Below are 144,179 nucleotides of genomic sequence, written 5' to 3' on the forward strand. Positions count from 1 at the left end.
CTGCTAATTCTGTGATCTTTTAATACAGCGCATTCTTTTCTTCTTTAGAATGCTAGAAGAATGAAATTGTTTTGCTGCTCATATTCACACAGAGTTATCACAAACTTATTTCTTCATTATTTATCCTCATCTCATGACTAATATTCTAGTTTTTTAAAAGCCCAATCTTCATAAATAATGTTTCCAAATATTTTTTATACTCATCTTTTATCATTTTCTATTTCATCAATATTTATTTTACAATTACTTAAAAATGATTTTCTAGTGATTTCCATATAATTATTATTTTTTTGAGTTTCAAGTTACCACAGTATTATATTATATTGTATTTTTCTTAACCTTAAGGAGGTTGGTGTCCCTTGTTAATTTGACATAGGGGGTTATTTACGAAAGGCAAAATTATTTTGCACTACAAGTGCAAAGTGCACTTGAAATTGAACTGAAAGTGCATTTGGAAGTGCTGTGGGGGACATGCAAGGAAAATAAAAAACAGCATTTTAGCTTGCACTTGATTGGATGAGAAAATCAGCAGAGCTTCCCCTCATTTCAGATCTATCCCCTCAGATTTACAGTGACTGCACTTCCAAGTGCACTTGCAGTGCAATTTCGAGTGCACTTTGCACTTGTAGTTTGCACTTGTAGTGCAAAGTGGATTTGCCTTTCATAAATAACCCCTATAGTCTTTTTGAAATCTACCTGCCTACTCACAAACAAAGTGTCCTTTTTGAATAAAAACACATAGGAAAGTATTTAGTGAAAATAAAATATCCATTTATTATGGTTAACAAAATAAAGCGGAAGGCAACACTGGAGAAACTTTTGGAATTTGGAAAGCCTTTTGGCCCCCAGGGCACACGACACATCAAGTCAGTGGAAAACAAAATTGGGATCTTGAGAAGTCCATATAATCGGGAGCACAATCTGGTCCAGGAATCCCAGAGATCAGGACAAGCAGCAGATGAGATATCTGCCCCCAGGCTGTGGTACTACCACAGCCTGCGTCTTCTGTCAGACCAGACTGAAACCAGGCCATCACTCTCTTCTCTTTGCTGCAACCCTCCCCCCCATGCTTCCCTGCAGCCTTTCTTGGAGGCTGTGCCTCTGGTGGTGAACTTGTGGTAGGAGGAGGAGGTGGAGGAGTAGGGGCTTGCTTATATTTATGGCTGTTTTCAGTGAGCTGGCCCCTCAACCCCTTCTGAAGGGCCTCAGCAAAAATTCCCTCACAGAGCAGGCGTTGGCCCTTCTCCAATTCCACCAACCTGGTGGCCAGATAGCAGCCATAAGCCTCTTCAGCATTGTGTAGGATTCTCAGGAACTGTCTGGCTTCCCGAATGAGGGCAAGTGATGCCTCCTCTGTCATTGTCGCCTCCCTAGGCCTTTTGAGGCAACTGTGATTGTGTAAGGCTCCTACTGGGCCCAGCCACCTCCTGGCTGCCACTGGGCACAGCCTCCTCCTGCCTGCTACTGGTCACGGCCTCCTCCTGGCTGCCACTGGATATGGCCTCCTCCTGGCTGAGCTCATCCTGTGTATAAAAAAGGGACAAAGTTGTAGTTTTTGCTTCATCAATCACACACAATTTTCAGCTCATGACTTGCAAATTGAAAGTTAATAAATAGAAAAGGCTATCATTCTGACCCCAGCATGTTTCAAGCTGATCACCAACATTTTTGGCCACTACAGTCTAGTAATATGTATACATAATTTTTGGTATAAAATCATTGATTTGTAAGCAATTATAACATCTTAGTTAACATCCTTAATATTATTATTATATTAGGACAATCAATATTTCTAAAAACTAATATACCTGGCTCCAGCTGGGCGCATCCACTTCCTCAAGGATGGAAGGGCCTGGTTGTTCCTGAGAAGCCTCTGCTGGGGTGGAGGGAAGGGTCGAAAGAGATTGCCTTGGTTCAGTCTGGTCATCCAGAAACCACAGTTTGTGGAAGTACGACAGCTTGGGGACAAAATGTTTCTGCTGCTGCTCCTGATCTGAGGGAAGCCTGAATCTTCTTGTGCTCCCGCCTGTACATGTTCTTTAAGATCCCAATTTTATTTTCCAAAAACTTGATGTTTGCTTTAGGGACCCGAGTCTTGACAAATTCCAGAAGTGTCTCCAATGTTGCTTTCCTTGCTTGCTTATTATAATACAAACTGTGTTTGACCTCCCACAGATTCCTCATCTCCCTATACTTTACTCCCTAAAAATGCTCAAAAAATCATGCTCTTTAAACTGATTATTTTTTTTCTGTAAGACAATACACAAGACAAAAACACTAATGTCAGAGCAAACTCTCATTATTATCTTATCCCAATATAGTGCACACACACACACACACATTGGACGTACAACGCACGTTATCTTAACCACTTGCCGACCAGCGCACGACGATGTACGTCGACAGAATGGCAAGGGCAGGCAAATGGGCGTACATGTACGTCCCTTTAAATTTGCCGCCCTGCCATCGGGAGCACGCGGCCGGCGCTGGCGGTGCGCTCCCGCGCTGGTCGGGACCCCCGTGAGTCCGGTCGCGGGACCCGCGGACTCGTTCACCACGGGCATCCCCGCAATCGTCTCACGGAGCGGCCGAATGGAGAAGTGCCGTTGTAAACAACATTTGTCCATTCTGCCTAGCAACTAGTGACGCTGATCTCTGCTCCATGTGATTGGAGCAGAGATCAGTGTTCACTAAATGAAAGCCCAACCCCCCCACAGTTAGTAACACATCCCTAGGAACACTTAACCCCTACACTGCCACCCACTGGTTAACCCCTTCACTGCCAGTGTCATTAACACAGGAATCACTGCATTTATATCGCAAAAAGTGGTCTGGTCTTTGACCAGCAAAATGGTCCGGTCTGAAAGTGGTTAATATGACAAAAACAGCAATGTCAATCTAAACTAGGCCAAGATAGGCCTCAATCTGTGCCTAGTTCAAATGTTACCTTCGCTCATCAATGCCATTCATCTGACACAAATCAGACATACGACCGATGCATGTTAGCTTTATATACACTGCGCATATGTGTCAAACTCCGCCTGCATCGCCTACCCCTGACGTTCTTTTTGACGATTATTCCCCGCCCCTTCTCTCTTCGGTGGGAGTGTATTGATAAGAATGGCAGAGACACATTGTGGAAGTAGTGCGGAGGAAAGCCCGGAGCCACAAACATCTGGACACAGGAGAAGATTGAAGGCCACCAACAAAGCCTTTGAGGAAATGGTAGAGATGGTGGAGATTTTAAGGAGGGAGGATTATGATGGGAAACATGGTCCATACACCCATCCGAATAGAAGAAATGAGGACATCATGTCAACTGTGGTCAGCACCCTGAAGCAGAATTTTGGGGTACGCCGAACAAAAGAGCAGTTGAGGAAGCGATGGTCCGATATAAAACTGAGGGAGCCGGATCAGTATCGCAACATCAAAAAGGAGCTTCAAAAAAGTAAGTACTTATGTGTTCCTATAATGATAATTAACTTGCATTGCTGCTCCATGTGCTTTTCTTTACTATTGTACAGTTTGAAATGGCTACATTCATGTTCGCGGGCAGTCATTTGTAGAAAACATTGTTTGTAGAAACATTTCAAGAGAGGAGAGCGGACAAAGGGGTGGGACTTTATATGAAGCATGTGGTTACAATAGAGTAGTTGGGTGATCATAATAGGAATTTATTGATTGCCAAAATATACAAACATGGTATAAGATGTAAAAATACATTAAAATAGTGCATGAGTAGAACAATACATCTTGGTTATAACTTAAGTACACACATAATGGCAAAACAATCATTTTTCAAAATACACCAAAAACACATTTAAGGTAAAACCATAATACAAGGTAATGCCTGCAAAACCTCTGGCCTGAGGGTGGGACACCAGAAAACCTTTTTTAGGTTAACCCACACAGGTGCTCCAGTGGATACTCGGGGTGTCTCCATCTGTGAAACTTGGCCAGAAAAGGTAAGTATTGCAGTTTGTAATTTGAATCATGTCTTCAACTTGGATCTCTTCCCAAACAGGCAACTGTACACCACTTTTAAGCAATGTTTCATATTCCTATTTCTGGACTCAAATATCTGTGTGCTAAGTATACCTTTTGTTTCATTCTCATAGGGGAGAAAAGACTCAGACAACAGGACAACAGGATCCCAGGGACCCCCGATCTTGCCAGCCTGAATGGCAATTAAGCCCCAGCCTCCTCCCCCCCCCGAGGATGTGGAGAAAAGAGAGGTGGAGGAAGTGGGCGACATGGTTACCCCACTAGGTGAGTGTCTAGGTGATGTTCTGGTTGTGGAAGGGGAAGCGGCAGACCCATTTTCAAGCGACAGCACCCAAAGACTCATTGCGCAGATCATGGCCTGAAATAGAGAGATCGATGCAATGCGCAATCGCCCGGACATCATGCAGCAGGAAATGAAGAACATGATCAATGTTTGGGGAGAATCTAATCCCTTCTTCCCTAAAACTAAATCGATCATGTTCTTCATTTCCTTTTTACATGAGCACAATCTGTGATTTTAAGTCTTTTACATTTTAAAAGCCAAATTTTGAAGATGCACACGGTGTGTCAACACGTGCTATCTGCCTTTAGGGGATCTCAATGTACACGTTTTTTGGGTGCAACCCCTTCCTCATAACGCTAGTAGGTGAGAGGAAAGGATTGCACCCACAAAACACGGCCATTGATCCCCATGATGGGAGATAGCACATGTTGACATTACCCATTTGTACTCCCAATTTGTGTGCATCTTCAAAATTTGACTTTTACAGGGGTGACATCACCCCATCTGATGAAGGCAATATAAAGACATTTTTGACACTATAATGTCTGATATTGCCTTCAAGTTTTATACGTTGAACTTTGTAAGTTCCAGAGTTTTGTATTTTGTTTTGTTATGTTTTAAAAAATGCCTGTTTTTAAGAATAATGTAAAAAATTAAATAATATAATGCTGAAAAAAATTAAACAATTAAAAAATTTGGTGAAAACAAAACAAACAAAAATTATATTGAGTAAAAAATCTAAAACCCCCAAAAAATATTGTGAAAAAGCAAAAATAACGTTTAACCAGATTTTAAAAATGCAGAAATGTGTGAACAATTTAAAAGACAGCAATGTGTGGCTTCTTCTTTCAATACTCAATACCAGTATTGTAAGTCATTTTGTGTTTACAGTGACAATGGGGTTTATTTACTAAAGGGAAATCCACTTGGCACTACAAGTGCACTAGGAGAACCTAGGAGACAGCCAAAAAGAAAAGCAAGCAAGAAATCAAACTCTAGATTATAGCAGAAAAATATTTTTTTAATTAAGATAAATTTTAAACATTTTCTGGCATTGCAATGGCCCCCCTACCCATAAAATAACTGACATATCTCTCCCGAACTTGACAGGCGGTTTGGGGAGCCAAGTACGGCCAGTATTCAGGCCTGTCGGCGAAGAATCAGGAATAAGTCTGGCCTCAGGCCCAACTGACGAAAGATAATTTCGAGAATGTTTCCTTCAAAAATTATGTAGGACTCAATAGCACAGGATGATGTGGTTTATTTTGTAGTCCGCCATATTGATTGCTGTCAGAAACAGGCAGAACCGGCTGGCCATTATCCTAAAGGTATTCTCCACAGCTCTTCTCGCTCTGGCCAGCTGGTAGTTAAAAGCCCATCTCTCAGGGGTAAGGGTCCTTTGGGGGAACGGCCTCTTCAGGTGCTCGCCCAGACCGAAGGCTTCATCTGCAATGAAGACAAAGGGGAGTCCTTCCACGTTATTCGCATCAGGTGGCAATCCCAGGCCATCAGTCTGGAGACGCTGGTAGAACTGGAAGACTCCTCCATCCGACATCCGGCCATTCTTCCCCACGTCCACATACATGAATTCATATTGTGCCGACACCCCCGCCATCAACACTACACTATTAAACCGCTTGTAGTTGTAATAGTAAGACCTCGATTGGGGTGGTGGCACAATGTGTACAAGTTTCCCATATATCGCCTCCACAGTTGGGAAAGTCCCAACGGTTGTCAAAATGGGAGGCCACAGTCTGCCATTCCTGTAGCGTTGAAGGAAACTGTGGAGTCAAACAAGAAAAAAGTTATCAGATTCCTCACCCCCTCTGATGGCCCATTGATAAAATTGTATTGGGGGTTATAAATGAATTTAAGGACACACATTACATTTGGACACATTTTAGGGGGTGGGGGAGGGTTATAAATTTATTTAAGGACACGCATTACATTTGGATACATTTTAGGGGGTGGGGGAGGGTTCTAAATTAAATTAAGGACACGCATTACATTTGGACACATTTTAGGGGGTGGGGGGGCTTTTAAATTAATTTAAGGACACACATTACATTTGACAACATTTTAGGGAGTGGGGAGGCTTAAAAATTAATTTAAGCACACACATTATATTTGGACACATTTTAGGGGTTGTTTCAGGGAAAGCAGTACAATAGAGCAGACAATATACATTGTTAAAGGGACTAGGCTATAGGTGTATATGGGCCCAGGATAGCATGCTGGGGGGGTTAGTGAAGGCAAATATGCATGTAGGCCAAAAAAGGAGTCTTAAAAAAGCTTCCCGCATGCATGAGGATAAATGGGGCATTCGCAGCATATTCCAATCATGGTAATTAGGTAATGATGAAATAAATACAATACATTAGCAAACATTAAATACATATAATGTAATGTTAAAGGATAAAACTTACCTTAATATAGTCCTTCTGCAGGACCTGAATGATGGTAGAACAGGTCTCTGGGATAATGATCGCCAGAGCCTGGGGGGAGATGCCTGTTGAGAACTTGAGGTCCTGCAGGCTTCTCCCAGTCGCCAAGTACCGCAACGTGGTGACTAGCCTCTTGCTGCAGAGTGATGGTTTGCCGCATGCAGGCATCCTGCCTGCTGATATAAGGGGTCCGCAAAGCCAATAGACGGCCCATCATCCTGAGATAATTCCTGAAATCCTCAGGATGATTCTCCTGGATCTCACGAAGCAAAGTTATGTGCGAGAATTGGTCACGCTGGAGTAATCAATTCTTGGTCCATGAACTCCTCCTTGCCCTGTTCATGGATCGGGCTCGGGCCAAAGTATTAACCCCAACGCCAAGCCCCCACACAGCACGAACTCAAGAATGTGTACGTCCATGCACCATGGTTTCAAAGCGGTCGGCTGGTCAGAACAAACTTACATGATCGCACTGAAGAACAGCAAGGCCTCTGAAAAGCGAGCTGAAGAACAGGAATGAGCAGACCAGAACGCCCTGATATACAGGTACGAACTGACCAACACGCACTGAAAACCAGATACAAACCCCACAAGCACAAACTGAACCGCAGTAAAACGATCGGAATAAGCTGTAGTCTGAAAAGTGCAAATCGTCTCTAACCAAACTTCTACTAACATGAGATAAGCAGAAGGAGCCCAAAGGGTGGCGCACTGGGTCCTTTTTCTATTCCCGTCATACGGGCTGTACGTCACTGCGTTCTAAACAGGTGGACTTTTGGAGTGATCGTGTGTGGCCAAGTTCCTTAGTTCGGAGGTCCGTCGGAACTCCGCTGAAAAGTCAGTCGGGAAGACTGTCGGAACTTAGTCTGCCGGAAAGTCCAGTCGTGTGTACGCAGCATTACCGTTGCATATGATTTTCAGAACAGATAACCCTTTGAATGTGACACAAAAAATTTACAACAGCTGCTAAATACCATTTAACTACTTGCCATCCGCACTATAGCCAAAAGACAGCTACAGCGTGGATTTAATTTGCCAGGAGGGCATCCATGGATGTCCTCCCGTGCATGAGCGGCCTGCACGCCCCCTGCTGATAGCGTGAGGAAAATAAAAAAAAACTGATCGCTGGTGGTGCCACCTATCAGGGCCCATCAGTGACATCTATCATTGCTACCCACAAGTGCCACCCACCAGTGCCTTCTTTTCAAAAAATATATATATTTTTGTTTGTTTAGCAAAAAATAAAAACCCCAGCTGTGATTAAATACCACCAAAATTAAACTCCATTTGTGTGAAAAAAATTCAAAAAATTTCATTTGAGTACAGTGTAGTATAACCGCGCAATTGTCATTCAAAGTGCGTCAGCGCTGAAAGCTGAAAATTGGTCTGGTCAGGAGGAGAGTTTAAGTGTCCAGTAAGCAAGTGGTTAAAGGAAGGATGCTGCCCAGCTTATGTTTGTAAGCAAACAGGCCAGAGATCCTTGGTGACATGTTTGATCAAATATTATTATGACCATATTTGTCAATGACGTCACCCATAATGCTCCTGGTTTGCTTACAAGCAGAAGCTGGTCACTGTGGTCAGTCATTTGTAATTTTAAAGGTGTGATGCAGTGGGGCAGCATAACGCAGCGGGTCATGGTGGCAGCAGGGCAACATAATTTGGTGGCAGGTCGTTGTGGAATCGAGTCATGTGACTGATGCTGGATCTACATTGCTGTATTGTGCCTTAAAAAAAACAGCATGGGCTCCCTTAAAATTCATACAAGATCCTTATCCTTGGTGGCCAGGCAGTAGACAAGTAAAAAAATGTCCCCTGATATATTTAAGTGTTAATTACTTCATCCAGAGCAATCATGACGACCTGCTACCCAACTATGTTTCTCCAACTGTCACTACACTGCTGCAGTGACTCGACACCTGATAATGTTGGCCTACCTGGATAGGGGTATGGTGTAAATTTTAACAGGAACACATTTTTTTTTAAAGGGACAGTGCACATTTTAGAAAATACCCCCCTAAAGTTCAAACTAGACCTTTATTAGACATTAATCCAGGCATGTAGTCTGGGTTGCCAGGTTGCACCCCTTCTTCCTGTATGATACTAGGAGACATTCATTCAATTTTGAGAGGGAATCTTGTAAGGCACCATGTCCCTATGTAGAAAGAAAAGGGAATCTTCCCTACATCCTGTCCCCAAAAGAATGTTGGGGTTTGCAGGGGACTTATCAGAATCAGGAAGCTTCCTTTTTAATGGGGGAGATTCCAGATATTTCCCCTTCCAGGCAGATTAATACAGGGTACATGAGTACTCCTTACTCATTCCCAAAAATACCGTAAAATGTATTAAAAACACAGACACCATGACAAAGTTCTTTATTTTGAAAAAAATGTAAACCATGTCCCATCATATAAATCCAGCATCCATAACTTCATTCAGCAATGTAGATTGTTGTCAATCATGATGATCCACTGTTATACAGATCCAGCCTAGGACTATTCTTCCCTCGCAGATTCTCCCATTGGAAATGATAGATCCCCAGCTGGCTGCTGTTTGTAAACAAGCCAGCAAGAGATTATGGGTGATATCATTGACCAAATTTGACCATAACCATATTCAGTGATGTCTCCTGTGGTCCCCCATGAAAGCTGTGGTTTCAATGTGTTAAAAATGTACATTACCGCCCTTTGCATTAAACACAATTCATCTATTTTAAATGGGCTGCCAATGCACCACAACAAAGGCAAAAATGGACATGCATTGCAGTAACACAGATTTTTTTTTTTACCAAGCATTACCATAATGCATATATCTGAAAGGGCCCTAAGGATAACAGCAAGCAGCATATCCAGAAGGAAGCAAAAAATAGCAGCCATCCTTCCCTTCCCTCATATCCTTTTTGGGATAAAATTCCATTTTATTCACTCACTCTACTCTGTTATAACAGATCAAAGCTGTGGTAGTTCTATTTACAAGCGCTGTCATATTCTTCAGCAGACTTAGGGGTCCCATGCCTACTGATCGCCTCTTACTGGATGGCTGCTTACACAAATGGCATCAAAACCCACAACCCAGTGGAAGGAGATCAGCCGGTGTGGGTCCTGGAAAACTGCTGAAGGAGATGCTTGCGGATGAAGCAGCGAGGGACAGCTTTGATGTAATTCCTGTCTGACTGCACATGCTCAAACGAGTTACATGGTCACTACCCTCCAGCTGCATTCCCCGAATCTTACATGTGAGTCAGGAATTTCGGATGGGAAGATGGGCTGTACACTGTAGTGTATATGCTCTGCATACAGTTTACAGTATTTAAAAAATTTCTAATTGCTAAAAGACAAGACAATGGTTTTGGGGGGGTTTTTGTAAGTTTGTTTTTTTTTTATTGAAAAAATCCCCAAACTTAATTAAAAAAAATAATGTTTTTTTTGTTTTGTTTTTTATACATTAGTCTATTAGACTTAAAGGGGTTGTAAAGTCAGAAGTTTTTTTTTTTATCTTAATGCATTCTATACATTAAGATAAAAAACCTTCTGTGTGCAGCGATGTTCACGAGTGTCTCGGCCATCCGAGACTCTCCCTCCTGATTGACTGAGACATAGCAGCGGCACCATTAGCTCCCGCTACTGTCAATCAAAGTCAGTCAGCCAATCAGGAGAGACTGTGCGGGGCCAGGCCGCAGCTGCATGTCTGATTGGACACAGGGAGCTGTGACTCAGCTTGGGTGCCCCCATAGCAAGCTGCTTGCTGTGGGGGCACTCAATAGGAGGGAGGGGCCAGGAGCACCAGAGACCTCAGAAGAGGAGGATCAGGGCTGTTTTGCGCAAAAAAATTTTTTAAAACATAATCACATTAATGCAAATTTTTTGTCTAGTTCTTATATTTTTCTGTTTTTGATATTCTTATTTTGTAATCTTATGTTTTGTTGTAATACAACACAGGAAACTCGTAGTTTCTTCTGATGCATATTCTTATAAAGAAATAACAAGAAAATATATATTCAATATAGTGAATTGCTACATTTTCCTGCACTAGTTTCATATACAGCAAAACAGAAAATCAAAGCGAAGCAAAAGGCTGTATAACACCGCACATACAGCATTTATATGATAACAGGACATGCATAAATTACAGAAGTAACAAAATACCATGAATAACAAAAATGTTTAATATATATTCCATTGATATTGAAGACATTGAAATTAAAGTTTCCTGTGAATGCAGACTAATGCATGTAGTGTTCTATAAAAGGGTTAGCACGCTGCTACAGTTGGCATGGCCGGTCATGCATAAAGTAATAGGCTTTAACTTTGCTAAGCTTTTCTGCCAGGCCCCCAGGATCCCCCACTGCTCTATTATATTGAACTTGTAAGATTCGTCTTCTGCCAGGCTCACCCAGATTATTCCTGCATTAAGGGCCCTGCTGAGTGACTAGTGTCATGATAAAGTGCTAAGGATGGAGCTCACCATCTTGGCGTCCTGTTCTCATCTTATTAAATTCAGCTTTGTAGAAGCAGGGAGCCTGCCTCTCATCCCTCGCTGGCCCCAGCTCAGGCCAACTGCAACTGTCTGACAATATGAAAATCGGGAACTCCATTGCTAATGGCAGGTGTTGTACCTCTGACAAGGGAAAAAATCTGTGAATGCTTTCTTCTAATTTAAACAGATAAAAGAGATGATTAACTCGTTAGGTGTTAGTATGACAAAGTGTGCATTGCAATAACTGTAGAATAAAAATATAACAAAGGGGAAAAAGGAATTGACCATGTGTTAAAAACCATACAATATACATTACCCCCACATGCAAGTGGTTTAAATGTTGTATGCACTAAAATCCTGTTCAATAATAGCAACTAATTATTGTTGTGTTTTTTTTTTTGTTTGTTTGTTTTTTTTTTGTTTTTTTTTAGGACATGAATCTATTTGGCTTTTTGAGGTGAACATAGCTACAATGGTCTACACTGGTAAAACTGTATATTTGGACATAAAATCATATCACACTTGTTATAGAGCATTGATCTTTATCCATTGACTCATGAACCCTCGGAGTTACTTTTAATATGTCAAATGATAATTATTTTTACAGGAATGCATCATACCAGTTCAGATCAGTTCAGTTCATTTAAAAAAAACATATATCAACAGTTTTCTTACCAAAGCACCCCAACTAACATCATAGTCAAATCTTGAATATTTCTTATTTCTCCACTGATGATTTTTTTTTTTTTCGTAAATAGCATACATGGTATACCTACCTGCTCTATGAAATGGATTTGCATTTTGCCTACTCTTGGGTGCTCCCATAGCCGAGCCGAGCAACACTGTGTGTGTCCACTGACATATACAACGCGGCTCAGCCTCACCCCACCCCGGGCTCTCTGCTCCCTGACTGTGATTGACAAATTGAGCTACTATTTCAAAATATGTTAATGTATTTTAAGAAAATTTTAAGCAAATAATATATCATATTTAAAAATTATAGCATCTTTATGGTCGGTACATGTTATAAATTAACCTACATGACTTGTAATCAGGTGAACCATTCCAGGAAGTGCTAGGATGCTGCTGGCTGTCATAAAGAGGTACATTTTGGAAGAGCTCCTCTGTAGATACCTAGTGAAGGTTTAGCTCTAGCCCCAAGCACCCCTGTGATAATTACTAGTTATAAGTAACTAGTTATAAGTAATTTTAATCTCTAAGTCAAACAAGGCTGCCATAAGTCCTGCTAGATACAACATTTAGCAATGTATGAAACACTATTACACCCATAATATCTCCACCTAACTCTCTTTACCCTACCCTTGAGTCTGATACCACTCTTCTTCCCTCTCTTAGGGGGGCCCCTTTGCTTTGCCCACCCTCCCCTTCCCTCTTCCTTTCCCCTCACCCCTTATCTATTCCCTCCCCAGCATTTCCCCATTCCTTTTATCGCTCCTTTCTACTCCCCCTACAAGTTTGTCCCTCATCTTCCACACTTCTTTCTCGTCTCTATCCTTCTTATTCTACCCCCACATTCCTCTTAGTTTACCACACAGCCCTTCCCGACCTACAGTCTCCAAGCACTCTTGTGCTCTTTTGGTATTGCCCCAGTTTGGGGTGTCAAATGGCTGCTTCTGTTAATTAATTAATTAAGCATAGTTCAGAGCCTTGTGTAAATGCTACCTCCTTTTTCCCCCCTCCCCTGTTTTATTCTTTTTCTTTTTCCCTGCCTGTTAAAAGTTGCTTACGCCTAGAATTTCAGCCTACCTTTGTGTAGCATTATGGAGGTTTATCCTCCCCTTGATGTTTGATTTGTACCCTGTTTTAACCCAGCATGGTCTTTCCCATGCTTTAGCTTTATTACATTGTACTTATTATAAATATGTATCTCTTTCTTGTACCTTAGTACTGAAAATTTTGTTCTTTCAATAAAATGCTTGAACAAGAAAATTTAGGAGAGAAATAAGAGGTAAGAGCATTACAGCCTCATTATAAGCACAAAAGAGATCATGTAAGAGCCCATAAATAGCTTAAAGTGGTTGTAAACCCTGTTACACAACTTTTACCTACAGGTAAGCCTATAAGAAAGCTTACCTGTAGGTACCTTGAATATTTCCTAAACTTGCACAGTTTAGGAGATATTCAGTATATGCGCTGCTGCCCACATCATCGGCGCATGCACACTGAAGAAACAGGGTGCTGGTGCAGATTCTTCAGGAGTGGTGCTGTGACCGGCAGCTCCTGCCCGCATGCGCAGGAGTGACATCATCGTGGCTCTGTGCGCAGGAGTGACATCATCACAGCTCTGGTCAATAACAGCACCGAAGCTGCGAACCCGGAAGCAACTCCGGTGGAAGGTGTCTGTGCTGTACTCAGAGGGCCGATGCCGATCCAGGGCTTCATTCTAAGGTGAGTATTTCATAATTAGCTAGAATGCGATGCATACTAGCTCATTACACCTTTGTCTTGCAGGGTATGTTTTTTTTTTTTTCCAAGGTTTACACCCTCTTTAAGGTTCATTTGAAGCCATAGAAATAGACATACAGTCAGATAACATTGTACCATCATCCTCCACTTTCAAAGTCTCATTATCACTTTCCTATTACAGCTGTTCGGGGTGTCTATATATGACTGCAGAATCCAATGGGCAATAGCCTTTAGCCTAGTACACACCATGAGAATATCGGTCAGAAAAAAAATGCATTCAGAGCAACTGTCTGATAATCTATTCATTAGTACAAAGCTAATCATAGCAGTTCATACTAACATATTGTCAGAGCTGGCTTAGCCCTTCCTTCTCTGGGCTGGCTGCTCAGCTGTCGGCTAATTGCCAGCTCTCATCTCTCTCCATAGTCACCCAGCTGTTCCTGATCCTACTCGTCAGACCTGCCTACTTAAAGCTGTCCAGCTCACTTCATCTCTGCCTTCGCCTTGGTCCCATCACAAGAAACCATCTCCTGCGGTTCTGTTTAAAGACTGGCTTGCTGACATCCCTTTTGACTCCTTACCCTGCTTGCTGTTGCTCCACTTGGATCCCTGACTTCTGGCCTGGCTGATTACCTGATCTGGTTATTGAACTCTGGACTGGCTGATGACTCAATCCGGTTACTGGACTCTGGCTATGCTTTGGCTACTCTATTTACCTTTTTATTTTTTATTAATAAACAAGTGTGATTTAATTATACTTCTGTCTCGGTCTGGTTCATGGTTTCTGACACATATCCAATGAAACAAGCATGAAAAATGTTCTTGTAAGATAACGATTTTTATGTAAATAGTATAGTATTTGAACCAAAAACATTGACTGACCAAGACCACGCATGCTCGGAAACAAAAGAATACATTACAATACAATATATTACATCACTTCTGAAGTAGTATTCAAAAGTAGTATTCTGTCTTACAAGAATTTTTGTAACTTTTGTAACCAATTTTTTCAGAGACTAGCATGCAAAAAAAAAACGGACAAGTATTTGTTCGATATTTTCATTCTGTGTACAAGGCTTTAGACCCAGTACACTCAGTAAACAGTACATTAAAATACAGCTGGGCTTACACCTCTATTCAGTACGGGGGGCTAGAAAAAGGAAGTTCAATACCCAGTGCATCACCCTTTGGACTCTTTCTGCTAATCTCGTGTTAGTAGAAGTTTGGTGAGAGCCGATTTGCGCTTTTCAGACTCCTGCTTATTTCCGATCGTTTTACTGTTGTTCCATTTGTGCTTGTGGGTTTGTATCTGGTTTTCAGTGTGTGTAGTCAGTTCATATCTGTTTTTCAGTGCATTCTTGTCTGCTCGTTTCTGATTTTTAGCTCATGCTTCACAGGCCTTGCTGTTCTTCAGTGCGTTCCGTACTCATCGTAGAGTTTGTGCTGTGCGGGGGCTTGGTGTTGGGGTTCTTACTTTTATCCAAGCCCAGTCCATGAACAGGGTGGGGAGGAGTTCATGGACCAAGAATTGGTTACTCCAGCATGACCAATTCTCTCATATGCCTCTGCTGCGTGAGATCCAGGAGAATAACCCTGATGGTTTCAGGAATTTTCTCCGGGTGACAGACCCCATTTTTTCACCGTTTGTTGGCTTTGCTTACCCCTTATATTAGCAGGCAGAACACCTGCATACGGCAAGCCATCACTCCCAAGCAGAGGCTAGTTGCCACCTTGCGGTACTTGGCGGCGGAGAGAAGTCTACAGGACCTCAAGTTCTCTACAGACATTTCGCCCCAGGCTCTAGGGATCATTGTTCCAGAGACCTGTTCTGCTATTATTCAGGTCCTGCAGAAGGACTATATTAGGGTAAGTTTTATCCTTTAACATCCCATTCTATGTAATGTTTGCTAATGTTTTGTATTTATTTCATCATTCCATAATTACCCCGATTGTAATATGCTGCGAATGTCCTCTTTGTCCTCGTGCATGCTTGAATCTTTTAATGCTCCTTTTTTGGCCTACATGCATATTTGCCTTCACTAACCTCCCCTATCCTGGTCCCATACACACCTAGCCTAGTCACTTAACAATGTATTTTGTCATCTCCATTGTAGTGCTTTACCCTAAACACCCCCTATAATGTGTACAAATGTTATTGTTGTCCTTAAATTCATGCAGAGTGTTATGCCCCATACACACAGTTGGACATTCCAACCACAAAATCCGTCAGATTTTTTCAGACGGATTTTGGCCAAAATTTGTCTTGCATACACACGGTCACACAAAGTTGTTGGAAAATCCAATCCTTCGGAAAACAAGATGATGTACAAAACGTACGACGGGACTACGTGGAGGCCAGTAGCCAATAGCTTTCATCTCCAAATTTTTTCTGAGCATGCGTGGCACTTTGTGCTTTGGAATTCTCTACACACGATCGGAAAAAGTCCAATCGGATCCAGCTCTCAAACTTTTTCCATCGGAAATTTCCCGACAGAGAAAGTCCGATAGAGCCCACACATGATCGGATTTTCCGACAACATAATCCAATCAGACTTTTTACGTCTGAATTTCTGACCCTGTGTATGAGGCATCAGAGGCTTTTTTGGGGGCTCACAAACTCATTTAGAACCCTCCCCCCCCTAAAATTTGGACAATGGGCCATCAGAGGGGGTGTGGAATCTCATAAGTGGACCTTATTTTTTTGTCTTTAAATACACATTATAATCAATGTTATACTGATGTTGGCCAAGAATGTTTGTGTCTAATCTGCTTGCAATGTTTATGTGCAAAATTACTAATTTTTTTTTCTGTTTTGACTCCACAGTTTCCTTCAATGCCACAGGAATGGCAGACTGTGGCATCCCACTTTGCCCATCATTGGGACTTTCCCAACTGCGGAGGGGCAATAGATGGGAAGCACGTCCACATCGTCCCATCACCCCATTCGGGGTCATAATATTTTTACTATAAGGGGTTTCATAGTATCGTATTGATGGCGGTGGTGTTAGTGACATACAAGTTTCTCTTTGTGGACATGGGGAAGAATAGCCAGATGTCAGATGGTGGAGTCTTTGCCCAGACCGAGTTCTACGGACGTCTCCAGAGCAGTGGCTTGGGATTGCCACCTGCGCAAGAGAACGTCAAAAGACTTCCATTTGTTTTCATTGCTGCTGAAGCATTTGGTCTGGGCAATCACATGATGAGGCCATTCCCCCAGAGGACCCTCACCCCAGAGAAGAGCCTGAACAGTCGTTGAGAATACCTTTGGGATAATGGCCAGCCGGTTCCGCCTATTTCTAAAGGCAATCAACCTGGTGGAGTACAAACTGAACCATATTGTTTTATGCTGTTGGATCCTGCACAACTTTTTAAAAATAAATGCTCCAAATTATATAGCCTCAGTTGGGCCTGAGGCTGGACTTCGGTAACCAACACTGATGGCCCTGGAAGCTGTCCATCCTGGCTTGCCCCCCAAAGCACCCATGAAGTGTGTGAAAAATATCTGGAATATTTTACGGGTAAGGGGGGCCATTGCTATGCCAGCTAATTTGTACATATTTTTTAAATAAAAAAAATTATCTGATAAAATCTTGATTTGGATTTACTGCTTGTGTTTCTTTTATCTGTCTCCTAGGTTCTGCTAGTGCACTTGTAGTGTCAAGTGGTTTTCACATTATTTAAATATCACCCATTGCCACTGTAAACAACGACTCAATACAAAAAGTGTTATTGAGCATTGAAAGAAGAAGCCACACATTGTTGAGTAGAAAGCCTTTTACTTCATGCACATTCACATGTGCGTTTTATAAAACATTTGGCGGTAAAAAAACAACACAGAAACAGGCATGTTTCCAAACATAACATATACAACTGGAACCTACAAAGTTAAACATTGCAAAAAAGAAGGCAATATCAGACATTTTATAGTGTGAAAAAGGTCTTGATCTTGAAGTTACCCCTGTAAAAGCCAAATTTAGAAGATGCACACAAATTGTGAGTCAAAATGGGGATTTCCTTTCTGATCCCATACTTAATGTCAACATGTGCTATCTCCCATCATGGGGGATCATTGAACGTGTTTTGGGGGTGCAACCACTTCCTCTCACCTACTAGAGTTGGGAGGAAGGGGTTGCAACCACAAAACGCGTACATTGAAATCCAGTTCGCCGAACAGCAAACAATTTTGGGTGTTCGTGGCAAATTCGAAAGCCATTGTCATAAAAAGTGTTTGGGGACCCGGGTCCTGCCCCAGGGGACATGTATCAATGCAAAAAAAGTTTTAAAAACTGACTTTTTTTGGGAGCAGTGATTTTAATAATGCTTAAAGTGAAACAATAAAAGTGTAGTATTCCTTTAAATTTTGTACCTGGGGGGTGTCTATAGTATGCCTGTAAAGGGGTGCATGTTTCCTGTGTTTAGAACAGTCTGACAGCAAAATGACATTTCAAAAGGTAAAAAAGTAATTTAAAAGCTATAATGACTTGTCCGACAATACACATAAAAGTTTATTGATAAAAATGGCATGGAATTTTTTTAATGCGTAGGGGTCCCCCTAAATTCCATACCAGGCCCTTCAGGCCTGATATGGCTATTAAGGGGAACCCCACATCAAAATTAAAAAAAAATGGCATGGGGGTCCCCCTCAAAATCCATACCAGACCTGAAGGGACCTTGAATTCATGGGCCACTTCATAGACAAATACAGGGATATGAAAAATTTGTGGGAAGTTAAAAATCCCTAATATCGAAATAAACCAGCTAGGGAGGCATTGCTGGAGAAACTGCTGGAATATGTGAAGACGCAGGTCCTCGACGCAGACATCGAGTTTGTGGATAGGAAAATTGGTAGCTTGAGAAGCACATATAGGAAGGAGCTTAATAAGGTCCAGGCTTCCATGAGATCAGGAGCTGCAGCAGAGGATGTGTATGTGCCCAGTCTGTGGTACTACAGCAAGATGCGGTTTCTGGAAGACCAGATGGAAACCAGGGAATCACTTCCATCCACTCTTCCCTCAACCCCAGCTAAGGCTTCCGAGGACCAACATCGGCCTTCTATCCTGGAAGAAGTTGAGCCAGTTATAGTATTTTGTAACATATTTATCGTCCGAAAATGTTGTTAACTAGATGTTATTCTTGCTAACAAATGAATGATTTAACAAAAAGTGTTTGACATATCATTTGGCAGTAGGGGCCAAAAATGAGTGTGACAAGAATGAAAAATGCTGGGTTCAGAATGATAGTTTTTTTTATTTATTAACATTCAATTTTCAACAGTCATAAGCTGACATTTGGGTGTGATTGATGAACCAAAAACATAAAGTATGTCCCTTTTTCATACACAGGAAGACCTCAGCCGGGACGAGGCTCTGGAATGTGATAGACAGGAGGATGCGGGAGTAGGTAGCAGCCAGGAGGTGGCAGGGCCCTGTAACCTCACCCAATCCCAGGTGCCTCCCCTCTGCCTTCCATCAAAAAGGGCCAGGAAGGGGAGTAATGTGGAGGAGGCAGCACTGGGCCTCATTGAGGATGCTAATGCGGCCCTGAAAAGCCCCCCCCCCCCCGATGCTGAAAAGGCCTATGACTGCTATGTAGCTGCTAAATTGCAGCAAATGGAGGAGGGCCAACGCCTCAGGTGTGAGAAATTTGTTTTTGAGTCCATTTAGAAGGGGTTGAGTGGCCGGATAAGTGATAACGTGCACTTGTGTATGCTTGCCCATCCTCCTCCTTCTCCTCCTCCTCCTACCACAAGTCCACTGCCAGAGCCACAGCCTCCAAGGAAGGCTGCAAGGAAGGCTGCAGGGAAGGCTGCAGGGAAGACAAGAATGTAATGGCCTGGGTTCAGTCTGGTCTGACAGAAGACGCAGGATGTTGTAGTACCACAGCCTGGGGACATATGTGTCATCTGCTGCTGTTCATGATCTCTGGGAGTCCTAGACCAGATTGTGCTCCCCATTATATGGACTTCTCAAGGTACCAATTTTATTTTCAAAATAGTTGATGTGTGCCCTGGGTAGAAAGGCTTCGCAAATTCCAGCAGTTTCTCCAGCGTTGTCTTTTTGTTATCAGCCAGAATAAATGGAGATTTTTTTGGGGGGAAAATACTTGCCTATTTGTTTTTCTTCAAATAGGAAAGTTTGTTTGTGAGTAGACAGGTACATTTAAAAAATAAAAGGAATACCAACCAACCTCCATTAAAAAGACAAGATAATAATGTTGTTGTGTAAACTCGACACACAACAAAAAAAAAAAAAATGATGGAGATGACTAGAAAATCATTTCAAAATATTCCTAAAAAACGTTCTTGATTAAAAAAAAAAAAAAAAAAAAAAAAAAAAACACAAAAACATTATTATGGAGATCTGGCTTTAAAAACAAAAAAGATTATTCATGAGATCAGGAGAAATAATAAAAAAAAGACGTTTGTGCAAACTCTGTGTGAATATGAGCAGTAAAACTATTTCATTCTTCTAGCATTGTAAAGAAGAAGAGAATGCGCTGCATTAAACTATTAAAACAAATTAAATGTGACGAATGTGCTATGTCCATTACGAATGGTAGTTTTACCAGACCGTTCACTTCCGTCTCGTAGTTGAATCTGAGCATGCATGAGTTTTTGCGCATCGGAATTGCATAAACACGAAAGGATTTTTGGATAGCAACTTTTTCTGACCAAAAAATTGAGAACATGCTCTCAATCTTTTGCTGGCCGATGGAACATACACACGATCGCATTTTCCGACCAAAAGCTCTCATCAGTATTTTGTTGGCTAAATTTACGATCCTGTGTACGTGGCATTAGAAAGCCTGAAGGTTTTCGAGGTCCTGTACGTGGCTAGACTGCCAAAAAGTCCCACACATTTTGTATCCTCGTACTCAGGAAAAGCAGCAGAATGTATTTTGGGGTGTAATTTCACATATGCCCATGGCATGTTTGAGCATATATCATTTAGTGCCAACTTTGTGGCACAAAAAAAAAAAAATTATTGTAATCTTCCCAAAACTTGTGGCAAAATCTAAACTATTCCATGGACTCAACATGCCTATCAGCAAATATAGCTTGGGGTGTCTACTTTCCAAAAAGGGGTCATGGGGGGGGGGGTTTGACCTGTCCTGGCATTTTATGCACAACATTAGAAGCTTATGCCATACATCACCCACTCTTCTAACCACTTGAAGACAAAGCCTTTTCTGACACTTTTTGTTTACATGAAAAAATATCTTTTTTTTTGCTAGAAAATTACTCTGAACCCCCAAACATTATATATTTTTTTAAAGCAAAGGCCCAACAGATTAAAATGGTGGGTGTTGCAAAAAAAAATTTCACACAATATTTGCGCAGCGATTTTTTAAACGCAATTGTTTTTGAAAACATTTTTATTTTAATGTACTAAAACACACTATATTGCCCAAATGTTTGGAATATTATATAAGATGATCTTATGCTGAGTACATATATACCAAACACGACATGCTTTAAAATTGCGCACAACCGTCGAGTGGCTACAAACTACATACATTTTTAAAAGCTTTTAAAAGCCTTTACAGGTTACCACTTTAGATTTACAGAGGAGGTCTGCTGGTAAAATTATTGCCCTCGATCTGACATTTGCGGTGATATCTCACATTCATTGCGCAATTGCTGTTTACACATGACATGAGACCGATTGTCCTTTGCGCACAAGCATGGGGGGGGACTTGGATGCTTTTTTTTGTTTTTCTTTTTTTTATTATTTATTTTGCTTTTTTATTTTATTTTTACACTGTTCCTTTCATTTTATTTATTTTTTATCATTTTTATTGTTATCACAATGAATGTAAATATCCTATGATAGCAATAGGTAGTGAAAGGTACTCTTTTTAAAAAATATCTATTATGCCACGTACACACGATCGGAATTCGTGTCGGAAAAAGCTCTGATGGTTTTCCCGACGGAATTCAGCTCAAGCTGTCTTGCCTACACACGGTCACATCAAATTCCGATAATTTATAGTGTGGTGACGTACAACACGTACGACGTGACTAGAAAAAGGAAGTTCAATAGCCAGTAGCCAATAGCTTCTGTCTTGTAGTTGAATCTGAGCATGCGTGATTTTTGGCGTGTCGGAATTGGATACACACGATCAGAATTACCGATAGAAAGTTTTTCCGTCTGGAAAATTGAGAACATGCTATCAATTTTTGGCTGGCGGAAATTCGGACAGCTAAATTCCGATGGAGTATAGACACGGTCGCATTTTCCGCTGAAAAGCTCTCATCTGTCTTTTTCTGGCCGGAATTCCGATTGTGTGTACGCGGCATTAGACTCTAGATTTCTCCTCTGCACTCAAAGCATCTTACCACACCAAGATCGCTGTGATAAGATGCTTTCCCAATTTCCCAATGGGGCTGTTTATATCCAGTGAAACCGAAGCTATGAGCATCATGAAATGCTCATAGCTTCCAGTTTCTTAGGCCATATAGATGAAGCCATTCTGATCTTTGATCAGCTCTATGGTCAGCTGGTGGAACCACCAGCTGCATTATCAGGTTCGCCGGTGGGACAGGAGTGCCTGAGAAAACCAAGGAAGACGACGGGGGGGAGGGGGAACGTCCCCCCCCCACTGCTTGTAAAAGCAGTCTAGTGGATAATTAGCCACTGGGATTGCTTTTACATGAAAGCCGACCACTGGATGAAAAGAATGATACCAAGAAGATACCTAAACCTGCAAGCCCGCAACATACCAGTACGTTGCTGGTCCTTGTTGGGCATATATTGTAATGTTCTTTTTCTTATGCAGCTGAACGAGAAAAAAGATATTGATTGGTGGGTATGCCCACCATTAGAATCCCACCCTGCATCCACCCACTTCTAATGATGGACATGCATGCACCGTTTTTTTTAACAGTGGTGGTGAAATCACCTCCTATAGCACTGGAGTCACTGAATTACATATTGTGAGAGCAAACAATGTTGCTATCAAGATAAATAAATCAGTGCTGCAGCTGAATGGTGTACCTGAAACGAAAACAATGGTAACAATAAAACATTAACTCAATAAAACAACAATCTGTGCCAGAAAAAAAAGAGTAAAAAATATAAGCCAAAGCATGGGGGAAATCCGCCCCTAATGTTAGGTGCAAATCGCCCCTCCGACCCTGCCCCTCCGCCTCCAGCCCTGCCTTCATGCTTCGACATATATGTAGCTGGCCAGCTAAAACCTGTCCTAGGTTGCTAATGTGATTTACATGCATATACAGATGGACCTGCTAATAACTTTAATACAGTTTTTATCTCTCACGTGTGAGCATATAAACAGAGTTATTTATATGTGACTTTATATACGAATGTCATATAACAGTTGTATATTGTGTTCACAGAAGCAAACAAGAAACATATGCCTTGTAAGGTTCATTATATGACAGTAAAAGGTAAGTTCAAAGACACAGCAGAATTGAAACCAAAAAGCATAGAGTTAAACCTTTGTGATTCATCAGGAGTTTTGGCCAATCACAGCCAATCTCACACTGATCAAGAGTCTTGGCCAATCACAGCCAGCCTTACACTTGTTATTTTGTATGCAAATTACCCAGCACATGGCTAGAACTCATTACACCAGAGAGAGAGGATCTGCACAGATTAAAGATCCAACAGAGTTCAGTTTTATGGAGGCAAGTGTCCAAAATAGGTATTTAATACAGTTATATATGTTACTATTGTTAAATAATGTGATTAGAACTGTATACTGAACTAGTTATGTGTTCACTTGTAGTTCCACCAAACCAGACAAACAAACCAGCATTATCAAACAAACAAGCAAGCAGACACCATAGCAAACGTTCAAGCAAACAAAACTATTTTTTGAGCCTTAGATATACCTCTCAGAGAGATCATAAAGAGTCTAAAGTTTTTAAAGTGAAAGTACAGATACTGAAGAGAGAAATATATCTACCATTTTATGTAGAATGACTGAAGATTGAACAGTTGCACCACTGTTTGTTATGCTTTATTCAACACAGGTTGGTACGTGCACTGCCTGCTGCTAAATTGTCAGTGTTATATATGAAGAAAAGCTGAAGTTAATAAAGAAGATATCATAGAGGTTGGTATTCTTTAAACCTACTGCTTCCATAGAATGGTGAAGAGGAATTATAGAGTCAGCCCTTGTACACACAGTTGGACATTCCGACAACAAAATCCGTCAAATTTTGTCTGACAGATTTTGTCCGAAACTGGTGCTGCATACACACGGTCGGACAAAGTTGTCGGAAAATCCGATCGTTCGGAACGTGATGACGTTATTTTTCGTTACGACGGGACTACATTCAGGCTAGTAGCCAATAGCTTTGGTCTAGGAATTTGATCTGAGCATGCGTGGCACTTTGTCCGATCGGAATTCTCTACAAACGATTGGACAAAGTCCGATCGGATCATGTTGTTGGAAAATTTTATAGCCCTGCTCTAAAACATTGTTGGTCGGATATTCCGACGGAAACAGTCTGATGGAGCCCACACACGGTCGGATTATCCGACAACATGGTCCGATCGGACATTTTCCTTCAATGTCCAACCGTGTGTACAAGGGCTAAGAGATAGTCCTGTTTGGACTTAAAGGTCAGAGATTAAAATTCTTCTAATGCCACAGCGCATAAGGCACTTCACAGTGCTGCACCTGCCACAATATATGCTCTTTCTTTTTTTAACTGTGATGGTAAAATAACCTCTACTGCGCTGCAGTCACTGATTTACGTATCAGGGAAGCAAACGCTGTTGCTGTCAAGATAAATAAATCAGTGCTGCAGCTGACTGGCGTACTTGAAAAAAAAAAAGGTTAATAATAAAACGCAGTAAACAGTAAAGTATAAAAGAATTACATACCTGAAAAGCAAACATGATAAAACATAGTAACAATAAAATATTGCAGTTAAGCATAGAATACAGTAAAACAGAGCAGAACAAGTGAGAGAATAGAGAGAGAGAGAACAATAAAACAACAATTTTTGTCTTTTTTATTTATTTTTTGTGTTTTTTTTTTTTGTTTTGATTTTTACACTTTTATTTGTAACTGTAACGGTTTGATTCCAGGTTCAGGTCTCTCCAAATTCCATGGCATCTTTGGAGACCCTGTGAAAGTGGGTCCTAGTCTGTGCAGTGCTGTACCCTACGCTAATATTCCACTAATTTGTGGTAGCATTCAAAACATTCACTGATGCAAAGACCAGGATGGTCTGGACAGGAGGGACAATAATAGTGGGTGTCACACCTTTATCCACGTTTCCTAACAGACATAAATTTTTCTTGTCGTTGGGTAGGGGTACCAGGAAGGACATATGGAAAATGCCTCTCATGCAGCCGACTTACTGCATTTGCATTGGGAAAGTGGGGCACAGCACCGTCTGGAAACAAAAGGGCTGTGACCATCTTTTCCTGGAATTTAAGGAAGGATCCAAGTCGTCCTAACGCTTTGTATAACACATAAGCGTTCAGCAGAGCCAATTGGAATAAGTATACAGACACTTTTTTATACCAGCCTCTGGCCTTACGGGCAATTAAGTGCAGCACCATCAACTGGTCATTGAGGTCCACCCCTCCCATATTAAGGTTTTATTCATGGACACAGAGGGGTTTCTCCACAACACCAGTCGCCGTTTGAATTTGGACTGCCGTGTCTGGGCGAAGGGAGGATAGAACGAAAACATTACGATTATCTCTCTACTTCACTGAGAGAAAATTATTACTTCTCAAGCAGGCTCTCTCCCCCAGCCTAAGACGGGAATCTACAAGCCGCTGGGGTAACCCCGGCGATTAGATCGCACGGTGCCACATGCTCCAAATCCAATTCAAACAGGTGACTAAAAAGTGGCACGCTTGTGTAATAATTGTCCACGTACAAGTGGTACCCCTTTCCGAATAAGGGTGACACCAAGTCTTACCAGCACTCCCTATGTAGTCTGGGCAGTTTTCTCTGGCTCCACGTGACAATCTTTTCCCTCGTAAACCATAAAACAATAAGTATAGCCTGTGGCCCTGTCACAGAGCTTATACATCTTGATACCATATCTGGCATGCTTGCTGGGAAGATACTTTTTGAAAGACAAGCAGCCAGAAAACTTAATCAGGGGCTCATCAATGCAGACGGCTTGATCGGGAGTAAACGAGGCTGAAAACTATTGGTTGAAGTGGTTTACGAGGGACCAAATTTTGTGGAGCCGATCATATTTAGGGTCACCCCGAGGACAACAGTGTTCATTGTCATTAAAATGCATGATCTGTTCATATCTAGCCTTGGCCATGGAGGTAGAGAACACGGGCATATGATGAATTGGGTCAGTGGACCAATATGACCGCAACACACTCTTTTTAGTTAAGCCCATAAGGAGGGATAGGCCCAGAAAGGTCTTATATTTCAGAAACCTATAGAAGTTTTCCCCTTAAAGGCGGGACTTTTTAGGCATAGACTGTGACACCAATTTATTTGGTAAAAATATATAAAAAAAATTATGTTATTTCAACATAGAAAGAAAAAACAAAGAATAATATATTAACATACATTTCCAAACAGGAGAAAGGGACACATTACTTCCTCCATGTGCATATATTTATAGAACCAGAAAACATTTGCTTCCTACATCTTATTCCAAAGGAACAGACTTCTATGACATTGTATATAGGCGTATTCAAAGCATTCTACAAACAAGGTCAAATTGCGTTAATATTGTGCATCCAATGTAACCTACGCGTTACGGAGTTATCTTACTCCTTCGTCAGGGATGATCCATTTTAGCACACTTAAATTTACAAAAAATAGTAGAATCTATAAAAAACATAAGAAATAATTATATATACGTACAATTTCAAAAAAAAAAAAAAAAAAACGCACCACTAAAACGCACCCCCTATATATACGATCTTCACTCCAAGATGCAGGTCTAGGCTCATAATGAGGGGGAGATGTTTGACCACCTTCTTGGATGGGAACCGGGACCGCAGTGATAGGCGGACTGTAAGGGAGGAGGTGTACAAGTAAAGTAAATGCATGTCAAATTTTCACATGTCTAGATTTTAAATAAGTATTGCATGTATTTTACTACAGCGCCAATAATGGCAGATAAAGGTTCTATTTGCTAACCCTCTAAGAGGGAAACACCCCTAAAGAAAGGGGGGAACTTTATCTAAAAAAAAAAAGCTATCTCATAGTGATCATTCCTAAAGATAATAATATTGCAAAATCTTTTAAAAATCTTACCCAAAAGCGTTTCATAGAGTAGTTTGCTGTGTCCCGAAGAGAAAACACCCGAGATTCCTATGTTAGAATTGTTAAAATGAGATGCCCAAATGTTGCAACTCTTTTAAATGTTTAAGGCAATCTATTTGGCTTAAAGTCGCCGCAATCTCTCTGTAGTCCAAGGATTTTGGTGCTATGGGAGAAAAAGATTCCCCCCAGAGATAGACGTGTCAGGTCCAGCCTAAAATGGGAAGGACAGTTATATCCGTTAGTTCCCCTTCATTTTTCCATAAGGCTGCATACAGACCGACATAAAAAAGTATATATATTTCCTTACCTTAAATTGTATCTCTCAGCAAGTCACCTCCTCCATGGCCATTGCAGACTGATAACAGACTGCTCCTGGCCCATTAAAGTATCTCACCGCCCCACCTCCTTCCCTCCCCTTCCAGGTGAAGTAAATATTACTCACCTGTGAGTCCTATCACCTAAGCGCGGTCCCCCGGGTGTGCGGCGCACGACGTCGCCCCATGCCCACATCCAAAATGGCGCCGTGGGAGGAGTGACATGCGTCACGCTCCCACCGACACGCATGCGCCGATCGTGCCTTAGCCCTGGAGTTGGCCAGACAGTGTTGTTCACTAAACTACATCCCCCAGGAAGCACAGCGCCAGCAAAAATGTCAGCAACTGCACATTCATGTAGGATGTGTAAACGCATTTAACCTCACGTTCGTCCGAAATGTCTATAGGGCGAGCGTGGGTGGAAAACCTAGGGAGACAGAGGAACGGGAAGCTGGGGTTATCAGACCCACATCCCATTTCTGTTACAGGTATACCGATGAGCGAGAAAAAAGGCCACCAGGGGGGAAAAACAAAAGGTACCTGCCAACCAAGGGCAGGCTTCTCCCCTCCATAGTGGCCTTAGCGTGCCGGGATCCCATCCACAAGAGCCCCATGGTGTTCAAAGAGCCAAAATTCACCTAATCGAGGGGGGAAGAAAAGTACATAAAAAAAAAAGGCTACTGGATTAGAACTAGGTGAGGGATATTGGTCAGATTTTTTCTTTAATAGGGATTTCGTTTTTTTTCGCCCTTTCTTCTAAATTGCCCTCTTGTATGTATAAAAGTTTTTCAATATCAAGGCTGTCAATTAAGTCAGCCTGATCATCGTTTTCATCGAGGAGAGAGACCAGTAAGTTGATCGCATTTTCCTCCTCCTTACTCAATTATTTATCTGAATCAGATGTCTCGTTATACATATTTATACCTCGCACAATTCTGATTTTTATCTTTTTGGGCAGCAAATGCCAATCCTTTTATATAGAATTATAGTCCCTTCCTTCTCTTTTCCCCCCTACCCTTTTTTTTTTTCTTCCATAAGATGGCGAACTTTAGGGGCAAAGACTGGGACACGCGAATGGCAGGTTATTTGACAAATTTTGGTAAGACTGAACGGCTTGAGTCCGATCTTACCACTTTATTTTTTCCTTTAAGTAAGTTGCTAGAAAAACAATCAGTAAAAAAATCACTACGAGGACACAACACACATCCAACACCGATCTCACAGACTTCGGGCACATCTAATCTTTCGGTGACAGGTAATTCACAGAGAGAGATCTCTGTAGAACTTTCTTCTATTTCCCCCTGTGAAGAGGCACAAGATTGCACTAACTTACGACAATACACTGATCGCAGAGACACGAACTCCACCCCTATGGCACTTATCTTTTCCTCTTCTTCTTTTCCAAGCCGCCCAAGCCCAAATATAATCAAAGGGAACAAAATGGCGTATGTGCCGACAACTACATAAATTACTCTATGATAATTCCTTTATATACACAGATGAATATAATTAATTTATCTTCTTACACTTTAACCAATCTAGAAACAGAAGTACTTCTGAAGGGTCTGGGATTCTGCCCAAATGAAAATTTGAATAAATTTGAGGTAGCAAGGGACCTCAACCTCTTTATAAGAAAACTTCTTTTAAAAAATATGTATAACGAGACATCTGATTCAGATAAATAATTGAGTAAGGAGGAGGAAAATGCGATCAACTTACTGGTCTCTCTCCTCGATGAAAACGATGATCAGGCTGACTTAATTGACAGCCTTGATATTGAAAAACTTTTATCCATACAAGAGGGCAATTTAGAAGAAAGGGCGAAAAAAAACTAAATCCCTATTAAAGAAAAAAATCAGACCAATATCCCTCACTTAGTTCTAATCCTAATGCAGTAGCCTTTTTTTTTTTTTTTTTTTTTTTTTTTTTTAAATGTACTTTTCTTCCCCCCTCGATTAGGTGAATTTTGGCTCTTTGAACACCATGGGGCTCTTGTGGATGGGATCCCGGCACGCTAAGGCCACTATGGAGGGGAGAAGCCTGCCCTTGGTTGGCAGGTACCTTTTGTTTTTCCCCCCTGGTGGCCTTTTTTTCTCGCTCATCGGTATACCTGTAACAGAAATGGGATGTGGGTCTGATAACCCCAGCTTCCCGTTCCTCTGTCTCCCTAGGTTTTCCACCCACGCTCGCCCTATAGACATCTCGGACGAACGTGAGGTTAAATGCGTTTACACATCCTACATGAATGTGCAGTTGCTGACATTTTTGCTGGCGCTGTGCTTCCTGGGGGATGTAGTTTAGTGAACAACACTGTCTGGCCAACTCCAGAGCTAAGGCACGATCGGCGCATGCGTGTCGGTGGGAGCGTGACGCATGTCACTCCTCCCACGGCGCCATTTTGGATGTGGGCATGGGGCGAAGTCGTGCGCCGCACACCCGGGGGACCGCGCTTAGGTGATAGGACTCACAGGTGAGTAATATTTACTTCACCTGGAAGGGGAGGGAAGGAGGTGGGGCGGTGAGATACTTTAATGGGCCAGGAGCAGTCTGTTATCAGTCTGCAATGGCCATGGAGGAGGTGACTTGCTGAGAGATACAATTTAAGGTAAGGAAATATATACTTTTTTATGTCGGTCTGTATGCAGCCTTATGGAAAAATGAAGGGGAACTAACGGATATAACTGTCCTTCCCATTTTAGGCTGGACCTGACACGTCTATCTCTGGGGGGAATCTTTTTCTCCCATAGCACCAAAATCCTTGGACTACAGAGAGATTGCGGCGACTTTAAGCCAAATAGATTGTCTTAAACATTTAAAAGAGTTGCAACATTTGGGCATCTCGTTTTAACAATTCTAACATGGGAATCTCGGGTGTTTTCTCTTCGGGACACAGCAAACTACTATGAAACGCTTTTGGGTAAGATTTTTAAAAGATTTTGCAATATTATTATCTTTAGAAATGATCACTATAAGATAGCTTTTTTTTTTTTAGATAAAGTTCCCCCCTTTCTTTAGGGGTGTTTCCCTCTTAGTACAATTGTAATGACGGAAGTCATACAAGAGGGTTAGCATATAGAACCTTAATCTGCCATTATTGGCGCTGTAGTAAAATGCATGCAATACTTATTTAAAATCTAGACATGTGAAAATTTGACATGCATTTACTTTACTTGTACACCTCCTCCCTTACAGTCCGCCTATCACTGTGGTCCCGGTTCCCATCCAAGAAGGTGGTCAAACATCTCCCCCTCATTATGAGCCTAGACCTGCATCTTGGAGTGAAGATCGTATATATAGGGGGTGCGTTTTAGTGGTGCGTTGTTTTTTTTTTTTTTTTTTTTTTGAAATTGTATGTATATATAATTATTTCTTATGTTTTTTTTATAGATTCTACTATTTTTTGTAAATTTAAGTGTGCTAAAATGGATCATCCCTGACGAAGGAGTAAGATAACTCCGTAACGCGTAGGTTACATTGGATGCACAATATTAACGCAATTTGACCTTGTTTGTAGAATGCTTTGAATACGCCTATATACAATGTCATAGAAGTCTGTTCCTTTGGAATAAGATGTAGGAAGCAAATGTTTTCTGGTTCTATAAATATATGCACATGGAGGAAGTAATGTGTCCCTTTCTCCTGTTTGGAAATGTATGTTAATATATTATTCTTTGTTTTTTCTTTCTATGTTGAAATAAAATTATTTTTTTATATATTTTTACCAAATAAATTGGTGTCACAGTCTATGCCTAAAAAGTCCCGCCTTTTTTAAGGGGAAAACTTCTATAGTATTTCATGTTGGGATGTTGGCTACTATTAAGCGGATTTAATTTATACCTCGCACAATTCTGATTTTTATATTTCAGAAACCGTAATAGGTTTCCATTCTCTGGTAAGGGTCAAATGGAGATTAGCGGCAATGAATTGACCAGCATATAAATTGCTTTGGTCCACAATAGATCTATAAAGATCTTTCGTGAAAAACAGTGAATAAAAATCAAGTGACGTAAAATCAACTGTTTCCACCTGAATTCCGGGTTGGTCAGTGAATGGAGGAAGTACGGATGCTGCAAAAGTGGTGGGCTCCCAATTAGGATTGGCCAATGTAGCAGGAAGGGCTCGATGGGCCCGTCCTTGTCTTCTTGGTGGCTGCGGGTCTCTACTTGTGCTAGCCACCACACCAGCCTAACTGCACTTATGGGACTTGCCACGTCACCATTCGATACTTTATTGCTGGTTTGACTACAACCAGAGTGTACTAGGCCGCTGGTGCTTGCCAGTTCACCAGTAGGATGAGCGGCACTAGTACTGGCTCTCTGCTCCTGGGGTTCTTTTACCTCAACAGCAGAACAGGATCGAGTACGCCTCACCTTGGCAGGGACCATTACTCCTTTGTCAGAGCTATCTGTCAGGGTGCCACTGCTCTCTACGGGTGCTGTCTACAGGTTTGAATACTGAGCCTGAATCTGACATATGGGTGACTTCCACTTCACTCTCATCTGTCATGCTCAGAAATGTGTAGGCCTCTTCCCTAGTGTACCTTCAATTTGACATTTTAGCCTCTAAATTTACTGGTACAACTAGTGAGACTTACAGGGACTGCTTCAAACATTACCAAAAAACTGGAGTTAGTACTTACCGGTAACTCCTTTTCCGGTGGTCTTCCAGGACAGCCCTTGAGAGATGGAGCTCCTCCCATCGACCCAGGAAACACATTGCCACAGTTCAAAAGGCGGTCCCTCAGGTCCCTGGTCAGTCATTCACCAAGAACCGAAGGATGGAACTGAAAAACATATAAACCATAACAGGTAATAACATTAGTACATCATTATAATCAAATAAAGGGTGGGATCGTGCTGTCCTGGAAGACCACCGGAAAAGGAGTTACCGGTAAGTACTAACTCCAGTTTTCCCAAGTGTTCTTCCAGGACAGCCCTTGAGAGGATCCCCAAGTACTTACCAGATTAGGGGGGGACCACGGCCTGGAGGACTTTCCTCCCAAAGGCCTGATCCTGACTAGACATTAAGTCCAGTCGGTAATGCCTTGTAAAGGTGGAAAAGCTTGACCATGTGGCTGCTTTACATACCTGCTCCGGGGTGGCACCAGCTCTTTCTGCCCAGGATGCAGACAACGCTCTTGTGGAGTGAGCTTTAACACCCTCAGGAGGATCTCTATTCAAGGCCTTATACCCCTCTGCTATAGCTAGCCTAATCCATCTAGCTATGGTTACTTTTGAAGCTTTCTGTCCCCTACGCTGTCCGGAGAAAAGGACAAAAAGGGAGTCTGAAATTCTGAATGGATTTGTTACTTTAAGGTATTCTAGAATACACCTCCTTACATCCAATAAATGAAAACGTTCCTCTTTCTCATTTGCTGCATTTTGACAAAATGAGGGAAGGACAATATCTTGGGACCTATGGAAGCTAGATGCTACCTTTGGTAAGAACCCAGGGTCTGTCTTTAGAATGACTCTGTCTTCTAGGATCTGTAGAAAAGGTTCCCTGATGGAAAGGGCTTGGATTTCACTGACCCTACGGGCTGAAGTGATTGCCACCAGGAGTACTGTCTTAAATGTAACAAGCCTTAAGGAGGCCTCCGAGATAGGCTCAAAGGGTGACCCCAAGAAAGCTTTTAGTACAACTGCTAAATCCCAGGATGGGACTTTGGTGACTCTGACTGGCTTGCGTCTAGCGACTGCCTTACAGAATCTAGCGACAAAAGGATTTTCCTGTAAACGTTCATCTAGGTACACACTTAAGGCAGCTATCTGTACCTTAATGGTACTTAGGGTTAAACCCTTGTTTACACCTTCCTGAAAAAACTGTAGAATATTAGCCGTGTTTATGTCACGGCTATTCAACCAGCTATTAAATTTTTGCCAGACTTTTTTGTAAATAGCCCTCGTGACTGGTTTGCGACTCTGTAGTAAGGTCGCAATTACCTCATCTGTCAGGCCCTTACTCTTTAAGATTTCCTCCTCAGTAACCACGCCGAAAGCTTCAGTGTGGCGACCTGTGGATGGTAAAGAGGTCCCTGCGACAGGAGGTCCTGTCTGTAGGGAAGCCTTAGAGGTGGACAATCTGTCAATTGTAGCAACGTTGTGAACCATGGTCTCCTGGGCCAAAACGGTGCTACTAGAATCAAACAGGTTTTTTCCTTGAGGAATCTTGCTAGGACCCTCGGAATGAGATGAAGAGGGGGAAAAGCATACGCCAGACTGAAAGACCATGGAGCTTGCAAGGCATCTACAGCCAGGGGCCGATCTCCTGGGTTTAGCGAGAAAAAATTTGGAACCTTTGCATTGTTTTTGTTCGCAAAAAGGTCTACCTCTGGTTTTCCCCAGTGATTTGTTATGAGATTGAATGCCTCTGGGTGTAAGGACCATTCTTGGTTCGAAATCTTTTGTCGACTCAAGAAGTCCGCCGTGTTGTTCAGCTCCCCTTTCAGGTGGACTGCAGAAATGGATTCCAGATTGGCTTCTGCCCACTGGAAAATGCGTCTGGCTACTACCATCAAACGAGGACTTTTGGTACCTCCCTGTTTGTTTATGTATGCTACAGCCGTCATATTGTCTGAACGGACTTGTAGATGGTGACCCTGTATTGTGGGGTGAAAGGCTAAGACCGCTCTCAGGATTGCTGTTAGCTCTTTCCAGTTGGAAGAGAAACATTTCTCTTCCGGGGTCCACTTGTCCTGGACCCAGCTTGAGCCGAGGTGGGCTCCCCAGCCCCAACTGCTCGCATCTGTTGTCAGTGTTGAATTGATAGGAAGGACCCAATGAACCCCTTTGTTCAGGTTCTCCCTGTCCTTCCACCACCAGAGGGAGCGTTTTATCCTTGAGGGGATCAAAACTTCCTCCTCCAGATCTCTGCCCCTTAATTGTTCTAGCAGAAACCCCTGAAGGTCTCTTTGGTGGAACCTGGCCCATTGTACGGCTGGAATGGCTGCTGTCATAAGACCTAAGACCGACATTACTTCCCTCACTGTACATTTGGGGCTGCATTGAAGAAAAGATATTCTCTGCCACAGATTCAAAATCTTTTCTTCCGGCAGTATAATTTTTTGATCTACTGACTTGATCCAGTAACCCAGATACAGGATCTCCTGTGTTGGGGTTGTCTTGGATTTCTCCTGGCTGACAATCCACCCTAACCGACTCAGGCTGAGTTGAGTCAACTCCAGATCCTGAGAAAGACGACTCTCCGAGCGTGCTGTTAGGAGTAGATCGTCTAGGTAGGGAATAATTGAGACTGACTGAAGCCTCAGTGGAACTAAAGCCTCTCCGAGAACTTTGGTAAAGATTCTTGGGGAGGATGACAGCCCGAAGGGAAGCGCTCGGCACTGAAAGTGGTAAACCCTTGTGTCTATCTGTACTGCCATTCGAAGGAATTTCTGGCATTCCTCCTTTATTGGAATATGCAGATAAGCATCCCTTAAATCCAGGGTAGCCATAAACATCTCTTTCTGCAGGAGATTCTTTATGGAGTAAATGGACTCCATCCGAAATCTCTTGTAACGGATGGAGCGATTCAATGGTCGGAGATTCATAATTAATCTGAATCTTCCTGACGGCTTTTTTACTACAAAAATGTGAGAGTAAAAACCGTCTCCTTGTTCCTGTATAGGGACTGGTGTCAATACTTCTTGATCCACCATCTCCCCTATCAGTAAGGGTAAGGCCCTGGCCTTTTCTGAGTGACTTGGAAGTTTTGTCACTACAAACTTTGAAGGAGGGCGGCTGTGAAACTCCAGCGCATGACCCCTTTTTATTATGTTTAAGACAAATTCGTTTGAAGTTGTCTCTTCCCATTGTGGAAGGAATTGGCTTAATCTTCCTCCCACAGGGACCCTGGCATCACTGGGGTTTGGGATCCTGATTGGGGCGGCTAAACAGTATGCCCCCTTTTCCTTTCCCTTTATGCCCCGACCAATGTTTTTTGGGGATTGAACTCTTCTCTGGTTTAGAGGGTTCTTTAAAGGGACGAAAAATTTTTCTTTGAAAATTTTTCTTTTTTGCGGGAAAGGTTTTCTTTTTATCCGCCGTCCTTTCTAAGGCGGAGTCTAATTCAGGCCCGAAGACTAAGTCTCCTGTAAAAGGGACGCTGCACAGGCGGGTCTTAGACGCCGTGTCTCCCCCCCAGGTTTTCATCCATACTGACCTCCTTGCTGCCACTGAAAGTGCTGCTGACTTAGCCGCAAATTTTACGGAGTCCGTGGAGGCGTCAGAGATGAAACTGGTGGCCTTAAAAAGCATAGGGAAGGATTTCAGAAGCTCCCCCCTAGGAGTGCCTGCTTTTAAATGTTCTTGAAGTTGCGACAACCAGAACTCCAGGTTTCTAGCTACACAAGAAGTGGCTAGAGCTGGTTTTAAGCCTGCCATAGAGGCATCCCAGGCCCTCTTCAAGACAATGTCAGTTCTCCTGTCCATTGGATCTTTCAGGTGACCCATATCTTCAAAAGCCAGATCAGCTTGTTTTGAGATTTTGGACAAAGGGGCGTCTAGTTTAGGATTTTTATTCCAGACCGCCTCTGGGCTCTCATCAAAAGGGAACCTTCTCTTAAGGGATTTAGGAAAGAAAACCTTTTTATCTGGTTCAGACCACTCCTTAAGGACAAGGTCAGAAAGCACCTTATGTATAGGGAAAACCCTTGCTTTCTTTTTCCCCAGAGCCTCATACATTTGATCATGTCTAGATAACTGAGTTTCTTCCTCCTCAATTTCCAGCGTATCATAGATAGCCCCCATTAGCTCATCTACTTCCTCAAGAGACAATCTATACTTTGAGGCTTTGGATGTTACTTGATCCTCTTCCTGACCCGAGTCAGTGTCAGAGGAATCGGGGCTAATCAACGTGGGGCTAGGCTCCCTGATCATACGGGGCTCCCCTGAGCTGGGTGTTGTAAGGCATGGTGAGGAAGAGATTATAGTTGCTTTACTCGTGGAGGCAGCTGCAGCTGATCCCACGTCAGTGATTAACTCCCGGAGGGACTTAAAGGTCGACGCCATTTCCTCTTTAAAGGAGCCCAAAAACTTTGCTAAAGGGGAATCTGCCTCAGATTTAAGCAAGCTTGCAATGCATTGCTTGCATAGGGCTTTGTTAGAGCCAGAGGACAACCTATTCCCACAATTAGGACACTTTTTGCGGCCTGTCTTGTCTTCCCTTGGGATATCTTTAGCCTGAAATAAGAAGACAAAGGATTTCTTAGCGTCAGCCCCATGTCCCTCCTTCAATCACCAAGTGCAAACAATCTCACTGTGAGTAAACCGCCACCGTGGGGCACTACAGGACCCAGCCTACAAACACCACCACTCCACCAGAGTAATAGCATGCCCAGCAGCCTACCTGGGATTGGCTGGTGCCTGTCTCCGCCGGAGTATCCTGGGGAATAGCCTCCATGGTCCCCCTCTGATGCTCCCGATCCCGCCGCTAGTCCGGTATTGCTGGACGCTGGTCGGGCTTCACAGGCACAGCGCTGGCTCTCCCTCTCCTCCTTGTACCTTTAGAGACCCGGAACCGGAAGTCTCGGCACGCAGTGATGACGCGGTTCCGCCGGAAGTGACGCTCGGCGTCTCCGACCCCACCGCAACAAGGAGCTGAGATGGAGGTTCCACTCACCGCTCCTGGGGGAAACCAGCGCCATTCTGCCCCTGGCCACCTCGGCACTGGAAGGAGGAGGGTAACGGGTCTGCTCCGAATCAGCTGGACGGTACCCGAGCCGTTTAAAAAAGGTATGGACCCAAAACTGCAGCCAAGGAATAGGACCCGGTCCCTCATGGCTACAGGTTCTCAGGCAGCCCCTGAGAGGGGCCTTCAGGTTCCTGGCAACATGTTCCTCCGACGGAGGAAACACAAATGACTGACCAGGGACCTGAGGGACCGCCTTTTGAACTGTGGCAATGTGTTTCCTGGGTCGATGGGAGGAGCTCCATCTCTCAAGGGCTGTCCTGGAAGAACACTTGGGAAAAACTGTTAACATTTTGCAGGGATCAGGCCTGACTCAGCGAATGCTGCAGTTATGTGTGTTGTGTTTTTGTAAGTGACAGTGATTGATTGATACTGCACTTGGGTAGGGTGGGGTGGGCTGGGCTGGATGGAGAGGCTAAAAGTGCTAGCAGGTATCTGGGCTTATCCTGCTAACGCTGCATTTTTGGGAACCCTAAACTACTGGGGATGCTAGTATAGATCTGATCAGATCAGATATTGATATTGATCCGTTCAGACACTATACTACTAAGGGAGGTGTATGGTGCATGCATGGGTGTTAGCGCTACTGGCTCTGAAGCTAAAACCTAACTGATGTCACCAGCCGGGTGATCAGTGTGTTAAACCTTTATTGGGTAATATACGGCAGATGCCCTGACACTATAAAAACTAACGAGCATCACCCGTAACACTAATACGGATATCACTGGTGACAGGGGGTAAAAGGGTTAACTAGGGGTCAATCAGGAGGTTAAAACCTTTTTAGGTAGTATATGGGAGTACCTGACACTATAAAAACCCGACAGTGAAACTAATCAACTAACTGTCTAACCCTGGGATCCTCAAACTAGGGCCCTCCAGCTGTTGTGAAACTACACATCCCATGAGGCATTGTAAAATGCTGACATTCACAGACATGACTAGGCATGATGGGAATTGTAGTTCCTGAACAACTGGAGGGCCATAGTTTGAAGACCCCCTGGTCTAACCGGTGACACTAATACGGCGATCAGAAAAAATATCTATTAGTGACACTGGTGACATGGGGTGAAAGGGCTAACTGGCAGGCAATAAAAAGGTTAAACCTTTATTAGGGGAGTTAAGAGGGGTACCCTAGACTTATCTGGGCCTACTACTAACTGCTCTAATACATATTAGTCACAAATGACACCAATGCAGTGATCAGTGAAAAATCTGACAACTGCAATTGGTGACATTGGAGTGAAGGGGTTAACTGGGGATGGGGGCGATCGGGGTGTGATAAGTGTACCTATATGTACTGTGTGTTAGTGTAGTGTTGTGCAACTCACATTTTAGATGTCCTCTCTCCTCTTTCTGGAACCAAAAAGAATTCCAGAGAGGGAGATGACATCACTTCCCCTGCCTGTGTTTACCTGCCAGGTACATATGACTGGTTTTCCCATCGAAATAAACTCTGAAGGTTTTTCCAATGGAGTTCCGATGGAATTCCGCTGAAACTGCCTTGCGTACACACAATCACACCAAATTCCGACCGTCAAGAACGCGGTGACATACAACATGTACAACGGGACTAGAAAAAGGAAGTTCAAAAGCTAGTAGCCAATAGCTTCCATCTCGTACTTGCTTCAGAGCATGCAACGTTTTTGGTACGGAACAGCATACAGACTAGTGGTTTTCCCGATAGGAATTGGTTCTGTCAGAAATATTTAGAACATTCTCTTTCTAGGTCCATCAGAATTTTCAACATAAAAAGTCCGATGGGGCATACACACGGCTGGAATATACATATATCTGTCTACAAAGAGGGTTTCATGAGCAAGCACAACCTGTTATTTAGAAGGGCAAACATAATGGCACAATTGTTGCCCTTTCAATTGAAAATACAAGAGCATTTAGAAGAGACTTGGCTCTCTGGTAAGTAATCATTATTTTTTGTGCACAAGCTGATTTCATATCAGAAGAATCACACTATTTTTAATTAGCTGAACATCAAATAGAGTTATAAACACATTTCAGCAGAAATCACTAATGCAGCAATTTCAGATGACAAACAAACCTTCTGAACAAACAATAGATCAGAAACGTATTCAAAAACTTTTTTTAACTCTTTCAATTAGCAGTGTAACTTTTTTTTTTAACAAATTGGATGAAATTGGCAGCTGGCATTGACAGAAAGTGGTGTGACATACTGTAACTGTACATCTTTTTCACACACGTTTAACCTAAATGTGGCAGCTCTGTCAAAGCTGAAATGCTGCCCTCAGTTTGCAAAGTCTTTTTTTCCGTAAAAGATTTGGAAATATCTAAGGATTTTTGTGTAATGTCTCTAATACCTCCAAAAAGCTATCATTGCATTTTGCAAGGCATTCATAGAAGAATAAGGTGATGGTCTCAGTAATACTTTCAGCATATATCACATCCAGTATGTTAAAGCAACACGTTTAGGTTTAACTGCATAATATATTCTCATTGAACTATAATAAACAAAAATGTATTAGTGTCATAAATTGGAGTGTCAAACAAAATGGTTTTGTTTGTTTTAGGTAGAGCAAGGAAGGTTTAGACCAGGGGTGCCCAACCTTTTGAAGAGCGAGGACCACTTAAGCGACTTAGTAACCAGTCGTGGGCCGCAATGAGCAGATGACAGTTCTGCATCCACTGTGCTTATGCAAGGAGGACACAGACACAGCCCACTCTACTCTATGGGCCCTCTCATCTGATCAAATGGAAGGGGACGGATCCACTTTTAGTTTTTTTAGCAGATCGGATTGGAAGGAGGCAGGTGTAAATGGACACAAGTCTGTTTACATCTGCCGCTCCATAGAGGTGAATGGAAGATCCGATTGGGTCAGACAGATCATGTTAAAGGGGCCTAATGCCGCGTACACACGACCGGACTTTTAGACAGCAAAGGTACAATAGAACGAGTCCGTCAGACAATTCAATCGTGTGTGGGCTCCATCGGACCTCTGCTTGCCAAAAAACCCGGCAGACTTTAGAAATAGAACATGTTTTAAATTTTCCTACCGGAACTCCACCGGACCAAGAAATCCATTTGTGTGTATGCTAGTCCGGCGGACAAAAACCAACGCTAGGGCAGCTATTGGCTACTGGCTATGAACTTCCTTATTCTAGTTCGGTCGTACGTCATCACGTTTGAATCCGTCAGACTTTGGTGTGATTGTGTGTGTCCAAGTCCGTTTATTCGGAAAGTCCACCGGAACTCCGCCGAAAGTCCGTCGGGAAGACCGTCGGACCTAGTCCGTCAAAGTCCAGTCGTGTGTACGCGGTATAAGGCTACTTTTACACTGATGGTCTGTGGTCTACTTGTACCTGTGACTTTCCTGCAGGTTAGCTGTACTTTGCCATAGAATTCTATCATATCCTGCAGGTGTGGTGCACTTTCTGAAAGTGCACCAAACCCACAGGTAAAACCAAAAGTCTATGGCTCAGTGCAGGTCAGCCACAGGTACACTGCGCTACACCTGTGGATAAGTTTAAAAGCAGCCCATTAACCACTGCAGAACAGATATGTCCATATATACACTGTGATTTTAGTAATAAACTTGCTGTCCCAGGCAGAGTGCATTTGGTATCACTCCACCTATGACAGGAGCCGGAGCTATACGGTAAGCATTGGCTTATGTGGCTCTGCAACTGCTTCCTTCCTCTACTGCTGGCTTCCTTCATAACACTAATTTTCTGGCATGGCGGGTAGGCAACCTGCAATCTGGTCTTGCCAAGTCACCATCCCAGAGCAGGAGGTCATGGGTCAGAGGGCTCCGCAGGCCACATGTGCCCCCCCCGGGCCACTGGTTGACCACCCCTGGTTTAGACCCTCTGTCAGATTTTAAAGTAAAACTATTGGCAAACCTTTTTCCTTTTGGATAGACTAAGGGAGGGTTATAACCCCTCTGTTTTTTGTTTTTTTCTCCTATTGGGGAGATTTACCTTCACTTCCTGTCCCATAGCCAAAACAGGAAGTGAGTGGAAATTCCTGAAAATTAAGGGAATTCCTTGAGGCCTCTCAGGTCACCGGAACTAGTGTCCCCATTGGAAGAAATTCCCTCTATTACTATTCTGGGGACAAACCAAATTTTAGGGTTTTCTTTTACTTTCACTTTTGATTATAATAGTAAACAGGAGAAATACAGAGAGTGAATCTCCCTAACGGGGCAGAGGTAGCAATGAAAACCTGACAGGTGCTCTAATCCATTTCCACTATATCCACGATCTAGCTATAATAATGAAACACATCGTGCATGGCTCAGTCCAACCCACCCACTCCTTCCTCACTGCTATCTCAGCCAATGAGGAGGGAGAGACCTGGGACAGCTTCTGCTATCGTGCACGCCACTGGATTGAGATCAGGCTCAGGTGAGTACAAGCGGGGGCTGGGGGGGTGGGGTGCTGCACACTAAAGTTTTTTTTTTTTTACCTTTATGTATAGAATGCATAAAGATAAAAAAAAGCCTGTAGAACAGCTTTCTTCTAAGTTATAGGTCCGATCAGGTGTGTGCCATTATCACAACCTGTGCAGTGTTTGATACCTTTATTATCAACCGCTTGCCCCCTGACGCACGTCATATGATGGCCAGGCGGCGCGGCTCTCGTTATGGGTGGGCGTCATATGATGTCCATCCATTTAAACAGGGAATGTGCGCGATCGTGTGCGCGCATCCCTGCACCTTTGATGGCATCGCATCATGGAGACACCTCTTGCCACCGAGGAGGGTGAACAGCCATTGGGCATGGCTGTTTATCACATGACTTCATCACGGCCGATCACAGGTGGTACGCCCCACTCTGCACGGCTCATGTGCACGATCGTGAGCTCGCTGCGCATGCACGTCGGTGGTGGCGTGTTCCCCGGGCTCATCACCGACGATGGTAAACAGTAGATATGTGCACACTGAAATATTTTGTTTTGGAATTTCGTTTTCGTCCGAAAAAAACATTTATTTAGTTACTCCCGAAATTCCTTTTTATTGATTTTGTATCGTTAAAAAATTAATTCATCCAAAAATCCAAAATAATTAAGGCCAAATCTGTCATTGAAGGCTGTCGAATGTTCTAAGAAGATTAGATGGAGCAGCTAAACTGTACGACGCCGCAATCGTACATTTCCGGTCGAATGTTCCGCCTACAAGCTATAGTAGAATTTTAATGTTGAATGACACTAGTAATAATTATATTTATTCATTATTATTACTAGTCAACCAAGATTAGAATTCTTCTATAGCCTATGGGCGGAGCATTTGACCATAAATGTCCACTCGCTGTGACTGCTTCGTCAAATCTTCATGTTTAATCTTTTCTCTCTATGTTGAATAATATTGGACTAATAGAGCTAAGGTTAGGCACATTTGACGACAGGTTCGATGGACACAGATCGCTATTGTCAGTGTCATGTGGAATCTCCTATATATATCGAACTGTTGTCGCAATGAAAACAAAAATAAGGCATTTGTTTATGTCGGATCTTTCAGTTTTCGGATTCTACACATTCATAATAGTTTGTTAAAACGATAACAGAAATACCTGAAATTTGGACGAAAACGAATGCACATGTCTAGACTAAACAGCCATTGGCCGGTGGCTGTTTACCACATGATCACTAAATGTCAACAAACCTCAGTAACGAGATGTTGCCGGGTTCTCCTTCTCACACACTGATCGTGTGTGAGAAGGAGATTGTGGTAACATCTTGTTATCGCTTACAGTGTACACCAATCACACTGATTGCCCCCCAATAAAGACGACCTGTCACAGTTCATCTGTGTATCTGTCAGTCTATATGAGTATCTGTCACAGTTCATCTGAGTACCCGGGTACCTGTCACAGTCCATCTGAGTACCCGAGTACCTGTCACAGTCCATCTGAGTACCCGAGTACCTGTCACAGTCCATCTGAGTACCCAAGTACCTGAGTACCTGCACAGTTCATATGAGTACCTGAGTACTTGTCACAGTTCATCTGAGTACTCAAGTACCTGAGTACCTGTCACAGTCCATATGAGTACCTGTCACAGTTCATATGAGTACTGAGTACCTGTGTACCTGTGTACCTGTGTACCTGTCCCCGCCCTACAGAGTACCCAAATAGCAGTCACCAGCCCATCAGAGTACCCAAGGATCTATCTGTAGTCCATCAGAGTACCCGAGTACCTGTCACCAGGCCATCAGAGTACCCGAGTACCTGTCATCAGGCCATCAGAGTACCCGAGTACCTGTCACCAGGCCATCAGAGTACCCGAGTACCTGTCACCAGGCCATCAGAGTACCCGAGTACCTGTCACCAGGCCATCAGAGTACCCGAGTACCTGTCACCAGGCCATCAGAGTACCCGAGTACCTGTCACCAGGCCATCAGAGTATCCGAGTACCTGTCACCAGGCCATCAGAGTACCCGAGTACCTGTCACCAGGCCATCAGAGTACCCGAGTACTGTCTGCAGCTCATCAAGTTACTTGAGTACCTGTCTCTAGCCCATCAAAGTACCCGAGTACCTATCTGCAGCCCATCAGAGTACCCGAATACCTATTTGCAGCCCATGCCTCATAGAATATACGTTGGGGTGTTTTCTTTTCAAAATGGGGTCATTTTGTGGGTAATTCCACTGGGCTGGTGCTCAAAGACCTTCAAAATGTATTTTGGGATGTAACTTGTACGCATATGCTGTGTGTGAGAAATAACCTGATAATATAACAATTTTGTAAACAAAAAAAAAAGTACTTTTAAAAAGAATTGTGGGAAAAAAATTACAACTTAAAAAAACTCAACATGCTACTTATTTAATACCTTGGAATGACTACTTCCTAAAAAGGAGCCATTTGCAGTGTATTTGTACTTTCCTAACTTGTTAGTTCCCAAGAAATGAGATACACCTGATGTACTGAAGGCCTGATCAGATGTGATCAATTTTCAGTGATTGGCACCATAGTTTGTAGACTCTACAGCTCTCACAAAGACCAAATAATATACACTATTTTGGGTTATTTTTACCAAAGATTTGTAGCAGTATAAATTTTGGCCAAAACGTATAAAGAAAAATTACTAATTAGCAACATTTTATGACAGAAACAAAGAAAAAGGCATTTTTTTTCCCCAAAATTTACGGTCTTTTTTTAAATACTACGCTGCAATGTAAATATGACCTCATCAAAAATATGTAAAAGGTAATAGGATCAATATAAGAAACAGCAGCTAAAATCAGAACAAATTGTAAAATAAATGAATTGGAAAGTGCTGTGCTATGCAATATGCACTATACACCCAATAATTGGATACCAAATGTATATATAACATAGAAACACACAAATATTGACCAATGGTGAGGTGGCAATAAATAATAAATAAATAAATATAAGGGATGGGAAACTAAAATGCACAGTAAGTATATAGTGCTCATGTGAAAAAAACATATAGATTCATAAAGTTCGTAGAAGTCCATAAAATATATGCGAGAAAAAAAAATGTATATATGCATATATAGCAAGTAATAAAGTTCTCATGTGCAACAGAGTGTCCTTCTGTGCTTCTAATGCCGCGTACACACGATCAAATAATCCGGTGGAAAAGTCCGGCGGACTCAAGTCCGCCGGACAATCCCCCCCGTGTGTAGCCTCCGGCGGACTTTTTTTACCCAAAAGTACGGCGGACTTAGAAAGTAGTTTTGCACTCCAATCTTTCCATCAGACTCGCATTTCGGCGGACAATCTGGCCGTGTGTGTGCCAGTCCGCCGTACTTTTGAAATGAATGGACTTTTCCCACCCGGAGAAAAGTCCGCTCATTTTGAGCGCGTCTCCAGGTAGCCAGGGCCAGCGAAGGAGGAGTCGCTGGCCCTGTCACCTGGTATGGACTTAAAGGGGAACCCCTACGCCGAAAAAATCGGCGTTGGGGGTCCCCCCCAGGTCCACATCAGACCCTTATCCGAGCACGCTACCCGGCCGGCCAGGAAAGGGGGGACGAGCGAGCGCCCCCCCTCGAGCCGTTTCAGGCCGCATGCCCTTAACATGGGGGGTGCCTTGAGGAAGGGGGGGACGCGTGGCCCGACACCCCAAAGCACCTTCTCCCCATGTTGATGAGGACAAGGGCCTCTTCCCGACAACCCTGGCCGTTGGTTGTCGGGGTCTGCGGGCAGGGGGCTTATTGGAATCCGGGAGCCCCCTTTAATAAGGCGGCCCCCGGATACCAGCCCCTCACCCTATGTGAATGAGTATGGGGTACAATGTACCCCTACCCATTCACCTGTGGAAAAAAGTAAAAAAAAAAAAAACACAAGGGTTAAAATAGTTTATTGCACAGCTCCGGGGGTCTTCTGTCCGTCTTCTGTCCGTCTTCGGGGGTCTTCTCGCCGGACTCCTCCACTATCTTCTGCTAGCTTTTTTACTAGCGGAGGAGCCCGGCTTTCTTTTTCGTCGCCGCCCTCTTCTTCTGACTTCGGGGGTCTTGTCCCCCTCTTCGGGGGTCTTGTCCCCCTCTTCGGTTCTTCTTGCCGGGCCACCGCGCCTTCTTCTAGCTCTTTTACAGGCGGTGGCCCGGTCTTCTGTCGCCGCCGTCGCCGTCTTCTGTTCTTCTCTTCAGATGTTGCCTCGTCGCTCTCTCCGCTCACAATGACGGGGACGCGGTGCGCGGCGACTTATATAGGGACATCGCCGGGTGATGTCCCCGCCCATTATGATGTCACAGTCCCAGCATCCTCTGGGACTGTGACATCATAATGGGCAGGGACATCATCTGGCGATGTCCCTATATAAGTCGCCGCGCGCCGCGTCCCCGTCATTGTGAGCGGAGAGAGCGACGAGGCAACATCTGAAGAGAAGAACAGAAGACGGCGACAGCGGCGACGGCGGTGACAGAAGACCGGGCCACCGCCTGTAAAAGAGCTAGAAGAAGGTGCAGTGGCCCGGCAAGAAGAACCAAAGAGGGGGACAAGACCCCCGAAGAGGGGGACAAGACCCCCAAAGTCGGAAGAAGAGGGAGCGGCGGCGAAGAAGAAAGCCGGGCTCCTCCGCTAGTAAGAGCTAGCAGCAGATAGCGGAGGAGTCCGGCGAGAAGACCCCCGATGACGGACAGAAGACCCCCGGAGCTGTGCAATAAACTATTTTAACCCTTGTGTGTTGTGTTTTTTTTTTTTTACTTTTTTTCACAGGTGAATGGGTAGGGGTACATTGTACCCCCTACTCATTCACATAGGGTGGGGGGCCGGTCGGTATCGTATCCTCCTTCGCCGGCTACCTGGAGACGCACTCAAAATTAGCAGACTTTCCTCCGCGTGCGTGGGCGAGTCCGTTCATTTCAAAAGTACGGCGGACTTAGTACGCCGTATTAGTCCGCTGAAAAAGTGCCGTGTGTGGGCAAGTAGCCCGTTCGGAAATAGTCGGCTACGTGTGTGCGCGGCATAATCATTACGCAGTGTAGTCTATGCAATCACAAAACAGCTTGGTAGGTGTTCAAATATGCCACGGCGTCTTTCCTCCAGTGATCCCATAGGTAGTGAATGCTCACCTTTAGAGCATGTGACTTAGCGATTAGTCTAAACACATATTAGAACCTCCTCTGGGATCAGAAGGGAAAAACTGCATCCAAGGCTAGTAGGTTTAAACTATTTAATGACCACAAGCAATCTCTAATACACGGTATTCACATTTATAAAGTGCGTTCTATTGCACCACTCTATTGCCAGCAAAAACCAATAAGATTAGATACCGGAAAGAAATGGGGGTGATGTGTGTTTCCTCCTATGGCAGGTAGACTGCTTTTCATGCCGTCCTGTCCCCTCCCCAATGCGTATTCGATACAGGGAATTCATATCTACTTCAGGGGGAGTTCACAATTCAGAAAGGGCGCCATTTGGTCCCGCTGATGTGTCTCAGCCAATCAGGAGGGAGAGTCCTGGACAGAAGGTTTTTTATCTTATTGCACAGAATGCATTAGAATAAAAAAAAACTTCTGCCATTACAACCGGCCCCTTTCACACTGAGGTGCTTTTTAGGCGCTTTTACGCTAAAAAAAGCGCCTGAAAAGCTGCTAAGTGTTTAACTGCCAGTTTAGAAGTGCCTCAGTGTGAAAGGGGCCTTAGTAATATGGATGTGTATGGATTATTTTTGTAAAATAAGAATATTGTTTAGTGTCACTTTAACTGAATGATGAGAAGCGCAGCTAACTTCTATCATCCAATCATGTTCAAGCAAAAAAAAAAAAAAAAAAAGTTTCCTTTTCATTGCACATAATAGGGTATTCTTTTCAAAGGAAATTTAAACTACAATCAATATGCTAAGGGAAAAATACATTTCAAAGTGAAGATTCCCTTGCAATTTTTTTGCCTTTTAGCCTTTAGGAAATCAGCCCCATCCTGTCTAATGGTTCAACAAAATTACCCATCTACCCATCTACTTTCTGACACCGTTAGCTGAGACTATAATGAACATATTTCTTCCAACACATAAATTCTGAGGTTCTTTACTAATGAAATGTGCTCACTTGTGACAACATTTAGCAAGCCTGCTTAATCATTTTAACATCTATACATATCCATAGGTGATATTATTAGAACTAGGTCATAAGAAAACACAGATCATACCAGATTGTGCAAAAACAGCACTTTTTTTTAAATAGAATATAGAAAACAAGTGATTGAACCTATTAATAGAAAAAAACGTATGGTTATACACTAGTAGAGTTTTGTTTAAATGTTTTTATTTTAAGAACATTAGTTTGATTTTCTAATGGTTTAGTGGGGTCAAATCGACATTTACTTTTGACCACAGTGATGAGCAAAGGCGTGCGCAGGGGGTGTGCCAGGTGTGCCTTGGCACACCCTAATCACTGCGTGTGGTGCAGATTCCCCCTATTGCCTGGGTTCCCCCATCCCCGTGTTTTGAACCCCCCCTCCCCCACGCAGTGCTGCTGGCTTCCCTCTTCTCTCCCCTCGGCTCCTGCGGGGGATGTTTCAGAATGACGAATAGGGGAAGGGGCTGGTAGATATGTCGTTTACCGGCCCCTTCATTTTCTAAATGAACACGGTAAACACACTCACTCACTGTGTTTACTATGCTTCCGTTTGTGAATGAACAGGTAGCTGCTCAGCACAGAGCACTTCCCATTCATTCACTGTCCAGTGCAGCTGAGGCTGCAGAGAAAGGCATGTGTGTTTGAGCTTGGGGTGCACACCCTAATGCAATAGGCTGCGCAAACCTATGATGATGAGCAAACTCAAAGCAGGATGAAAAATTTTCTAGAACAAATTCATTTCTAACACTATATGTGGTTTCTGTTCAGGAAATTACATTTATTCCAAATACAAATATTAAAAGCAAATTAAATGTTTAACCAATTTCGAAAGACATTTGTCCAATCATCGAATGTATAAAGAATTATAAAATTAATCTTCGCACGTTTTCTACAAAATCTTCGAGTGAATACCTGGCTTAAAGGTTTTTCAGGTTTCACAAAAAAAAAACATCCAACATTAGTACAGCGATCTTCACTACTGAGCCACGTGCCAGAACACTCCAATCAGCGGTCTCTGTCATTGGCTGAGAGCGCTGATTGGGAGTCAGTCGGCTGCTGGTTTTTCAGCATGCTTGTCCGACAGAAGCCGCCAAACAGAACCAACATACACATGGGCTGTTTTTTTTTTTTTGAACAAGCAAATGTCTCATGACTTTTGGCTTTAGGCAAACATATAGATATGCTAATCCACAGTCATATGTCACAGTGCTTTTGTTATCTGATGATAAAGTCTCTTTGTCACTGGCAATAAAACTCAATCCAGGACCCAATAAATGAAGAAAAAACTCTACTGGGTATTTCTGGGAGCATGCTTTTGGTCAAAGATATGGGGGGTTATTTACTAAAGGAAAATCCACTTTGCATTGCAAGTGCACTTGGAAGTAAAGTCGCTGTAGATCCGAGGGGGACATGCAAGGAAAATAAAAAACATAATTTTAGCTTGCACATGATTGGATGATGAAATCAGCAGAGCTTCCACTGATTTCAGATCTACCCCTTAGATTTAGAGTATATATATATATATATATATATATATATATATATACAACATTGTTATACATGCTGATGAATTTTGTATGTCATCTATTTACCTAATTGATTATTGTTTATGGCAAAAGTGTGCACATGTATTCATTTCAGTCACACCAGTTCTTCTGGCATTTGTCAGAGTTGCCAGATGGCCAGTCAGAAACTGACAATAAAATTGGATTTTACACTGAGGGCTTCAAACATGAAGTCAATACCTTTATATAGAAAATGCATAAGAATTATTGCAATCATATTGTTCTGTTACCCCTGCTAAGCTGCTGACTGTAGACATTCATGCTACTTTCTGCTATAAATTGGTGTTCTTCCTCCATGTACTTTAACCATATGGAAAGGTTGGCATCAAGATCTGCCTGCAGCTGCCTTCATACAGTGCAAACAGTAGGATCTACTTTAACATACTACTTGATCTCTACCAACCAGATAATAATGTTGAAGATGCAGACAGATATCTTTGGCTTGCTTCCTGAACTTCTTTTTAGAGCCAGCTGGCATTTTGACCAAAAGACTAATGCTAGTAAGAATATTCAAACTAATGTTACTGATTGTGTGTTATTGATGAACTCTACATAGGCTGTTTGCTTATTTATTTTATTATTAAACTCCAGGGAAAAAAAATGAAATTTAAGTAGTACATTGTGCATCACGTACCTAACGCCTCAGTCTTGATTCAAAACACCTCTTCCAAAGCCTTCCTGCAGTGTAATGTATCAAAGTCACATTTTCCTTTATGATCCAAGCTAATTTCCTACCCTGGGGAACAGACATCCCCATTGGTTATCTTTTAGGGCACTGGTCTCCTCGTCAACCCCGCAAGTTATCCTGCCTCTGGATCCTTTGAGAACACCCGGCCACCTATAAGAGATGTCCATGTGCAGGCAGTAATGTGGACAACCAGGAAGTAAAGAGAAGAAAATGATCTTCCTGTGACCCTGCTGTGGCTTCAGTTACAGTGCCTTGAAAAAGTATTCATACCCATTGAAATTTTCCACATTTTCTCATATATTTTTTTTAAAGCCACTTATCTCCCTTCCATTTCACAATTATATACCACTTAGCCCTTGTACACACGGTCGGACATTCCGACAACAAAATCCGTCAGATTTTGCCCGATGGATTTCGTCCGAAACCTGTGTTGCATACACACGCTCGGACAAAGTTGTCAGAAAATCCGATTGTACGTAACGTGATGACGTTATTTCATTACAACGGGACTACGTTCAGGCTAGTAGCCAATAGCTTTGGTCTAGGAATTTGATCTGAGCATGCGTGGCACTTTGTCCGATCGGAATTCTCTACACACAATTGGACAAAGTCCGATTGGGTCATGTTGTCGAAAAGTTTTAGAGCTGGGCTCTAAAACTTTGTCCGTCGGATATTCCAACGGAAACAGTCCGATGGAGCCCACACACAGTCGGATTTTCCGACAACACGGTCCGATCGGACATTTTCCGTCGTGTGTACAAGGGCTTAGTGTTGATCTATCACATAAAATCCCAATAGAATACATTAAGTTTTTGGTTGTAACATGACAAAATGTGGAAAATTTCAAGGCACTGTAAAGTTAAAGTTAAAAATAGAAATTAAATACAAAACATTTTTGTATAGATATAAAAAAAAATTATAAATACCTTTTATTCCCCTCTGTTCTTAGCTGCATAAGAGCTGGGGGAGGAGAAGCAGCGGCACACTGAGCTTTCCAATGAATGGCTGTGAAGGGAGGGGTGTCATAGCTAGAGAACTGACCACGTTGTGCTCTCCTGCTTAAGTACATGGTACAGAAGACACATATCAGGAATATGAAGTGCTGGCGTAACAAACACATTAAGTAAAATGGGCATTTGGATATATAATTTTTCTATTTATACCAGTGGTTAGCTTTTGCTAATATCCTTGAGTTGGCATTTACATATTACAATTATAAAGCAGCATTATTCAGTGACAATTTTTATAATTGATCAAAATGAATTTGATGCACTATATAAAATACCATCAATGAATTAAAATAGAGCTGAAAAGTGGAAACATCTGCCAAGTGTTTTAAAATGTATCACGCTATAATGAGTTTTCTTTTATCTTTTCTAGATCTTGAGAATATTGGCCATTGAGAAGTAATATGTGAAGAGGCATATTTGAGAGGCTGGCCTGGGAAAAGACGGTAAAGTCTGGCCTGGGAAAAAAAAGTTATTTGAGACTTTATTACGCTTAAAGCTTTATTAAAGTTGTATTGTTCTGGTGAGCAAAGCATCAAGTACAAAGAGCTTAGAATCGATACTTATACAGATATTCAGCTTTATTTGTCAGTAAAAGCATCTCTATGCCATGTACACATAGCCCTTGTACACAAAATCTGACAGATTTGGTTGTCGGAATCTCCGACCGTGTGTACAAGGGCTTAGACATTTACAGGCGTATTTGAAGAGGAGCTTTTACAGGCTGGAAAAGAAAAAACACGAAAGGCATGTTCTAAGAGGAGCATGTGTATGTACGTTCCAATGGCCAGAATAAAGTAATATTAGCCAGCAGAATGCATTTATACTCAAATGTCATACGCACATAAACTTGCATAAACCCACATACATACATTAACATTAAAGGTGTTTTTCTGGCCAATTTTGTGTGTGTTTTCACAGTGGTGGATTATAAAGAAGTAGAGAAGTTACAATTATTGTTTTTCCTTTTTCTGATTTTCTTCCTTTTTTTTATACTAGATAAAAAATAAAAAAAATATCTGTGCTAAATAAACCACAATAACATACAGCAGCTATGCACTATAGCCGAGATAGTAGGCACAAAAGCAAATACAGTATATAACAAAAAAGTACTGCGCTATTGAAACTAATAATAATTAAAATAATGATTAATACAACTGACATATTAAAGTGCAATAGTGCAAATGATATCCATGATAGTGAACCATATAAATTAATACCAACAATTAATTGAAAAAAGTCCAGTATATCAATAATACACAGAATATTCATATGATGATATATTAAATGAGTGACTTCAGTTCATGAAAAAATCCTGGTGCATTGTGAGGTGAATCATTCATAAATAGTGAAGCAAAGAAACTTGACCACGTGAGACCACCACCACAGGTAAAAGAGGAGGCTTACCAGAAAGCCAGTGACCACCCTTATTGGGGGGGGGGGGGGAGGGGGGTGGGGGTCATACAAGGCTTGTTGGATCTATAATGCGTTTGGAGACACGAATGAAGCCTTAAATGATCATCCAATATGCTGAGTAAGGATGAGCCCGATGTTCGAGTCAAACGTAAGTTCGACTCGGACATCGGGTGTTCACCTGTTCGCGGAATAGCGAACAATTTGGGGTGTTTGTGGCAAATTCAAAAGCCGCAGAACACCCTATAAAAGTCTATGGGAGAAATCAAAAGTGCTAATTTTAAAGGCTTATTATGCTGGTATTGCTGGTATTGTCATATAAAGTGTTCCAGGGGACATGTATCAATGCAAAAATAATTTTTAAAAACGTCAGTTTTTTTCAGGAGCAGTGAATAATAAGGCTTAAAGTGAAACATTAAAAGGGAAATATTCCTCTAAATTTCGTACCTGGGGGGTGTCTATAGTATGCCTGTTAAGTGAGGCATTTTTCCCGTGTTTACAACTGTCCCTGCACAAAATGACTTTTCTAAAAGAAAAAAGTAATTTAAAACTACTCGTGGCTATAATGAATTGCCTGGTCTCGACAATACAGATAATGGGGGTCCCCCCAAAAATCTATCCCAGGCCCTTTGGGTCTGGTATGACTATTAAGGGGAACCTTAATATGGCATAGGGGTCCCCCTCAAAATCCATAGCAGACCCTTCAGGTCTGCTATGGATTTTAAGGAGACACCCGTGCAAAAATTTTAAAAAACAGGGCGTGAAGGTCCCCCAAAAATCCATATTATCCTTATCCACCCTTATCCAAGCACGCAACCTGGCAGGCCACAGGAAAAGAGGGAGGATGAGAGAGCGCTCCCCCTCCTGAACCATACTAGGCCACATGCCCTCAACATGGGGAGGGAAGCACCTTGTCCCCTTGCCTGGTGGTTGTGGGGTTCTGCAGATGGGTGCTTATCGGAATCCAGAAGCCTCCTTTAACAAGGGGACCATTCAACTTTAATGGCACACCCACGCATCTAAAAATGCACCCACAACCAAAACAAGCTGCTGATTTATAAACATGGGGGGCCGCCATTCGTTCCTAACCCACGTTTGCTGCTGCATTTTGAAAATGATGCAGGAACCTTTTTCGTGCATGAAAAGCAGGCAAAGCATTCAATTCAAATGAATGGACTGCCATACACCAGAGTTTATTCACTAACCACTTTTATGTTACTCATTTACACTATCTGTGTTTAATCTGTGATTTATAGTATTGTTTTAAAGCTGTGCTTGTGAACATTTTCAATAAGCTAATTTTTACAGTAATCAGTGCATTTTTATAACATTGATCACTGTATTAATGCCAATGGTCCCAAAAATGTGTCAAAATTGTCAGATGTGTCCACCATAATGTCACAGTCTCGATAAAAATCGCATATTGCCGCCATTACTTGAAAAAAAAAATTATAATAAAAATGCCATAAAACTATCCCCTATTTTGTAGACGCTATCACTTTGCGCAAACCAATCAATATATGCATATTGCGATTTTTTTACCAAAAATATGTAGAAAAATACATATTGGCCTAAACTGAGGAAAAAAATTGTTTCTTTATATATTTTTGGGGGATATTTATTATAGCAAAAAGTAAAAAATAAATGCGTTTTTTTCAAAATTGACACTCTTTTTTTGTTTATAGCGCAAAAAATAAACTGCAGAGGCGATCAAATACCACCAAAAGAAAGCTCTATTGGTGGGAAAAAAAGGACGTCAATTTTGTTTGGGTGCAACGTCACACTACCGCGCAATTGTCAGTTAAAGCGATGCAGTGCCGAATCACAAAAAGTGCTCTGGTCAGGAAGGGGGTAAAATCTTCCAGGGTTAAAGTGTTTAAAGTGTTACTAAACCCAGGACCCTGCATTCACTATATCTGGTCTCCCACAGTACACGAACATGGAAATGCAATTCACTACTGGTAAATATAAACTGCTAAATACCTTTTATCATCAGCAGTATATAGCAGTCTTGTGATTGGTTAAAGCTTGTAGGAGGAGTTTTCATTTTCCCCTGATAGTCCTATGGGGCTGCAGGACCCCTGACACTCTGTCAGGACAGTGATGATTGGTCCTGTACTGATCACATGCACTCTCCCAAGAAAACAAACAAACTCTCTAGCAATACACACCAAACTGAGCATGTGCAGCATTTCCCCTAGCCTCTGTATTATCAGGAGATATATTGGGGACAGTGGAAGAAGGGGGGATCAGAAAAGACAGGATCAAACAGCCTTTTTACACAATGAAGAGGATTAACCCCTTAGATTTCCTAGTGAGTATAACAAGCATGTTTACAGTGTATATACAGCCTGATTTTACTGTTATGGGTTTAAAGCGGTTGTATAGTCATTTTTTGTAACTGTTACCTACAGGTAAGTCTATAATAAGGCTTACCTGTAGGTGAAATGAATATCCCCTAAACTTGTACAGTTTAGGAGATATTCCCCTCGCAATGAGCCGCTGACTTCAGCAGCGCATGCACACCAGTGATTCTCAGCTGAAAGTCCGGCAGACGCCAAACCCTGCTGGGAAGAAAACTCAACGGCATTGCAGCTCCGGCCACTCACAGTGCTGGAGCTGCAATACCCGGATGATACACCGAGGGAACATGTCTGGCTCCCTCGGCATGGGCCGAGTGAGATGCCGGTGCCTTGTTCTAAGGTAAGTATTTCATAATGAGTTCTGCATACTAGCTCATTAATCCTTTTCCTTTACAGGTGTAAAAAAAAAAAAGGTCAGCAGATTTACTCCCGCTTTAATAACGCTTTTACGCTCTGCTTATGTGGCTGCACCTACCATCTGCTATCAAAAACCCCGCATTTTGGGTTCCTGGGAAAGTTGAGGATCTCAAATGTGTACCCAATGTACAGTGCAGTGTATTATAGTGCATTATAAGCTCTATATATCATGGTTATGAGTCATGACCTTGCAAGCAAACCTTTGATGGAATCACACAATCTAGCACCAACATCCCTTCCAAGCTTGCAAGGTCATGACTCATGACCATGATATATAGAGCTTATAATGCACTATAATGCACTGCACTGTACACTAAGGCTGGGTTTTGTAAAACTCATATTATGTTAAAATCAGAAGACAATTTTGCACATTTTCAATGTTTCCTAGACGGCATTGGCTGAAAACAGGTTGGCCTGTTATCTGGAGGTGCCCAACATGCTAAGCTGGCAGCTGCATAGCTACTGTATAATGAGAAAGTAACATACTTTCTTCTAGGTCAAATAAGGCAACTGATAACTTACAAAACAAGCAATTCATTTCACCTGGCACGCAAGACTTTAATAGCTAAACCACTACATTTAAAGTTGCAGGAGTTTACAGAACATTCATGATCAGCCAACTAGTTCCTCAAGGCACTGGTTTCTCCAAGGCTTTACATATAACATGAAAATTACTTCAGCACATTTTTAAGTCTGTACTATTCTTGTTTTTTTTTTTCTCCTTTGTTTTTAATAAGTCCCTTACCTTTCACGACCCGCACGGGGACTGGAACATATTCCCTAATAACCAAAGCAGTTACATACAGGACTTTAAGAGGAAGATAAATGCATTATCGTGTGAAATCAGTCCAAATGGGCCACCCGTTCACTGAATAAAAAGAATGACACTCCAAGGTTTTCAAATGTTTGGGAATTTGAAGTCGCTCTGTATTATCCCAGAGAAGCAGAACAGAATGCTAAAACTGTGCTGTATTGTCAGAGGGGAAAATGACACTTTTTTGTGAATAAACACTTAGTACTGTCATTCAGGTGTGATACAGTATGGCACTAATGTACAGACCGGGGCCTGTTTATGTCTTCATAAATTGCTTTGTTTGCTAGACGTAGCCACAAGTCATTTCCTTGGATAGCACAGTTATTTGGAAAGTTCTCAAACAAACATTTAATACTTTATAACACATCAAGTATAGTTTGCCTTGCATGCTTAGTTTTTCTGTATTGGAATCAAGGACATGCCAGAAAATAAGACTGTATTCTGAGTTGACATAAATACACTTTGTTTTTCTCAGCACTTCTCTATTTTTAATTTGTATATATTTTTCATGTATTTTTTTGTTGGAGAGATACAAAAATAAGAATTATGACATGTTATCTCCTAATAAACAGGATTATGCTGGATAGGTGCTGAAGTTGCAAAGTAAATTCAACACTGCTGGTTATCACATTATTAAAGAGGAACGCCACTCACTTTGTAAACAAATATGTTATCTGCTGACTTTTTAGGCCTGGTTCACACCTATGCATTTTTTTAATGCATTTTCAGTTTTGCAGAAACACACTACAGTCCATTTAACCACTTCAGCCCCGGCCTATAGACATATGACGCCCACAGATGGGATCTCCCATCCTGGATGGGAGCGTCATATGACGTCCTCTGATTCCCGGCCGTCTATGGGGCACGTGCACCCGCGGCATCGCTCGGGACCCGGTGCGTGTGCCCGCCGGCCGCAATGTCCGCCAGACACCCACAATTGCCCAGGAACACAGCAGGACCGTGGATCTGTGTATGTAAACACACAGATCCACGTCCTGTCAGTGGAGAGCAGACCGATGGTGTGTTCCCAGTACAGAGGAACACCGATCGGTCTCCTCCCCTTGTGAGTCCCCTCCCCCCACAGTTAGAATCACTCCCATAAGGAACATATTAACCCCTGCAGCGCCCCTGGTGTTAACCCATTCCCTGCCAGTCACATTTACACAGTAATCAGTGCAATTTTATAGCACCGATCACTGTGTAAATGTGAATGGTCCCAAAAATGTGTCAAAAGTGTCCGATGTGTCTGCCATAATGTCACAGTCATGAAAGAAATTGCAGATCGCCACCATTACTAGTAAAAAAAAAACAATGCCATAAATCTATCCCCTATTTTGTAGATGCTATAACTTTTGCACAAACCAATCAATAATCGCTAATTGTGATTTTTTTACCAAAAATACGAATCAGCCTAAACTGGGGAAAAAATTTGTTATTTTTTTTTTTTAATTGGATATTTATTATAGCAAAAAATAAAAAATATTGTGTTTGTTTTCAAAATTGTCGCTCTTTTTTTGTTTATGGCTCAAAAAATTAAAACCGCAGAGGTGATCAAATACCACCAAAATAAAGCTCTATTTGTGGGAAAAAAAGGACGTCAATTTTGTTTGGGTGCCACGTCACATGACCACGCAATTGTCAATTAAAAACAACGCAGTGCCAAATTGCAAAAAGTGCTCTGGTAAGGAAGGGGGTAAAATCCTCCGGGGCTGAAGTGGTTAACATGGTTCCCTATGGGGCACGTTCAGATCTGTGCATTTCATGGAAAGGGCCCGAAACCAGCAGGTTTTGTTTTTGGTTCCATAGACTTCAATGGATGAAAAATATGTATTGAAAATGCAAAATGTACCTGGAATATGCATCAAATGCAACCTGCATAGGGGTGAACCAGGCCTAAAAATACAATTGTTATTAGTCAGTGAAGTCTAGCACTGTCTTCCCTAGCACTGATTTCCCTAGCGTTGGATTTCAGAGACGATTGTGACTTCTTGCTGTCTCACAGGTGGATTCCCAATGCACATGCCCAAAACAGGGCAGTGCAGTGAGACTGGTCTTGCAATTTTAGGGGATGTGCAACATGTCACCTGAGACTGCAGGGGTGGGCCAAGTGTGTGTCTAGGCAACATTTTATAATCTGGAACTTGTGGGAGTGTTATGCCCCGTACACACGATCAGACTTTTTGTTCGAAGGATGTTGGTTCCAACTTGTCTTGCATACACACGGTCACACAAATGTTGGCCAACATTTATGAATGTAGTGACATACAAGACGTATGTGATATCTCCATTACGAACGCTAGTTATATCTCCGGCTCGTACTTGATTCTGAGCATGCGTGCACTTTTGTCTGAAAGGACTTGTGTACACACGATTGGAAAGTCCGACAACAAAGATTTGTTGGAGGAAAATTTGAGAATCTGCTAGCCAACATTTGTTGGCGGAAAGTCCAACAACAAATGTTCAATGGAGCATACACACGGTCGGACTTTCCACCAACAAGCTCATGTCCAACATTTGTTGTCGGAAAATCCGATCGTGTGCACAGGGCATAATATACTAGCATTCACAGCAGCTTCTCCCTCCTCCCATGCGTGATGTCACTGTTTACATGTAGCCTTGTGTACCTATCAGAGGTCACATGCTTGTCCTTGGCACTGAAGCAGGTTTTGGAGAGAGCGACCCTTGTAATACTACATATGTGGGGTCTGATGGATTGGTTGCATCACATCAAAGATGGGAGAGCCCAGCAGCAGTTTTAGACCTTCTGGCTGATATACCATGGGAGGACTTTTTAGGGTCGAATAAAGACAGGTGACTTGGTAAAATCATAGCTTGCAATGAGTAATATAATTTTTGGCTTGAACAGCATTCAGCTGTCCCCTACAACCTCCAAGTTCATCTGAAGCCATTGCCTGCAGGGTTTATTTAATTCTCTTATTTAAGTCTATGCTGTTGTCTGGGTACCTTGTTGAGTCAAAGTTGAACAAGCCTCAGGACATTCAAGCCTGCATGTACATAAACCCAAAGCCTTGTGAAATGCAAACAGAAAGGGAAAAAGTTATAACCTGGTGGGTTTTTAAAGCTGCCTGTGTCCCTAGATATTACTCCTCAGTTCCTGTCCCTAAGCCCTTGTACACACGGTCGGACATTCCTACAACCAAATCCGTCGGATTTTGTCCGACGGATTTTGTCCGAAACTGTTGCATACACACAGTCGGACAAAGTTGTCAGAAAATCCGATCGTACTTAACGTGATGACGTTATTTTGTTAGGACGGGACTACGTTCAGGCTAGTAGCCAATAGCTTTGGTCTAGAAATTTGATCTGAGCATGCGTGGCACTTTGTCTACACATGATCGGACAAAGTCCGATCGGATCATGTTGTCGGAAAATTTTATAGCCCAGCTGGAAAATTGGTCCATCGGATACTCAGACGGAAACAGTCCGATGGAGCCCACACACTGTCGGATTATCCGACAACACGGTCCTATCGGACATTGTCCATCGGAATGTCCGAGCGTGTGTACAAGGGCTTAGACACGCTATAGGTCAGGGTGTAACAGACAGTTACTGGGACCCTGAGAGAGGAAATATTTTCAACTTTTCAAGTGGTACAAATAAAAAAAATGCCTAATAGGTGTTCTAAAAAGTTTTGGCTACAGTTGGTCATCAGTTGATTTTTTTTTTTTCTATCTCCATCATGATTTGTAACATAATGGCAATTTTTTTAATTTAAAGATTAAAATTTGGGGTCTTAGTTAATAATAACAAATTGTATTGTTTCCATTGTTATGTATTGCCTGTGACTGTGTCTGTCATGTATCTTTATATTTATTGTTTCATGTTTATAATTTAATATCCACTCAGCTAGCTACTGTATCTGTCCTTCAACAGCATTGTTTTGGAGGTCTCAGTGGAGTTTGGGACAGCAGCCAAAGTTTATGCAAGGGGAAATGGGGGAGCAGAAATGAAGGATATATGAAGGAGGTCTGCTGAAGCATTATAAGCTGCTCCACTGTGTGACTCATTTTATTATTAACCATGGCAGCTGTACACAGCAGATGTACAGGGCCTGTTTTTCCCAGCCCAAAGACCATATTACTTATTTCAATCAATTGTTTTTATATATTTTGACAAACATGAAAAATAATAAGTAAGAGAATGCAAAGTTGTATGAATGCAAAAAATAAAAAAAATAGGTAGCATTATTAAACAAAAATTTGTTTTTAACTTAGTGTTCAATTATTCCACTGCCATGAGCATGAGGCATTCCAACCATAAGGTTTCCGTAAAACATACAGTATATTTGTATTTTATTTCAGACAAGGCTAACATTTATGAGAGTGCTGATTTTAGTAATCACTACATTGTCAGTCGATTGCTCTAGTTGAGAATCATTGTTACACATTCTTAACTATTTCATTTTTACTGCAGCAGCAACCAGCAACATGGTAATGGCACAAATAAGTGTTTTTTTGTTTATTTAATAAGGTATGGAAAGGTTATTAACCCTGACCCTTTTTTGATGCTGATAGTTAAACAACTTTATGTTAAAGTACACCCATACTAGCTAGGAGCATGATATACATATATTATATACTGTACATACTGTATGTGTCCAAAAAAGTAAGGGATTACACATTTAAAAAAATATTTTAAAATTTTTTTATTTGACCTTAGAAAACAAAATGCTATATATACATTATTTCAAGAAAATTAGTACACCCCTCACATTTTTGTAAATATTTTATTATATCTTTTGATATGACAATGCTGAAGAAATGACACTTTGTAAAGTAGTGAGTGTACAGCTTGTATAACAGTGTGAATTTGCTGTCCCTTCAAAATAACTCAACAGACAGTCATTAATGTCTGAACCATTGGCAGCAAAAGTGAGTACACCCCTAAGTGAAACCATCCAAATTGGACCCAAAGTGTCAATATTTTGTGTGGCCACCATTATTTTCCAGCACTGCATTAACCCTCTTGGGCATGGAGTTCACCAGAGCTTCACAGGTTGCCCCTGGAGTCCTCTTTCACTCCTCCATGATGACATCACGAAGCTGGTGGATGTTAGAGACCTTGCACTCCTCCACCTTTCCGTTTGAGGATGCCCCACAGATACTCAATAGGGTTTAGGTCTGGAGACATGCTTGGCCAGTCCATCATCTTTACACTCAGCTTCATTAGCAAGGCAGTGGTCGTCTTGGAGGTGTGTTATGGGAAGTTATCATGTTGGAATACTGCCCTGCAGCCCAGTCTCTGAAGTCCCTTTAAGAGACAATCTTAAATAGATACATATTCTATATGATATTGTAGCTCATGCTTTTGCACTAATTGTCCCTGGTATAACTCCCTAGATCATTATCTCTGTTTTTATTTGGCAACAAAAATAGTAACTCTTAATCTGGCCATACACTGTTAGATTTATTTAGTTCGGCCTGCAGGTTCAGACCCACAGTTAAGACACAAAAAATAAACATTGTACAGTGCAAAAAAAAAACATGTATATATGTAGTAGACCCCTCAACCTTGGTGTATATTGATTTAGAGCTTGCCCATGATCAAGGCAGAATTATTGTCAAGAATCATTTTAAACCAACTGGGGGTAGTTACTATTTTCATTTTGGTAGCTGCCACCACCCCAATTGGAAGAAAAATATCCCCACTGGACAGTTTTGTACTCAAAAAGAACTGTAGTAGGTTGGATTATTATGAGGTGCAGAGCAAGGTTCTGATTAACAAATTTAAGGAAAAAGGGTATTCCTGAAGAGTTTTTGCTGGCCCATAAAGATACCTTACTAGTGGTATAGAAAAGAAGACTAGACTCCAATCCACGGGGGGTGCCGGTTAATTACAAAATTCAATCATAGTTTTAAAAAGCTCAAACATAGGGGGTTTTTTCGCGCTGGACAATTATTTTTTTTAATGAAAAAAATACTAAACACCAATGCTAAACCTTCATTAACCACTTAACAACCGCCCATTGCCGATTAACGGCTTCAGGGCGGTTGTTTAACTCTGAGAGGCCGTTAATTAACGGCCTCCCAGAATTCTGCTCTCGCACGCCCCCTGGGGCGCGCACACGAGAGCATCCGTGACCGTGGGTCCAGTGGACCCGGCGCATCACGGTAAACGGTAAACGGCCGCTCATCGTGGCCGATTACCACGTGATCACTCCGTCAAATGACGGAGTGATCACTTGTAAACAAACCGGCGTCATGTTATGACGCCGGTTCCTCCCTCCCCCTCTCTGTACCGATCGGTACAGCGGAGGGGGAAGAGATCGGTGTCAGCTGCGCTGTGGGCTGCATCTGCAGTGCCCACATCGCTGCTCACCGAAAATTAACCCCTCAATTCCCTGCCATTACTCTGCAATACTCTGCAATACCCTGCAACACTCTGCAATACCCTGCAACACTCTGCAATACCCTGCAACACTCTGCAATACCCTGCAATACTCTGCAATACTCTGCAATACTCTGCAATACTCTGCAATACCCTGCAATACCCTGCAATACTCTGCAATACTCTGCAATACCCTGCAATACTCTGCAATACTCTGCAATACCCTGCAATACTCTGCAATACTCTGCAATACCCTGCAACACTCGGCAATGCTCTGCAACACCCGCCAATACCCTGCAACACTCTGCAATGCTCTGCAACACCCGCCAATACCTTGCAATGCTCTGCAACACCCGCCAATACCCTGCAACACTCTGCAATGCTCTGCAACACCCGCCAATACCCTGCAATGCTCTGCAACGCAATACTCTGCAGCGCCATACTCTGAGATACCCAGCCATACTCTGAGATACCCAGCCATAGTCGGTGATACCCTGCAATACCCAGCCATAGACATCCCCCCCCCTCCCGCCGCCCTCCGGTGCTTCTTTTTTTTTTTTTTTTCAGACTTCCCAGCTTAGAGGTGAAATGCGGGGTCTTATTGACCCCATATCTCACTGTAAAGAGGACCTGTCATGCCATATTCCTATTACAAGGGATGTTTGTTAAAATTTATTTTTGGGGAAAAAAATGTCAAACTAAAATAAATAAAGTAAAATTAACAATAAATTTTTTTTTTTTTTTTAAAGCGCCCCTGTCCCCATGTGCTCGCATGCAGAAGCGAACACATACGTAAGTCCCGCCCACATATGAAAGCGGTGTTCAAACCACACATGTGAGGTATCGCTGTGAACGTTAGAGCAAGAGCAATAATTCTAGCCCTAGACCTCCTCTGTAACTCAAAACATATAACCAGTAAAAAAAATTAAATCGTGGCCTATGGGGATTTTTAAGTAGCGACGTTTGGTGCCATTCCACGAGCGTGTGCAATTTTGAAGAGTGACATGTTAGGTATCTATTTACTCAGCGTAACTTCAAGTTTCACATTAGGCAAAAATTGGGCTAACTTTACTGTGTTTTTTATTTTTTTTAAGCACAAAACAGTTTTTTTTTCCAAAAAAAAGCATTCGAAAAATTGCTGCGCAAATACCGTGCGAGATAAAAAGTTGCAACGACCACCATTGTATTTTCCAGGGTGTTTGCTAAAAAAACATATATAATGTTTTGGGATTCTATGTAATTTTCTAGCAAATAAATGATGATTTTTACATGTAGGAGAGAAATGTCAGAATTGTCCTGGGTGCTCCAGAACGCCTGATGGCGCTATCTGCATGTTGGGCCTCTGTATGTGGCCACGCTGTGTAAAAATCTCACACATGTGGTATCGCCGTACTCGGGAGTAATAGCAGAATGTGTTTTGGGGTGTAATTTGTGGTATGCATATGCTGTGTGTGAGAAATAAACTGATAATATGACAATTTTGTGAAAAAAAAAATAAAATAAAAAAATCTTGATTTTGAAAGTATTGTGGGAAAAAATGACAACTTTAAAAAACTCATCATGCCTCTTACTAAATACCTTGGAATGTCTTCTTTCCAAAAAGGGGTCATTTGGGGGGTATTTATACTTTTCTGGCATGTTAGGGTCTCAAGATTTGAAATAGGCCGCCAGTACTTCAGGTGTGATCAATTTTCAGATATTGGCACCATAGCTTGTGGACTCTATAACTTTCACAAAGACCAAATAATATCCACCAATTTGTACTTATTTTTTACCAAAGATATGTAGTAGTATAAATTTTGGCCAAAATTTATGAAGAAAAAATTACTAATCTGCTAAATTTTATAACAGGAACAAAGAAAAATTCATTTTTTTACAGAATTTTCTGTATTTTTTCTTTTATAGCACAAAAAATAAAAAAAACGAGCAGTGATTAAATACCACCAAAAGAAAGCTCCATTTGTGTGAAAAAAAGGACAAAAATTTCATATAGGTCCAGTGTTGCATGACTGAGTAATTGTCATTCAAAATGTAAGAGCACCGAAAGCTGAAAATTGGTCTGGTTATTAAGGGTGTTTAAGTGCCCAGTGGTCAACTAGGCTATAGTATGTTGATTGCTGCTGCTGGCTGACGTTACAAATGGGGGGGAATGCTTGAGACAACATTGCCTTAATATGGCCACGTTATGTCATTGACTTCACTGACCTTGGTGTCCCATAATTTGATATTGGGTCTGATATGCATTTTGGTTGGACCCCCACGCTGTTTTCTTGTTTGTATTTTTACTGGTGGGGTACATATTTAAAATCTATTTCAGACCTCTATCTAGGGCAAAGGTCGGCTATGGATTTGAGATGGACCCTATTTTTTATGTTTTCTTCTGCAAGACATGTGGCCTGGTTTGATTCAGGAGGGGCCACATGCTTTATTGCCCCCCCTCCTTTTCTGACCACCCGGGCTGCATGCCTGGATAAGGATCTGGTGTGAATTTGATGGGGGCCTCAAACAATGTGGGGGTAAAAATCATGTAGCACACAGTTACTGTTGCCGTTCAACCCACATCTGGGGTTTTGACTGGAGGTTATTAATAACATTGGTAAAGTGAAGTTTGCCGTTGGGGTTAATGTATTTAAAAGTGTGACTATATATTGTAAGTGCAGAAACTCAGAGCATACAATCAAAATCCATCATGTACTGATCATATCTTTTTTTTAAACTTCTTTTTATTATTAGTAATCATTACGGACAGGCAATGTATAACAGACATTTTACATCAGGGTGTAGCATAAACAGGTTATCATTCAGGTTATTACTCCAAACACCATTTCTTACAATCTTAGTTTCCCTGTTCTTTAATTATACAGTAAGTGTGTACTTTTCTCCCCCCTTCCTCCCCCTATTCCCCAAACAACAATAAACAAACAACCTTCTGCACGCATATATTGGATAATCAGGTTGTCATTAATTCTAAGCTCAGACCCATTCCCCTAGGCCCGAGAGAGCCCCCATAGTATTACTCTCATTTAAGGTCAGGTTCAAAGTTCAGGAGTTCCACGCGTCTCTACCCTTTCCACCCAATCTCCCCATATTTTAAGAAACTTCCCTGTCCTTCCCCTTGTCTCATAGGTTATTTTGTATACCGGTATATCCTGATTAATCAAGGCTTTCCATCAGTTTAAGGAGATCATTGCTGTTTTTGACCATTGTAAGAGTATAGACTTCCTAGCATAGTATAGTAGAAAGCGCAAAAACTGTTTACGGTAACTACTGAGTTCCACTTCTTCAAAAACTGAGAGGAGACACCATTTAGGACTACATATATTGGGCAGGTCGAACGTGACCGCAACAAAGTGGGTCACTTGAGACCAAAACGGTCTTATCGTCTCACAGTCCCATAGCAAGTTTCCTTCCCCTCTACCACACTTATGACACATTGGGCTAGGTATTTTCCGCATTCAAAAAAGTTGCAGAGGAGTGTAATATATCCTGTGAAAAATACGTATCTGTATCATTCTATCTCTGGCGGAGATAGCAGTGCTAAAATACGTATTCAGGAGTTCATCCCAGTTATCCTCTGAAAGATCAGGTATATCCCTCGTCCAGTGTTGTTTCAGGATTTGTAATCGAGTAGCCCTAGGTTCATTCAGCACCTTATAATAAGTGGAGACTAGTTTTACATGTTCTGGGCCTGCTAGCGTCCCCTCTAATGTAGAATTCTGAAAAAAGACACTCCTAAGTCCCAGTTGAGAGTTAGATGCATGTTTTAGTTGTAAGTATCTAAATCTCCAGGTCTCAGGTATACCCAGCTCCTGTCGCAACGTGGGGAATGTTTTAAAGACCCCCCTCCTCATACAGTTGGCGAACGTATTTTAAGCCCTTCTCCACCCATCTGCCTGCATCAGGTAAATCATGGAAGTGTGGAAACGACGGATTATTCCATATGGGTTGATTGGGTGAGATCGTAGGTTGGGCCTCAGGCACCAGTATCTGACACAGTTTAAAGATCATCTCTGTACCTCTCCTCCCACCAACCCCACCCCTAAATATGACGTTCGATAGAGCTTCATAGGAGGAAAGCGAGGCTGCCTCTGCTGCAGTCGCAGCATGATTCAGTTGTGGGAACAGCCACTAATGTACATATACCAGTTGTGAGGCATAGTAATAAAGTCTCAGGTTTGGCAACGCTAGACCCCCCTTATTTATGGGTAATTGCAGGGTAGTCAGTGCTATCTGTGGATTCTTAGGAAACCACAGAAATGTGGATATTAAGGAGTCAATCTCTTGAAAAATCGTTTTGGGCACATAGACCGGGCAGTTTGCTAAAATGTATAATAGTTTGGGGAAAAACACCATTTTAAATATATTAGCCCTCCCCATCAATGTCAGAGGCAAGTTAACCCAGTTATTAGGTTTAACCTTAAGGGAAGCTATACAGGGGAGAAGATTATCTGAGATATACTTCGTAATTGGTAGCTGGACCATCACTCCTAGATATTTAAACTTTGTGACAATCTGCAATGGACAATTTTGCGGTAAGTGATCAGGAGAGTCCGAGTCTATTGGGAACACAATGGATTTGGTCCAATTAATTTTCAGCCCGGAATATGCGCCAAAAGCAGTGATCAACTGCAGCAGCTTGGGGATCGTACATTTTGGATTCGACAAATAAAGCAGCATGTCGTCGGCATATAATGATATACGCTCTTCCAACGAGCCTATCCACATTCCCTGCAGTTCCGTGGAAACTCTTAGCAACCTTGCAAGAGGCTCCACTGCCAACGCAAATAGAAGGGGTGACAGAGGACAGCCCTGCTGGGTGCCTCTATGAATTCTAAAGGGTTTAGAAATGGTACCGTTAAGCCGAAGGCGTACTATGGGTTGGTCATACAATATTCTAATCCAGGTAATAAGATTGTTTCCGAATCCAAATTTTTCCATAATGTAGAGGAGATAAGGCCATTCCACAGAATCAAATGCCTTAAGGGGCGTCCAGGGACACCATCGCTCTAGGGACTGTTAGTGCCCGTTCACACTACCGCGACTTGTCAGGCGACTTAGCCGCCTGACAAGTCGCGCTCCGTTCTGTACTATGGAACCGTTCTAATAGGAGCGACTCAAGTTGCTCCGACTTAGAAAAAGGTTCCTGTAGTATTTTCGGGGCGACTTCAGGCGACTTGCATTGACATCTATACAGAAGTCATTTTGCAAGTCGCCGCTGAAGTCGTGTGCAGGTCGCGTCTGAGACGCGCTGCAAGTCGCGTCGCCCCTGTGTGAACGGGCACTTAGTGGGTTTGGGGCTTGTGGATTGGTATATAATCTGCGAACGTTACTATACGTAGATCTTCCGGGGATGAATCCGGTTTGATCCGAGTTAGAGTGGTAATTACAGAATTTATTCGAGTGGCTAAAATTTTCGATAAAATTTTTAGGTCCGTATTAATTAGTGAGATTGAACTGTATGATTCACAGTAAAGAGGGTCTTTGTTGGGCTTGGGGATTAATACAATAAGTGCTTCTTTCATGGATGGGGGTAGGCCGCGTTGTGTAAAAATGGTTGAAAAAAGTTTACACAGTCTAGGGACCAGGATATCTTGATATTCTAGATACCATTCAATGGGAAACCCATCTGGACCCGGGGTTTTGTGTTTAGCAAAGTTTTTAATGGTTAGCGTTATCTCCTATACAGAGATGGGCAATTCCAGTGACATCTTCTGTTCCAAAGGCAACACAGGGAAGTCAATCGTATCAACATATTCATATAGTTCTGGAATGGTATAGTGGGCCTGGGATAGATATAAGTTTGTGTAGAAGTTCTGGAAAGTCTCCAGTATCTCCTCCTGTGTGTCTCTAAGTGTATCAGAGGCATCATAGATGCAAGGGATGAAGATGGGGTCAGGGAGTGGTGCGGCCAAAAACGCCAGCAGTTTTCCGCTCCTATCGCCCATTTCGAAAATCCGCTGACGTTGATACAGGATTTTTTCTGAGTTTTTTAAAGAAGTGCCAGTTCATACTCTCTACTAATGCTCTGTAAGTTCTGATAACAGAGAGGAGAAGGATCCCTAACATAGCAATCCTCCGCCTCCTTTAACTGAGAGGCCAACTCTCGCAGGCGCTCCCCATTTGCCCTCCTCAGATCTAGCACCCCCTTCACATAGGCCCCTCGAGAAACCGCCTTAAAAGCATCCCAAGTGATTAATTCCGGGACCTCCTCCCTGTTTTCCTGACAAAAGTTAGTCACTGCGTCTTTACACGTATATGTCACCATGGGTTCCTGCAGCCAATATGAACTCATCCGCCACACCTGGTCGCCCAAGTTTGTGCGCACTCTCATAGTCAACTGCAGGGGGAGTGATCTGAGACTGCCCTCGGTAAGTAGGAAACCTCCTCTACTCCCTGCAACGCATCCCCAGAGAGGAAAAACATATCCAGCCTAGAAAGAGATCTATAGGACGTCGATGCACAAGAGAACTCCCGCAACTCCGGGTGTTTCCAACGCCATACCTCCTTCAAATCATAGGACGTCGCCCAATCACTTAACACTGGGGACGGTGGTCTAGTGCATTGGAGCCTATCTTGATCAGCGTTCATGACCTGGTTAAAGTCTCCTCCTATAAGGAGGTGACCTTGTAGCATGGGGAGCACCACCATCATACAGTCCCTTAGCCGCTGCAGTTCAAAAGGTGGCGGCATATACAGGTTCACTAAGGTATATAATACTCCCTGGTATTGTAAAACCACCACAACATAACATCCCTGCAGGTCAGTCTTGACCTCCAATATCTGGACCGGTAAAGATCTTAATATAAGTATAGATACACCTCTAGAGTAACTAGAATAAGTCGCATGAAAGGCATGTGCAATGTATCTCTTCTTTAGGGCCATGACCCGGGATCCCACCAGGTGAGTTTCTTGGAGCATAAATATTTGCGCTTTAGTACGTTTTAGATAATCAAAGACGAGTGATCTCTTAATCTTGGAATTTAGCCCTCTGACATTCCAGGTGATACAATTAAAACTCATCGGTGGGATGCAGAGCCCATACAACAGAAAAGGGGAGGGAGGACATCCCAGTAAGAACCGGGTCCCCACCCCCCTTTATTTATTAATATATCTTGAACAATTCATAGGGGAATGAAGAACTGACCACCTCTATTCCACAATTTTTCCCTCTTCCAGTCCATGCGTGCAGTGTCTATGCAATAAAAAAAGAAAAAAAAGCAACCCAAACTCAACCACCCAAGTTCCCCCCTCCCCCCTCCCTGCTCATTGCCCCCAACTGTAACGAGCTTCATTCCAATAACCAAAAAGAAAAACAGTTCAGTCTAGGGAGTGACCAGGCGTATCTCCCAGTTGCAGTTAGTAGTATAACCTTGTCAGGTCAGTCAAGGGGAATCTTGGTCAACCCCCGGCAAATCATAGTAAGCGATAAAGGCACCTAATGCGGTTACAAAGTGAAGATGTGCGCATCCTTTGCTGGGTTATGGGCACCAGACCTAGGTCCGCCAGGTAAATGTGGGACTAACATACCACTAAACATAACTCCTGGGTAGGACAACAAAGAGATATCTCACAGGATGTGCACCCCAGCCCAGAAGCAGCGAATCCTTCTGTAATAACAAACAAAGGTAATCCCATCGATGTCTGTGCAGCACCTTAGAGAGAGAGGTTTATTGCAGTCCATCTAACCATTCCGAGGCTTCTGTGGGTGAAAGAAAAAATTGTACCTTGCCTTCATTAACCACTCTTAGCTTGGCAGGATACATCATGCTGTACGGAAGGTGTTTATCTCGTAGACGCTTCTTCACATTGATGAAAGCAGCTCTTTGTTTCTGAGTGGTGGCAGAAAAGTCAGGGAAAATTGAGATTTTCTTTCCGTTATATTGTATATCTTGTAGATTCCGGGCAGTACGTATAATACATTCTTTATCCTGAAAGTGGAGCAGTTTTGCTAGGATAGGTCATGGGGGAGCTCCAGGGGGCATAGGGCGCATAGGCACCCTATGAGCCCGTTCAATCGCGAACAAAGGCGATAGGGCCTCCCGCCCCAGCAGAGTTCTCAGCCATTGCTCCAGGAATTGCTCTGTGTCCCTGCCTTCCGCGCCTTCCGGAAAGCCCACAAATCGCAGATTGTTTCTGCGCATGCGGTCTTCCAGGTCTTCCAATTTAGTGGCATGATCTTTAAGCTCCTGTTGGTGTGTACGGATAGTAGCAGACATAGGCTGTATACTGTCCTCCATATCACTGATTCGTTGCTCTGCAGTATAGATCCTAGAGCGAATCTTCTGCATGTCATGTTTAACAATAGATAAATCCAGTCTGACTGATTCGATCTGCGTTGTTAATGTAGTCTTGCATTGGTGTATGGCCTCCATCACATGTTTTAAAGTGAGCTCTTCCTCTCCCTCCACCGTCCCCTCAGCCTCCACCTCCCGGTCCGCATGTTGTGTTAACTCATCAGGGTCACTGTCTTTCTCCCAGGCCCCTTCCTCCTCCCAGGGCTCTGTATCCTCCTCCGCCTGTGGCATCACCGGCGGTGGGGTATGTTGACTGTGCGGGGAGTCCGCAAAGTGTTCCTTAATGGTGGTCGGGGGTTTAGCCTTAGTGGTAGTGCCTGAGGATGTCTGTGTGCAGGCCTGAGGGCCAGACTCACCTCTCGCCTGCAACTTGTTTTTCGGCGGCTTGCCACTAGAGGAGGACGCGCCGGCGCCATCTTTGGCCTTGCTCCCGGTCTGCGAAGCCGCCCACTCCGCGGCGTTTTTATGGCTTGCTGGGCCGTTCCGACCCATTCTAACGGGTCCTGGTGAAGGCGGGGGTTGTACCGGCGGTGTCCGCAAAGACAGGGACGGAATCGGTGCAGTCGGATGCTATGCAGGATACTTCGGTGCCGGAGGAGCTCTCATGTCCGCCGCTGGCCACGCCCCCCTACTGATCATATTTTAGTGATTTTTTTTTTTATAGGGTTGTGGTATAATATTTTTTTCAGTTTTTTGTGATTTTGTAAAAAGTCAGTTTCACTGTTAGTGTTCTCTACGTGTAGAGTGTTCTATGTCAATCACTTGCTGTTTGAGCTTGTTCCAGCAGGGTGTACTAGAGGTGACATTCTGTGCTATGAATATTTGGTGACTGGTCTTTCAGCAGATTTGGGGGGTCTGGTGAGCTGGCTGGGAAGATAAATATTTGAGGTCGTTCCTGAGCTGCAACCTGGTGAGGATGCTACAGTAAAAATGATCTTTCCCACAGGCCGTTGGACCCTTGGGACTGGAGTGCTGCAGTGAGGAGCCCTTGAAGAGGATGGCTGCAATGGATGTTCTATTTACGCCTTGAGGAAGCATACTGCAGTTGTCCCCCACAATGGAGATGGTGAGTGACTGGCTGAGTGGAAAGTCAACACAAAAACCTTTCTATGCTATTCTGCCTTTAAATATAAAGAGTGAGATACCACTAGGACCTCACTGGTCAATGAGCCACACTCTAGGTTTAAGAATCCAGCCAGCATATCCCTGTGAGAGAGAGAGAGGGACCCATAAATTTAAGAAAGATGTGGAGAAATTACTGTTTTCTATGTAGAACCCCTCAGGTATTCCATGTCCCTCCACCCTCCTTCCTGTTCTCCATGCAATAGTACAATAAAACTACACATACCTCAACCAAAGTGATTGTTGCTAATTTTTCTTCCATTCTGAGACATGAATTATTCCCTGAAATGAATGTGTCTGGGAACTTATTGCAAAGTAAGTGGGCAGAGGACATTCACAATGTAGCTATCAGAGAATAATCATCAATATTTACTGAAGATCAGTCAGAATAACATTACAATTGCACTTAGGAAGACTCTTTTACTGTGGAAATTTTTCAGTCCTACCTGATACCTTTCATGGACTAACTTAAATTAAGATGCAAGCTTTTGAAACATGTTAGGTTCCTGCATATGTTATTTAATCAAAGGAACCTAATGTTTTCTAAAAGCTTGCATCAACCATAACCTAAAGTGTTACTAAACCCAGGACCCTGCATTCACTATATCTGATCTCCCACAGTACACAGAACATGTAAATGCAATAGTTTTAGGAAATATAAACTGCTAAATACTTTTTCCCATCTGCTTGAAGCTTCTATTCTCCCCTGATTGTCTGATGAGCCTGCAGGACCCCTGACCCTCTGTCTGGACATGCTGATTGGCCCTGTGATGATCACATGCACTCTCCCAAGAGAATAAACAAAAAACCTCTCTAGCAATACACACCAAACTGAGCATGTGCAGCTTGTCCTCAAAGCTCTGTTCTATCAAGATGGTTTGGGGACTGAATAAGAAGGGGGGGGGGGGGATCAGAGAAAAGAGGATCAAATAGCCTTTATACAATACAGAAGAGTAACTCCTTAGGTTCCACAGTGAGTATAACAAACATGCTATGTTTTACTGTTGTTGGTTTAGTAACACTTTAACTTATCTAATAAAGGGTATAATTTACATGCTGGACTTTCTGCATTAATCAATGACTTACACAGCATACGATTCTATCACTCTTTTTACTGAATAGGAATTGGGTTTCCAAACACTCCCTTATTTTTCCAAGTAACTAATTTTTTTACTTTATTATTTGTTAAACATTTAAATTGTTCTTCTGAGATTATTTTAGGTAGCATAAGAGTTTGTGACCTTGTTGGAGTTCATGAGAGATAACATGTATCCTCTGTGGTGTAGACAATATATAATAAATATTATTTAATATGTAGCACCCTCCTAGTTAGGTTGCTAGTAGTTTTCAGTCAAATTTAGGTTTTCTATAGCCAGTGGAGCCAAGTTTGATAGTTTTTGGCTGTTTTGGGTTTCTGTGGGTGCAGACTCAGCTGCTTTCCCCTGATTTCTGGTGAGCTCCATAATTAAGTGGGTTGGAAGAGGCAGACCCTTAACCTGCATATTTATACAACTTCAGCCAATCCCTGGAAAGAATCATGACCAGTAGGGGGTTGAGGTGTGTATGAATAGGCTTGAGCCTGGGGTAGCAAGGTCCTTGTCCTGTGGGAGAAGACCCATCCTGAGGGCTGTGGCCCTCTGGGTCACTTAGCTGAAGTTGTCAGGAGTCCATCAGGGTCCCAGGGACCGAAGTCTAAACTTGCTGAGAGCAGTTTAGAGGAGGTCTACAGAGGATCTGGTCTGGAGGCTCACAGTACAGAAGTTGACTGGTACTGCAGGAAAGCATTGAAGTTCACCAAGCACAGTGAGTACAGGCCTGAGAGAAATCTTATGCCACGTACACACAATCGGACTTTACGGCAGACTTGGTCAGGCAGACTGGAATCCATCGGCCAATTCGATAATGTGTGGGCTCCAGCGGAATTATTTTCACAAAAGTCTGATGGACCTAGCAATAAAACATGTTTCAAATCTATCTGAAGGACTCAAGTCAGACGGCCTAAAAATCGGGAAAACCATTCGTCTGTGTGCTAGTAAAACTGACCAAATACGATGCAAGGGCAGCTATTGGCTACTGGCTATTGAACTTCCTTGTTTAGTCCCGTTTACGTCATCACGTTCAAAACTAATGGACGTTTCGAACAGACTTAGTCTGGTAGTGTGTGGCCATTCAGAAAGTCCGTCGGACCTCTGCCGTAAGTCCATCGGGAAGACCGTCAGACCTAGTCCGTCGAAAAGTCCGGTCGTGTGTACACGGCATTAGAGACTGTCCTTGTTAATACTTTGAGAGACTGCTTCAGATTTGCTGGCTCAGGTTTGCTCTTGCATTGGAGTCCTCTGGTCTAGCCAAGGCTTACCATTTTACCCTACCCAAGTTCAATCAGCATTAAACTACAAAAAGACATGCACTGCCTGTTTATTAAGTTGTGCGACTGTGGAGATGCTGTGTGCCTGGCTGCCGTGTACCTTATAGGAAATGGAACCTGGAAAAAAAACTGCCAGCCCGGTCTGGGGTCTATGCTACAAACAGGGGCGGACTGACAACTGACAACTCATGGGGCCCCCGGGCAATAGGAGATTATGGGGCCCCCAGGCAATCAGACATTATGGGGCCACACAGTATACACAAACACACACACACAGTATACAATCACACAGTATACACATACATGTTTCTATTGGCTGAGAAGGTACTGAAGAGGTGGTGTAGCTATAATCTAAGGATTTTTAGACCAAAAGGATGTTGGTAAGGGACATTTCAGAGACAGATGTAAAAAAAAAACACAGATTTTTACATGGCACGGGGGCCCTCGGGCAGTGCCCGAGTGGCCCAATGGTCAGTCGGCCCCTGGCTACAAATATATTGGTAGCTTACAACATCTTATCAGCAGAAAATGATTAAAAACAAAGAATTTTGTTCCCTATACATTTATGAAAAATCAAAATTAGCAACATCTAGGGAGTTACTGAACCCAGCTTGTAAACAAATACATATTATTTTTGAGGGGAACAATAAATGATCCAACAAAGGCCACATAACAACTTATCAGTCAAGTCTTCTTTTCAATTTTAATGATTCAGATGCAATATGATTAGCAAAATATTGTAGAGCAAATGAAACACTTTCACACATCCTTTGTTGTAGGTGTAGCAATGTATCAGCACCTTTAGAGAGGCGTGAAGAGATCTGTATTCTGCATACAGTGTAATTTGAAATACCATAGCTACTTCCTACACTTTCTCAGGCATCCACCTCCTTTGCCCTGTCAAAATAAATCAAATCAAGCATCTGAAAATTATTACCTTATTTTCACAATTAACAGTTCATAATGACAGAACAAGGAGAAGATGATACGGAATGTTGTATTTATGAACAGTTGTGTTGCTCTCAGCTTTGCAGGGCCACTTCTACCATGAGGAGATGTGAGAATCTTGTCTCAAGTGGAATCCACTAAACCTTTATCCCTCTTGCTCATGTGGTTATAAATGAAACTTCATATTGATTATATTGTTTGTATCAATACACTGAGGAAGGTATGAACGTTTTGAGGTACTGGGCCAGTTCCTACACTTGCCCCATAAATGAGATGCAGTAGGACAATGTGTTACACCATTTAGGATATTGTGGTAAGAGGACATGACATAGTAGGAATGGATGGGGCGTCATGATCTACAATGCAGCAAAATACAGCTCAAACAGGTATGAAGCAACATAAAACATGTTGCTACGTTTAACAGAAGATGCAATGAAGATGACACTTCTATTAGTTACCATTTGTTTCTTTTCTACAAATAGTGATTAGTGACCCTATATTTCACCCACAATAGGAAATATTGACATTTAGATAATGTCAGACAAATGGCAGATATTAAAAAATTGCCACAGTCCTTGGTATACTGGTAACTGGTTACTGCAAGTAACCTTATATGTTTGTAAAATGTACTACTGGTAACAATGGTGCAGCGGTGCTTAGTAAATAACAGAAACTGATGTAAAATCTGCCTTCACTAGTTTACTTCAATAGTGACATTATTTATTACTGCCTGTAAGCCCCTGTACACACGGTCTGAGATTTTGACAACCAAATCCGTCGGATTTTGTCCGTCGGATTGTGTCCGAAACTGTTGCATACACACGGTCGGACTAATTTGTCAAAAAATTCGATCATTCAGAACGTGATGACGTAATTTCGTTACGATGGGACTACGTTCAGGCTAGTAGCCAATAGCTTTGATGTAGGAATTTGATCTGAGCATGCGTGGCACTTGGTCCGATCAAGATTCTCTACACATGATCGGAGTATGTCCGATCGAACCAGTCGGTCGGGAAATATTTCCAACAAGTTGGAAAATTGGGTCCGACGGATATTTCCGATGGAATCAGTCCGATGCATACCACACACAGTCGGATTATCCGACAACACGGTCCGATAAGACACATTCCGACGGATTCTCTGACCGTGTGTACAAGGGCTAAGAACGGCCTGTGTTTCCTATAGCAATGCCGATTCTTTCTTGAGTTTTATAACCTGCTCTGAAAAAATTAAAGAGACAATCTGATTTCTTGCTAGAAGAAACACATTCTTTTTTAGAACTGAGAAATTGGTTCATGAACTTTAAAGTACAGGTGTATCGTTTTATAAAAATCTTAGTATAGGTTCCCCAACTCTACCCTAGTTAGCATACTCAAAAGCCAACCTCAGATTCAGTCTCCCTTTTCACTGCCTGGATATCCGGCGTGCTGGGCAATGTTTAGTAAAAAAAAAACGTTGACCAGTGCCTAACATTTGGTGTTATGAACAAAAACAAATTGCAGTAATTTTTTGACAATATCCTGCTTTAAAGGCAAGTGATCGTGTGTGATTTATAGTTTATTTGGTTTAAAGACAGGCAAAGCAGGTTTGTTGCAGTCCTACTTTTTTCTACTTGTGAAGAGAAAAGCTGTTTGTTCCAATATGTCCTTGCAAGACTGACACCTGAATAGGTGGGTCTGGTCCATTTTAACAACCTGATGCACTGTCAGTGCTCTAACAAGGGAATCTGCAGAGTCTGTGCCGCTTTAAAAGCAAATAATACTTATGGAATCTCACCGAAAATGAAATTGCTTATGCAGAGGATGCCTAAATTTTACTTGTATTTTAGTACAGAAGTTTGATAAAGTCAGTGAGTCAATCACCCAAGCAGGAAATTACATTTCTTGGGCTGTTCTGTGTATTTACGGTGTACAGAATGCCTCCAAGTTGCCATATTGCATTGAATTTTTGGACTGTTTTAAAATAAATACAGCTAGTGCAGTTTGAAGTGGAAAGGCAATTTGTACTAAGCCATTTTGTAATCAAATGTTGCATGGCAATTTTAGTCTATAAAGATGATCCGCACAACCGCTATTGCTCTAAAATCTTGCTTTTTATTCAGGAAACCACAGTGTACAGTACGCAGATGCAACCAGTTGATGTGTTTCAGCCTACATGGCTTTAATCATAACTGGTAGTTATCATTAAAGTCGTATAGGCTGACACGCGTCAACTGATTGCATCTGCGTACTGTACACTGTAGTTTCCTGAATAAAAAGCAAGATTTTAGAGCAATAGCTTTTGTGCGGATTATCTTTATGGACTATTATTCTTAGATGGGTGACTGTGGATCAGGCACCTGTGAGCTCTGCTGATGGTGGACCATATGTTTACCATATGAAATCTGTTTGCATTATTGGCAATTTTACTGGATATGCTAATTTATTTTCTTTAAAATTGATTATTTTTTTAATTTTTTTTATGTCATCATGTATAAGATGTCCTATCATTTGAGCTCAGTCTTGCCACACAGAGTTAATCCAGCTCTGAGCAATCCTCTTTTATTGTTCAGTGAGATAAATCTTGACAAACAGAGAGAAACTTTGTCAAATCCTCCACCTTGCTGTGGGTGACAGGTGGTTTACATATCTCGTGCACTAGCCTAAGAGACATGCATTCTTTTTAAATTCCCTCCTACTCCTTTCTTCTGCTGCTCTGCCAGGATTAGATGTTCCCCACCTCAGCATAATTGGGCATGCTGAAGTCATGTGGTTACTTTCCTGTCTTTTCACTGGATGTTAGAGATCATAGCAGAAGTTCAGTGTAAGAAATACACAGGAAAAAATGCATATTTACAAGGGGAGTGTAGAGGTGGGCGGGGAGTCTACTGACATCACACCTCCACCCACCGAGCTCCAGACAACAGACCCACCCACAGAATCTGCAGTTTTTTTTGGTTCTCATAACAGACAGAGGGGAGAAATTTGACAGGTAGGCAGGAGGCATGTATATCCTTATAGATAACCCCTATCACAGTAGTTTAGAAAGGATGACATTGGGTTTACATCCACTTTAAAGTGTTATTTCACCTTTTCAGAAAAAATGTCAAATACTGTACCCTTCTCCTCTCCATGGATGATGCACTTTTATTGCCTATGCAGCCAGTGTAGCGGTCTGGGGATTTTAAATCCTTGCTCAAAGGCCAACCTCAGGGACACATCATGCTTCTGATCTGGTCAGCACCGGCACATGCATTGTCATCTTAAAGAATCCTGATTTCTCATTAGAGACTGAGAACAGTGTCTTAAAATATTAGATCACATAGACGTTTTGTCCCCTATATGATATAAATAAAGCTTTAATGAAAAAAGAAAAAAAAGTTACACTGAAGCACTTAAAAACCTCCCCCCGAAAATATTTAGCCCGCCTTGCCCCACGTATACACATGAACATAAATGCTCCCATTGGGGCGCCTACGTATGAAAAGGTCACTTGTGATACATATCTTTCATACAGCCATGCACATTGAAGCAAGAGCAATAATTCTAGGCCTATTATTCACAGTTAAATTTAAACTGATGACCCCTAGGGGCTTTTTTCAAATGGTGCTATGAAATATATATAGTACCAAAATTAATTTCCATTTTGCAGGCACATTCAAATTTAAAGCTTGACATGTTGGGTATCTATTTACTCAACATAACCTCATCTTTTATATTTTAAATGTGTAATATATTGTGTTTATATGCCCTAAAATTAACTTAAGTGTATTTTTTACTGAAATGTTGTGTTTGATAAATGGTTGTACATAAAAAAATTAGAACTACCACCATTTTATTCTACAGGGTCTCTTTTTTTTTTTAAGAGAAAATATATCATATTTGTTAGTTACATTTTCAGGTCTAAAGTGAGTTTTTAAAAATGGAAAAAATGGCTCTGGTAGTGAAAAAGAACAAAATGAAATTCTGTATTTCTTATCTGACTCCCCACTCCAGCAGACTCCAGCATTACATATTCAGGTTAAAAAAAAAACCATCTAGTTCAACCAATAAAGAAGAAAAAAAACTATACAATCCTATACCCACAGCTGATACAGAGGAAAAAATCCCAGCAAAGCATGATCCAATTTGCTTGAGCAAGGGAAAAAACCCTTCCTTTTCCCCCAAGAGGCAATTGGATATTCCCTGGATCAACTTTGCTGACACCAGTTTTGAAGAAACTGAAAGCAAGTAAAAAGCTCGGAGTCCTTTACAGCAGTTTCCCACTCTCCTGATCTGGGTGAGAATCGTGAATCACTGTGTTAGGATTACAACTGTTTTTGTCAGTCACGCCAGCATACTACCAGTGTGAAATCTTAGTCATGTACATACTGACATGATATATTTTTTGGGATGCTGTTTTTTCTCTATAGCTAGTCAAGCGCATTTATATTTACTGTGAGTACTTTTTCTTCATGATATTTATGCATTCACTCAGCAACCATGATATGCCTTTGCAAATCAGACCACATTTAAAAGCAGCTCCTGTGGTTTTTCTATTGTTTCCACAACAGAAGCCTAAAAAAGCACATCCGCAAGTTGGCCTAGATCTGTAATACACTGCTTTGGTATTTTTTAAGCTGATATATCTCTTCATACACCTAGGTGAATGAGACATAACGCGTTGCTATACCTTCACTTTTAAAGTGACATAACATTGCTACACAATTCTTTTTAAATTCACCAATTTATCACAGTTGTAATGCTTTGCAGGCTCAAATGCAAAAAATTATTAATGTACGTTTTCTTTTTTCCTTGTCAAATTTGTTTATTAAATTTTAACAATTAGAATACACAAGTACATATGGTGGCAGCAAAATAAAAGATCACATATATGGTAATAATATTGAGTTGTAGCTCCAACATAAACTAAAAGTAGCATGGATCTAACTACTCAAAAGATTGTGTCATACATTGTATAAGAGAGGATAAAACCAACTTAGACCAGGTTAATATAGGATGACCTCAGATTAAAAAAAAAAAAGGTCTTAATTATTATCAAGAGTATAAAGAGAGTTTTTAAATTAAAAAAAAAGAAAGAATTTATTATAGAATCTAAAATCGTATACTACACATTAGAACTACGTACAATTGGCATAATGATAACCAAGGAAATAGAAGTTCTGCTACCAGAACTACATAAAGAGTAAATTGAAAGAGGAGAGAGGCGATAGGAGGAAAAAGTTGAAGAGAAAGAAGATAAAAGAAAAAGTAATCTTAGGTAGGGAAAAAAAAAAGATTGGGAAGAAAGAAATGAGAGGTAGTAGAGGTTTCCGGGATAGCACATGGTAATTAACACATACCATGAATGCAAAGAATGGAAGTATAAATCGAGATTACCAAGGTCTTAGTAGGGAAGCATCAAAATATGAAGGCAAAAAGTGAGTCACCCAGGGATTACATATACAGGCAGTCCCTGAGTTATGAATGGGTTAGGGACTGCCGGTTTGTTCTTAAATCGAAAATGTTCGTAAGTCAGATGTGCATGTGCAGAACAGCAGAGACGTTTTTTCCTGATGTTCTGTCAAGTAGCTGTGAAAAAGTGTCAGTCGCAAGTCGGACGTTCCTAACTCGGGGACTGCCTGTATTCTCAAAGTTGGATATTTTATCTTGAGTTATAGCCTCTGTTTTGGCATGGATCATTGCTTGATTGACTTTATTTTTAGTTTCCGCAATTATTAAGGATGGGGATTTCCAAGCTTTGGCAATTGTATGTTTCACAGCTGTAGTGATCTGTAATAGGAGTTTGAATTGGCGTAGGAGAGAGTGGCTAGTTTTAAGTTTAAAAGGGCAATTGTAGGATCAGGATTGATAGGGATTTCAAACCGTGTTGAAATCATAAGAAATGCATCTTTCCAGAAAATGTTTTGCTATCGGGCAATCCCACCAAGTATGAAGATGTGATCCAAGATCACCACAGCCACGAAAACAAGATGGGGAATAATTTGGAGCATATTTCGTAATTCTAACAGGGACCAAATACCACTATGTTTTGTGAGGATGAATTTGTTGCGATCCAAATCTTATCACAATCGCCTGCTTCCAACAAAAACCCAAGATCCATCTCCCACTTAGCCACATATGATAGTGGGTCTGAGTTGGGTTTAGTAATAAGATGAGTGTAAAGAGTTGAAAGTCCCTTCATGTGTGGGTCACGTTTACATATATTTTCAAAACACATTAATTTATCTAAATTCTTCCTTGTATATAGGGCATAAAAAAGTTTTTAATCTGAAAATATCGAAGGCGCTCTGAATTAGGAAGTGTGTGACTTTCACATAAGTCAGGGAAAGTTTTGAATGGAGTAGAGGATGCTAGTTCACAGACTTGAGTTATATTGGTGGAGGTTCATGCTTTAAAAGATTTAGGGGAAGATCAAGCAGGATTAGAAAAGTGGATTTTTAAGAATTTATAAAAGAGGTATATGGGGAGATTGTAGTCCATGTTCTTATTTAAATGTATCCCAAATAGCTAGTTTATGTTTAATTATAGGATTATTGAGTTTTTTACGGTTGGAGGAATTAGATCATACGAGGTTGGTTATTGAAAGTGGGTCGCAATCTATTGATTCCAGCGCAACCCAAAGTGGAATTTCACATTTTGTGTGATATTTAGGAATATGGGCTAATTGAGCTGCATGGTAATAGGTGGTAAAATTAAGAAACCCTAGTCCCCTTTGGGCTTTTGAAGGTAAAGAGTGTATTTGGGATGACAGGGTTTCAAAGAGCACCAAACGAAAGTTAATGCCTTACGCTGTAGTATTCTGAGAAAGTATGCTGGAACAGGGATAGGTAAAACTTGAAATAGATAAATAATTTTATGGCAGTATAGCCATTCTGGCAGTATAGCCATCTTTATTACGTTAATTTCACCTATCCAAGATAATGGTAGAGAGGACAATTGTGTCAGAATATTATATATTTGATGCAAAATTGAAGGATAATTGGCAGTGAAAGGGTCAGAAAGATTGAGTGTGAGCGTTATCCCTAGGTAAAGAAGGCGTGTAGTGGAGCATGAGAAAGGGAGGGATGTTTGCGCTTGTTGTAAAATATGAGGAGGTAAAAATATATTTAAGGCTATAGATTTTTGAGAGTTAATAATTAGACCAGATACATGGGCAAAGTGAACAAGTTTACTATAAGATTACGTGCAGAAATATGAGGGGTTGACATAAAGATTAAGATATCATCAGCAAATAGACAAAGCTTATGTTGGTGACCAGCTAAATCTAGACCTTTAATAGAGGGGTCTATTTGATGGATTGATTGAGCACGGGGTTCAATAAGTAGGGCAAATATACAGCATATTTAACATAAGCTTTGGGATTTTTGTATAATAAGGAGACCTAGCTAAGAAAATGAGGACCAAATCCTCAATGCTGCAGGACAAAATGTAGGTAATGCCCAAAACTGTATCAAATGCTTTTTTGACATCTAAAGATAAGAGACAGATGGGTATTTGTCGTGATTTAGCTGCTTGAATTAGTAAGTCCTGCGTACATTATCTGCCGCTTGGCACTGTGGGATAAAGCCGACCTGGTCTTTATTTATTAAAGAACCTATTACACTATTTAAGCGGGTTGTTAACATTGGAGCAAGGATATGAGAGAATTTCTTATAGTATAGGGCCGAGAAGCCATCTGGGCCTGGACGTTTATTTGGTTTAAGAGAGTTAATTGCCCATTTAATTTTGATAGCTGTAATGGGGCTTTCAAGACAATCTCATCTGGCTAAAGGAATAGTAGGAAGTTTGATTTGTGAAAAAAATGATTCTGCTAAAGTTTGATCAAAAGATCCTTCCTTTTTATATAAGGAGGTAAGATGTTTTTGAAAGGTGTGGAGGATCTTTACTGGATTACTAGTAAATGTATCATGAGGTAATTTCAGTTGAATTGGTTTAAAGGGGCGATTTTGTTTTTTAAGTGCTCGGGCTAAAAGAGTGTCTGGTTTATTCACTTTAAGATAAAATTTATGTTAAGACTTGCATAACATTTTATCTACAGATTCTAATAAAAAAAAGATTAAGGTCAAAACGTGCTTTATCAAGCTGTAATTTAGTCCCGGGGTATGATTGGATTGAAAGATTGTGTGGCAGGTATTAAATTCTGCTTCTAATTTTTGTTTTAGTTGTCATTTTTCTCTTTTAAGAAATTAGGCTTGGTGTATACAAACCCCATGGAGAACAGCTTTATGAGCTTCCCATAGGGTCAGTGGGGATATATCGGGGGGCTCATTATTGGCCAGGTAATCTTTTATGGCTATTTCTAGATCAGAGGAGTGTGATGGATGAGATAGGACTAAGTAATTCATATGCCATGTAGAATCTTGTGTTTTGGGTATTAGAGAAGTGAAAGTTGAAAGTACAGCACAGTGGTCAGTCCATGTAAAAGGGATAATAGATGAAAAAAGGAGTTCAGGGGTCATGCTTATTGAGATCAAAATGTGATCAATACAGGAAAACGATTTATGGGGATAAGAATAAAAAGTAAATTGGCACCTAGTAGGATTGATTTCAAGAATCTAATAAAGAATGTTGTTGAAGAATTTGTTGGAACTTACGAGATTGAGAACTAGATGCAATAGGAGTTGGGGATTTATCTAAAAAAGGATAAAGTACTTGATTCGAATCTCCAAAGATTAAAGTGTGCCCGTTTTGTAACTATCAATTATCTGTCATAAATGGGAGAGGACTAAGGATGGAGTTTTGTTAGGAGCATAGTAGGATATCACTGTGATTAGATAATCAAATAGATATCCTGTGAGTATAACATAGCGACCTTCTGGGTCTTTGATCTCAAAAGGGAAAAGGGTGTAGTATGATGAAACGCTATTAGCACCCCTCGTTGTTTCGTTTTGGCAGAGGCTGTGAAAACTTGGGGATAAGCTGAACCAAAATATTTAGGGGTCACATGTTTTCTTTTTTCAATAAGGGTGGATTTTTTTCTTATTTATTCAATTGGAATTTGCCTTAAAAACAATAACACATATTTATAAGAAAGTGTCAGCCACACATGCGGACCTTGCATTTTGGTGCAAGGTCCACATATGTGTCTGTCACCAAATCCTGTTCAAAAAATACTGCATTAAGAATTTATTTATTTTTTATTTAAAGAAAATGCATTCAAATATTCATTTTAATTCTAGGATCTGACTACTTCCTGCTTCCTGTTGCTGATGCCACTGGGGATCTGTGATGCCACAGAGGGATCTTGCGAAAGCTCAGAAAAGTGAGAGCACACTAATGCACAGCACTGTACAGCGGCATGTTCTCCCACATTTGAGATCCTCAACTTTTCCAGGACCCCATAATGCTGTGTTCTTGACAGCATGGGGTAGGCACTGCCACATAAGCAGAACTTAAAGTGTATGTGCATAAAGTGTATATGCAGTAAAGCATGCTTGTTATACTCACTGTGAAACCTAAGGAGTTAATCATCCCCATTGTGTAAAAAGGCTGTTTTATCCTATCTTCTCTGTTCCTCCCCTTCTTCCAACATCCCCAAACCATCTCCTGATAGAACAGAGGCCAGGGGACAAGCTGCACATGCACAATTTGGTTTGAATTGCTAGAGAGTGTCTTTTTTTTCTTGGGAGAGTACATGTGATCAGCACAGGGCCAATCAGCACTGACCAGACAGAGGGTCAGTGGTCCTGCAGCCTCATAGGGCAGTCAGAGTAGAATGAAAACTCCTCCTACAAGCTTTAACCAGACACTGATAGAAGTCACAAGACTGCTATATACTGCTGATGAGAAAAGGTAATTAGCAGTTTATATTTACTAAAACTATTGCATGTCCATGTTCTGTGTACTGTGGGAGACCAGATATAGTGAATGAAGGGTTAAGTAACACTTTAAATGTACTAACTAAAATGCAATCTAATCGTATGTTATTTAAAAGTGATTAGAATATACATACCTTTAAAAATATTTTCTATTTAGGATCCATTTCTTTGAGCACTGGCAGAATAATAGCCCCATGCTCCCTGAGCATTACGCTTGCTATGGGTCTGCATTGTGAATACATCAGCTGAGCTTCATTAGTCTCTGATCAAATTGCTTATCAACATTGAAAATGTTCTTGTATTGTACGTAATTGTAATAAATAAGATCATCTTCTCAAATTCAATAGCCAGTCCTCAGCACGTTCTCATTTCTTCTCTTGTACAGGCCATATATTTAATACTGATCTTCATGGGAAAGGTCTGAGATTCAATTTACAGCCCCTGGTCCTCTAGTTTACCACCCACCGCCTCTTTTGTAATCCACCACTGGCTAAGAGATATAACAGACCATCTGTCATGCTGGACAAATGACAAATGTCCACTCTGTCCATTAAACAAATTTAGGTTGGCTCACCATGCCATATCTAATAATTTTGCCAATCCTTGCTTTCCTTTTTACAGAAAACAATAGGAATTTCCCAAACTAAACTAAATGTCCTCTTAAATAATCAAACCTCTTTCACCATACAGATGGTTTTTCATTGTTTTTGGATTTGAAGAAACTATTTTAATGTTTTTTCAATGTAGAACACCAATCATTTTAAAAGGAAGGATAGTATTTTAAAATGGGGAATTGTCTAAATCATAAGTAACCACAATAACTATATTTTTGTACATGTTTTAACTTATTAATATAATTTAAGAATTAATTATTATTTTTAACTCTGTAGCTTTAAAATAATACCTAGTGATTTTGTTTTAAAGCACCTTGTTCAGGCAATTATCGTTAAAGGGTAATAATGCTCTATCTTGTCTCCCAGACTACAAGTGCCAATTTCTAAACCCATTATACAGGCATGGTCCACTGTTATGACCAATACGAAGCATGCCCGGAAAAATGGCGTTTAGACATTGAGTGCATGCATGTAGCCAGGATGTGGCTGCAAAGTGGCTGTGCAAGAAAAGCAGCGCTAAGATACAACAAAGAATAAAAACAGATAAAACAAAGTATTTTACTTACAAAGGCAACTGCTTGTGATATGCGGTCTTTAGGAAATGTTATTTAGCCCTAGTTCACACCAGTGCGGCTTTGAAATCAAGCTACTTCAGCGCACTTTCAAAGCTGCAGATCAGTGCGATTTGTACCTCTGATTTCATTGTGGCTTGTGACTTTATTTAACAGAAGTCTATGCAAGTCGCAATGAAAATGGAAAAAGCAGTGCCGGAAACTTTTTCAGATTAGTGCCGCGATTTGAATGGTTCTATTGCCGGCAATGGGGTGCGACTTTGGAACTGTCAAATCGCATGACAAATTGCACTGGTGTGAACCAGGGATTATAGAGTTTGCATTTACATCCTTTATTGAATGCAACAAATGGATACTTTGTCACAATTCTTTGAACTTGTGGTTCAATACCCCACACCACCCGCAATAATAAATCATCCCGATTGAAAGCTAATGGGGAAAAGAATAGGTGAAGCATTTACTACATCATGGGAAATTTGACTTACTGTACTTACTGGTTCAGAATAAAAAAGTACTAAATGGCTAGGGGGAAAAAAAAAAAAAAAAAGACATGGAAAATATATACATAAGCTTTTTTTTTTTTATTTTAATGAGGTTACATTATGTGGGGGAGATTTATTAAAACTGATGCACACAGAATCTGGTGAAATTGTGCATAGTAACCAATCACCTTCAGTTTGCTCAATGAAAGCAGTAGTAAACTGCGCCAATTTTTCTTTATTTTATTTTTTAAAACACTCTGACAAACGCTTCCATATTCATCCAGTCTGCCTTCCGGGCTCATGTTCTCTGCGTCCTCCACACGTGCTTGGGAGTCACGAACCACAGCACAGAGCTCTGAAGGGACAGCACGGGTATAATGTTCCTTCATAGCACATGCACAGATGACCCTGCAGGTTTAGAAGATATTCAAATTCATAGCCCTATTATAGGCTTACCTGTAGGTACAAGTTTACAGAATGGGTTTTCTTCCACTGTAAGCTTTGACAATAAAAGCTGGAAGCTGTTACTATGCACAGCTGCACCAAAGACTCTGTGTGCACCAATTTTAGTAACCCCCCCCTATGTGATTAGTAAAGTTCCAAAATCAAGAACACAGTACATTGTATAGCTGCTTGCCAAGCGCCTCATGTATGAGTACATAGGCAGAGTGCTTCTCCTGTGCTGGATCACGTATCTAGTACACGATCCAGCACTTCCGGGTAGGGGGCGCCGACACCGGCTGTGCTATTATAAATCACAGCCCAAGCCTAACAGTGGGTGCCGGCCAATGATTGTCTGCCAGTACTCACAGATTAGAGGATGACAGGACAGAGCTCTGTGAAAGTAAACAATACAGAGCTTTGTCCTGTCAGTGGGGACGGTGTTTGTTTTCTTGTAAAGCAGGGAATAAAAAAACAGCACATCCCTTAGTAAAAACAGCATACTGTTTTTTTTGCAAAATGCAATAAGCACTGTTAGGGACATATTTAACCCCTTGATTGCCCTAGATGTTAACCCCTTCCACCCAATGTCAGGACAGCGACAGTCCGTATTTTTACTGCACTGATCAGTTTATTAGTGTCAAAAGTGTCAGCTAGTGTCTGATTGCCCATCATATTATCACAATCCTGATTTTATATATATATATATATATATATATATATATATATATATATATATATTAACTGCTATTACTAGTATAAAAAATAATCCAGTATACTCAAGTTTGTAGACGCTATAACTTTGCGCAAACCAATCAATATACGCTTATTGGGATTTTATATAACATATGTAGCTGAATACAGACTGGACTAAACATAATGAAGAAATTAGATGTTTTCTTTTTTTTTTTCAATTGACGATTTTTTTAATAAAAATGTTACACATAAAAAAAAAAAATGGTAACAGAGGACATTATGTAAAATCCATAACAAACCAACAGTCCAGCAGAGATCTATATCTAGAGAATATACATGAGTCACAGTAGCAAGGTATCTACAAAAAATGACAATAGTTAATGAGAAGGAACATAATGACCAGTCTAGTTGCATGAACTCAAGCTAATGGACGCAGTCCCCAAGTGAACCAAATAAGATTCAGCAAGATACGGCGACAATGTGCCCAAGACATTATACAATGTACAGAAATAGCTGCTAAAAAAAAAAAAACTAGCAGCAAACAAAGAAAAAAGAAAAGGGAGAAAGGAAGGGTTTTTTGGATATGTTTTATAGCAGAAAGTAATATTGGGGGTTTTTTTGGGGTTTTTTTGCAAAATTTTCAGTCTTTTTTTAATGATAGCACAAAAAACACAGTGGTTATCAAATACCACCAAAAGAAAGCTTGATTTGCAGGGAAAAAATAAATTACATTTGTGTACAGTGTTGTATAACCACGCAATTGTCAGTTAATGTAAGGCAGTGTCCTTTAGCAAAAAATGGCCTAGTCATGGTCATCAAGTGGGTAAATCTTTCAGCCATCAAGTGGGTAGCCATGGAAGAAAGGTCTGAATAACCACTTCAGCCCCCAAAGAATTTACCCCCTTCCTGACCAGAGCACTTTTTGCAATTTGGTACTGCGTTGCTTTAACTGACAATTGCGCGGCCGTGCGACATGGCTCCCAAACAAAATTGACATCCTTTTTTCCCCACAAATAGAGCTTTCTTTTGGTGGTATTTCCGTTTTTTATTTTTTGCGCTATAAACCAAAAAAAGAGGGACAAATTTGAAAAAAAAAACGCATTATTTTTTACATTTTGCTATTATAAATCTCCCCCAAAATTATATATAAAAAAAAATTTCCTCAGTTTAGGCTGATACGTATTCTTTTACATATTTTTGTTAAAAAAAAATTGCAATAAGCGTTTATTGATTCGCGCAAAAGTTATAGCGTGTCCTGGAGCGTGGCTACATGTGACACGTCACTGATCTCTGCTTCCAATGACAGGGAGCAGAGATCAGTGACACTGTCACTAGGCAGAACGGGGTGATGCTTGTTTACATTAGCATCTCCCCCTTCTTCCTCCCCATAAGGCAATCGCGGTATCCCTGTGGCGATCGAGTCGAGGAGTCTTCCGCATGCGCGATGACCCGCGTCTTAAAGGGCAACTTACAGGTACGTGATTCTGCCTGTACGAGCCCTTCTGCCGACATATGTCGGCGTGAGGCGGTCGGCAAGCGAATAACAACCTTAAAGGGTAACTCCACTGTCGTGGTGAAAAAAAATAGCAAATAAAGAAAAAATAAATATAGTGCATATAATTGCGAAACATAATCATATTGCAATTAAAAATTATTCAAAAATAACTTTCCTTTTCAATCTGCAGCACTGTAATTGAAATGGATATTTTATAGATAGGCAACTCCTATCCTCATATTGATTAGTGGTTCCAAATTAATAACTACTGCAGTAGGGAACAGACACAAAAGATACGCTCAGCATCTTTGCAAATAACTGTTCTCCTTTATTATGACGCATTTGAAGGTTTTTATACACATGATTACGTAGGTATCACATTAATATTACAATTGTACGTTTATGGTAACAAGGGGCGTTACATAGGCAGGCTAATTCTAATCAGGACTCGAAAGAATGCAAAACATGTACTGAAAACATTATTAGTGCTGTGTGCACAGTGAGGGCATTGTGCAATACATATAAAATAGAATACAATTATATACAGAACCTACAAATTTCCATTACACTAAGGCCGCGTACACACGCGGGGACTGTTCGCCCAACTTTGTCCGCTGAACAGTGTTTCGGCGGACAGTCTGCTCGTGTGTGGGCTTTCAGCGGACAGTTTCAGCGAACAGTCCGCTGAACAAGGTTTTTCGGAATTTCCGAAAAACTGTCCGCTGAAACTTTGTTTCAGCGAACAGTCCCCTCGTGTGTAGGCTTGTTCGTCAAACTAAGTTCCGCGCATGCTCAGAAAGGATTTACACGCCGAAAGTTATAATGCAGTGTATAGGACGTCGTATTTTTCGTCCCGTCGTACGTGCCGTTCACGTCATCGCGCACGGTTTCAGCAAACTGTTCGTTCGTCGTGTGTGGCCATGTCCGTCCATGCTAATTTTGAGCGGACTGTTTGCTGAAACTGTTTGACGGACAAAGTTGGGCGAACAGTCCCCGCGTGTGTACGCGGCCTGAGAAAGCATTGCAATATGGCTACCTGAAGTTGTTCTGTACACAGAATGTGTACTGACCACTCCCCAGAAACATAATTTCCTGCTTGTGTGATTGGCTCACCAATTTTCCCAAAGAATCTGCACTAAGATATAAGTCAGATTTCAGGCATCCCCTGCAACAAAAATGTCATTTTTGGAGAGATGCTTTCAAAAGGAACACATCTAAAGGGAAGCAGACCTGGCAGATTTCTTCATTACTGCACTGCTGCTGCCACACCTGACAGTTAATTATAAAACCACTCCCATAAGAGCCCTTTCACACTGGGGCGGTGCGGTTGCCAGCAGTAAAACTGCGCTATTTTTAGCGTCGGTATTCGGCCACTAGCGGGGGCGGTTTTACCTCCCACTAGTGGCTGAGAAATGGTTAAAACCACGCAAAGTGCTGCTGCAGTAGCGCTATGCTGGCGGTATAGCCGCGCTGCCTCATTCATTTCAATGGGCAAGAACGGTGTATACACACCGCTCCAAACATGCTGCTAGCAGGACTTTTTTAGTGTCCTGCCAGTGCACTGCTCCAGTTTGAAAGCCTTCAGGGGTTTCACACTGGAGTGAGAGGAGCGGCTCTTTCAGGGTGCTTTACAGGTGCTATTTTTAGCGCTTTAGCGCCTGCAAAGCGCCCCAGTGTGAAAGAGGTCTTAGGCCCACTTGGTACAGAGGCACAGAGAAACACACAGGAATTTCTTCAGAATAACACAAGGTAGGAATCTGCAACAAAGTTTGTTATACTCCTTGCATTGTACATAGATCACCCAGAGGGGAATGTTTTTTCTCAACAAAAGTGGAGTTACACTTTAAGCTCCGATTCACGCTTATTCCCTGCAAATTCAAAATTTAAAGTGGTACACTGTGCGAATTCGCATTGCGATGTCTGCTTGCCGTGCAGATTTACTGTGAATTTCTGAGAGGAGTGGTCACATATGTGATTTTTTTTTTCTATAAAACCTAGGCAAAAACATAACTAAAAAAATTTGCAGTGATGTGAACACTGGACTGCCATTTTAATCCAGTGCCATAGAAGTCTATGGAGCTGAAATCCACACCGCACTAAACTAGTTAAACCTCTTTTCTTGACGCATCATGGCAGCACACACTGGGTTGTGACTCTGCCCCCACAAGCCAGAGTGTGCTGCCATGGGGATGCGTCAGCAAAGGAAAATGATGGAAAGGTGAATATGCAATTTTCAGTTTTTTTGACTGGATCAAATTTGCACTCCATATACATGAACAGCCTTCATTTTAGAAATAAATAATTTTTTTTTTTTTTTTTTACATGACATGCAAATCTCTGCTTTTTGGACCACATCCAATCTGAATTAAAATTTGCAAAAGTGTGAACCGCCACTAAGGACCCATTTCCATTTTTGTGGTGCATTAACATACACGTGTTAATGCAAACGATGTTGTGGGTTAACGTGCATTGCGTTAAGGCAGCCCATTGAAAATAATGAGAAGCTAATGCATCAAAATGCTCTGAAAATTGGATGTGTCACAAAATTTGTAACACTGCAATGGATGTGAGTCGCCTTGGTGCGTTGGGATGAATAATGGCACCACAACACAGCAGGACATGTAACATGTAACTTTGCATTACGCAAAGATGTAAATAGGCCATAAAAGATAGGGCAGGGTGCTAACCCTTCTGTATTTATTTTAATCCAATCTGTTAAACACAACTACATTACTAATGTACCAGTAAAAAATCAAATATTTATTGTTCAGTGCAGGAAAAGGAAATCTTTACGTACACATTTGCAAAATGTGTTATTACCGGTAGTTGATTTTAGTTTTACCGGCAGTTTAAGAGTTAAATACCTTAAGAAGATGAAGGAAAGTGTTTAGATCATATCAAGTGTGTCAGGAAGATTCTCTTCCTCCCTCCTCATATCCTGTTTCTCAGGTTTCTATCTAGGTGTCAAGTTTAAATTTGGAAGCTGAAGACTGCAATGCAATTAGCTAACATACATCAGAATCTCTGATTAAGACATCAGAAGTAGATTTTGTGTTCAGTGTGAGTCTGAGATTTCTCTTCAGCTTTCCAAACAGCTGTACAGCGGCTCCAGCAATTTGGTAACAAAGCGAATATTTATTTTGGTACTAGGGCATGTGTCTGCACAATGGTGGATAACAATATAACACTATTTATTTAGATCTTTCAATGGAAACCTTTGGCAGAAAAGCCAGCACTGGCTGAGTTAAAGCCAAAGGTGCTTGCTGTGGAATAGAGAGACTTGAAATTAGGTAAAATCACCCCCTGTATAACATTATCCTAAAAATTTTACCCCCGTCGGTCACCTAAGGCTCTATTCACGCTACTGCGTTTTTTCATGCTTTTTGCAGAAACGCAAGACATTATCTTTAACGTGGGTTCCTATGGAACACGTTCACATCAATGCATTTTTGCGCCTCTGTGTTTTTGGAAAGGATCAGGGACTTTTTTTTACCCGCAGCATGCAGTGTTTTGCATGTAATAGTCTTCAATGGACCCACATCAAAAACACAAGTATTGCATTTTTATCGTGATTTTACCACAATTAGCGTTTTGTGATTTGTGGGGTTTTTTTGGCCTTACATTCACTGTATATAGCTGGCTGCTAAAGAGCAGGCCCAGGAAGCTGGCCACAGCATTCTTAACCACTTAAAGTGGAAGTAAACTCCCCTATCGTTTTCAGCCAAGGAAGCTGAAATCTTTGCCTCTGTTTAATCTTCAACTGCTATGGTGCTGCACATGTGATTTGTTATGACACCAGCCATTGGATGGTTTGATAGTTTGGCTGAGAGCACAGCCAATGTGCAGTTAGCATTCCCGGCATGCCTTTTTTTTTAAACTGTTTAAATCGATGAGTTTACTTCCACTTTAAGGATCAGTCACCACAGGTTGGCTCTCCTGAGTGAATCACCATCATTTTACGCTTTAAGACCACTAGGGGGTGCGCATGCCCACGGCGCAATGCCGGAGCCGATGCTCGTGGCCGGCGGCTGTGATGTCCGCCAGCCACCCGCGATCACTCTTGAGAGAGGCAGAATGGGGATCTGTCAATGTAAACAAACAGATCCCCGTTCTGTCAGGGTAGGATAGACAGATCTGCTGTTCCTAGTGATTAGGAACAGCGATCTATCTCCTCCTCCAGACACTACTTTGCCCCCACAGTTAGAAACACCTCCCTAGGGAACACTTAACCCCTGGATCACCCCCTAGTGTTAACCCCATTCCCTGCCAGTGATATTTATACAGTAATCAGTGGCTATTTTTAGCACTGATCGCTGTATAAATGTCACTGGTCCCAAATAAGTGTCAAAAGTGTCCGATCTGTCCGCCGCAATGTCACAGTCCCGCTAAAAATTGCTGACATCCGGCATTACTAGCAAAAAATAAAAAAATAATAAAAATGCCATAAATCTGGCCCTTAGTTTGTAGACACTATAACTTTTGTGCAACCCAATCATTATACGCTTATTGCCATTTTTTTACCAAATATATATTGTTTTTTTGTTTATAGCACAAACAAAAAAAAAATGAAGAGGTACTCAAATACCATCAAAAGAAATCTCTATTTGTGGGAAAAAAAGGACATATCGCAAGGGGGCAAATCCTTTCGTCCTCAAGTGGTTAAAGAGGAGTTCCGTCGGCCCCTTTAAAAATGAAAAGTCAGGGGTCTCTAATTTAACGTCATCCTCCCCATAGTTATATAAGAAATGTCGGACAGCGGAGGAGCCGGCTTTCTTCTTCGCCACCGCCCTCTTCTTTCGACTTCGGGGGCCTTGTCCCCTTCAGTTCTTCTTGCCGGGCCACCGCACCTTCTAGATCTTTTACAGTGACGACAGCGGCGACAGAAGACCGGGCCACCACCTGTAAAAGAGCTAGAAGAAGGTGCGGTGGGCCGGCAAGAAGAACCGAAGAGGGGGACAAGACCCCCGAAGTCAGAAGAAGAGGGCGGCGGCGAGGAAGAAAGTCGGGCTCCTCCGCTAGTAAAGAGCTAGCAGAAGATAGCGGGATAGGAGTCCGGCGAGAAGACCCCCGAAGACGGAAGACCCCGGAGCTGTGCAATAAACTATTTTAACCCTTGTGTGTTGTGTTTTTTTTTACTTTTTTTTACAGGTGAATGGGTAGGGGTACATTGTACCCCATACACATCCACATAGGGTGGGGGCTGGTATCCGGGGGCCCCCTTATTACAGGGGGCTCCCGGATTCCGATAAGCCCCCCACCCGCAGACCCCGACAACCAATGGCCAGGGTTGTCGGGAAGAGGCTCTTGTCCTCATCAACATGGGGACAAGGTGCTTTTGGGTGGGGGGGCCACACGGCCTCCCCTTCCCCAAGGCACCCCCCCATGTTGAGGGCACGCGGCCTGGTACGGCTCAGGAGGGGGGCCGCTCGCTCGTCCCCCCCTTTCCTGGCTGGCAGGGTTGCGTGCTCGGACAAGGGTCTGATGTGGACCTGGGGGGGACCCCCACGCCGATTTTTTGGGCGTTGGGGTTCCCCTTTAAGTCCATACCAGGTGACGGGGCCAGCAACGCCTCCTTCGCTGGCCCCGTCTACCTGGAGACTCGCTCAAAATTATTGGACTTTTCTCCGCGCGGGAAAAGTCTGCTCACTTCAAAAGTACGGCGCCTGGCATACCAACGGCCGGATTGTCCGCCGAAATGCAAGTCAGGCGGGAAGATTGGAGTGCAAAAATACTTTCTAAATCCGCCATACTTTCGGGTAAAAAAAGTCCACTGGAGGCTACACACGGGGGGATTGCCTGGCAGACTTGAGTTTGCCGGACTTTTCCACCCAATTGTTTGATTGTGTGTACGCGGCATAAGAAGACCGGAGGAAGAATAAGAAGACCAGAGGAAGAAGCGGGGGAAGAAGAAGAGGAAGGAAGAAGACATTTTGAATAAAGGACTGTCTTTTGTCACATTGCACTACTCATCCCTTCTAGATTCTGATAAGCCCCCGCCCGCAGACTCCCACAAACACTGGCCAGGGTTGTGGGGAAGAGTCCCTTTCTCTGGACAAGGTGCTTTGGGATGGGGGGAGGGGCACCCCTCATGTTGAGGACATGCGGCCTGGTATGGTTCAGGAGGGGGGCACTCATTCGTCTCCTTAACTGACCTGCTGGGCTGCATGCATGGATAAGGGTCTGGCATTGATTTTGGGGTCTCCCACACCTTTTTTAAAAAAAATTTGGCATGGGGGTGTCCACTCCAAATCCATACGAGACCCGGAGAGCCTGGTATGGACCTGGAGGGACCCCACTGCATTTCTTTTAACAATTTTTTTTTTGTTGGCAATTCTTTTTTTTTACATTCAACTGTCAGCGGCTAATCCCGTTGACAGCTGATGACTCATCAGTTGTTAAGGATGCGGCGGCCAGCTGTCTGGTCCACTTCTTAGCAACTGACTATATACAGTGAATGTAAAAAAAAAAACACAAAAGCACAACACAAATTGTGGTAAAATCACTATAATAACATGGCTAAAAAACAGTGGAAAGCTCAGCAAAAAGCATTGCAAAAAAGCTCAAAAGCAACAACATGCATAGATGTGAATCAAGCCTAAAGGGACTACTCCAAACAATAAAACACACATTTTTATCATATGGAAAGTTAACATTTATTTACCATATTTAGATGCACATTTTAATTAAAAATGGATTTACTGGTATATTTATCATACATGTTTACAGCTGAACCCTAGTCACATAACATTAAATGTATATTTTTGAATGACAGCGGTATAAGTGTTTGAATATGACCTGGTATCGGTCTCTTGCAATCCCTGTACAGCAGGGTTCAATGTGAGAGGATGAAGCAGCACAGGGAGCCAATTAGTTCTGTGCTGACAATATGCTAGGAGGAGAAAGTAGAGTGACAGAAAGATGAGCTCATCACCGTGGTGCTTCTTCTTCATTGTCGAGTCACAGTCTGTGTTAGGTATATGACAGCCTAGGCTGAAAAGGGAGTGGGTTGAATTTTTTTTTTTTTTTTGCGCTATAAAAAAAAGACTGAAAATGTAAAAAAAAAACAATATTTTTTACTTTTTGCTATAAAGCATACTCAATACATTTTTTTTTGAAAAATCTAATTTCTTCATCAATTTAGGCCAAAATGTATTCTGCTACATATTTTGATAAACAAAATCACAATAAGCGTATATTTATTGGTTTGCACAAAAGTTATAGCATCTACAAACTATGGGATATTTTTTTATTTATTTTAACTAGTAATGGCGACGATCAGTGACTTATAGCGGGACTGCGATATTGCGGTGGACAAATTGGACACTGACACTTTTTGTGAACCAGTGACACCAATACAGTGATCATTGCTGAAAAATATGCACTGCCACTGTACTAATTACAATGGGAAAGGGTTAACATCAGGGGTGATCAAAGGGTTAACTGTGTGCCTAGCCGGTGTTTTACTATACTGTGTGAGCTTCTTTCACTTGGGGAAGTCAAAGATCCATGTTCCTGCTTTGCATAAACACAGGATCAATACGTACCCTTTTGACATAACGACAATCTGCCTTGTTTACATAGGCAGATTGTCATTCAGCCTGTGTCCTGTTTAATCAGCGGGTGCTGGCTGACATCAAATCTGCAGGACCAGCCGATGGGCTTCCGCTGTGTGTGATCACACCGGGAGTGGGTCGCTTGCGGCGTGCATGATTTGGTAGTGGTTAAAGCTGAACTCTAGGCAGATAACATTACATGTATATTTTGGAATGACAGCGGCATAAGTATTTGTTTAAGTATAAGTATTTGAATATGACCTGGCATCGGTCTCTTGCAGTCCCTGTATAGCAATGTTCATTGTGAGAGGGTTTATTGTGAGAGGATGAAGCAGCACAAGGAGCCAATCAGTTCATGTGCTGACAAGGAATGTGCTAATAGGAGGAGAAAGCAGAATGACGGAAATATGAGCTCATCACCATGGTGCTTCTTCTTCATTGTCCAGTCACAGTCTGAGGCGGGTATAATACAGCCTAGGCTGAAAGGGAATGTGTTGAATTATGCTGCCACCATTTAACCTGGAATACTGAAGACATATACTGTAGTAGCAAAAAATAAGTACATTGGGGAAGAGCTCTGGTTTGAAGGTAAGTATTGCAGAAAAGGCTGTTTTTTATTTTATCAATTGTTTTATTTTTTGCCTGAAAGTCTGCTTTAAAGTATATATAAACCCCCACCTTGTAAAACAACCCATTCAGTTTAAAATAGAAACGAAAGGCAAAAAAATTGTGTATAGATATAATAAAAACATTATAAATATTTTTTTCCCCTTTTTATAAGTGATCATGTACCCTCTGTTCTCAGCTGCAAAGACAGCTGGGGGAGGAGAAACAGTAGCATACTGCTCTCATACCTAGTGTGGTCAGTATTAAATAGGAAAGCAGAGGGACTGGCAGGCACATCAGATATTTCACACAAAGGTAGCAATACAAAGAGAAAAATATACTTTTTTCACATAAGTACATGGTATAGCAGGCACATATGAAATGTTAGGTTTACATATTCTTTAAGTGTTTGACACCACTCTAATTGCATACATGTGTATGAGAGCACATAGTGGAGTCCATCCTTACATCTCAGGTGTCCCCAGGCTGTGGAGTCCCTCCTTACACCAGGTGCCCCTAGTAGAGTCCCTTGGCTCTTCCTCTCCTCGGACATGGTAGCAGGCCATGGGGTAGAGGGTTGGCGGCAGCTCCATTTGTATGCGTGTCTCTTTCCCTGTGTGTTCAGTGGAGAGGGGAGGGATCTTCGATCCGTGCAGCTAACCTGCTTCAGTGTACAAGAGAATTGCCTACTTGTACACTGAAGAGAGAAGCCGATTAGCTGCATGGATCAGAGGCCCCTTCCCTCTCCACTGAACACATGGGGGAAGAGACTTGATAGCTAGAAAGAGTTCTTGTGGCCATTTTTTCAGAGCTAAAAGCTGCGGCCGGTACCAAATAAAGTCCCTATGCCCGGGACAAGCAAAATCCCGGGATTTTGATCGGGACTCACTGAGATGGAGACGAGAGTCCAATTATCAAGATTGTCCCGGCAAAATTAGGACTGTTGGCAAGTATGTAATACTTATGTAGGTCCTACCCTCAGTGCCATCTCATTGCATCTGTAGAACACAATTTCCCTACAGGGCTGCATCAAAACCATAATTAATATAAGAATACAAGAAGATGAGAATCACACTCTGTAATTAGCTAACCTTGCTACTTTATTTTTATTGCAATAAAGCAGCTTCTTACATGTAGTCTTAACTCAAGAAACCACCCCCCCCCCCCCCAAATGTGTTCACCCCTGATGGGCTTGTTCACTAGAATAGATACCTACTCTAGCCTTGTGATTAAGTCCATTAGGGGTGAAACGTGTTTGAGGATTGTAGTTTCTTGGGTGGAGTTTACAAGTATGAAGCCCTTTATTATTTATTGTTATTATCAGAATAAAGTACCAAGGTAAGCTAATTACAGAATGTGAATTCTCATGTTCTTGTACTCTTATGTAGGGATGAGCTTGATGTTTGACTCGAACATCGGGTGATCGCCCGTTCGCCAAACAGCCAACATTATGGGGCGCTTGCGGAAAATTAGAGTGTCGCAGTGCATTGCTGTATGATGGTTGGCCAAAGCATGCACCTGACCTGCATACTTTGGCTAATCTGCTAAGAGAGCCATAATTGGCCAAAGGCAGGGTGCCTTAGGCGAATCATGGCTCAGGGGACTAATTCCACGCCCCACACAATATAAGGCTGCTTACATGGTGGCCGTATGTAGTGCTGTTGGCGTGGACAGAGAGACAGCTTGATTTAGATTAAGCATGCAGGTTATTCAGTTAGTGCCAGTGTATTTGATATATATATATATATATATATATATACATTCAGTATAGCATAGTATAGTATAGTATGTGTATATATATATATATATATATATATATATATATATATATATATATATATGTGTGTGTGTGTATTTATATATATATATATATATATATATATATATACTCTGCATTTAGCATATATATATATATATATATATATATATACTCTGCATTTAGTATATATATATATATATATATATACATACATATACTCTGCATTTAGTATGTATATATGTATATATATATATATATATACACTCTGCATCCAGTGTAGCCTATATCTACAGTGCATTCGATAGTTGTACTGTTTCTAATACACTTCAGGCAGTGTACACAGTATCTAATACAGTGTGTACAGTTTCTACTACACTTCTGGTGGTGTAAACCGTATAAAATACAGTGCAGCCATTGTACAGTTTCTAATATAGTGTAGGCGGTGTACACAGTATCTAATATGGTGTGCACAGTTTCTTCTACTTTTCCGGTGGTGTACATAGTATCTAATATAGTGTGTGCAGTTTCCAATACACTTCTGGTGGTGTCAATACAGTGCAGCCATAGTACAGTTTCTACTACTTTTCTGGTAGTGTACACAGTATAAAATACAGTGCAGCCGTTGTACAGTTTCTAATATAGTGCAGGCAGTATACACAGTATCTAATATGATGTGCATAGTTTCTACTACTTTTCTGGTGGTGTACACAGTATCTGATATAGTGTGTGCAGTTTCTAATACACTTCTGGTGGTGTACACAGTACATAATAAAGTGCAGCCATAGTACAGTTTCTACTACTTTTCTGGTGGTATACACAGTATCTAATACAGTGTGTACAGTTTCTACTACACTTCTGGTGGTGTACACAATACAGTGCAGCTGTAGAGCAATTTCTAATAAAGTGCAGGTGGTGTACACAGTATCTAATACAGTGTGTACAGTTTCTACTACACTTCTGGTGGTCTACACAGTACACAATACAGTGCAGCCATAGTACAGCTTGCCAAATCTCTTTATGGCCTGTTGGAAGAAGAAGTTCGTCTATACGCTCAATAGACCAGAGTTGGTCCTTTGGGCTAGATACATAGACGACATCCTCCTCCTGTGGAAAGGAGATGAAGATTCCCTGTGCAATTTCATGACGATTCTGAATTGCAATAACAGAGGCATCAAGTTGAGCTACAAGGCCAGTTTCACCACTATACACTTTCTAGATTTAGAAATCTCAATTATGAACCAGCAGTTGCATATTCGGTTCCAGTACTAGCTGACCATCTTACAACTATTGCAGAGAGTTTTCATCTCAACCATCCCAGGAGGTCACCATCTGCAATCTATGCCCCGCCTGTATGACCCACCAGTCCAGGTGTGTGGGTCCACATCTCATGGTAAGAGTACCCGCCCCCCTTTCCTCTGATGACAGAAGCACATCCCTGGGTGTTGCTCGATCTTTGGTCATTTTAACATCACCATCTGTGGCCTTTTTTGGGGACATACCAACACTTAATCCATTTAAAGATTGTCATTGTAGATGGTCTTCTGAAAAACTTTTGTTTGGACTCATTATTCTATCACAATTTTTGTTTTTCATTTGAATATTGTTGTGCATGTATGTGCACTTGTATGTTGTTTCACCAGCATAGGTTTCTATAGTATTATTGTTTATTTGCATTACCTCGCTTTTCTGGTTTAGTTTTATCACTTAACTGTAGAGGTGTATGCAAATTTCCTTCCTAGGTCAAGTTCTAAGGGCTTATAGAGTTTTAGCGCTACACATTTCCCATTTATGTTTATATACAATTAGTCTTATTGTTGTGTTAGCAGCTCAGTTTTTCACACGGCGGTGCAGTAATTTATTCACATTTTATTACACATACCGTATATACTCGAGTATAAGCCGAGATTTTCAGCCTCTTTTTTGAGGCTGAAAGTGCCCCCCTCGGCTTATACTCGAGTCATCGCTGTCTGCCCGCTCGATCAGCGTGTCGAGCAGACAGACAGCGGCCATTCTATAATTCAAAAGCCGCGCCTCCGGCTCCGCCTTCGCCTGTGATAGGCGGAACACTGAATTTCCCAGCAGCCTGTGTTCCGCCTATCACGGACATCGTATCATCCTCGTACTACGGACGAGGATGATACGATGTCCGTGATAGGCGGAACACAGGCTGCTGGGAAATTCAGTGTTCCGCCTATCACAGGCGAAGGCGGAGGCGCGGCTTTTGAATTTTACAATGGCCGCCGAGGCGCCGACGAAGAGGGCACGGGACGGAGGCAAGGCAAGGCACGGGACGGGACGGGACGGAGGCAAGGCACGACACGGGACGGAGGCAAGGCACGGCACGGGACGGAGGCAAGGAGGCAAGGCACGGGACGGAGGCTCGGGACAAAGGCTCGGGACACAGGTAGGCTGGACACACACACACACACACACACACACACACACACACACACACACACACACACATGGATGGAGACACACACACACACAGGGATGGATGGATACACACACACACAGGGATGGATGGATGGATGGAGACACACACACACAGGGATGGATGGATGGAGACACACACACACAGGGATGGATGGATGGATGGATGGAGACACACACACACAGGGATGGATGGATGGATGGACACACACACACACAGGGATGGATGGACGGACACACAGGGATGGACGGACACACAGGGATGGACGGACACACAGGGATGGACGGACACACACACAGGGATGGACAGGCATGTCTCACCCTCGGCTTATACACGAGTCAATAAGTTTGCCAGTTTTTTTGGGGGTAAATTGGGGGCCTCGGCTTATATTCGGGTCGGCCTATACTCGAGTATATACGGTAACTTGTTCTCTGAACTTAATTTTTTTGGTTTCTTTATATGTATGGATTGCATGGGATGTTACTGACATGTGGTGAAACTTTCATGTCAATAGCACCTTCAGAAATATATTTACCTAGAAAAATTACGTGTTCAATACTTACATTACCCGCTATATATATAGGGCTCAGAGTTTCAAGGCCTGAGCTACTAAGCCCTAAGAGTTACTCGCCACCAGTTGCCCCATCTAAACCCTACCATGCTCCCTCCCTACACACCGCCTCGTAAATTATCTCATGAAATGACACTGTTGAATGTTTTATGCAGAATGAAGTTACAAAATAAGTATTTACAACAACAACTTTAACAATATTAACAGAAAGCATATTTCATTGATCTAAATAAAATTCAGAACAGCGCAGCTCAACTCACGCATGTGCAGTAGGAAATAGGCTGTGAAGCCGTAAGGTTCCCTATCTCTTAATAATGATGTTGGGTCGGCTTTGGGTACCGATATCGCGGCCTCTCAGGACAGATAAGTGTCCTTATATTAAAAGTCAACAGCTACAGTATTTGTAGCTGCTGACTTTTTATTTTTTTACCCAGACTGACCGCCGCTTTAAGGACCGAGCCTCTATTTGAGATCTGTTGTTTACAAGTTAAAATGATTTTTTTTTTCAAGAAAATTACTTAGAATTCCCAAACATTATATATTTTTTTTCAGACACCCTAGAGAATAAAATTGCAGTCTTTCCAATACTTTGTCACACCGTATTTGCGCAGCTGTCTTACAAGTGCAGTTTTTTGGGAAAAAATACACTTTTTTGAATTAAAAAACAAGACAACAGTAAAGTTAGCCCAATTTTTGTTATATTGTACAAGATAATTTTAGGCCGAGTAAATTGATACCCAAGATGTTATGCTTCAAAATTGAACCCGCTCGTGGAATGGCGACAAACTTTGACCCTTAAAAATCTCCATTGGTGACATTATAAAAATTTCTACAGGCTACCAGTTTTGAGTTACACAGGAGGTCTTTTGCGAGAATTATTGCTGTCACTCTAATGATTGTGGCAGTACTTCACATGTGTGATTTGAACATAGTTTTCATATGCGGGCGCTGCTTACATATGCATTCGCTTCTGCGCGCAAACTCAGTGGGACAGGATGCTTTACTTTTTTTATTATTATTTTGTTTATTTTTTATTTTTACACTGTCCACTAAAAAAAAAAAGTTTGGTTCACTTTTATTCCTATTAGAAGGAATGTAAACACCCCTTGTAATAGAAAAAAAAAGCATGACAGGACCCCTTTAACCACTACCCGCCTGCTGGCCGTCAAATGGTGGCTTGGCAGTGCGGCTCTCGTTCTGGGTGTATGTCATATGATGGCCCTCCAGGACGACCAATCTCGCACTCCCGTGGGGGTTTGATGGTGCGGTGTGTCAGTCACTGATCTCAGTAATGAGTCTCTGATGGAGGCTCTTTACCATGTGATCAGCCGTGTCCAATCACCATTTATCAGCTTTTCCTCACTCACGTCTGACAGACTGCTCTCCTGAGAGGGGGGGGGGGTCTGTGCTGATTGTTTATCAGTGCAGCACCCCTCGGATGCCCACCCAGGACCATCAGGATGCTGCCAGGACCACCAGGGATTGCCACCACACTGGATCACCAGGTATGCCACCCTAGACCACCAGGGAAATGCCAATCAGTGCCCAGGCAGTTGCCAATCGGTGCCCATCCCCAATGCCTGCCAGTGCCATCATTGATGCTTATCAATGCCATCTATCTGTGCCGCATTTCAGTGCCCATCAGTGCCCATCAGTGCCGCCTATCAGTGCCAATCAGTACCCAGCAGTGCCGCCTATCAGTGCCACCCATAAGTACCCATCCATGTAACCTTTCAGTGTCCATTATTGTCGCCTATCAGTGCCCACCAGTGCCACCCATGAGTGCCCATCAGTGCCGCCTATCAATGCCCATCAGTGCTGCATATCAGTGGCACCCATCAGTGCCGCCTACCAGTGCCCATCGTCAGTGCCCGCCAGTGCTCATCAGTGCCACCTCACTGGTGCCACCTCATATGTGCTACCTTATCAGTGCCCATAAGTGCCACCTTATCAGTGCACATCAGTAAAGGAGAAAATGTACTTATTTACAAAATTTGATAACAGGAAAAAAACAAAAACGTATTTTTTTCAAAAGTCTTTTTTTATTTGTTCAGCAAAAAATAAAAACCGCAGAGATGATCAAATACCACCAAAAGAAAGCTCTATTTGTGGGAACAAAATAATAAAAATTATTTTTGGGTATAGTGTAGCATGACTGTGCAATTGTCATTTAAACAGGGACATCGCTGAAAGCTGAAAATTGGCTTGGGCAGGAAGGTGTGCCACTGCTTGCTATTGAAATAGTTAACGTGAGATCTGGAGGTCAAAAAGACTTCCAGATCTCACATTTACACTTAAATGCAATACAAATAAAAAAAAAATTCTCCTTTAAGATCATTGGGTGGAAGTGACCTTTGACATCACTTCCATTATCCATTGGTATGGAGCAGAGTGGGTGCCATCTTTCCCTCACTTGGCTCCATGTCTCAGAGGGGAGAGGACCTGATCGGCTCTGCCGCTACCGATGGCCCCAGTAATCGGCGTAGACCACCGGGGTGTGCACCCGATAAAAGTGATCTTGCGGCGAATCCACCGCAGATACCACATTTATCTTAACGCGGACCGCCAGCTGTTTAAAGAGATACTGGGTTTATGGACGCTATCTGCTGCTATAACCCTGGTATTTAACTTCAAGCAGCCGACTTACAATGGTAGTGGGTGGTCTGCAAGTGGTTAAACTGCACTATGAAGGGACTCTTGCTACAGCAACTAATTCTGCGTACACACGACCGGACTTTCCGGCAGAAAGGGTCCGACGGAATCATTTCAACGGATATTCCGATCACGTGTGGGCTTCATCTGACTTTTTTTTTCAAAAATTCTGACGGACCTAGAAATAGAACATGTTTTAAATCTTTCCAACGGAATCAATTCCTATCGGGAAAACCGTTCGTCTGTATGCTATTCCGACGGACCAAAAATGACACAAGGGAAGCTATTGGCTACTGGCTATTGAACTACCTTTTTCTAGTCCTGTCGTACGTCATCGCGTTCTAAACGAATGGACTTTGGTGTGATCATGTGTAGGCAAGTCAGTTTCAGCGGAACTCCATCAGAACTCTATCGGAGAGACCGCCAGGGTTTATACTGACGGAAAGAATGGTCGTGTGTATGCGGCATAACTAGAGGACACTGAAGTACTGGTGTGGGAGGGTGGGGTGCTTTGTTTGTTCATATATATTATAATATATATTTCCCATCTTTTTCAAATCAGATTCAGATTACACATTGTACAACGTTTTTCCATGAATCAAGCACAAAAAAGCTTTGGAAGAGGAAGGAGCTTACAGATCAACGCATATCTTGTTTATGAAAGGAGTGACTAGAGTATGCAGAGAGTCTTCCAGGAGAAAAATAAATAAAGAGTTCTCTTATACAGTATATGACCAAAGTGGTACATTTCCAGAACTCATGCCTCCCCACTCGGGAAAGGAGAATGCCTTTTAGTGGTAAAATATTTAAACAAAAGCCAAAATCCCAGAAACACACAATCATTTGCTTTGGGCAACATTTTTTGTTTACAGGGTAACCCTTTATTAACACAATTTCTGTAAAATGCAAAGCAAGATTGCAACCTAGAGGTGTTCTATACACAGATGGTATACAGAACACCCCCAGAAATGTCATTTTCTGCTTGTGTGATTTGCTCACTGATTTTCCCAGAAGTCTGCACTAAGATATAAGTCAGTATTTAGCCATCTTCTGCAAGAAAAATTTAATTTTTCGTGCGATACTCCCAAAGATTTGATAATTTCTAAAGGGATGCAGACACTGCAATTTTCCTCATTAGAACACTGCAAGTGGTGCATCAACTAACTACTAGTGAAGAAAGTCACTCTCATTCACATCCACTTTTTTTTTTAACATGAGTTCTTTTTATTGAAAAAAAGTGTATGGTACATAAAGAAAAATAAAGGGTATTCACATAGAAACTTATGGTAATCTCAGTTTCACTTCTCATACATAATGTAAATACATGCCTCACATAGATAATCACATCAGTACATAGTGTTTGAATTATTATCGGAGCCATACAAACATCTCCATAGATCCACCCACCCCCCCTCACCCCATCCCGTCCATTCCCGGCTCATCTCCATATACTTAACAAAAGTATAAAACAATACTCATCTACAATCAGACTATTATGTGCATGTTGCAGAGTTTTTGAGCCACCTGTCCCAGACCTTCTCATATTTGGAGGGGCATCCCCTATGAGTGTATATAAGTTTCTTAAACAGCAAGACACTATTAATTTCCCAGAGCCATTGGGAGACCGTTGGAGGATCAGATCTCATCCAGACTGTGGCAATCATTTTCCGTGCAGAAAATAGGGTTTCATGTAAGAATGTTTTGGTGTATTTATTTGAGTCAGGATCTGGGAAGATGCCCAGAAGACACGGCTTTGGCTGAAGTGTAACGGGGAGCCCATTGTGTCATGTAGGAACCTGACCACCTGCAACCAATACGTTTGAATTTTAGGGCATTCCCACAAGAGATGAAAAAATGTACCGGGTACTTGTGCACACATGGGGCAAGTACTGGAATAGGTGCATTTGTATCTGGAAATCATAAGCGGCGTGAGTTATGCTCTGTGCGTTATAAAAACTTGGGTCAGCAGGTCAGAGTTTGGGCGAAACTAGTTTACAGGTGTCCAATGCATCACTCCATTCGTCATCTGTAATAGGCCCCAACTTCCTCTCCCATCTATTTTTAAGTGTATAAGCAGCCACGGTCATGGAAGGAAGCGACAACATAGCATAAAACTGTGAGATTAGTTTTTTGGGATCTGGGTTTTTTATAGCTGCCATCAGTGGGTTTGGGGGTAAAGATAGATCATCTAGGGGAAATTGGGCACGGTATGCATGACAAAGCTGTAAGTATCGATAGTAAAAGTGATTCGGGAGCCCGTATTCAGTCTGCAGGTCATGAAAGGATTTTAGTTTGCCACCAGAAAGCATGTGAGACAAATAAAAAATGCCCCTCCCGCACCACACTCCGCTATCCACGATCCGTCTAAACTCTGGGATAATCCCATTATTCCATATGGGGGTATATTCATGCAGGGGTGGCAGGCACAGTTTCGCAGAGGCAATGTGCCACACCTTCCTATACTGGTATAGAAGAGATGTAGTGACCACCTTCCTCCTCTCCCTCTCCGTTCCCCCAACAATCGCCACCATCGGGTCTAGAGTTAGTTTGGTCCATGCCGGGCATAGGAAATGTAGAAACCTGTCTTTGTCTGTTTTGTCTATATGAAACATCTGCGATATCTGAGATGCTAAATAATACAGATTAAAGTTCGGTATTGCCAGTCCCGCTAGGTCTGTGGGCTGCTTTAGTTTTTGCCATGGGAGTTTGTGCCTATTATTACCCCATACAAAGGGTTTCAAAAGAGCTTCCATCACCTTAAAATGTTTGAGGACCAGGTAGACAGGGGAGTGCCAGAGCATATACAAAATTTTTGGAAGAAGGACCATCTTAATCAGATTTGTACGACCCATTACCCCCAGTGGGAGACGTGCCCATAGCTGCGTCTTCTGTTTAATCATGTCAATTAAAGGAGTTATGTTAAATTTAATATAATCTAACGGGATTCTAGTCTCCCTGATTCCAAGATATTTAATGGTATCCACCCTCTGTAGAGAAAGCAGGGCCCTGTCTCTGGGAGGTGGAAAACTGTCCAGAGGAAGAATTTGGGACTTGTCCCAGTTGATTTTTAGACCAGAAAACTTGCCAAACTCTTCTATCAAGGGAGAGTGATTGAGCCGAGTCGTTTAGAAAAAGAGTATCATCAGCATAGGTACTGATCTTCTCCGTGATCCCATCCCAACACAAACCCACTATTCCCGTATGCGCACGGATCGCCATGGCTAACGGCCGCCAGTGCGTATAGCAAAGGCGATAAAGGGCACCCCTGTCTAGTGCCTCTAGAGAGGGGGAACTGCTCTGAGGGCCAGCCATTTGCCAAAACCTTGGCCACCGGATTCTGATAGAGCAACTGAATCCACTTAATAAATTTGGGCCCCATACCAAACTGGGCCAAGCAGGTGCATAAGTACTGCCACTCAACAGAATCAAACGCTTTGGCGGTGTCCAAGGCGACTATTATCCTAGTGCTGGCGTCATCGTGGAGGGTCTGGAGGTTAATAAATAGTCTCCGGAGGTTAAACGACATGTTTCTGCCCGGCATGAATCCTGCTTGATCCCCATGGATCAACGAGAGGATCACCTTGTTAAGGCGGATGGCAAGAACCTTAGCGAGTATCTTGACATCCACCTGCAGCAAAGAGGTGGGGCGGTAAGATTCCGGGAGGTGCGGGTCCTTCCCAGGTTTGGGGATAAGCACTATAGTGGCCTCTTTCATGGTTGCTGGAAGTTCGGAAGTTTCAAATATAGAGTTATATATTGCCAACAGCCTAGGGGCCAACAGCTCTACGTAGATAGAGTAGAATTCTATCGGTAGGCCATCTGAGCCTGGGGCTTTGGACGACGGAAACGCAGAAATGGCAGATACTATTTCATCACTTGTCAGAGGTGCTTCCAGTCCTAAAGTCTGTTCCTCAGTCAGTTGGGGAAAATGCAGCCTCATCAAAAAAGATTCCATCCGGGAGGGGTCATTTGAGGCATTAGAGGTGTAGAGAGAGATGAAGAAGTCACAAAACATCTGCATGACCCGCACGGGATCAGTCTCGAGCACACCCTGTAACGATCGGAGGGAGATCACCACATGGGGTCTCTCCTCACTATGAACTAGATAAGCCAACAGTTTCCCTGCTCATTCACCATGTTCAAATGACCTCTGCCTGAGAAAGAACAGCTTCTGTTTGGATTTTTCATAAAGAAATTGGTCTAGCGTTCTGGAACAAAGTCTAAAGCCTTGTACACATGGTCGGAGAATCCGCTGGAATGTGTCCTATCGGACCGTGTCGTCGGATAATCCGACTGTGTGTGGTATGCATCGGACTGATTCCGTCCGAATCTCCATCCGACCCAATTTTCCAACATGTTGGAAATATTTCCCGACCAACTGGGCCGGACGGACCTAATCCGATCATGTGTAGAGCATTTTCATTGGACCAAGTGCCACGCATGCTCAGATCAAATTCCTACATCAAAGCTATTGGCTACTAGCCTGAATGTAGTCCCATCGTAACGAAATTACGTCATCACGTTCTGAAAGATCGGATTTTTTGCCAATTTGGCCTGACCGTGTGTATGCAACAGTTTCGGACACAATCCGTCGGACTAAATCCGACGGGCAAAATCCGACGGATTTGGTTGCCAAAATCTCCGACCGTGTGTACGTGGGCTAAGGCTGCCTGCCTTTTCCGCCGAGGGGTCATTTTATAAAGTCCTGTTCCGCTATCTGTAAAGTGTGTGTTGCCTCAGCTATATTTGCTACAGAAGACCACTTTACCTTGTTGATTTGAGTCTGTAAGGTCATTCTAGCATGCAGTTTAAACGCTTCCCAGACTATATGTGGTCGTGCCGACCCCTCATTGGTCTCAAAAAATGCCCCCCAGCCCGATTCCAGGTCGCTATCCTCGGGGAGGAGAGTCAACCAGAAGGGATTGAGGCGCCACGTCGTCAAGGGGTGAGCGTGTCGTAAGGAGAGTGTTGCCCAGTATGGACAGTGGTCAGAGAGTGATCTGGGAAGTAGGCTTACGTCTGTGAGCCTAGGTAGGAGTGATTTGGAGAAGAGTATAAGGTCTTTTTGGGACATAGAATGGTGAGTGGCTGAGAAGCATGTAAATGCCCGCTGTGTTGGGTGTCTGATTCTCCACGAGTCCACCAGGTGGAAATCACGGAGAAGTCGGGCAAACCTGGTCAGTGGGGGGCACGGCGAGGCCTGGGTGGGGACCGCCATCCTATCTAGAGATTTGTCCAGTACATTATTAAAGTCCCCCATCAATACCACCGAAGCAGCGGGATGGAGAGTCATATAATTAAAATCCTCTGTCAATACACTAAACTGGAACGGTGGGGGTACATAAAAAGCCATTATAAAAAACATATCCCCACGCAGCTTTGCTTTTATAAATACAATTAAGGGGAAAGCACTGCGCTACGATTTAGTATATGTGGAAAAAGGCCACAACAGCCAAAAACAGCAGCCAACACCAAAAACAAACAAAGTTCAACAAACAAAATAATAAAAACAGTGTAGCGCTTCAATGATAAATGTGGTCAGCATAGATTATAAAAAAAAAAAGACAAAGATCATATGAATATGAATGCCTAAAGGAAAGTCCAACATTGGCCGCACATTCCACTATGTAGCAGGCATGAGGGTAACCGAACCGTCACAGAGGAGGGAAGTTGGACTAGGCGAGTGTATTCATGTAAATCTGCTTGACTGTAAACATCAGGAAAAAGTGGATAAAATACTTCTTACCGACTCAGTTGGACTCATACAGTCATATGACAGTTGAGTCTAGAAGGCTTTAGGTCACAGTCTGGGACCAAGGAGTACCAAGAGGGAAGTCTGTTGAGCTGATGGATGAGCTCCAAACAATTGTAGGCCCTATGATGGATCCTTTCAAATGGAACTTCAAGGTTGTTTGTAGTCAAGCTCAGACGTGGCCCGTTGTACTGATGCTCCAATCTCACCCGAATGGGGAGGGAGATGTTATAGAGGTTTAAGCCGGAGAAACGGGAAAAAGGAAAAAAGAAAAAAGGCTTCAATTGGCAGAAAAAAATTGGTTCTGAACCAGGTAACGATCCAACATCAGACATTATGCAGCCTGAGGCTATGGAGATGGAAAGAAGGTTAATATATGAACCCCCTCCACCCCAGCCCAGGCCTACTGGTCCCTCTAGAGTTAATGACTATGCACATAGATCCCCTGCCCAAGCCCAATACCCTAATTACCAAGGAAAAGGTTCCAAACCCCAAAACAAGGGCAAAGGCAGAAATAATCAGGGTCACGGCCAAGAGAGACATCATGGAAACACCTATGGTGGTTACCAACACACTCCCCGTGAATATAGCAGAACTCAGAGGGATGATAGACACAGTCACAGGAGGGAGGACTACCCACATAGCACTCCAATTCGTACTTACAATCGTTACCTACCCCTTAGGGATGAGGATCATTATGACTTCCAACGTGATCCCCCCCCCTATATGACATACAATGATGACCCTCCATTTAGACCCCCTTATAATCGCAATCATCCATCAGGGCCTCCTTACCATCAGGATTTTCACAGGGATACCCCCATACGTGGAGGAAACCAAAAACCAAACGAGGCACCAGAGGGGGGAGGCGCATCCAGCACAAAAAGAAAACGGACACAGTAGGTGCAGGCATCTTTAATTTAAGTTCAGTAACATTGTCAGCGAGTGAACAATGTATTCTAGATAAGGGCCTCAAATTTGTCCCACCTAGAAAACTCAATAAATTTAACACATTTATTGACGTGCACAAGTTCATCCGTAAGTTACACATTCAGAGACACTTTTTGTCTTCTCCAAGTACAATCAATAAGATTTCTGACCCCACATCTGTCAGGCATTCTGGGTTGAGCAATCCTTCTTTGTTCAACCCAGGTATCCTACCCCCATCTATTAATGTTTTTAAAAACCTTGTTTTAAATGATTTGGACAAGCTACCCATAAGAAGGACACATCAAGACCCTTCTATAGCACAGGGCCTCAAAACTCTATGTGAAAGGAAAAACCTTATCATTCGCCCTGCAGACAAGGGGGGCGGTATAGTGGTTTTAGATAAAACCCGCTATATTGAGGAAATGAATAGACTATTGAGCGATGTCACCACTTATAGCCCCCTACCAGGGGACCCTACTCTCAAATACAAAAAAGAACTCATACAGATCATAGACGAAGGTTTCTCTCTGAATATCCTAAATAAGAAAGAGAGAGAATTTATGATCCCACTGGCTCCCCGCATTCCAACAATATACCAACTTCCCAAGATTCATAAGGACTCCGTGAATCCACCTGGCCGCCCAATTGTGAGCGGTATAAATTCCATCACCTCGCGAATAGGGAAATACATAGATTCCTATCTTCAACCCTTGGTAAGGAACATACCATCCTATTTACAAGACACAGGTGACACAATCCGATTACTTGAAAGTATACAGTATCATGATGATCTCATCTTAGTTACAGCAGATGTCTCTGCGTTATATACTTGTATTCCGCAGGACTTAGGCCTAGGAGCTGCTGAACTGTTCCTTTCTAGGGATCCCACACTTTCTGTGATACATAGGAATTTCCTCATGCAATTACTAGAGTTTGCTATGTCTCACAACTATTTCTGGTTCCAGGGCAATTTTTACACCCAGACCCGATGGGTCGCCATGGGGGCCAAATATGCACCCAGCCTGGCCAATCTGTTTATGGCCCAGTGGGAGGAGGATGTCGTCTATGCCCTTAACAGGCCGGAATTGGTGCTGTGGGCTAGATATATAGACGACATCCTCCTCCTGTGGAGGGGCAGTCGGCCAGCCCTTGATATCTTCATGGCAACCCTTAATTCCAACGACCGAGGTATCCAGTTAACCTTCGAGGCCAGTACAACCAACATCCATTTCCTTGACTTAGAAGTCACGGTAGTGCAGAAACGCCTGGTCCTGAGAACCTTCTTTAAACCAACGGATCGGAATGGTTACATTCCTGTTGACAGCTGTCACCATCGCCAATGGCTTAGTTCCATCCCACGCAGTCAATTTCTCAGGCTCAGGCGCAACTGCACGAACGTTACTGATTTTATTTCCCAATCTTACACCATTCGTAAGAGGTTCCTGGATAAGGGCTATGATCCACACACCCTTGACGTTGAGATTCAAGCAGCTCTACACACTGATAGGACTTCTCTCACACAAAAGAAAGTCAAAACACGAATTAGTGACAAATTCAAATGGTCCTTTTTTACAACCTTTTCCACACAACATAATGATATAAAAAGAATCATTAATAGGCATTGGAAGGTACTACAAAGTGACAAAGTTTTGGGTGGGATCATCCCAGAGAAAGCTGGAACCATCTACAGGGGAGCTCGATCAATACAAAATGATATCGCTCCCAATGTAATTGATATCCCTAAACCGATACAATTTTTCCCACATAGCAAGGGATATTTTCCCTGTAGAAAATGTAACGTATGCCTACATAACATGTTGGGCAAGGGGAAAAGTGATTCTTTTACATCTTCAACCACTTCACGCAGGTACCTTATGAAACACTTTACTACTTGCGTTACCAGGTATATTGTTTATCTGATCACCTGCCCTTGCAACCAACAATATGTTGGTCGCACTATTCGCAACTTCTCTATTAGGGTCAACGAACATCTTAGTAAAATCAAAAAAGGGTGTGACAAACACCCGGTTCCGAGACATTATCTTGAAAAACACAATAGAGATCCCACAGGTACCCGCTTCCAAGTCATTGACAAATTTGTCCCAAACTGGAGAGGGGATTCATGCCTGAGGGGGGTGTCACGCCTTGAGACATTTTGGATTTATGAATTGAGGTGCTATTCCCCCTTCGGCATGAACACAGACTGGGACATCAACAGTTTTATTAATCAGGCTTAATTTATCTTGTCACGGATTATTATCACTACACATTACTTCTGTCCTTTATTTTGATCCGTATGCCATTTTGCTATTCACTTTGATTCACATGTTCATTTTTTCATTATTTCTTGGGTTTCTTTACATCAATTCACATAATATTTATTTTTTAGGGTATTTTATTTATATCCATTTTTTTGACCTTTAGTTCGTGTCTTTTAGGGCACAATGCTCACTTTACTCCATATACTCATGCACTTTATTTCACCTTTCCTTTCACATGTCCTCGGTCCCGTGTCCAAATCTAGATATATGCGATTATCATGCATTTTCTCTAGACCACGTGCGATTGGGGACCGATATTTCTCGATTAACTTAGATTTATATCTATTTTCGGCACTATTAGAAAATATACCATATGTACTAAACTCTAAGCTCACCCCTGTGTCACCGGCACCTCATGATCTTTTCCGGTGATTTTTTCCGGTCATTATGTGCGTAATTCACATTATTTGACTCATGTCACTATTTACTATATATTTTTTCTTAGACACCTCCCTATTGTTACCAGTTGTCCATTCTGGTTATGGTGTGTCGTCTGCTCGTTTTTGTTTTTTTGTCCTTTTATCCGTGACATCCTTTGAATTACAACTATTGTGATGCCTTAGTTGTTATGGTTGCGTCGGGCGTTTTTACTGGGCGTGACGTTGTGTCGCCACGCCTCCTGTATCCCCTTCGTTGCCCTGTTTTTTAGTGTCCCCGGATTCAATAATGCGCGTGACGTGACGTGACGGCGTCACTGGTCATGGCGCATGTGTAGAGCGGGCATACTTTTTGATTGGCTGCCCTGGTTATTGCCACGCCTTGCGGCGTGTGACGCTTACCACGAGGCAAACGGCGCCTAGTTACGTGGCCCCTCCCCTTCCTATTCCCTGTAGAGCTACTTGGTGCGTGACGTCCACACGCATACGCCCCCTATGTTTTGACAGAGTGACGTAGCGTGTGACGCCCGCACATGCACGCCTCTGCTCCGATGTGATAGGTCCTGACGTGGCTCTTTGCGATTGGCAGTGCGGAGCACGTACAGGGGAGGGATGGCGCCATGGCGGGTTGTCTCCCTCCCTCCCTCACATCTCTGTATAATGACGTACATATACATACGCCCTTGCTATTGGATAAGTGTGTCTTTTATCACTCTCACATTTAGTCATGTGACACACGCATGGAGGGATTGGCTGCGCCTTCTCTCTTTCATTGCACGTCTTCTGACCATGTGACCGGAACTTTAAACAATAGACCAGCACGTTAGGACTGTCACCATGGTTACGGATATACACTTTCTTGGCCACCTACGGTTAGTAAAATAAGCATGAGACATCTAAACTGCACAATGAGGAACATTATTATACAGACCCCCACAGTTCCATCTATTACACCACACAAACGCAAACAGGTCACTTTAGGTGATGTTGCAGTGTAGTCTATGTGGAATAGGTGGTGCATGTCAAAATTTTTTGCATTGGTGCTTGATGCGATTTCTGTGTATGCCTTTTATGTGTACTTGATTTTCTTGCACTTTTATGTTAGATGAGGCCACGAATAATATGATTAATTTAGGGATATTTATTTGTGAACATGGTGGCTTATTCTTATATTTTTGTCACTAAATCAATTTAATAGCTTGTAGGAGTGACATTTTTAGATTCTATTTATATTGATTTATTGCGTTTGAACATGTTTTTTCTGATTTGATCAAATGTTCATTGTATCTTTAAGAGGTTGTCCGAGATAGGATTCCCCGCCCTTTGGTAGGCGGAACCCCTCTCTGACTCCTTATATATTTGTTAGCAATGTGGTGGGCCCCAACATGCCCCTGTAGAAGACACATATGTCGAAACGCGTTGGGCGAGCTGTTGGCACCCTACATTGCTTTTAATTTCTATTTTAGACTTTTTATGTGATCACTAAGTCATTAATTATTTTTTGACTTCAATAAACCTACATTTTTTGTACCGTCTGACCTACACCATGTGGAGCCTTTTTTCTTTTTTCCTTTTTCCCGTTTCTCCGGCTTAAACCTCTATAACATCTCCCTCCCCATTCGGGTGAGATTGGAGCATCAGTACAACGGGCCACGTCTGAGCTTGACTACAAACAACCTTGAAGTTCCATTTGAAAGGATCCATCATAGGGCCTACAATTGTTTGGAGCTCATCCATCAGCTCAACAGACTTCCCTCTTGGTACTCCTTGGTCCCAGACTGTGACCTAAAGCCTTCTAGACTCAACTGTCATATGACTGTATGAGTCCAACTGAGTCGGTAAGAAGTATTTTATCCACTTTTTCCTGATGTTTACAGTCAAGCAGATTTACATGAATACACTCGCCTAGTCCAACTTCCCTCCTCTGTGACGGTTCGGTTACCCTCATGCCTGCTACATAGTGGAATGTGCGGCCAATGTTGGACTTTCCTTTAGGCATTCATATTCATATGATCTTTGTCTTTTTTTTTTTATAATCTATGCTGACCACATTTATCATTGAAGCGCTACACTGTTTTATAAATACAAATCTACCCAGCGGGTCAATAACAGAGTCCTGGAGCTCAAAGTGCGTGTGTTTAGCAATCAGTAAGGAGACTCCTCAGGAGTGGGTAGTATGTACAGAGTGATACGCCCAACCAATCCAAGGGCGCCGGAGCGCTCTAAGCATGAGACCTTCAGCATGTGTTTCCACTAAGGCCACTACATCTGCCTTCATTTTTTTAAGCTGCCCAAAAACGGCTGACCGCTTAATGGGGTCTCTCATTCCCCTCACATTCCAAGTGAGAAATTTCAGTGTGGCCATGGGTGCATACTAATCAATGGTGAGACTCCAGGAGACAGACCAACCCGCCAGGCCGGAGCAGCCAGGACCCTCCCCCCCAAACGGGAGAGGACCCCACCCGCACCATCAGACACATGTAGTACCATAGAAAACAATCGTATACAAACTCAAAAAGAACCTTTTTAACCCGTGAAAACCGTATACCCCCCCTCCCCGCCCTGCACTGACCCCATCTAGTGAAGGCATTAAACCCTAACTGCCAACAGGGCACAAACATTTTCCAACTCGGGAAGGAATAACATTGCAGCAAGAGAGTACCCGTAGAGGTGTCATGATAACAGAGCGAAGTATTATGCCATTCGTTCCAACCCGAGTGGTGCATAGTAAAATGTTGGGCGAAACTTTTCTGTATTATGTGACACTATAGGACTGTGCTCACAAAGCAAGGTGAGCTTGCTAATTAGTTGTTTTCCCCCGCCGGCAAGGAGGGTTCAAAAAAGTATGCTCCTGTGAAAAGTGGGAAAAATAAAATTAAAGTTTCAACACAGACATTGGTATGTTTAGCTGCAATATGCAATCAAATGTTACAGGGCCCCGTGTAGGGCAGGACACTCTTTCCAACGGAGATGTCGGCCAAAGTAACTATAACAGCTCCGTCTCCATCCTGTGAGGGAGGCCAGTCTAGAGTCGAGTGTCCCAGCACTCATGGGGAACTCAGCCTCCACCCTCGTGGGCGACTGTCTTGACCAGTGAGCAATGTACATATGCAGTCAGGCGCCCTGCCTTCACACGGCTGGCCCATCAGTGTGCGTAAATAAGGGAGGCTGTTAAACCACATGGGGCTGCATGGTAACATTCAGTGTCTCAGTATTTTTGGCCCTGGAGTGGTGGGTGCAGTAAGCATTGCTAGGGGATATGAGGAGATAGGGGTCCCAGTCCAGCAACACATACATAGTCAAAGATGACCAGGTGAGAGAAGAGGGGGCACTTCCAGAAAACAGCTGGCAGTGACAGACGAATTCCTACACATATACTCATCTGTTGGTATCTCAACGTTCCAGCCACGACAGCGCTGTCTCAGGATCCTCAAAAAAGTGGGCCTGGTCTGTACCTTCCACACGTAGGCGAGCAGGGAATAGCATAGCATATTTTATATTTTTGATTCGCAAGCGTCTTTTCACTTCCATAAAACGTTTGCGTTTTTTCTGAACTTCAGAAGAAAAATCAGGGAAAATTGCTACGGTTTTGTTTTCAAAAGGAATGTTCCCCTTTTCCCTGCTGAGACAGAGGATGGTGTCTCTGTCCCTGAAGTTTAGGAACTTGGCAATAAAGGTGCGGGGAGGCGCTCCCGGTGGGGGAGGATTACCCGACAGTCTATGTGTGCGTTCCACTGCAAACATGGCGGAGAATGAGTCCCTTCCGTAGGTGTCCAAAAGGAGCTTTTCCAAAAATGTCGGGGGGTCTCTGCCCTCCACCCCCTCTGGCAGGCCTATAAAGCGCAGATTACACCTGCAAATCCTATTCTCAATATCATCCTGTTTCTGTAGGATTTGATTCACTTGGTGTTGCATGGCCTCCTAGGAGATCTGCAGGGGGGGGGGGGGAGTCCTCTACATTACTCAGGTGGGTCTCAGCTTCAGTAACCCTCTCCCTTAATTTCTGGAAATCTTGCCTAACCAGCGATATATCAACTTTTACCTCTTCAATCCTGGCTGTGAGGTTGGTTTGGCACTTCTTGACATGCTGTAATAGCATCAAGGAGTCTGGCTGTGTCTGTGTTCCGCGCGTCCCCCTCCCCCTGCATGGCAGCGCCATCTTGGTCTGCTGGGCCTGCTTCATCATGCCGGCATTGAGACAATCTAGCGGCCGCTGAGTTGTTCCGTTTTGTCGGCAACATGTGCCCTGGGGTAGCCCGTTTCGCGGAGCAGTCAGAACGGAGAGAAAAGTGCAGTCTGCGTCTCAGGATATGTGATCAGGATATGCGGCCGGCGGAGCTCAGCTCACATGCGTCCTATCTCATGCCGCTCCAGGCCACGCCCCCACATTCACTTTGCACATTGACATTGACAAACAGCTTTCTCTTCAGAGCACAAACAGGCAAGAATTTACAAGTGTGTTAAAACCCTTGCAATGTAAATAGGTCAGGGGGAGGGGGTATTGTTTTTCCAACAAAAGTTACTCTTTAATTAAATGAGTGATTTGAAAATGAAAGTGATTGTAAACATTCAGATTTAAAAAAAAAAAAAAATTACAAACATGTCATACTTACCGGTACCTGCTCTGTGCAACTTTTTTCCCCTCCTCTTCCCGGAACCCCCGGTGCCACTCCTGGCTCCTCGCCCCCCCCCCCCCCACAAGTGCATCCTCATGCACGTGGTAAGTATAAGGGGACTGGACTGGAAGGGGGAGCTGCATACTGAAGGTTTTTACCTTAATGCAGAGAATGCATTACAAAAAATCTGCCTTTAAAACCACTTTAATATTAATAGGGACACATGGGGTAGATTTACTAATGCGGGTGCACTCAGAATTTGGTGCAGCTGTGCAGGGCAGCCAATCACCTTCTAATTTTTAGCTTGTTCAATTAAACTTTGGCAATAAAACCAGGAAGCTGATTGGTTTCTATGCAGAAGCGAGCCTGATTTTGCACTCTCCAGCTTTAGTAAATCAACCCCTAAGTTTCCTGTCAGTAAATCTGTTATTTTTCCACTTTCTGTAAAAGGGTGACAGTGCTGTTCATTCTGCAGTGAAATTGCACAGCACCATTGTCACCTGGACTTCAAGGAACTAACAAATTAAAGCCCGAATCCAGCTAATATGCTTTAAACAGGTACAGCAACAGCCCTTTTTTTCTGTTTATTTATTTTTTGTTTATTTTATATATTATTTTTTGTTTTGTTTTTTATTATTTTTAGTTATTTGTTTTTCTCTTCACGTTTGTTCAGGCTTTACGAGGTGATAGACATGGGCGCCGTCAAAAAATGTGTTTAGTTTCATCCGAAAAAAAAATTGTATTTCATAATTCATTTGTATTTCATAATTTCATAATTCATTCGTAAACTTTTCGTTAAAATAACAAAAGTTCTTTATGATGAATTTATCATTATGAGGGGTTCCCACCATCCCTGTGCTGTGCTGACTTGCTGGGTTTTTAACTTTTAGGTTTCGTAACAAATACGAATTTTCGTTATGAATTTGGATCCGAAATTCGTAAACAAAATTTCATATTTTGTATGGAATTCATATGCATAAAAATTCGTATTTCGGATTCGTACGAATTTCCGGAATTTCATACGAATTTTCGATTCGTACGAAACGAATCGCACATGTCTACGAGGTGACATTTTTGTCCTTCTTGCAACTTGGTGTCTCCTTTGTGTTTATTAAATATGAATCTATTTTGTATTTTAATTAATTGCTAACTTTGTCTATTAGAAGGCATGATATGTTGCATTTGGCATGAGAAGCACCTCTAAGTAGTTGTTGTGTAAATAGAAATCTATGCATGTTTGCTTCCACTCTTTTGTATTGTCCTCCTCCTCAAGGTTCAGGCTGGGGGGCTTGCATTGCATGGGCTTCAGTTTGGTTTCCGGAGAGAGAATGAAAGTGGACTGGAGGTGACGGCACTTTTGTTTTGCCATGCTGATGGGCAGTGTGCCCCAAATTGAGTGGGCAGCTGTGGGGGATGGGAGACCGCATTTTGTCCAGGCTCATATATAACCAATTCTGGCTTCGAGCTATAGATGCTGTGGCACCATCTTTGCATGAGGATTGATGGTGTGCTGGTTGGATAGCAAAGTATAGTGTTTGTTTGGGGAATTTACTGTTCTGTTTGGTTTAAAATCCAGCACTTTTTTATAAAATATACTGTATACAAACAGACAAAAACAATGATAATATTTTTTAGTGTGTTTTGTATATTTATTCATATATTTTGTTTATTTCTGATATGATTATGTATTGTTTGTCTTTATAGAATGCAATTTACTGTATACACAAACGGGGTGTGGATCCTGAAGAAGTGAATCCTTTGCAAATACTTTTCGACCTATAATGCCAAACACCATATACAGTACTGGTTATAGATAAAAGACCGGCACTTTTTAACAAGTTTGCTGATTTTTGTATGATTTTATCAATTTGGAATAATAAAAAGTTGATTTTATTTACCTGTGTGATTTCTCTGTGGCATAAGTAAAGTCCCATTTATCTATCTCTACTCTTCATTTGGAGATGCATAGGATGTTCCCTCCATTTTTTATTGCTAACAGGGATGGTATCCACTGAGAAATAAGAATATATTTTATAGACAGGGCCCCGTCACTCTGTTGTATTTATTTTTTAAATGGTTGCAAAGCAAGGCATATACAGAATGTGAACCAGGACCATTGAAAAGAATAGGAAGCCAAGTATCCCCCAAAATCAATGCCAGACCCTTCCGAGCATGCAGTCCGGCTGGCCAGGAAAGGAAGGGGAAGATTGGCGAGTGTTCCCCTTTCTGGACCATACCAGGCAACATGCCCTCAGCATTTGTTTTTATCCATCCTAACTAGGGATAAGCTTCAAGTTTGGTTCAAAAATGAGTTCAACCAAAAACCCAAGTTATGCATGGTTTTGGGAAATGGTGAACTAATGCCACCGTTTATGTCTATAGCAACCATTTACCAAAAATGCACTTCCTGGCCTCTAAGTTGTGGCCAACGCAAAGATGAGTAGACATGTTCCAGAATTTCTGAATTAAATAGTAACTAATTTAGTTAAAATTTGTTTTGTTTATTCGGTTTCCAACTAATTCCAAATTTTCTGAACCATTTGAATTGGATTGGTCAAAATATGATCGACCAATTCAATATATGTGTTAAGAATAGCTGGGACTGGTATGGATTTTAAGGGTAGGCCCACGCCAACATTTTAAAAAAAAATGGAGTGGGGTCCCCCCAAAATCCATGGCAGACCCTTCCGGGCATGCAGCCCGGCTGGCCAGGAAAGGAGGGGGGAGATTAGTGAGTGTCCCACTTTCTGGACCATACAATGCAACATGCCCTCAACATGGGGGGGTGTGCTGGGGCAGGGGGCTCTGCTCCCCCACCCCAAAGCACCTTGTTCACATGTTGATGAGGGCAAGGGCCTCAGTCCCGCAACTCTGGGTGGGGGCTTATTGGAATCTTGAAGCCCCCTTTAACAAGGATCCCAGATCCCAAAAGCCTAGGCTTTTTACCAGACAAGAAACAGGAAGTGGGCTGTATAAGGTATTTACTGGCAGAAAAAAATGTTTTACTATCCAAAGTTAAAACAACAATGACATATAGATGGAAAGATGAAAAAAATACAGAAGGTCCACTTTAACAATGTGGTAAATCTCGGTGAACAAACTGTAATGCACAAGCATGTGGTGATATGCTGCCTAGCTAACTTATAATAAATTAAAATATAACCTAAAAACATTAAATTATAAATGACTAAGCTGCAACCCTAAAACACTAAGCCCGACCTCCTTTTTTTAAAGATCTTAGAAAGTAAAAAAACAAAAACAGAAAGGTGAGCTGGGACCCAGCAGTTGACAGTAAATTAAGTTGCTGACACGCAGGCAGGTAATCCTGGAAAGCAACTGTTAGGTCCTAAGCACTGTGAACACAGTTACAGTACATATAGTCCAGCACATTGAAATTCACAGTAATGCAACACAATATAGCAAAGTAAACACGGGTGGAGGTGGTACATACCAAGCAGTCCACCACACTGCAATTCAGCACTTTATAGGAGGATCTCTCCCTGCAAACGCTGTGTGATCACTCTCTATCCACTCCGAGTGTCCCCAACACACACTTACTGTAAATATAGCACTTTTCAGTAGCACTATATAGGATGGGTGGAAGCAATCTTTCCCCAAAAGTACTGTAAAATGTATCCTTTGACTTTGATAGCAAGAGAGGTAAATGATGAAAACTATCTCTTCCTGAAACCAATGTGTGATCTATACCGATGTACTCCAAATGTCCCTAACACACACTGAATGTAGTTATAGGTCTTTTTAACAACGCTGTATAGGATGGTAGAAACTATCATTCCATGCAAACACTGTGTGATCTTACCATATCTACTCCAAGCATTCCTATCACACACTGAATGTAAATTTAGAACTTTTCAGAAACACTGGATACAATGACAGAAACAAATTCTCTCTGTATGATCTATCCCTATCTACTGCAAGTTTCCCCAGCACACACTGACTGTAAATATAGCACTTTTAAGTAGCACTATATAGGATGGGTGGAAACAATCTTTCCCCAAAAGTACTGTAAAATGTATCCCTTGACTTTTATAGGAAGAGAGGTGGAATGTAAAAAAATAAATAAATTGTATTGGTCCTTCTAAGCTCACCAACTGACCACAGCTTAGAAGCCAGGAAGTGCATTTTTGGTAAATGGTTGCTATAGACATAAACGGTGGCATAAGTTCACCATTTCCCAAAACCATGCATGACTTGGGTTTCGGTTGAAGTAATTTTTGAACCAAACTTGAAGCTTAGTTACGATGGATAAAAACAAATGTTGAGGACGTGGTCTAGTTGGAGGGAATTCACTACCACCTCATTCTACAAGGATCTCCTCACACAGCCCTAATGAGTGAGGCTCAACCTCACAACCCCTTTGAGTCAACCACGCTTATCAACAGAACCATTCCCCCCACACCCCTCCCCTCAGGAGGACTAGAGTTTTTTCTTATTTTAGGCCTTATAGTAGTACAGAGTAAGATTTGGTATTAATTCTCTTCAGGTAACCACGCAAACCAACCCCCCCCCCCCCCCACCCCTTCCTTACCTCCCTTCTTGTCCCTCATTCTCATTCTCTTTTTTTTTTTTTTTTTAGAATTTTCTATTGTCCGCATTCTTTTGTTTACATTTCAACTCTTAGCAGGGAATCAAGCTGACAGCTGATGAGTCATCGGTTGTTAAGAACGCAGTGGCCAACTTCCCGGCCAGCTCCTTATCAACCAGCTATTCTTCACAAAGATATTAAATTGGTCGATCATTTTTCGACCGTTCCGATTCAAATGATTCAGAAAATTTGGAATTAGTTGGAAACCGGATAAACAAAACAATTTTTAACTAAATTCGTTACTATTTAATTCAGAGATTCTGGAACATGTCTACTCATTTTCACGTTGGCCACAGCCCCTGAAACATCTATCACTATATGACAGGTTCGATTGAGCTATGTGTGAGCTATGCAGGCAGGGACCCAATACCAAAGGTATTTTTTATCAAAAAAAAAAAAAAATGAAAGTAAAAATATCTATCACACATGTTAAATATGTATGCCAAAACACAGTGTCACTGTTCTTGAGAATCTGTTTCATAATATCACATACAGCTTAAAGATATCTTAAGTTCCTCTCTAAAACTAGCTTTACTTGGTTACTGTAAGTTTGTCTTTGGAGCTAAGGCTCACCAGCCACCATTCTTATGTTGAGAGAATATGCCCTTATTGGTCATTATCATTGGACAGGGGGAGGGCAGCTGGTAAGACCTATCCCAAAAGTTAGGTCTCCAATCACAAAAAAAGTCAAATTTTAGCTTGCAGGGACCACAAAACTCCTGTCTCTTACAGAACTCAAGAGCAGAATTACAAAATTCTATCATGCTGGTACCAATGACACAATTTCCAATCCCCCCACAATGAACTGTACACTATGATACCAGGAACATACAAATATTTTAAAAGGGAACAACTATGACACTTCTTGACTGTGGCTTACACTGTTGCCACTAAAAGCTGAGACAAGGAGACCACACCCCAGATATCAGAATGGGTGTGTGAACTAGATTACACATATCAGATCTTTATATACTACAGTATCTGGACCTTTCCTTCTGTTATATCTCTTGACTAATCTTCCCCCCTCCCTTCCGTTCTCCCCTGTTGCATAAATATAAATATGTGATAATATACCTCCACAATTTAAGACCCAAACTCAAACTTTGTGGAGATTGGATATGGGACATGGCTGGACTATAGATATCCACTCCAGTAATTTAATAAGACTGGTCAATTTGCCTAAATATAACTAATATCTTACATGATAACACTGAACTGTCAGCCTTCAATTGTTGACAAGACAGCAGTGACAGCAATGACAAGACAGCAGGAGGAGTGCTCAATGAGCCATTGCATGTCACCCTCCAAGGGGCTCACTGAACATTATGTCCCATGATTCCTTGGGACTCCTCTGATGTTGTTGGACTGTTCTGTGGGTAATGACAGGGGATTTCTCTATTCTTTTTCTCTTTGTGTCCAATCGGCTACTAATCACTTAATGGGGACAAGCAATTGCAGGAGATCTTCATAAAGGATATGCCCACTAAAAACTGCAATGATGCAAGAACGGCAGTATGACCATTTGGGACCATAAAGAGTATGTTACACAACTGTTTGCTGAACACAATAGGAAAAGCAATGACAGAAGGTTACGAGAGCCAGGAAAGCCTCCCCTGTGGCCTGTTGAGGTACATGTTGGAGGTGTTATTTTAGAGGAAAAGCTGTGCACATTAAGAATGGAGAACATGTTTGGTTAAAGTCTGTGAATTTACAAGTAGATACTTTTTAAAATGACTATAGTAATCAAACCTGCATGTGTGAAAGAGGACATCTACACTGATAATCAGGGCACTGATAATCAGTGCCCTGATTATTAGTGCAGCCCCAGCAGTGCTGTCAATCAGTGCCCATCAGTGCTGCCAACTATAAGGGGCTACCTATTGAAATACTAGTCAAAATCTAAGACTAATATGCTTAGGCTTGCATTTCAATAGCTTCAGAATTAAGACATACAAGCATACTGGCGTACGTGACAAACTATATAGATAGCGTGACTAGATGACAGATATCTGTATGTCTCTCCAGAGGGTCTATGCAAGATATTGATATCTCAGGAAAACATCTGCCTGTGGTTTCGTCTTTGTACATTGTTGAGAGGCACAAAGCTAGATAAGGACTGGTTACGCAAGAATGTGGTCAGTCAGTAGATGCTGAAAGGGCAAAATAACTGTCAGGAGGTTGTACTAATCTTTGACTTACATTTCAGGAATGAACTAATATCATGAGTTAAGAAATTGTCTATGTATGTGTAAATCACCCGATTGGCCCCTCACAGGGCAGGGCTTTGTGGAGTACCACATAAAAGACGGTCCACTCTCCCATTAAACTCTGTAATCTTTCACCACGTACCCACGAGTGTATGTGTATTGATTAACCGCCGGCGATTGGGACCTCCATTGAGCCACTCCAGCCTAGGCTATCCAGGGGAATCTAGAAGACGAACACCTTACAGTTTTGGTACCAGGAGTGGGGTTTGCACAGGTAAGTCATTTACACCTTTACCTCTTTTTGTGGTAATTGGCGTTTATGCTTGACCTGTCCAAACAACCATTATAAGAAATTTAATTGTATATATATATATATATATAAACTGTGCCTTCGCAACGGACTAGGCTGGTCCCTTGGGGGGTGAAAAGGGTTCGCAGGTACTGAGGAGTCTGACTAGGTTGGTCCGACTATAAACTAAGAGAGATATTCATGATTATATTCTAACACAGGAGGTATCATATACGCCCGTGACATAAGGATTGGCTAAATGGACGCCCACTTGAGAACTTTTAAAGTGCACTATAAATAATGAAATGCATCATGATGTGATTACTTGATAATGTACATGTAAAGTTTTAAAGCTGAAATCTTAAACCATAAAAATATGTCTGTTTCTCTTTAGGTGCAAGCGTAAGTATATAGAGTATTAACGTTGTATAAGATATAATTATATAGAGTGGATATCTGTTTGAATAAACCCAACTGTTGTTAAATGAATACAGAGTATGAAGAACCAGATTGTAGTGAGGTAGCACCCGCCTGTTCACGCTGCACGCTAGGTTTACTTTTTCTTAGCATTGATGAAAGGTAGATTCTTTTGACCACTAGACCTACAGGCTTCTCTTGCAGACTTGGTGTAAGAGGGGTATATCCCGCCACCAGGAAAGGTACCCTTCATCGTATATTAAGGGTAAATCTTCACAGTTTTATTAGTCCATCTGACCTGGAAGATCAGGGAACTTACCCCCGCATTAGGGAACAAATTATTGACCAAACAGGCTGTTATCACCTCTGCCCACATACCAGGCATACTTTACCCAAATTACTAGATGGGGAATTCTGCAGGCACCCAGCCCCAGAGTCCGGGAACTCCCACCCCGTATGAGTATGTTCAACATAACTTGCCGGGTCCCAAGGTGGAACCTTTCTGGGCACAAGTCCGGGAAAGGTGTCACCAATTGGGAATCCATGACCCTAATGGCCATGCAAACATATCCTGGTCCAGCTGTTGTTTATCCCCCGGACCAAGGTTGTTTCAATTGTGGACAGCAAGGACACTGGAAATCCCAGTGCCCTTATAAGACTGGACAGATTAGAGCAAGAGGCAGAGGCAGGGGATTTAACCCCCAGACCCGCCCACAGTATCCCCGTTATCCGCCATACCAGAACCCTCGTCAACCACTACCCCAATATCCTACACAGCCACAAATAATGCACCCTCAGGCCCCCAATAGACCACCACCCAGAATTCCTATGCAGTGGCCATCCAATCGGCAGCCACCACCCCAATAGGGATGCCTAGAGTATGTCCCTTCCCTCAGTCTGGTGTGCCACAACCTATCATGGAAGAGTCTACCACAAGTTATATTACGCGTAGACAACCACATAGTGTGTTTCCTGCTTGATTCAGGTGCCACTTTTAGCTCATTAAATGATGAGAGGTATGACACAGCACTGTGTACTGAGGGACACTCTATTGGAATAAATGGGACATCGGTTACTCATTCCGTCACCCCGCCTTTACCAGTCTCTACCCCGGATGGACTAGAGCTATGTATGCAGAGTTTCGCTGTCCTGACTTCCTGTCCAGTGTCCCTAATGGGCAGAGATTTACTATCCCAGTTGAACATTACCATTAAGTTTGACAAAGACGGCTCCCTCACTGCAAGTTCCCCTCTTTGTGACTTACACAGCCCAAAAAGACATGCACACAGGAGTTTCTTTCTAATGATACCTTCCTCCCTTGACCATCACACAATTTGGGCAGAAAACAAAGGTAGTGTGGGCTTTATTAATTGCACACCATATGCACCCCAAATGCGATCAGATGCGGGGATACAATATCAAAAACAGTATCCCCTACCCCCAGAGAAAGTCAAAGGCATCTCCCCTCAAATTAATGATTACATATCAAAAGGTATCCTGAAACCAATCATCAGTCCCTGGAACACGCCCATTTACCCCGTAAAAAAGGCCAGTGGGGAGTGGAGACTTGTACAAGACCTAAGGGCAGTTAACAAACAAGTGATTCCGCTTCCACCCCTAGTCTCAGACATCACTTTTATCTTCTCATGTATACCGGCAGACTCTCTATGCTACACAGTAATTGATTTAGCGAATGCTTTCTTTAGCATTCCCATTGCAGAGGAAGCCCAACCTATGTTTGCTTTCTCCTGGGCCGGGGGCCAACTAACCTGGCAAGGGTATGTAGACAGTCCAGCCGCCTTCTCTATGGTACTCAACGAGACTGTCAAGTCTTGGACTTCTGAGCGTGGGTCGGTACTAATACAGTATGTGGACGACCTGCTCCTGTGCAGTCGAACTGCTGAAGATTGTGCGGTCGATTCAACATCACTGTTACAACACCTAGCTCACGCCGGGCATCTAGCATCAAGGAAGAAAATACAATGGTGCCAGCCACAGGTAGAATACCTAGGGTGCATTCTAAAGGAAGGGACAAGGCTAGTGTCCCCCAAACGTGCCGCAGCCCTTCGAGCTCTCAGTCCCCCAAAAGACAAAGCTGCCCTGCTCTCGTTTTTGGGTGCAATGGTATATTGCCGCCAATGGATTCCTGACTGTTCTCATTATGATAGTATCCTAAGAGAGGCTACTGGCTCGACAGCCCCTAAATTAATAGATTGGACTGAAGACAGACTACAAGCTTTTCAAGCTCTATTAAACAGTCTGTCATGTGCACCCGCCCTGGGATTGGTAGACTATGGTAAAGCTTTTCAGCTGTACTGTGTAGTTTCAGGGAAATCTTTTGCCGCGGTTCTCACACAACAACATGGAACAGGATACCGCCCGGTTTCTTACCTATCCAAGAAACTCCCTGTCCAGGTTTAAGGCATGCCGTCATGTTTTCAGAATTTAGCAGCCTGTGCTATGGCAGTACAGGACGCTAACAAAATGGTCTTGGGCCACCCAATGACACTTTTCACCACCCATTTTGTCACCCACCTCATACAAAACATGAACACCCAACACATGACCTCACAAAGGTTCAGCGGTTATGAGATTACCCTTATGAACACTGACAATCTATCTCTTAAATATGTTCCCGCTAGCAACCCTGCTGTCCGCCTCCTGCACTCCATGCTGCGTCTACCACAAGACCCAGACCAGCTTCATGACTGTGTGGAAAAAGTGGAATCCATCACATCCCCTAGACCTGATCTCACGGATACACCTATTATAGATGCGGAAGATGTTTTCGTTGACGGTAGTTGCTCCCGCCCCTCTGATTCCACTTTCCTAACAGGTTACGCGATAGTCCAATTACCAGACAAGGTGCTAGAAGCCAAGCCACTACCTCCCTCTTCGGCCCAAGTAGCAGAATTGGAAGCTCTCACTAGAGCCTGCATTCTATTCACTGATAAAAAGGTGAACATTTACACCGACAGTAGATATGCTTTCGGAGTGTTGCATGACTTTGGTGTGATATGCGCTAATAGAGGTTTCAAAACCACAGACAATAGACTAATTGCCAATTCCACACATATTATGGCTCTTCTCCAGGCCATCCTCCTTCCAAAGGAAGTGGCTATTATCAAGGTAAAAGCCCATTCCTCGGACGACAGCAAAATATCCAAGGGTAACGCCCTAGCCGATAGAACTGCAAAGCAAGCTGCCGCCTCCTCCCCTAACCCCCCTGCCCCCACAACAGTTTTCTTTAAAGAACATTTCACTTCATCCAACTTCAAAACAATTGTAGCACAAATACAAACAATGGCCACAGACCAGGACGTTCATTTCTGGGTCGCTGCAGGATTGACCAAAGACCCCGAGGGTCTTTGGACAAAAGAGGGGAAGGTATTGGGAATACCTGAAGCAAGTTGCATTCTCATACTCTCATACCTCCATGGCCCAGGACACATAGGAGCTGCCCCTTTAACCAACCTGTATAACAAATCCTAACTTAACAAATCCTAACTCTGACATTAACATTTATTCCCAACAGGAAATGTACGTGAAAAATCTGGTAAGTATGCTCCACGAAATAAACGAACAAGTTTCTGTCACCTTTTCTCCTCTTTCCACAGAACCAACGCATCCCTTCATCCCTGGGGATAAAGTGCTGATCAAACAATTAGCACAAAGAAAGAGTATCGGACCGGCTTTCTCAGGGCCATGGAAGGTGGAAAAGGTATCGAGAACGGCAGTACTGACGGATATGGGGAACACCTGGATCCATGCCAGTCGTCTTAAAAGGTGCCCGCAGCCCCCCTCGACTCCGGACCCTCCAACCGAGACGTCAACATCCAACCGCCTTGTCCCTATCTCATCAGCCCAGGAGGAAGACAGCTTGTTCGAAGAAAGTGCATCCTTACTCCCTCAAACCCAAGAACAGCTCCAACTTACCTTGGATCAGAAGTTGCGAGAAGCCCAAAAAGGGATAGAACAAATATCTCTGACAGACTCTGATCCCTTCCAAAAAGACAAAACGGAGCTGGACACCCCGACAGGAAACGACGAAGAAGGACAAGACCTTAGATAGCCGGACACAATGATTCCCCTGTCAATGTCCATGAAGGCCTTGTGCCTCTTATCTCGTACAGCTTTAATTGTGTTCTTACCCACCTGGTTGATATCTAACTGTATCTATCACCCTGAAGATTTGGGACCCATACAGGGTATTTGTGGGACCCCCGATATCCCACAACCAAATAATACACATGTTAGACATAAAAGGAGCAAGGCCCCAAAAAACCTTTTCTGCTAAAATGTTGTTATTGCAATTTAAATATAGCTATGCCCAGAAATCTGGATTTGAAAAGTGTTGGATATGTAGTAAACTTCACCCCAGCACTGCTAGGATCCCCTTAATGGCCATACCCTTAAACTTCACCCCTCTCCTCAATGGCACCCCTCCTATCGTCCTAACAAACGTCACAAGAGCACGGGGGTTCGGAGTATGAAGCCTGTGCTATTAAATTAGAAAAGGAATGATCATTATGTAAATCACAGAATGATCAAAGGGAGGATTATAAGGGGCTACCTATTGAAATACTAGTCAAAATCTAAGACTAATATGCTTAGGCTTGCATTTCAATAGCTTCAGAATTAAGACATACAAGCATACTGGCGTACGTGACAAACTATATAGATAGCGTGACTAGATGACAGATATCTGTATGTCTCTCCAGAGGGTCTATGCAAGATATTGATATCTCAGGAAAACATCTGCCTGTGGTTTCGTCTTTGTACATTGTTGAGAGGCACAAAGCTAGATAAGGACTGGTTACGCAAGAATGTGGTCAGTCAGTAGATGCTGAAAGGGCAAAATAACTGTCAGGAGGTTGTACTAACCTTTGACTTACATTTCAGGAATGAACTAATATCATGAGTTAAGAAATTGTCTATGTATGTGTAAATCACCCGATTGGCCCCTCACAGAGCAGGGCTTTGTGGAGTACCACATAAAAGACGGTCCACTCTCCCATTAAACTCTGTAATCTTTCACCACGTACCCACGAGTGTATGTGTATTGATTAACCGCCGGCGATTGGGACCTCCATTGAGCCACTCCAGCCTAGGCTATCCAGGGGAATCTAGAAGACGAACACCTTACACCAACCAGTGCCACTAATCAGTGCAGCCTCATCAGTGCACACCAGGGAAGGATAAAAATTGCCTGTTTGCAAAATTATATAACAGAAACTATGGAAAACTTTTTTTTTCAAAATTTTAGGTCTCTTTTCATTTGTTTAGCAAAAAAAAAAAAAAAACAAGTGGTGATTAAATATTACCAAAAGAAAGCTTGATTTGTGGGGGGGGGGGGAGATAAAATGTCATATTGTCTTTCAACTTTCGACAGCGCTGAAAGCTGAAAATTGGCCTAGGCAGGAAGGGGGTAAAAGTGGGCAGTAGGCAAGTGGGTAAATGAGTGAGGTCCTCTTTTTTACCATACCATATCCCTTACTTGTTTTGCCTAAGACTTTAATTTTCACCCATCCACTATGTAATGCACAGAGTGCAATACGTCAATGCCTAAAAATAAAGAATAATAACAATATCAAATATTTTAACAGTTAAATTAGATGCCCGATAAGACTTCTTTATTAAACTAGAACGGTCTGTTATTTCTCAGCTACCAATCAACTTTAAACTTTCATTCTCCAGTTGTTATTTTCTTGTGTCATTTCTGGATCTGATTGGTTTCTCAGAGACAAAGCAGGTAGTTCTTACTGGGGAAACTGAAAATAAGTCTACACAAGAAAGAAACAATACCACCATTGCCATATTCATCAAAATAAATACCACTTGAAAGATTTTGCCAATATATTTAAAAAAAATGTAATTGGAGATCAAATATTTAAGGAAAAAAAATATGAAAGGCGCAATGTCAAGTTTATGTCTTTTAAAGGCGCCATTTAAATAAAAAAATCCTTTTAATCAAGTATCACACCTGTAGGCAGCCATAACCTCCCTTTCTTTTTTGATAACCAAAAGGTGTGGGATTTCTGCAACAGATAATTAATCTCTGTTGTTATCTATAGTTTCATAGTTAACACTGTCTTAAAAGTGTAAAAACACATTCACACCTCCCAAAACAGATGATTAGCTAATCAAATGACAATATGGATATTTGACTAGAGCTTTGGAAGGAATTCTGCACTGAGAGATCCAGAACTAGTATTTTTCTTGTAAACTGAATAATACATTTTAATTAAAATGCAAGTTTTTTTTTTTTTAAAGATAAGGCTAGTGATAAGGGAAACTTGGAAGATTTGGTGTAGCAAAGGGTAAAACCTACTCAGGTAAGGATTGTAAATATCTATCTTAGTTTTAGTGAACTAGTAAAGCAGTTCTTGGTGTTTGGTCCCCAAGTCAACCACTAGATTAGATTGTAGGCATCCCCAACTGTTGACCTCAGGTGAGCATTGAATAGGACTTGGTTGGGATCCCATGGTTATTCACTGTCAAGAAGTACAAGTATTTCCAAGAATTTTACTCACACCCCCAGGCCAACTGTTTATGCCACCTACCAAGCCCAGTCAAATGGCAACCTCAATATCACTCTAACAAGTCCAGAGCCGTACAAGACTTTTCTGAGACTGGAGGCAGAAAGACTGAACTGGATCAATCCATGTCAGTATGCCTAACACCAGGAAGTAGAAGAGCAGCTCGCAAAGTCAACTTACCCTGCTACCAGTGGGGTTCTAGGTAAGGACCTAGAATGGGTGAACTGTGAGTACATAGTATACTATTACGTCAACAATGCACAATTTGAACATGAGGTTCAAAATGAGTACTAGGGATGAGCCGAACACCCCCCGGTTCGGTTCGCACCAGAACTTTCGAACGGACCCCAAATTCGAACGAACTTTAGAACCCCATTGAAGTCTATGTGACTCGAACGTTCGAAATGAAAAGTGCTAATTTTAACGGCTAATATGCAAGATACTGTCCTAAAAAGGGTTTGGAGACCTGGCTCCTGCCCCAGGGGACATGGGTCAATGCCAAAAATGTTTTTAAAAATGGCCGTTTTGGCGGGAGCACTGATTTTAATGACGATTAAAGTGAAAAAAAAAAGTGAAATGGGTCAATGCCAAAAATGTTTTTAAAAATGGCCGTTTTGGCGGGAGCACTGATTTTAATGACGATTAAAGTGAAAAAAAAAAGTGAAATATTCCTTTAAATATGGTGCCTGGGGGGTGTCTGTAGTATGCCTGTGAAGTGCCACGTGTTTCCCGTGTTTAGAACAGTCCCTGCACAAAATGACATTAAACGGAAATAACACCATTTAAAACTGCTTGCGGTTTTAATGTTATATCTGGTTCCTGTAATATGGTTGAAAATCATTGAGAAAAATGGCATGGGTAGCCCTCCCTGCCCATTACCAGCCCCTTTAGGTCTTGTACGCATATTAAGGGGAACCCCGTACCCATATTAAAAAAAGGAAATGCGTGTGGCCCCCAGGCCCTATATACTCAGAACAGCAGTATACAGGCGGTGCAAACAAGACAGGGACTGTGTAGGTTTGTTGTGTTAAGTTGAATCTGTTTGTAATTTTCAACTGGTACATTTTTAAAGTGTAGCTCCAGTCAAAAAAACGATTTTTAATCTTTTTGGAAAACATAGGGAAGGGTTATCACCCCTGTATAATTTGTTTTGTCGTCCATCTTTTTTCATCTCACTTGCTGTTGTCTCCGTCCGTTTGCAAGTAGGAGATGTTTGTAAATTGGATGTTTGAAAGTAGGGGCCTGCCCTATATGCTCTGCAGAAATGGCGAAACAAGGTGTTGGTTTTGCCACAACATTGTAAGCCCTCAAAGTGACTCTTGGTGGGCGCTGGAGCGCCCTGCTGTGAACGATTATATCAAGAATTGTAATTACATGCCATTGTTGAACAGTGGTAGAAAAATTGACTTTTAGTAGTTGTGGTGCTGGTGCCACAACACTATAAGTCCTCACCGTTACTCTGGATGGGCACAGGAAGGGGCCCTCCTGTGAAATATTATATCAAGAATTGTAATTACATGTCCCTGTTAAACAGGGGCAGAAAAATTGGGCCTTAGGCACTGGTGCTGGTGCCACCACACTGCAACCTCTGCCATAAACTCTAGTTTTATTGCAGGAATTAGCCCTGCTGCAAAGCATTGCATCAAAAATTGTATTTAAACGCCCCTGTTAAACAGGGGCAGAAAAATTGGGCCTTAGGCACTGGTGCTGGTGCCACCACACTGCAACCTCTGCCATATACTCTAGTTTTATTGCAGGAATTAGCCCTGCTGCAAAGCATTGCATCAAAAATTGTAATTAAACGCCCCTGTTAAACAGGGGCAGAAAAATTGGGCCTTAGGCACTGGTGCTGGTGCCACCACACTGCAACCTCAGCCATATACTCTAGTTTTATTGCAGGAATTAGCCCTGCTGCAAAGCATTGCATCAAAAATTGTACTTAAACACCCCTGTTAAACAGGGGCAGAAAAATTGGGCCTTAGGCACTGGTGCTGGTGCCACCACACTGCAACCTCTGCCATATACTCTAGTTTTATTGCAGGAATTAGCCCTGCTGCAAAGCATTGCATCAAAAATTGTAATTAAACGCCCCTGTTAAACAGGGGCAGAAAAATTGGGCCTTAGGCACTGGTGCTGGTGCCACCACACTGCAACCTCTGCCATATACTCTAGTTTTATTGCAGGAATTAGCCCTGCTGCAAAGCATTGCATCAAAAATTGTAATTAAACGCCCCTGTTAAACAGGGGCAGAAAAATTGGGCCTTAGGCACTGGTGCTGGTGCCACCACACTGCAACCTCTCCCATATACTCTTGTTTGATTGCAGGAATTAGCCCTGCTGCAAAGCATTGCATCAAAAATTGTACTTAAACGCCCCTGTTAAACAGGGGCAGAAAAATTGGGCTGATGGCATCAACCAGAACCAGAAATGTTCTTCCAACATATCAGCGGAGGAGGAAGAGGATAGATAATCAACATAACAGGACAGTCACTCAGCATCAGCATAGGCAGTCTTGAAGGGATGTGATATTTCAAAAAAAATTATTCTGTTAGCTTCAGGTGCTTGGTAGCTGTGGGTGATCCAAGACTGATTCATCTTGATGAAGGTCAGTCGATTAACTGATTCGGTGGACAGGCGCACCCTGTGATCGGTAACAAAGCCACCAGCAGCACTGAAGGTGCGCTCCGAAAGAACGCTGGATGCAGGACAGGCCAGTAGCTCAATTGCATACTGTGCAAGCTCTGGCCAGTGATCCATCCTCAAGACCCAGTAAGCCAGAGGATTTTCGGTGGGAAAGGTGTCCAAGTCTGACCTTGCCCCTAGGTATTCCTGCACCATGTAAATCAGACGCTGGCGATGGGTGCTGGAACCGATCATACCTTGGGGCTGCGGACTAAAAAATTTTCTGAAAGCATCAGTCAGACGGCCACCTTCTCCACCGCTCCTTCTGACCGATGCCTCAGCAACACGTTGTCCAGGACCAGGAGTTTGTAACCTCCCAGTCTCTGGGAACGCGTTGCACAGACCTTTCTGCAAGGCCTCCCGGAGATGTCTCATCCTCTGCTCCCTCTGCGATGGCAAGATAAGGTCGGCAACCTTACCCTTGTACCGTGGATCAAGGAGAGTGGCCAGCCAGTAATGGTCCCTCTCCTTGATCCGAAGAATACGAGGATCCTTCCGCAGGCTTTGCAGGATCAGGGAGGCCATGCAGCGTAGGTTAGCTGAGGCATTCGGTCCGGAGTCCTCTGGGTCACTAAGGACAACATGATCCGCAGCTACCTCCTCCCAGCCACGTACAAGTCCACGTGTTTCTTGGGACTGTAAATCATCCCTACAAGACTGCTGCTGCTGATGCTGATGCTGAGTGCCAGCCTCCACCTCCATGCTGACACAATCATCCTCCTCCTCCTCTTCCTCCTGCTCATCCTCTTCCTGTGTGATGGGTGGCACAGCAGGAACACTGTCTGGATAAAGGGGGTCTTGAGAGGCAAGGAAGTCCTCCTCTTCCTGCCTCTGTTCTGCCTCAAGTGCCCTGTCCATTATTCCACGCAGCGTATGCTCCAAGAGGTGGACAAGAGGTACAGTGTCACTGATGCATGCACTGTCACTGCTCACCATCCTTGTGGCCTCCTCAAACGGTGACAGGACAGTGCATGCATCCCTGATCATGCCCCACTGGCGTGGTGAGAAAAAACCAAGCTCCCCTGACCCTGTCCTGGTGCCGTAGTCGCACAGGTACTCATTGATGGCCCTCTGCTGCGTGTGCAGCCGCTGCAGCATGACCAATGTTGAGTTCCATCTGGTGGGCATGTCACATATAAGGCGGTTCTTGGGCAGGTTCAACTCCTTTTGGAGCTCAGCCAGCCGAGCACAGGCATTAAATGATCGGCGGAAATGCACACAGACTTTCCTGGCCTGCTTCAGGACATCCTGTAAGCCGGGGTACCTGCCCAAGAACCGCTGCACCACCAGGTTAAGGACGTGAGCTACACAGGGCACATGGGTCAGTTGTCCCTGTCGGAGGGCGGAGAGGAGGTTGGTGCCATTGTCACAAACCACCATTCCTGGCTTGAGCTGGCGTGGCGTCAACTACCTCTCGGCCTGCCCCTGCAGAGCTGACCAAACATCCACCCCAGTGTGGCTCCTGTCCCCCAAACAAACCAGCGCAAGCACGGCATGGCATCGTTTTGCCTGCATACTTGCGTAGCCCCTGGAACGCCTACGAAGCACCGCTGGTTCTGAGGACAGAGCACTGGAAGAGGCCATGGAGGAAGAAGAAGAGGAGGGGGTGGAGGAGAGAGGTGTGTCACAACCAATAGTAGCATTTTGGAGGCGTGGTGGCGGAACAACCTCCAACACTACTGCACCTTGTCCTGCATCCTTCCCAGCTGCCAGAAGAGTGACCCAATGGGCCGTGAAAGACAGGTAACGTCCCTGTCCATGCCTGCTGGACCATGAGTCAGCGGTAATATGCACCTTACCGCTGACCGCCCTGTCCAGCGAGGCAAGGACATTGCCTTCCACATGCCGGTAGAGAGCCGGAATTGCCTTCCGTGAGAAAAAGTGGCGTTTGGGGACCTGCCACTGAGGAACCGCACATTGTACAAACTCACAGAAGGGGGCCGAGTCTACCAACTGAAAAGGCAGCAGTTGAAGTGCTAGCAATTTAGCCAAGCTAGCATTCAACCGCTGGGCATGTGGATGGCTGGGAGTGAACTTCTTTCGCCGGTCCAGCAGCTGGGGCAGGGACATTTGCCTGCTATAATCGGACGTGGGTGTACCGCTAGCAGAGTTCCCGGAAGCACTTGGCTGTGACACACCTAATTCTACACCTTCATTCCTCTCAGAGCAGGTTTCAGAGAGGACTGAAGGTCTAGTGGGGTTGGAGATGCCAGCTGATGAGGAGCAAGGAGAGGTCCGCTTTGTTCTTTGGTGTGGGTCTTTGAGGTACGCTTGCCAACGAGCTGCATGGCAGGTCAACATATGTCTGGTCAAGCATGTGGTGCCCAAGCGGCTGATGTTTTGGCCACGTGAGATACGCTTGAGACATATGTTGCAAATAGCAGCGGTGCGATCTGATGCACTCGTCTCAAAAAAGGCCCACACCAAAGAACTTTTAGAATAACGCGCAGAGGCAGCGCTCTGCACAGGCGGAGCTCTGCGGTGTGATTCAGTCGGTGTGCTGGCCCCCGGAGGGCATCCTGCCTCGTTGGACATGCGCCTCCTCCTCCTCCTCCTCCTCCTCCTCCTCTCTCCTTCCAGGCACCCACGTGGAGTCAGTGCCCTCATCATCCCCTCCCTCTTCATCGCTGTAGCAAACCTGGCAGTATGCTGCAGCTTGTGGAACATGACTGCCAGATTGCTGTCCTTCTTGAGCATCCCCTCTCTCTGCGCTCACGCTACTGCCTTCCTCTAGCTGAGTGTCATCATCAGAGCCCACAAAACACTGGGCATCCTCCTGGAGCATGTACCCAACACTGTGCTCAAAGAGTTCAGGAGACTCCTCAGGAGGACGTGGTGGGTCTAGGGAAGGAGTCACTGATGATGACATTGAGAGGAGGGAAGACGATGCGTTGGCAGCTGCTTTTCTAGTACCCTGAGACTGGGTGAGAGAGGATGAGGAGGATGAAGAGGGCTTGGTCATCCACTCTACCAAGTCATTGGCATGTTGCGGTTCAACATGTCCAGCTGCCGAAAAGGACAAGCGTGTCCCATGGCCACATGCTGATGACAATGCACCGCGTCCACGACCAGCACTGTTGTCTCTAGACACAGAGCCTGCTTGCCCTCTTTTATTGGCTCGCGCCTGTCTGCCTCTCCTTGCTGGCCTTCCAGACATGGTAATGGCCTGAAGGGAGTTGGGTAAAAAAGCAGTTGGGTAGTGTATATTGTGCTAGAGGCACACAACACCCACTAACTCCTGCAGATGCCTTTATTATAGAACACCAGAGATAAAGGGGTATATACAGATGTATACTGTGCTGTGCTGGAGGCACACACAACTTCCAATAACTCCTGCAGATGGCAAGTGGGCTCAAATAGAGAACAGCTATGTAGGTGGATATAGCGGTATGTACTGGGTACAGAGCACGCAGACAGCACGCACTATCTCCTAACACTACTGACTGCAAGCTCTATTATAAAAGATAGATCACTAGTTATATAGGTGAGGTGAATATAGCGGTGTATACTGAGGTCAGGGCACGCAGACAATAACCACTACACAACAGCAAGATCGAAAATCGGCCGAAAACGATCGGTGTGTACTGTGTTGAAGGTACACAGAACACCCACTGCTTCAGACGCCAACACACTACACAAGGCCGCCGCGCTGGCGGCCTTATATAGTGTGGGGCGTGCACTACACAGCCTGAGCTATGATTGGCCACAGGCATCCTGCCTGTGGCCAATCATAGCTCTCCTCGCTGCTGGCGCTGCGATTGGCCAAGCATGCGGGGTCACAGTGCATGCTTGGCCAATCATGAGCCAGCAATGCACTGCGCCATCGCAGTGCATTGTGGGCCGTGAGCGCCACACGAATTTGTCGCGAACGGACCAAAATGTTCGGACTTCGCCGAACGGACGAACAGCCAATGTTCGAGTCAAACGTATGTTCGACTCGAACACGAAGCTCATCCCTAATGAGTACCTATCCAGACTGTCAGACAAGGCGGCAATTTGGAACAGTTTATTGGAAATGTGTCTTACTGACAGTCAGCAACCTGATGTTTGGGTGGCTGAGTATCACCCATGACAGTCCTGTGCCTATCTTGGATATGCAGAAATTTGCCCTTGTACTTTCTGTAATGTCAGTGCCCTAATTAGGAACTATGCTACTTCACTATTAGGCATTTAAAGTAAAAATGAACTTTGTACATTGTAATTATGGCAATGATATTACAGGGAAGGGGAACCTAAACTAATAATCCCCTGCAGCCCATTTAATTTAAAAGAGAGTGGCTTTGCTTTTTTTTAGTATTCTGCTTACCTAGATAAATGCATCATCGATCGAATGCTACATCTGTCCCCCAGTGCCTCTAACACTGAGAATAGAGCGATCGAACACCACTGAACGCTCTGTACTCACAGCTCCCTGAGCAGAGACCCGCTGACTGTTAGTCAGCAGCTCTCTGTTGTGCCCCCTGGGCTCACTGGATTGCTGGGCTGTGCAGGCGGCTCCAGGTATGGGGGTGGATACCGACTCCATTGTCACGATCTTGCCTAAACCTGGACAAGCTCTGTGATGTCAGCAGGCAGCAGGCTTTGGCCCATTGTCTGCTGAAAATGGGTCACAGAAGTGCAGAACGAACTACGCTCCTGTAATCCACAGGAGAAGTATAACCAAATGAGCTTTGGATGTACTTCTCCTTTAATAAAAGACAGTACCACAAACAGCATACAGCATGTCCCTGCACAGGCACTACTCCTGTGAGATGCATTTCTCATCAAGGAGGAGTGGTCTAAGTGGTGACATGCTCTTTGTGGCTGAATCAAGGTTTTATGAAGGGATGACTTCATCGGTGTAAGGCTTGTGTTGTATCATTTAAAGTGTTACTAAATCCACAACATTAAAATCAGTCTGTATATGCAGTAAACCATGCTTGCTATACGTAAAAATGTACGTATACGTGCTATATGTAAAAAGGCTGTTTGATCCTGTCTTCTCTGATTCTCCCCTTCTTCCACTGTCCCCAATCCATCTCCTGATAGTAAAGAGCCTTTGGAGTCACTCTGCTCAGTTTGGTGTGTATTGCTAGAGAGTTATTTTTTTTTCTTCGGAGGATGCATGTCATTGACAAAGGGCCAATTAGCACTGTCCAGACAGAAGGTAAGGGGTCCTGCAGCCTCAGATTAGAATTAAAGTGGTTTGGTACCTAAAAATGGAAGTTATTAAAATCAACAGATAGCATACTTACCTAAACGAACCCTGAAAAAAAAAAATATTATTTACTTACCGTATATACTCGAGTATAGGCCGACCCGAATATAAGCCGAGGCCCCCAATTTACCCCCAAAAAAACTGGCAAACTTATTGACTCGTGTATAAGCCGAGGGTGAGACATGCCTGTCCATCCCTGTGTGTGTGTCCGTCCATCCCTGTGTGTCCGTCCATCCCTGTGTGTCCGTCCATCCCTGTGTGTCCGTCCATCCCTGTGTGTCCGTCCATCCATCCCTGTGTGTGTGTGTGTCCATCCATCCATCCATCCCTGTGTGTGTGTGTCTCCATCCATCCATCCATCCATCCCTGTGTGTGTGTGTCTCCATCCATCCATCCATCCCTGTGTGTGTCTCCATCCATCCACCCATCCCTGTGTGTGTCTCCATCCATCCACCCATCCCTGTGTGTGTGTGTATCCATGTGTGTGTGTGTGTGTGTGTGTGTGTGTGTGTGTGTGTGTGTGTGTGTGTGTGTGTCCAGCCTACCTTTGTCCCGAGCCTCCGTCCCGTGCCTTGCCTCCTTGCCTCCGTCCCGTGCCTTGCCTCCTTGCCTCCGTTCCGTCCCGTGCCGTCCCGTGCCGTGCCTTGCCGTCGTGTCGTGCCTTGCCTTGCCTCCGTCCCGTCCCGTCCCGTGCCGTGCCGTGCCTTGCCTTGCCTTGCCTTGCCTCCGTCCCGTGCCCTCTTCGGCGGCCATTGTAAAATTCAAAAGCCGCGCCTCCTCCTTCGCCTGTGATAGGCGGAACACTGAATTTCCCAGCAGCCTGTGTTCCGCCTATCACTGACGTCGTATCATCCTCGTCCGTAGTACGAGGATGATACGATGTCCGTGATAGGCGGAACACAGGCTGCTGGGAAATTCAGTGTTCCGCCTATCACAGGCGAAGGCGGAGCCGGAGGCGCGGCTTTTGAATAGAATGGCCGCTGTCTGTCTGCTCGACACGCTGATCGAGCGGGCAGACAGCGATGACTCGAGTATAAGCCGGGGGGGGCACTTTCAGCCTCAAAAAAGAGGCTGAAAATCTCGGCTTATAATCGAGTATATACGGTACCTTTTATTTCTGATGTTTCAGCTGACTTCCGGGTTGTCCTCCCGTGGGAGTAGGCGTGGCTATCGTCCTCGCAATGGTCCCTGGGAAATTTCCCAAGAATCCATGGGGGACAATGAAAGTTTTTCTTTCCTTGTCACTGCTCTCACTGAGCATGTGCAAGATGGAGCGGAGCATGCTGGGAGCCAGACGTCATCATATACCAGGAAGTAAATGCCTGTGGGCTTCAGACGCCCACAGTTAAAATGGAAAACACCAGAGCAGGTTTTTATAAGTCATCCTGAGGAAAAGATTCGTCGCGCCGGGGGTCAAATAAACGCCGGACGTGGATGCCAATCGAAGGTAGCACTCGCCCACCAGTGAGACAGGTAATAAAAAAATAAAAAAAGAGTGGAATCCCGCTTTAAATCACCTCCTACTAGCTTTAAACAGACACCTGCTGGTGAGAAAAGGTACTTAACAGTTTATATCTACTAAAATAATTGCACTTCCATGTTCTGTCTACTGTGGAAGACCAGATATAGTAAATGCAGGGTCCTGGGTTTAGTAACACTTTAAATGTTGATATAGCATTGGCAACATTACTAGATTAACCACTTGTCAACCACAATATGTATATATACATTGCGATTTGCAAGTGGTTTACCGGGGTCATGGCTGATGATATCAGCCATAACCCAGTATTGTTTTTTCAGCCGGCACCTGGCTTTCTCATGAAAGAATTCCAAGTGGCTCATGAGTGGCTGAAATTCTTCCAGAAGTGGCAGAGGGGACGCCCCTGTCCCCCCCCGCTGCTCGCTGGTGTTTCTCGGGCTTACCGTTTCCATCAGCTCACAGGAGAAATGATCTGGCGGTGCGGCCGGATGGTCACAGTGGCAATAAAAGACTAGATTGTCTTTAATCGCCTCTATGGCCTTGGAGGACCAGAGCGGCAACATGACATCACTTCTGGTCCAGGGTAGAAGTAAACAATTTGTTTTTTTATAGCAAAATATAAAAAAAAAAGTTCATCTTTTGCTTTTAAAGGTAAAGATTTTGAGTCTTTTTGATCCCAGATTTCTCTACAAAGGAGACCTGCCATCCTTATTTCTAAGGAACAGTGTAAAAATAAATAAGATTTTTTTTTTTTTTTACGTACCCTCCATGCAGTTGCACACACATATGTAAATGGTAAATTCGCAACACACATGTGAGGTATCACTGTGAACGTTAGAGCAAGAGCAATAATTCTGGAGCTAGGCCTCCTCTGAAACTCTAAACAGATAACCTGTAAAGGCGTTTAAAGGACGCCTATGGAGATATTTAAGTACCGTAGTTTGTTGCGATTCCATGAGCACGCACAACTTTAAAGCGTGACATGTCAGGTATCTATTTACTCAGCGTAACATCATCTTTCATACTATATAAAATAAAATTGTGGTATATATTTAGTTTTTTTTGTTTTTTGTTTTTTTTAATTCATTTAAATGTATTTTCCTGACAGACTCCATGGCAGCCAACGTGTGGGTTTAGTCCTGCCTCCATTACCCTATAGGACAATACTCCCATAAATCTTTGCTCCCTGCCAGAGGCCGTGTTCTTTTTTTGTCCTCCTCCAAAGGACCTAGCATGTGTCTTTTTGTACCCTGAAGACTTGCATTTTTTCCTGCAATGCGGACCGGCCGAGCGACTTGGAGTCGCATATTTCCAATAAGCTCTAGCTACTAGCGGAGTATGGAAAGGGGCATATGGAAGAGGCGCTGAAGAGGTGTATTCCTGGTCACTGACAGGTTAAACCGCGTTCCAGTCGTGAGCCTAGCTACTAGCAGGTGACTATCGCCCCCCCCCCCCAGAAGTCCGGCATGTGTTTGGGGAACTACCTCGGCTGGTGTCCGTGTACAGGAGTGGTGAGTATTTTTCTTTCCATGGCAGCCGTTCTCTGTTGTTCTGTGCCTGTTGTTGTCGGTTTCCCTGTGTTTCCCCATACACCTTTCGTACGGTGTGTCTGGCATGCTGGGCGGCTGGTTTCCTTGCGTTCCAGCCGCCCAGCTACTTCCTCATTCGCCGCTCGGTCATTCTGCGCATGCGCGGGACCGGCGCGAGGACGAGGCTTGGTTTGCGCACGCGTGTTGCGGGCTTCGCACATGCGCACTAGCATTTTCATGGCGTAATTGATGACGTCATTTAGGCGGCAGTTTTAAAAACAGAGAACAGCTTGCAGAGCTTCTGGGATGCTGGTAAAACCTGCAGTGCCATTCCTGAGTCCTGATTACTTCAGCAATAGATAGGTGTCTATGGGGGAAAGGACATACTATCTGTTTTTTTCCTAGCTGTTCTCTGTGTTTAATTGGGGCTGTTTTATTCCAGCCCTGATGGACCCTTCCAGAATTTTGGATTCCTCGCTGCCTGCTAGTGGCCAGCCCTCTCGTAGCAGGTATTTGGTATTTGGTCCTACCGCCGGCATTCCTCTTCCAGATCCAGACGTCATGGTTCTCCTGCGAGAACTAGTCACCGTAGCCGGGAACCATCCCGCCCTTCCACAGCTTGCTCCAGTCATGCAGCTGAAGGATTATGTTGGGGGTGTAGGACACATGTTCCTGCTGACAAGTCCCTTTGTGATGCCTGCTATGTCAAGGCGACGGGCCAAAGGAGTGACTCTGACCAACAACTGAAGTCTCTGGTTGAGAAGTTAGTCAAGGACAGTTTAAAGAAATTTGAAGCCCCCCATTTGTCTCCCGTAGAGTCTCCGAGGTCTCCAAGG

At 42.8% G+C, this 144,179-nt stretch overlaps 1 long non-coding RNA gene across 1 annotated transcript; it reads left to right on the forward strand.

The window, feature by feature from the left end:
• Window positions 1-23,212: 23,212 nt before the first annotated feature.
• On the forward strand, window positions 23,213-120,194 carry LOC143998231 (uncharacterized). Its single transcript, XR_013277795.1, has 4 exons — window positions 23,213-23,301; window positions 23,633-23,715; window positions 51,017-51,089; window positions 120,102-120,194. It is a non-coding gene; the product is annotated as an uncharacterized LOC143998231 (long non-coding RNA).
• The last annotated feature ends 23,985 nt before the right edge of the window (window positions 120,195-144,179 follow it).

The sequence above is a fragment of the Lithobates pipiens genome, unplaced genomic scaffold (genome assembly GCF_037356315.1).
Source record: "Lithobates pipiens isolate NorthernLeopardFrog02 unplaced genomic scaffold, aLitPip1_a1.2 Scaffold_19, whole genome shotgun sequence".
NCBI lineage: Eukaryota > Metazoa > Chordata > Amphibia > Anura > Ranidae > Lithobates > Lithobates pipiens.